General features: G+C 45.8%; 1 protein-coding gene across 3 annotated transcripts; it reads left to right on the forward strand.

The window, feature by feature from the left end:
* The first annotated feature begins 23,988 nt into the window (after positions 1–23,988).
* Positions 23,989–113,083, forward strand: CCDC93 (CCC complex scaffolding subunit CCDC93). Of its 3 annotated transcripts, none has more exons than XM_082630583.1 (24): positions 23,989–24,910; positions 28,992–29,101; positions 30,576–30,670; positions 37,581–37,692; positions 41,637–41,735; positions 42,535–42,591; positions 52,008–52,108; positions 60,503–60,539; positions 63,045–63,137; positions 63,423–63,473; positions 64,333–64,419; positions 83,234–83,347; positions 86,976–87,038; positions 91,045–91,118; positions 92,256–92,337; positions 93,142–93,213; positions 94,464–94,517; positions 95,976–96,038; positions 99,366–99,474; positions 101,440–101,522; positions 103,536–103,573; positions 105,134–105,218; positions 107,957–108,070; positions 112,568–113,083. In XM_082630583.1, exons 1-24 carry the CDS (start codon positions 24,463–24,465, stop codon positions 112,619–112,621), a joined length of 2,295 nt encoding a protein of 764 aa, XP_082486709.1. In that variant the 5' UTR covers positions 23,989–24,462; the 3' UTR covers positions 112,622–113,083. The 3 variants fall into 3 exon arrangements, with proteins under 3 accessions (XP_082486709.1, XP_082486708.1, XP_082486710.1); XM_082630582.1 differs by having other exon boundaries at positions 23,995–24,910; positions 28,988–29,101; positions 83,231–83,347; XM_082630584.1 differs by lacking the exon at positions 23,989–24,910 and adding an exon at positions 24,957–25,499 and having other exon boundaries at positions 83,231–83,347.
* The last annotated feature ends 22,002 nt before the right edge of the window (positions 113,084–135,085 follow it).

Below are 135,085 nucleotides of genomic sequence, written 5' to 3' on the forward strand. Positions count from 1 at the left end.
AGTTTTCCAAAGACCTATTGTAAATTGTGCAGCCTTGCCTCAGCTGGGGAAAGATTATGGTGATCTGAATCTTGCCTTTACTAATGAGATGTTTTGGTGAGTTCAAAAGAGAGGTGGGGGGCAGAGATGCTTTAGAGGATTCTGCCACATGGAAAAAGGAAAACAAGGAAGACTCCTATCTTTCATTCCCAGGAAAGCTTTGCAAAAGGGACAAAAAATAAGTTTGGACACAGGCTTCACTACCTTCCGTGGGAAGTATAAATCAGGGCTACAATAGACATAATATTTTCCAAATCTATCCACATTTACTTGGCAGAAAAAGAATGTCTCATGCATGACCCAGCCTTCCAGGAGCTCACATTTGCCTCCCCTTACAGCTGCAGGTAGAACAAATTCCATCTCTCATTTGCTAAACCTTCCGTTTCACAGATTGTTAATCCTAACTAAACTATTTGGTATTAAGCTATCTGCATGAATTGTTGATAAAGAATTAAGATAACACTTGAGCTATTACATATAATGTGTGCTCACATTTTTTCAATGGATACTTGGGTTACTGCTCATAAAGTATACACGCTAACCTTTTTTTTTTCTTCTTCAAACCGTTTCCCTTTCTTTATTTTACTTATCCCCATCAAAAGCTAAACAGAATCACCGGATGCCCTTAACAATCATAGGATTTAATATTTGTTAGCCAATTAGAATTGTGATATATTCTATAGCTTTTTTCCTAAGCCAGGAACTGAATAATAGCATCATGCTTCACTGGCAGTGAAGTGAGCTGAGCCTTTACATTAGGAGAAAATCAGAATGGTATGACTGCAGTTCATTACTGAAATAGGTAACTGATGAACTGAAAAGACAAAGGGCATTGTTAAATGAAATGTCATTATTAGAAGTGCTCATGTTTAACAAATGTACTGTAAGTTAATTCAGTAGTGTTTTCTATAAAGTTCTTCACTGAATGTTCACTGCTCATTTTTACTGTCTCTGCATACCTAACATCTCCTTATACATGTTTTAAAGGAAACAATGTCAACTCCCAATCACAGGGAGTAATTAAACCTAGGTCACGACCATCTTCTGAGTGCAGGTGCTTGTGGCACTGTCACTGAAGACCCCGACCAGATGCAATTGCATTCCTGTTGCTAGATTTACGTGCGATCTGCTAGGATGTAAATAATGCCAAAAAAAAAAAAAAAAAAAAAAGCGCAATCATTTTGGAGAAGACGAGAGATGTTTTCAGCTTAAAGCGAAACAAAAGCAATGAAACCCCTTTGGCATCTGTGCAAAACTGTTTGCTTGGCTCTGGAGGTGATAAAAATAATTTATGAAGCTCTAGATTTTTAGCAAGAGGAAATGACCTCAGCTTTTGGCCATCTGATGCAGTTAGCGAAGCCTCTCTCTACTACTTTTATGGATTTCCTTGAGCTGCATATTCTGTGACCTGTATTTCAGATTTATTGGCAGATACATAAGCCACATTTAGTAATATAAAATGCGGTGAATGCATCAAACAACTCAGCAGGGACCGACTGACAGCCGGCGAGAGGCGGCCTCTTCGAAGAAGTCACTCCGAATCGGATACCTGTTTATGCATCTGTCCAACCAGGCTCTGAATTTTTGTTTGAAATAAAGACATTATTTCCAAACAAAAGAGTCTCCAGCCAAGCACATAATATATTGGGTGACAGGAAGAGGGTGTATGGCCAACTTTAAAATCTCAGCAAACCCTCAGGATTTTGAGTGTGAACACTCTTGGCTTCCAGTTGGAGGGGCGGCATGACTTCTCAGCAGGAGGAAGGGGGCCCTTGCATATTGTGTTTTGTTCTAGGCAAGACAATAGAGTGGCATTTTGATGAGGGAGATGCAGACTGACCAATAATGTCTTTTGGTAAATATCAGTACTTACTATCCTGATTAAGAGAAGAAAAGGATCTGCAAGGAAATGGGTATCCAATAGGGCTGTACAGCCAGCACTTCCACAAGAGCTGGAAGAACTTTTGTAAAATCTATACTCCCATCTCTGATGCATTAAAAGGCAGGGCCCAAGGTGGCAAAGTGGAAAGAGAGCCAGTGCGGCGGTCAGGAGGCCCGATTGCTGGCTGAGCTTCCTGGGTATCATCTTGGGTAACTCACACCCTCTCTCTGGAGCTCACAGTGGGACTCCCGGCATCCCCTCTGGCACAACATCCCTTAATTCTGGAAACAGTGGGGTCCAAATGATTGATGTAGGAGAAGTAAGATCACAGGATGCAGGGGACACCTCAACCAGCAGTGAATTACTTGGGAAGATTCTGGCATAAACCCAAACAGAAAAATGATGGACATGTGGTTTCATGGGGAACTTCTTGTTGCTGTTTTTTTGGGAGGGGGGTGGTTTTGCTGTACGCGGGCCTCTCACTGTTGTGGCCTCTCCCGTTGCGGAGCACAGGCTCCGGACGCGCAGGCTCAGCGGCCATGGCTCACGGGCCCAGCCGCTCCGCAACATGTGGGATCTTCCCGGACCGGGGCACGAACCCGTGTCCCCTGCATCGGCAGGCGGACTCTCAACCACTGAGCCAGGGAAGCCCTTCATGCCTTTTCTTCACGAGCGAGCAATTCATTAAAGGCAGAATCACTGCAAACACATATTGTGTTCCCTACAGCGTTGGGTTCCCATTACGTTTTCAGAAAGTAAGTATTGATGGATAAAGTCCTGTTTAAAGGTGGGGAAAGGAGATGAAGCATAACAGCAATAGGATAAAAGTATCCGGGCTCCTGTTGCTTGAAGAGCAGTTCTAATGATGGCCGCCATTATTAAACACTCACCTCATGCCAGACGTTTTACGTAAGTTATTTCCAATCACTACTCTGCGAGACCTGTATTATTTTCCCTGTTTCACAGAAACAAAAGTTGAAGTTCAGGGGCTTCCCTGGTGGCGCAGTGGTTGGGAGTCCGCCTGCCAATGCAGGGGACACGGGTTCGTGCCCCGGTCCGGAAAGATCCCACATGCCGTGGAGTGGCTGGGCCCGTGAGCCATGGCCGCTGAGCCTGCGCGTCCGGAGCCTGTGCTCCGCAACGGGAGAGGCCACAGCAGTGAGAGGCCCAAGTACAGCAAGAAAAAAAAAAAAATCCTGTTCTTCTCTTTATAAGCTGTATGGCAGTGGACAAGCTGACAGTACTAATACTCATTTCCTCACCTGTGAAATATAGGTACTAATAGAATATGTATCAGAGAGGTGTTGTGATATCCAATAAGTGTACATAAATAAATAAATAAAGTTGAAGTTCAGAGAAGGTAAGACATATTCAGAAGGGATACATCATGGAAGTGAAAGAATGGGCTTCAAGCCCAGGTCAGTCAGCTGCCGATGTCCATCTCTGTCATATAGCCCCTTCCACCACAAAATACTGTCCAATCAGACAGATACTCAACTTCCGAAGGTGCCACACAGCTGCTGCATGGTGGGAAGGAATTAGAGATGAGGTCGCCATAGGAGCCCTCAATGCAGAGTCACAGAGCAAAATGCATGGCAGGCAGTGTGAAAGCTGAAAGTTGAGTCAGCCTTCAAAAGTGCACACTATGGAAAAAAAAGTGCAGAGCATAGTCATGTGGGGCTCACACCATAGCAATTATCATCACCAGGGTTCCCTTTGAACCCTAACAATGGTGACTTAAAGTCAAGGTGATAAATAATTAAAACATTGAACATGAATATTAAATAACAATAATATGATAACTCGTTACTTGGAAATAACAGTCATGCCTTATACTTACAAAGCTCCTCTAAAATGTCCATTGGCATTAAGTTAAGGATACTCAGATGAGGGAATTCACACGGGTAAAGTTGGGACACGACCTGAGGAGAAAAAGGAGATTCGGAGAGGCAGGCAAGACCATCCATAAAGTTCCAACTGGAAGTGTCAGTGCAGGTTGTGGCTTGGACTGGGGCCAGTGGAGAAATATGTGGTCCATGCAGGACATGTTGGGGACCATATTTGCAGGAAGGACGTGGTATCAGGAATGTCTTTTGTCTGATTAAAAATATCTGGTCTCTCCAAGCAACCATTTCCAGATCAGAATGTTGTCTACCCTTCAGAAATGTTTCATCCTAGACCTGAGTTATCCCCATTGTTTATTCAAATGCCAGGTAGAAATGCTCGGGGTGTTAAAACCGAGAGCACAGGAATCCATTTGCCTTGGGTACACTTTCTTAAGGAGCTTCACGACGAAGGAGTCCAGAGTTCTGCTCGCAAATTTAATAAGAGTTGAGGCAAGAACCACCTTTAATAACTCAAAGCTAAAATTAGATATTCACCTGAAAATTTCAGGCAACAGAAACAAAAATGGGGGGAACTTTGTTTATTTAAATTATGAAGATAATTGCCTCAATTCTCCAATTCCCCTCACTCGGGTAGACTTGCCTTGACTGTACCAGTATCCATGGTGACTCATCTAATAAGTAAACTGCATTAGCTCTGCTACTAGCAGAGAGCAAAGGGAAAGGTCTTGAAATCTATCTTTTGTGGCTTCCTTCCAGAGCAAGGGATTTCATTATATCCCGAAGACATGAGGCAGTTCAAAGAGATTTGAAATATGGAATGAGAAGTGGAGAAGGAGAAGTTTGGGCTTATACACTTGCTTTTTAGATTTCTTTTTATATATGAAGAAACAGAGACTCTAGGGGGAGGCTTTATTCTTCAGGTCCAGGATTTTATTTTTAGTTTGTTCTGTGGTTGGTATCTTTCCAAAGAGTTCACCTACACAAGGAAGCTTTCACGTTTACCCTTATGTACATAATTTCAAATAAGGATGACAGGGGATCCTTTAAAAAAATACACATGCATGATTTTCTATTCCATGGCTGGAATGAACCTTGATGGAACAAACGCATAATCGTACCTGTTTATTAAACCCAGACAGTGTGGAATGATAATAGAAATCATTCCAAAAGAGGCGCCGCCATATCCTTCCAACAGCAGAACAATAACTTGCTTTGCCTCCATCTACTTCTGAAAACCATTTTATGATTACAAGCATGTAAGCTACTCTAATTAATACTGTAAATAATTAATCATTTCCTCTACAATCACTTATTAATTAGCTGTCATAACACTGTTGTGAATTAGGAGGAAGACAAGAATTCAATATTCAGTTATTAACACCTAATTAAAATATGCATTGTTTTCCATATGTTGTTTGTAGCTGTGCTTCCTCACACTTGATCACAGAATTTCTCTAACAAGGAACATCCTCCATTTGCTTAGCGACATCGCCACCTGTTGTTGGGAAGTGGAAAATATCCTTTTCTGTTTTTTCACAGAAACAATAGCTTAATCCTTACCTCAGCTTTTATTTGGAATTGAAAAAGTTTGATCCACAGTGTTCTCTTCCTGAAATATTTTTCTAGACTTTACTTGCCCCACTACTGGCTAAAGTATTCTACTGACTAATTTAAATAGCATCATCTAAGTGGTAAAGTAAGTGAACCCACTAACAAATTACAGTGAAATATTCAAACTAGGCCGATGCAGGTAAAGTAAAAGAGCGGGAATTAGCTAGTTAACTAATTAGGTTACATAAAGTCATTACTGAGGGAAATTTAAGATTGATCACCAAATCACCTACAGAGTTACTCTATACTAACTCATCTTAATAATAAGAGCTCACATTCATTGATTGCTGACTGCCCATCACTATTCATTCTTGCAACAATCCAGTGATGGAGACACTGTTATTGTGCCCATTTTACAAATAAGGAAACTGAGACACTAGGGAAGTAAAGTAATTTGTTGATGCAGGGTGAGCTACATAATTCGCAGGGTCCAGTGCAAAATGAAAATATGGGGTTTCTTGTTTCAAAAGCAGGAAAAAAGTGCCATTAAAGGTACTAAAATATAAAGCTTTATCCTTTCTTCCCCATCTCTCTCTCTCAACTTATGATTTTTGTATTTGCTATTTAATGCCATTCTAAGCAAAGAAAAATTTAATTTTAAGTTACTAGTATGAACTTTACCATTCATTTTTATATAGTGTGATGCCAGTTTTAAACGCAAATATTTAACTCCTATGAAAAAGAACCAAAATTACACAATTCATTATTTTGCAGTTTACACCTGTAGTATGTATTTTGCTCTTACCAGAACAGTGGAAAGGCGTCACAGAACTAACTCAGCTGTTTTGATTCCACTTGATACGTGCATGTTCTGCCAGCACGCTCTACCTTTGGCTTGCTGATGAGTGAGGAAGGACTGAAGGGAAAAGGAATTATACTCCTTTTTCCCTCTATGACATTATTTGCAGTATAATTGGTTGGCTAATACAGAGGAATAATATAAGAAAGGATGTGGTAGGGCTCCCTGTCATTTGTGTTTCTTAGACCATCACTGACTTCTTTCCACGTTCAAAGCAAGTTCCGGTTCAAAGGGAAAGTCAGTCACAGACATAACACACTTACCTTGTCGCACTCGGAGTCTCACTGAACTCCCACGTAGGTGGGTCCACCGGAATTATGTGCTTGTGAGGCACTGTGAACTCTCTAAGGGGATGAGCTGGCAGGGAACGGCGGACACCCACACACCCTTATCTCCTCTACCCCCACGCATGCTCCAATGTCTGGTCCAACTTCACTTACAAAACGAAGGTCAAAGATGAAACTATCCAGAATTCCAAGAGACTGACAGCAGAGTGTTAAACCAAGGGTGAGGCTCCCTGCACGTGGCGTCCTGCGAGACTGTACAGGTCACACACCCATGAAGCAGTATCCGAGATGATGGATACGTGAAGAACCCAGGCAATCCAAGTCCAGAGCTCGTGCTCTGAGCTGCCATGCTCTGCCGCCCCTCAGATGGCACTCAGAGGCACCGCCAAAAGGTTCTACTTTATGTCCATTATTCTTAGAATAAAAATAAAGATGATGGCAACTAGAAGGCCTTAGAAATACAACCTCCTCATTGTAAAGACAAGGGACAAAAAGCCTGAAGAGCCAGGATGACAGCCCTGATTCCTGAAGCCAGACCTCCTCATTCAAATTGTCGAAACGAATGCAGTATCTCCTTTCCCCTCTCTACTCCTTCCCCAGCCCTCCCTTCTTTCGGGGACCCACTTCTTTCCTAGGCCACTGCCATCCCATTCAGCCCCTGCACCAGGCCCAGAGAAGGGCACATAGGCAGGTCTGGCAAAGCCCCATGATTCACAAGGACCACGTTCCAGCTGTGGGAAAAGAGACACCCTCTCCCTCTGGGATCTTGAGACAAGTAAACCATGAAATGATGGAGCATCCAGTGGCCAAACTGTCGCCATGTAGAGAGGACTGTGGGAGACCAAGGTCAACGCAGAGGAAAGCAGAGCTAAGAGACGCAGAGAGAGACATGTCCCCATGTGTGTACAGCTTTGAGCGTCTTGGTTGAGTCTCTAGTTACATGAATGAGCTAATAAATTCCCCTTTTATTCTTAAGCAAGTTTGAATCAGGTTTCTGTCTCTTGCAACAAGGAGTCCTCACCTAAGACAAATGAAGATACAGATTTGAGAATCATCACATACACACAATCATTGAAACATGATGCGAGTGCAGGGAAAGAGGTCCAAAGATGAAGCTCTAAGGAAGCTCATGTAAGGAGAGAGCAAAGGAAAAGAAGCCAGCAAAGGAGACCGGGGGAGCGATGGGGGAGTTTTCAAGAGACTCATTACAGGAGAAAATATCCACCAGGCAGGAGTAAAAAAAACAGGTATGCGCAAGGCCAAGTAAGACAATTTAATCAAGATGAGGATTGGAGAGTCTAGGGACCTAGCAATTAGGACAGTGGAGACTCCCACCAGAAGGAAACAAAGCCAGGGGACTGGGGGTTAAAGAGTGAATGGAGGGCTTCCCTGGTGGCGCAGTGGTTGAGAGTCCGCCTGCCGATGCAGGGGACACGGGTTCGTGCCCCGGTCCGGGAAGATCCCACATGCTGCGGAGCAGCTGGGCCTGTGAGCCATGGCCACTGAGCCTGCGCGTCCGGAGCCTGTGCTCCGCAACGGGAGAGGCCACAACAGTGAGAGGCCCGTGTACTTCAAAAAAAAAAAAAAAAAAAAGAGTGAATGGAAAAATGTTGTGTCATAATTGGTAGGTTGGATCCACATATTGATGACCATTTACTCTCTCCTGAGACACAATTAAAATGGGAAGAAAAAAAAAACAGTTTAACCTGCAAAAACAATGAACACAAGAGAGACCACAGTGGATGAAATTTGATGACTGCAGATGAGAAATGTGATGACATTTTGGGAAGTGGGAAAACAGACAGAGGACTAGTATCTGGCTTCACAAAAGAGAGGAAGAGAGACCCTCTCCGAGCCCACTTGGGTTAATGGTGGGGAGTGATTTACCACCGGGAACCCTGAAAACCACAGGCTGCACCTGGCAGCTTGGAGAGCAGGAGTTAGGCTCCAGGCTGATACAGGAAGGTAGTTTGAAGCCTCTACCAGAGCAATTGTCCCTAATGTCTTCTGTCATTTATAGCTGGGTCACTGATTCCCTGATTCCCACAAGAAACCAGAGAATTAATCTCTGGAGACAATGAAACCCTGGAACCCCTAGCAGAGAGGGGTCATGGATGAGGCTCTGTGCCCCAAACCGAGGGATTAGTGTGGCTCACAGCTCAAGCCCCCTCCTGTCTCCTGTCTTTTACCAGGACACCAGTAGTCAGTTGTGTATGCCCCAACCAAGACTCTGAAAGAGCTCTCCAGGCACAAAGCAGAGTACAAACAGTGGTGGTTTGTACTGGGGCGCTTTAGCTATATAGGACCTACACTTATTCCCTGTGTGCTTCTGGGGTAGGGTGACAAGAGGGGTCAGTGTGACGTCTGGAAAGACGTCCCTGAACGAGGCACCACTGCAGCCCCCGCACGCCGTCACTGATCTGCTGGCTCACCCTGCTGCAGGGCAGCCCCTGCAACCCCACAGACCTCCAGCCCCATAGATCGCCTCCAGCTTCTCTGAATTCTTGGTCTTGCACGTACGCAGCTCTATGACGAAATGCTCCAGCTTCTTTGGTAGGTCACCTGCATCACTGAGGTTGAGGTGGCCAGAGACCCCATCGCAGACACCCCACCCTCTTTACCAGCTTACAGAGGAGGTTAAGGAGATGAAGGAAGAAGTCCTCAAGTCAAAGCTGCCTAGAAGAGTCCCAAGTACCCCTCCTGGGCTCAGTCACTGGAGCAGGAAAGCGTGGCTCTGAGGTCAGTGCAATGATGGACCAGAGCCGCTAGCAAACTGCACTCACTGCAGTGGGAGATCTGAGAGGTGCGTTCTCAAGGGCGCCACAAAGGGGTCATCAGCCAGTAGGGTAGTGGGGAGACCTGTGGTTCTCCTTCTTCCTATGCTCTGTATTGGTTTCCTAGGGCTGCCATAACAAAGTGTGAAAAGTGATGTGGCTTAAAGTAACAGAAGTTCATTGTCTCACAGCTCTGGAGGCTAGAAGTCCAAATCAAGGTGTCAGCAGGGCCATGCTCCCTTTGAAACCTGTAGGGGATAATCCTTCCTTGCCTCTTCCTACTTCCGGTGGCTTGCTGGCCATCTGAGACATTTCCTGGCGTGCAGCTGCATCAGGGTGTATGGCTGGATTTGAGAATTTGTTTTAACTTTAGCTTCACTTCTTTATGTTTCAGGTTTTAATGCTTCCATCCATAAAATGAGAGAATTGTGTTAGCTTTTTAAAAGGATTAACACCAACAGCAATAACGACAAAAATACTCCATTTTTCGACAAAAAGTCTGGGTTCCTTCTCTTCGCCAAGCACAGTCCTAAGCCTAAGGACATTCCAGTCAACATCATGGGCACACACTCTGCAGCTTCATGAAGTTTACAGTAAAGAGGGGAAGAGAGTCAAAAATACTCAGAATAAATAAACTGTGGTGCATACAGACAGTGAAATGCTACAAAATGCTAGTAAAATAAAATACTATTACACATGCCAATCTGGGTGCATCTTACAGCCACAATGGGGAGCATCTGTAAGCAGTTCAAGAATAGGAAAACTAGCCTATGGTGATAAAAGCTAAAAAAGAGAATCATTTATGGGAGAGGAGAGCACAGCCTTCTGGGATGTTAGAAATGTTTTATGCTTAACCTGGGTGATGGCTCCTTGGATTTAGACATATGTAAAAATTCTTCAAGATTGGCCGCTTCGTTGGGTGTATGTTATACCCCAATACAACGTTAACAAATGTCCCCATATGGAGTTAATCATTTGCAATAAGTGCTACCAAGAAAAACTAGTGTCCTACAAGAGCACCTGATCTGATCTGGGGGGTGGGGTCTGGGATGGCTTTCCCAAGGAAGTCAGAAGTCGAAAAGAGGGGTTCACAGAGGTGAACCTGCAGGAGGTGCTGAGGGGAGAACAGCTTGACCTCTGGAAGGTGGGAAAGGGCTCCAGGGAGGCTAGAGCCACAAGAGGGAGTGTGTGAGGCAAGCATGAACAGGCTGGCTCCGGCCAGAGCCAGCAGCTACTTGCAGCCCGAGTTAAGGTGTTGCACTCAGCTCTGGGGCCTATGGAGGGGCTTGCAAGGAGAGACACATCATAGATTACTTAGAAAACAGTGGATGTTCAATTCAGGTTCTTTTTCTACTGGCTGAGTTGACAACTGAGGATCTCTCTATTGCAATACTTTATTGTTCAGTTTGCATTTAGGGGGACCCCCTCATTTCATAGAGACCCCCTCATTTAATATAACTTCTCTCCCACTTTTCCTGCCCATCCTTTACAAGACAACAGTCCTGCTGAGTAAGTCTCTGACATACATACAGGATCGTGCATGCACGCCTCTCCCAGATAGAACCTTTAGGGTGGATTACACCTAAATGTATGGATCAAGACCCTCTTGCATCACCATCCAGCATGGTCCTCGAGTGCCCCATTGCCCAGGCAGGCTTCCATGGGAACACCAGTGCTCCACGAGGCATCAATTGGTATCTGTAGTCAAACACGTGTGTGAAATACACAAAGCACACAGTTTTTCTATTGCAGGATTTCTCCAGGTGTTTCCTGTATGAATAGGCATTATGACTTTCTAAGGCGGGGTGGGGTGGGAAACAATACACAACATTTCTAAACTTATTTGACCCATGGAGCCCTTTTGTGGGGTGAACAAGGTGAACAAGTCAAGGTATTACTCAATGAAACACATTGTGGGAAATGGTGATCTGAAGTCTGACAGCACAGTGCTTTGGCACTACTTACTAATTAGTGATTTATTCATTACAACAAGCAATAGCCTCTTTTACCTTAATTCATTTTTAGAATAAATATAAATAAATGACAGAAAACTGAAGTTGCTATTTTATTTTTGTCTTTCATCACGTTCTAATTCTTCCTTCAACATTATCTGCTCATCTTCTGCATTTGTTCTTTGGATGCTCATTCATCTGCATCGGCTGTAGATTATTCTCTTCCCTGGTAATTTTAAGTACCTAAAAAACTTCCACCAACTCTTTGTATCATTTGAAAGAAAGTCTATTGCTCTTTAACCCTTTTTAGAAATTACCATAAAGCTAATTGGACTCAAATCCCCATCCTATCACTGATGACACATAAAATAGTGTTTTTCATATCTCAAGTCCAAAATCATGTTATCTGTTGTAAACAATTTTAGTGGAACAGATTGCAAAAGTATATATATATATAGAAATGTTAATTCTGCTATAGCTGACATATTCAGAATTTTTGGTATTCAACCCAAGCTTTGCATTTTCTTTGCAATTTTCAAAATGCAGAGCCTCACGTTCCCTTTCAAAGGCTCTGGTATCATCCAGAAGCAATTATGAAGAAAAACGAAATTACCTTTCGTCATTCTATCTTCTCCCGGCCTTGGAAACGCAGACTGACAATGAGCTGACAATTATATGCAATCCACTTTCAGTTAATTTCACCATAAATTGAGGCTGAGGACTGCTGACAAATAAAATATATTATTCGTCCGAAAACATTCTCTTTGGGGCTCCAGATCTCCAATCTAGTTCATTAGTGGTCGCGATCAAACTAAGTTGAGAATTGATTTATGCAATAGTTATCCTTCTGCAATAATTAATTAGGAAAATAATACTTTGGTGGAGATTTGAAAAGGAGCAGTTTCTAAGGCTCTGATAAAATAGAAAACTTCAAAAATAATTATGAGGCAGTGTCCCTAAGGGAGGAGATATGCATTGCTCTTGCCCATTTCCACAAGTCACTAGACTTAAATCACAGTCAGAGATAGCTCCTTGAACCTCAGTTCAGTTCATCTAACAACTTCTGGTATGTACTATGTGCTAGGCACATACAACGCATACAGCTAAGTCTTGGAGTATCACAGAAATGGAGCATCCTCAATGAGGGTCCATGGGCAGGTAGCCATGTATACTATTAACTGTCCTAATAAATGTTGTAATAGACTAGACATAAGAGCAAAGTGTTTTGCAGTCATAGAGGCTTCAGGGATTAATTCTGCTTGAGTCATTGGGGGATGCTTCATGGGAGACAGTGGCATTGGAACAGGTCCTAGGACAATGGGTACATTTTTAATTGGCTGAGATGAAGCACTGTGGGCTGGAGGGAATGCAAGGTCAGTTCCAGGCAGAGGGAACAGTATATACAATTGTAAAGAACTAGGACGATTCCAGGCGGGTTCTGAGAAGAGGTGAGAAATCTAGGGTGGCTGTGTGAGGTTAGGAGAGGAGGACATGTTGGGACGAGGTTGCGAAGGGGAAACAAAATCCTCAGACTATTTCTCATAAATGGGTTTTTATATCAGGGGGCTGCATTGTTCACATGATAAATCGGGTGGCGGTGTCATGGGATGAAAGAGTACTGGAAGGTATTGTAATTGTTCTGCCGAGAGGCAATAAAAAATTGTGGGAGACGAAAATACAGGTGCAAGGAACAGAATCTGGGAATAATCTAGTTCATCCCCTTAGAAGTCGAGGCACAGTGAGGTCTGAGGTTGGAAGGATCTTGTGGGCATTGAAGTCATGGAGGTTGTGAGCCAAAGACGGTGAGGAAAATAAACTATGAATTAAATGCTGATGTCTTAAAGGAGGGTGGGCATATCTTGGAAGGTGATAGAGGAGGATGATATGTCTTCACCGTTTGGCTCATTTATTCATTTAAAAAACCTGTCATTGAAAACCTACTCCACTGGGCATTGGGAATACAGACACCAACAAAACACATTACGTCACCAGCTTTGATCAAAGAGGAAACTTATTGTCTTCAGGCAGAGGAAGGTTTCAAGGTTAGTTAGAAGTTTAACTGAGCATATTTTTACACCCAACAGGTTCTACTACAAAGGAAGCAAGGAAGAATGGACGTCATAGGTGACTAGCGAGTACATTTTGCCTGTTTATGTATATTTTTATTCTATTTCCCTGGTTGATTAAAATCTTACTGGAGTACAGAATTCTAGGTTAAAAATTTTTTTTTCATTAGAATTTTGATTGTGTTGCTCCATCTTGTTCTAGCTTCCAGTGCTACTGTTGCAAAATCATGCCATTCTAATTCTCATTTCTCTGTGACCTGGTCTTTCTCTCTGTAAAATCTTGGCATCTTCTCTTCATCACTAGTGTTGTGAAATGTCATTATACTGTGCTTTGGTGTGAATCACTTTTCCATTCATTATGTGTGGCATTTGGAGGATCTTTCTAATCTGGACACTCCTTTATTATATCTTTGAAAATCGCCTCCCTTACTGTCTTCTATTATGATGTCTGACCTCCTGGACATTTCCTTTGCTCTATCTTCCAACTCTTCTACTGCTTTTTAATCAGCTATCTTTTTTTAATTGCCAAGGGCTCCCTTTCATATGTGAATTATTATTAATTATAATTAGTAAATATCTATAATTGTAATTGTATAAGTACAGCATACAAGGCTATGAAGTGAGGATTTTAAAAAAAAATTTGGAGTTTTGGCTGAGGCTTAAAACTTGAATGTAATGTACCCCCATATTCCAAAGAAAGATGCTAGACCATTCATATAAGACTCACTATGAGATCGTGAAACAGGTCCTGTGCCCTTAACCTACCTTCCACCTCTATGCATATATGAAGAGAAAGCAAGAAAGAGGAAAGGAGGGAGGGAGGGAGAGAGACAGAGAGAGAGAGAGAGAGAGAGAGAGAAGAAGGAAGGAAGGAAGGAGGGAAGGAGGGAGGGAGGGAAAAAGAAAGGCTGGAGACACTTCAAAGTGAGTCAAAAATTTTTTAAAGAATTATACGTGGGAGTGGGAACATTTAAAGTGGATGCTTCTCTCTACCCCTCAGGCCCAGCAAAGGGAGGCTTCTCAACACACACTTAAGACCCTGGGATTCTCTGCCATGGGTAGAGACTAACATCTTGGGCCCCAGCCAGCTTCTGCTGAGCTGCAGACACCTGTAGGTCTGCTCTATGCTGCAACCTGGGCAGTCGGGCAAAGTGTGGGAAGAGAGTGCTTTGGGGGAGAACTAGACCCATGTCCTCTGGACTTAGGGGGTCTGATGGGTGGGGGGTGGACAGATTAGTGCCTTCTAATCACCTGAGGCTACCTGGTATTACCTGTGTAGAACAAAGAAGAGACTAGAGTGGGAATAGTCTATAAACTTTCATAGTTGGATTGGATGGAGATTCATGAGTTCCAGGAACTAAGTGGAAAACCAGGAAGGTAAGAGTGAGCTTGAAAGGGCCCCCCACCTAACAGTTATGCACTAGCAGAATGAGCTTTCTTCAGGAGCACATGGAAGGAGAATAGAGGGAACTGCATGAGATGTCAGCAGCATGGTGTTTCCCCCAGTGAAGTGTGGGGAGAACAGAGCAAGTTCAAAAGTCCCACGAGACAGTTGGCAAAAAAATACTACAACAGCATGCTCGCCAGAAGGGATCAGCTTGGGGCACCTGTCACACAGAGGCATCAATGACAGGCATAACACCTCAATCAAATACAATTTTCCTCTTCTGATTCCAGTTCCCCCTGGGCTTGCCACTGGGACGGGCAGAAGCATCAGTTAGTGAATGTGGGAAGAAGTGGGGTGAAAGCGATAAAAGAATAGTCCATGAACCCCTGCTTCCATTTTGCAGAATTCCAGGTCAGATTCAAGCTAGGAAGGGGGAGAACGTATGAACTGGATGAAAAGACTGAAGATTAGATTAGACTGGACTTTTTAAGACCTGACAAGGAGAGGATTTTAACCTCCCAAAGTGCCCATAAGAGCCTTAGAATATGCACAAGATCTGATCCAGATGGGGCGGGGAGGAACTCTAACAGAGCAACTTTAAAGAAGATGGGTGGGAGGAAAACCAGGTTTCTCTCTGTTTGCAGCTTATCGAGTATAACCCATTTACTGAACTGGTTATAATAGCTTTCTTTGGTTTCCTCTTCCATTTTCTTCCTTTTTTTTTTTTTTTTTTTTTTTTTGCGGTACGTGGGCCTCGCGCTGTTGTGGCCTCTCCCGTTGCGGAGCACAGGCTCTGGACGCGCAGGCTCAACGGCCATGGCTCACGGGCCCAGCCGCTCCGCGGCATGTGGGATCTTCCCGGACCGGGGCACGAACCCGTGTCCCCTGCATCGGCAGGCGGGCTCTCAACCACTGCGCCACCAGGGAAGCCCCATTTTCTTCCATTTTTGTTGTCCTTGTGGAATCATACTTTCACTATCATACTATCTGGATATCAGGACAGAAAGAAGATGGACACATGTGTCTAGTCTAGTCCCTTTTTTAACCACAAATCAATGCAACTGCATTTTTTTTTACACCAAGGGCTCTTTTTCCAAGAATGACAAAGTTGACCTACTGATATTTGAAATGAGAAATCAATAGATGATAGGACAGTCCCAAATGCCCATGTAAATATTGGGTGTATTTCACTTACGTAAGCTTACTCAAGAGAACAGTTATAACTGTGGTCCATCTGAACGCTTTTCTCTGAAAGGATAATCACTGTCACATCTGCCACCTGGTGGCCATTCTGATGTACACATTATGCTAATATTGCACACCTGGCCCACACCTTTTCATCCATCCACCAATCCATCCATCATCCATCCATACATCCATGGTGCACTTGTTCGAGGCAGGCTCTGGGCATTAAGATAAACAGAAAACACACAGCCCTTGTCCATCCTTGAGGAGCTGACAATCTAACGGGGAGAAAAACATGCATTTTTTAGGGAGATTTGTAAGAGCTAAGGCACTAAGGTTCAAGTCTGTATTTTCAACTTTTTTTTTTTTCTCAACTGGCTTCTTCCCTGCAATTTACTAAAAGATATTCCAGTCCCTGCTGTCTTTTTAAAAAGCCAAAGAGGGCTTCCCTGGTGGTGCAGTGGTTGAGAGTCCGCCTGCCGATGCAGGGGACACGGGTTCGTGCCCCGGTCCAGGATGATCCCACATGCCACAGAGTGGCTGGTCCCGTGAGCCATGGCCACTGAGCCTGCACATCCAGAGTCTGTGCTCCGCACCAGGAGACACAACGGGAGAGGCCACAACAGTGAGAGGCCCACGTACTGAAAAAAAAAAAAAAAAAAAAAAAGCCAAAGAAACAAACTCTCCATCAATCTCGTACCCCCAACCATCTTATTTCTTTCCTCCAATTCATAACCAAGCTTCTCCACAGAGGGGTCTACACCCTCTGTCCCCGCTTTCTTGCCGCTAATTCACTTTAAAGTTTTTCTTTATTTCATTTTTAATATATTTTACTATAAATAGTTAAAATATGCAGTAAATAATAATAAAAGTGCCCATGTATTTATCACCCACCTTTATCAAATATTGACATTATATCATATTTGCCTTAGGTCTTCTTTCCCCAGGAAATAAAATATTACAGATAGAATAGATGATCTCTGACCCTCCTTCCCACTCCTTTCCCTGCTCCATCTCCCCCCGCCCCGAGAGAATCACAATCAGGAGCATAATTCCCAGGCAGGCTTTCACACTTTTACTACATATTTATGTATCCATAAGCATTGACTAATATTATTTTGAATGTGTGTAAACTTAGCAAATCCTTATGAATGTTGCTTTTCTTAAAAATTCATCTTTATATGTTTCACAATTATCCATCTTCAAACACATAACTCTAGTTCATTTTCACCACTGGATATTAAACCATTGTATGAAGATATCCGAAATTATATATATCCATTCTTCGTTTGATGAATATTTAGGTCATTGTATTTTTCTATCTCAAAAAAATGCTTGCCATGAACAATCTCATGTACACCTCCTTGTCCACCACATGTGTAGTTCTTGAAAAGAGGACCCTCTGTCCTGCAGCTGGAAAGTGAGGAGGAAACTCCCTGCCCTGTTCTGGAAAGTGAGGAGGAAACTCCCCAGACGTTTTCTCTGCTGAGGGTCTTTGCCGGTCCATCACATCCTCTACTCTCAACAAGAAATGTCACTACCCGAAGCGCTGGATTCAGCCCTCTATCCACACAGCCTGAGAACAGAAGTGACTTACCTTCCAAGTTGATCCCACCTTGTGATGAGTCCAATTTTGAGGATCCAGAACTGCAACAAGATGATTTTTTCTCTCTCTACTAATTTAATTCTGTTTTCTTTTTCTCTTACTTTTATTGCTATTAAGTAATGGTTCAAAAAGAAGCCTGTTAGAATTAAAATTTTTAGGATGATGTTTTCTAATTTTAGATTATTTAAATGCCAATCTTATAAGCTGATGACTTCCATGTCATTGTTTGCAGGTAGAGTAAATAGAGCAGTTTTGTTGTTTTAACAAATCCAATCAAATAATCCAGAAACACTGCAGCAATCATTTGTCTTTGCCAAGAAATGTGAAGGGTCCTAAGAGAACATTTCAGAAATCTACAACATAATTGTAAATCTTACTAGTAAATTATTTCCATTTTATTTGATTTCAAGATAATGAAAGAATATGTCTTTATTTAAGACTATTTAAGAAGTGTCTCCTACTGATCCAGGAAAACATCGTTTTCTGGTCTCTCTTCTAAAGTAATTTTGGATTTTTTTCATTTAGCTTCACACAGAAACTTGATGGAACTGTGGTTCCTTGGATAATGTTACATAAATGCACTTTATTTAGAAATACATTTCCTGAGTCAATTGTTTCCTCCCCTACCATTTCCAGACGGTGTAAGGGCTGGGTTTAGGCTGTTGCTGTTTACTGAGTCCCCATAACATGAACAGTAGTAGGAGTTTTACATGAGCAATCTTGTCACTGGGGGACATTTGAAACCCAAAGTCCATTTCTGTGAACCAAGGGCCGAACTGACTCCAGGGACAAGATGAACGTGCTTATGAAATACTTTTTCTTCAAGCTCTCTGATCGCTGTCCTTGTGCTTAGGTGAAATCCGAACACCTTGTGGGGGGACCCCTCAAGGCCCTGCGTGGGTGGGACCCCTCCACCTCCCGCTCTCTGAAGTCCAGTCCCTCAGGCTCACCCAGCTCCCCTGCTCTGCCTGCGCACATCCCTCAGCCCCAAACGCTTTCCCCTGCGGTGTCTCTTACTCCACCCCAGCTCTCAAATGGATATCCCTGGAGAAAATCTCACTGACTCCCACTCAAAGCCATTCCTCCTTCTCTGCCTTCTCATCCCACCTTTTAACCTGCCATGAATGGCATGTATTTCACCTGCAGTCATGTAGCTTTGATGTGATTACTTTTCATTGTATTATTTTGTATTCGTTTGTATTATTTTTGTTGTATTATTTTGATGTATTATTTTTCTGTGCACGTTCATCTTACAGCTCCATTTTGTTCACTTACTGTACCCAGTGTTTTTCCGTCAGAGGTTTGGGGGTGCTTGTGGCATCTGGAGAGACAATTCTTCCTTGTGTGGTGCATTAGTCAGACTATGCTGTGATGATGTTGGCAAACAACTGCCAAATCTCAGTGCTCACGGTGATACCCCACTCATGCGGCTGGCTGGGCTGGGTTTGGCTGGGCTGGGTCTCAGGTCTGCTCCCTTCTCTGTTTCTCATGGAAGGACCCAGGCAGAGGGAGCCGTGGCTGCCTGGGTGCGTTCTCGTAACGGTTGGAATGAACAGAAGGGCTCTTAGCATCCCCACCCAGAAGTGGCACAGTCTCGTATCTTCCCTCATTCCTCCAGCCAAAGCAATTCTTATGACTCAAATTCAGTACAGGACACTTGACATCCACAATGTTGGTAATGACTCTCAGTCACTGTGAAAACAGCAAATGCCCCTTGGGTGCTGAATCACACCTTCCACCCCCACTGAGAACCCTTCTCCATGCCTGGCACACAGTAGGCACTCAATGGATATTTGGTAACAAATTAACTTTGCCAAATTGCCCTCCAAAACCCTTGCAAAATCTTAATGATGAGGGAGCGTTATGGCATTAGTTTAACGTCCTCAAAACATTAATTATTTCTTCCATGCAAAGGTTATAACTAATGTGAGGCTGAGAATTTTTTTCATATGTACCGTGACAATTTCTTTGAGTAATTCTCTATTCAAGTCTTTGGCTCATTTTTCTATTAAGCTTTTCTTCCTCATTTGCAAGAACTCTTGCCACTGGTAATGAATAGTTTTCCAGTTTGCCTTTTCAATGTTTTAATGAGTTTTTGACAGGCAGACATTGCTAATATTTATATAGCCTCACCTCTTACCCTTTTCTTTCCTGGCCTGCTGCAGTGAACGTTTTTACAGGCAACATGATGTTGCACCAAAAGGACATACTCTAATGTATTTACCCGTTCCCTTTTCATGGGCTATTTACGTAGTTTCCAGGTTTTCCTCTCACAAATAACATCATGATGAAGATCTTTGTGCGCAGGTCCTAAAAATGGAAGTATCATGTCCAAGGATATGTTGTAAGTTCTTGATACAGTTTGCCAAATTACTATTGATACCCTACTTTCCAGGTCCCACACCCCAGAACTTGCCACCCCAGGATCGACACTCCAGATCCCCACATTCTAGGCACCCGTACCCGAGGTCCTGCTGATGGACTCTTACTGGCCAGCTTTGTATAGCGGCAAGCAAGGCGAGAGGGGTAAGAGTGGGTCTGGAGGGGCAAAGAGAGGTTGTCCAGAACACCCTAGATGCTCCTTCTGCCTGGAAGATCTTCCCATGGCACCTTCTTAAGATTTGGGTCTCCCTTCAAATGGCACCTGAAAGCCCTATACTGACCCCTTCATCTAAAAGATGTACATGATGACAGATCTAAAGGAGCCTCTGACTCCAAATATTCCCTATCACATTACACTGTTTCTTTTTCATGAAGAACACTTATTTGTATCCAATACTATCTTATTAATTTACATGTTTAATTTCTGTCACCATCGTGTCTGGTTTGCTAACTGCAGCATCTCCAGCACCAGGAACGAGCCTTTGGCACAGAGAGAGTGGTTGTCAAATTGGCCGCTCATCAAAATCACCTGTGAAGCTTTAAAAATCCACTTGCCTCCCCAATCGTTTTACCAAGAAAATGTTAGATATCATTTTCTGCAGGAGATACAGAATCCTCCCCAATCGTTTTACCAAGAAAATGTTAGATATCATTTTCTGCAGGAGATACAGAATGTAAGAGATGTTCTCAAGCATTTATTCATTGCTGTGTAGCTGGCTCCTCGTCAAGTCCTTTGTAATGTAGTGAATAGAGTGTGGTTGTGAAAATTATGGAAATTGTTGGAATTCTTTAATAAAACTACCACGTTTAGGAAAATGCACTAGAAGAACTCATCCAAGTGTGTTTGTTTCCATGTGTGTGTGTGTGTGTGCTGGGTTGTGTCCAGAAGCAGAGGAGGGTTAGGTTTGCTTGTATCATCTGTGCCTCTATTTTTTACTATAGAAATGTGACATGCTAAATACAGGGTAGTGTGTTGTAAAACTTTACTGCATGAGAATAGATCAGCATACAACTAAGAATTTTCAGAAAGAACTCATTTAACTTAAAGACTCTTAGTTTCTTTAGGAATCTTAAATTTTGTATTGCCACTGTAATCTAAAAAGAAACATAATAATAGTCACTGTAGTTACTACTGTGTTGCCCAGGTACATATACCTGTATCGTTTTATATATCAACAATATATTCCAAGGGAAAAAATTCAGTATTCATGCTTCTTTCCAGATCAATTAAACCAGAATCTCTGGGGGTAGAACTCAAGGCACTGGTACCTTTTAAAACTCGCTTGGTGATTCCAAGGTGCAGCCAAGTTTGAGAGCCACTGATGTAAAAGGAACTCAGGAGTATTTGTTGGATGGATGGATGGATGATGGAAGGAAAAAAGGACACTGTGAATCGGAAATTTGGGGCTCTAGTCCCAGCACTGCCAATAACATGCTATGTGTCCTAAATTGTGTCACTCTACTTTTCTAAACACCCATAGTTGCCGTCTAAATTCCTGCTTCAAGACTTCACAATTCCCCTTCTTGGTTACAGTAAGAGCCCTGGAGTGGAAGAGCTGGGAGAAACATGAGGACAGAATGATTGAGGCTTTGTAAAACTGTCACCCAGGATAAAGTTGATCCTAACAGGAAGCTCTTTACTATAGCAACATTTCACCTGGAAAAGGAAAGTATCTGTGGAGTTCCCGAGAATCTTGCACTTAGAAGAACATCACACGTCTCTGTACTGGAAGTGCAGAGGAGGGACAGACTGATCCTTAATCCCCAAATACCCAACTAGGGAGATAAAATGTGTGTATGGGTACCCTGAGCCAGAAGAAGGGGAGAGATGCATTTATCTGAGCCCTCACAAACCTCCTCTTCTGATATTATCTGTTTGAGGTCTTCTCTAAGGCAAACCTTAGAGGTTTGGGCTACTCAAACTTTCTTTCTTTCTTTTTTTTAAATTGTTTCTCTTGTGATGAGATGCTCTTTTCTTCTTTTTTTAAATGTTTATTTTATTTATTTATTTATTTATTTATTTATTTATGGCTGTATTGGGTCTTAGCTGTGGCACGCAGGATCTTTGTTGCAATGCACGGGCTCTTTGTTGCAGTGTGCAGGGTTCTCTCTAGTTGTGGTGCGTGGGCTCCAGAGCACGTGGGCTCTGTAGTGGCGCGCGGGCTCAGTAGTTTCGGCACAGGGGCTTAGTTGCCCCGTGGCATGTGGGATCTTAGTCCCCTGACCAGGGATCGAACCTGCGTCCCCTGCGTTGGGAGGTGGATTCTTAACCACTGGACCACCAGGGAAGTCCCTACTCAAGCTTTCTTTTTTTTTTTTTTCGTTTTTTATTATTTTTTATTGGGGTATAGTTGCTTTACAATGTTATGTTAGTTTCTGCTGTACAGCAAAGTGAATCAGCCATACGTATACATATATCCACTCTTTTTTGGATTTCCTTCCCATTTAGGTTACCATAGAGCACTGAGTAGAGTTCTGTGTGCTATACAGTAGGTTCTCATTAGTTATCTATTTTATACATAGTAGTGTATATATGTCACTTTCAACCTCCCAATTCATCCCACCTCTCCTGGTATCCATATGTCTGTTCCTTACCTCTGTGTCTCTATTTCTGCTTCACAAATAAGTTCATCTCTATCATTTTTCTAGATTCCACATATAAGTGATATTATACTATATTTTTCTCTTTCTGACTTACTTCACTCTGTATAACAGTCTCTAGGTCCATCCGCATCTCTGCAAATTGCACTATTTCATTCCTTTTTATGGCCGAGTAATATTCCATTGTATATATGTACCACATCTTCTTTATCCATTCCTCTGTTGATGGACATTACGGTTGTTTCCATGTCCTGGCTATTGTAAATAGTGCTGCAATGAACACTGGGGTCCTACTCAAGCTTTCTTGATTTTTGCCATGGCTATTTTGCTGGATTCTTTTTTTTTTTAATACAAATTTACTTATTTATTTATTTTTTTAATTTTTGGCTGTGTTGGGTCTTCATTGCTGCGCACGGGCTTTCTCTAGTTGTGGTGAGCAGGGGCTACTCTTCGTTGCAGTGTGCAGGCTTTTCATTGCAGTGGCTTCTCTTGTGGATCACAGGCTCTAGGTGCACGGACTTCAGTAGCTGTGGTGTGCAGGCTGAGTAGTTGTGGCTTGCAGGCTCTAGAGCATAGGCTCAGTAGCTGTGGTGCACAGGCTTAGTTGCTCTGCGGCATGTGGGATCTTCTCAGACCAGGGCTCGAGCACGTGTCCCCTACACTGGCAGGAGGATTCTTAACCACTGCGCCACCAGGGAAGACCCCTTGCTGGATCTTTAAAAAAAAAAAAAGGCATGCTGCCACCCTGACTCTGCTACTGTGACCCTACACAGACAGGATGGTTTCTTACTGGGAAAGATAGCTGCTCATGTTTATTTAAAACATTGCAAAGCCATTTACAACAGGGAAGTCCAGTGTGGCCTACCTGAGTCCTATTATTCTCCAGGCCCTATTCCCCAAGCTACTTTAAATACAGCTATTTAGGCTTGCTGCTATGTGAGATTGTGCCACCCGTTCCCTAGGCATCAACACCTGTCTGGTCATTCAACAATGGCTACAAATTATCCACCTTTAGTCCCCCTCATCCTATACCATCTCAGGGAAGGACAATGTTAAGATTACAAAGATAACACATCTGGGAAGTTATGAGAGTGGGCACCTTAGACACTGAGTTTCACTGGCTTCACAATGGGTGAGAGCAAAATATCACACAACACAGTCAAGAGAGTTCTCATAGCACCTTAATTTGCATATTCAAATTTCTCAAATAACTGCTAAATACTGTTAGCAATATTTACCAACTACATTTTAAAAGGAAATGGTCATTCTTAGGATGCTTCCAACAATTTGTATACTCTGGTTCCAGAGAAATCTCTGTTCTGTCAGGATAAACTCCAGGAGGAGTACAAAAGGCACAAAGAATTTCTTCAAGGACAAACGTTAACTGAGCACCTACTTTTTAAGATGCTGGGGCTACAGAGAGGAACACACACACCCCCTCTTTGATCTCAAGGGGCTCATGGCCTCACACTCCTCGCTCTGCCCCCTCCCCCCGCCCCACCCTACACACTCACAGAGGGAAGGACCTTTCCTACAGAAAAGTTTTCACATGTCACCTCTTTCTTCATCGCTTAAACAAAAAAGGTTGGAGAAGCCCATTATGGAGCGGGTGCGAGGGGCTTGTGGCTAGGGACACCACTCCTTTACATAGCTGCCATCCTCTGGGACAGACAAGGGGTGCTTCAGGTAAATGATGTAGCTAAAATGACGTCAATACCGGAGTCGCGTTCTCAGAAATGACGCTTCTCCTCAGGAAGAACCTGAAACTGGGGATGGTGGGGGTGAGTTCCCGGGGAACACGATGCACTGGCTCGGACACTGGGGAGGCAGCGAGCTGAAGAATCCTTCTTCGGGTACTCGGTTCCCTGGTCCGTATATCAAGAAGTCTGCTCAAGTGCGTGTTAATCAGGGGACACCCCGATTCTGAGCCACAACCAGCCGGGTCTGAATCGCCAAGCTCATCAGTGCTCAAGCCTTGAGCCGGAAGCAAGCGGGCTTCCGAAGTCCAGCTCGCGGAGAGGACCGAACCCACTTGGGGCATCTGATGTCCGTAAGAAACAGAGACGGGAACCAGGATGCAAAATTTCCCCAAGATAGAAGAATAAACCCTTTTATAAAGCACCTCGAGGAAAATGCAGAGCCCCGGCGCGAAGCTCCGCAGAACCTGGAGCTCGGCAGGCGGCCTGGACTGCAGCTCACGCGCTTGATCGAGTCCGGACCTCTCCCGGACCTGCTCTCGCGCAGGCGTAGTCGCGCAGCGCTCCCGCTCCAACGCGCATGCTCCGCCGGGCCGGGGCGCTCCCGGCCGGCGGCGGCGGCGGCGGTGGCGGCAGCGGCGGGAGGAAGTTACCGCTTTGCACTCCACCCCGGTAGCAGCTTCGGGGCTGGGGACAGCTTCCTCCGGACGCTCAGCGGGCTTCGCTGCCGCCGCACGGCAGTCCGACGAGATCATGGGGTTGCCCAAGGGGCCGGAAGGCCAGGGTCTCCCGGAGGTAAGGAACCCCCCTCCCTCCCTGACACGTCCGGGTTTCCGAAAGAGGGCCGAGCCCAAGGGGCCGGCTGCGATTAGGGCGCCCCGCCCCCTCTCTCAGGCGTATCCACCGCCGGGAGCACCGGCCCTGTCCGCTGGGGGCCGAGCAAGTGTGGGCGTGGGCGGGGACAAACTTCAGCCGGTGCCGGGTCTCCCGGGACGGAGGGAGCCTTCCCAGCCCAATACCTGCGCCAACGCAGCCCCAGGCCCCGCGGGGCCTGGGGTGCCACCTCTCCGGCTTCCCCCGGCAGTCCCCCGCGATCCCCGGCGCCGCTCGGCTCGCCTCGAGGACAGGGGGTGCTGCGCCCAGTAGTCACGAGACGCGCGGTGGGACGGTCCGGGCTTGGGTTGTGCAAAGGGCGGTGACCTTGTGGCGCCGACCGCCACCTCCCCGGGCCCACGGGGTCCTGGCGGCCGGCACCCGCCGCCTTGGTATCGGGAGGGAATGCCGCCCTGCGTTTGTCCCCACGCCCCGCCGGGCCGGCGGGAGGAAGTTTGGGAGCCGTGCGGAGTGGCCGGGCGGAAACCATCGCTGCTTCTCAAGAAGGGAGGTGTTTGTTATTAAGTACTCACTTGGTCCTGAGGGACAGGATGAACAACGGTTTCTGGATTTACATACACATTACCTGGGAGGAGAGGAAAAATGCATTTCCTTTTGGCTGCAAATATCACTTAGCTAGGTGGTTTGCATCTGTCCTCTATTCCAGTTGATTTACTCAAAAGCTAGTCTAGTTTACTAGATTCTTGAAAGAAGTGGAATCCACGCTGCACCTCTGTCTCCTTTCTAGGGTTCTGAAGCAGGCATTTGTCAGAGAGACTGATTGCTTGACACGGTGCGTGGTCCCTTCACACTTAGCTGCCTGTGGCCAATGTTGCTTCTTTTCCCCTCTCCCCGCATCCGTAGTTCTTAAATCCCACTAGTACCACTAATTGAGGGATCCCTGTTCTGTGCATAAAAGCCGGAGGTGTAGTAATAGGACAGACTTAAGCTGTCAGTGTGTGCTCCCAGAATGCAAATCCATTTTGTTATCTCCAGAAAACCTAGCAAGTTTTCTGACGTTTTCATTGTCCCACTGTACTACCAGTGGAGTCTTTCTAAAATAAAAAAGCAACTTGCCCCCGTTTGTCCTTTGCTTAACCCTTCACTGTCAGGAGACTGGGTCTAATTTGTCACTTTTCCAAGTTCCTGGCAATTGGAGGCAAACAGGGTGAGGGTGAATATAATAATCCAATTATTATCACTTCGTTCAAAGACCAGTGCATATGAATACGTCATTAAGCTGTCACTAGTCCGGTTAATTCATTAAATTCAATTTTGTAAGCCCTTTATTGTATGTATGTGAAGGATAGAGATATAGTTAGATGTGGCCCTGCCTTCCAGCTCACGTGAACTACAGTATCAGACAACTGACAATTTAGTGTGCCTGTTTTAAGAGCTCACAGCATTCATCTTTATCAGAATTTTAGTTTTAACAATGGGATGTATTACCCAGCCTGGTGACTTTTTATGGCTTAAAGAGAGGATATTCTTTCATTCCCTGCATATTAGCCAGTAACCCTTTTGCCTTTTGTTTTAGTGTTAATCTGTGAATTGAATCTGGAGTCCTATTAACATTCTCCATTCATTGTCTCGTGCTAAAAAGTTACTTCGCAGGGTGCATAGCAAAAGTACACTTCTCCATTCGTGGGATAAGTGGATGGGAAGCATGGACCAGGCACCTGCCATGGTGTGGGCAGTGGGTGCTCATTAGCTGCAAGCTGAGGCAGGGATGCCCTTCTCCAGATGTCTTGTCCTCTTCTTGGAAGTGTTTTCATGATAAATGATTGAACGAATGAAGGGTTCCTGTTTTACATCCCAAGAGTTTTAAGAAAATACTTATATCATCCCATTTTCCTTTTCTATTCTATTTTTATGAACCATAACTATTCTTTATTTTCTCTTCTCTTTGTGTCTCTTGACTTGTAGATGGTTCTCAACCATCACAGATCTTTTGCCAAGGAAGAGAATGTGTGAATAATTAATATTTACTTTTGCATGTCTCCTGGGAATTAGTGAACGCTAACCTTCAGAATCTTTGATAGGCCACACCAGGGTCCTTTGAGAGGGAAGTAAACTGAGCAGTGTTGCAAGGCTGTCTCTTCCATCACTGCCCATTGCAAGAGATTAACAGTCACTTGAATAGTTCCATGTCCAGCTATGTGTTAACATGTGTGCTCCTTCTTTTTTTTGGTGTGTGTGTGGTACACGGGCCTCTCACTGCTGTGGCCTCTCCCGTTGCGGAGCACAGGCTCCGGACGTGCAGGCTCAGCGGCCATGGCTCACTGGCCCAGCCGCTCTGCGGCATGTGGGATCCTCCCATACCCAGGCACGAACCCATGTCCCCTGCATCGGCAGGCGGACTCTCAACCACTGCGCCACCAGGGAAGCCCTACATGTGTGCTCCTTCTCCTGGCAGTTTGTCCTGTAAAATAAACTTGAATTTCCATTATCAGTGTCATGACTCTGAAAACATTTTGTTAATACAAGACTGGCTTAGGTCATGCACTTTATGTAATGTTTGAGCATGTCATTCCATATTTCACAAGTGTGTTCTTGGAGCCTAATGCTGTTCAGAACAGAGGAGTAAACATGGGTGGATAACATATGGAATATATGGGTCCTCCCCTGAACCAGCTAATAGTCTATTTGGAAAGACTGGAATGTACATTAACACCAGACATCTCACTCAGAAGAGGTTGATAATTGTATGAATGACAGACTATAAATAAAATAGAAATGCAGAGGAGTGACCACTTGAAGCTGTAGGGTTGACATTGAATAGGAGCTAGGGTTTGAAGATGGCATCTGGGTGGTTAGAGAATATCAGGAGAGCCGTGAAGGGATGAGAGTGAACAGGGCTTGTTTAGGTTGGCCACAGCCATGTCTGTATTGTTTTGGCAGGAGGTAAAGGATGAAGCTGAAAAGATAGGTTGCAGCCCAAGATCTGAATGCCAAACCAAGACGTTTGGAATTTATCTGATAGACAGTGAATGATGCCTTAATGATGAGGGCTGGGGGCTGAGCTGAAGAGGGATGATGAGAAAGCTGTGATTTAGGAAGGAATGAGCAAGACAAATTAACAGGGAAGAAAGATTGAGAGGCAGTTGCCATAGTCCTGGCATAATGTGCAAAGAAAAGGGGAGGGAGGATAAATGTGAGCTGCGTAGTCAAGGAAGGTTTAGCAGGCATTGTTGGGTAAGGGAGGAGTCAGAGGTGGGTGTGAGGATTTAAACCAGGGTACCTTGGCATTGTTTTCTGTAGAGAGGTAGTTTTTTATTTTCTGCAGTAATGGAAGTCAGGAAAGGCACAGTTCAGGAAAGTAAATGGAGGCAAAAGTACTGGAATATTTAGATATATTGAACTTGTAGATAAACAACCTGAGAGCGAAGGTAGGCTATTAATTAAAAACATTTAAATAAAATCCTTATTTAAACATATTAAGTGAATTTTTTATTTTTAAGGCAATCCTGTTATGTGGTAGTAATCTCCCCATAATATATCTGGGTTGAAAGCCTTCCTTGTATTTGCTGTAGAGGTCAAAGTGCAGATGGAGACACATGTTTGAATTCTTTGTTCTTGACCCTCTTGTCAGTAACTTCTAGGACCAAGATGAGTATAAACTGAAACAAAACAAACCACCTGTTCTGTCTGAAAGGAGTTTATAATCCACTCGAGAAGCCTGCCATACAAGTCACATGTTAGAGAACAGGGCGGTAATGTGCTGGAATCTTCCTTTCCCTGGATTCCTTCACACCTGATGAACAGTCCATACCACCTGTGTACGTCTTCTCGCCCCCACCTATGACGATTAACAGCTGGTTGAGGACCAGGGACCCTGTTCTGTGCGACTCTGGCAGCACTGTGTCCCCTCGCTCCAGCATGAATGCCGTGATACAGCCAACGTCATCTGCTCCTTGGCAATGAGATTGTGGCGTCGGAAATATACCTGGTGTTCCTTTATCCAAGGTAGCTTTTACCAGCCTTTTGCTTTTGTTTTAGGTAGAAACAAGAGAAGATGAAGAACAAAATGTCAAGTTGACTGAGATTCTGGAGCTCTTGGTTGCAGCTGGGTATTTCAGGGCAAGAATTAAAGGCTTGTCACCTTTTGACAAGGTAAGACGAAGTCTTTCTAAGCATTGGGCTAGTTTTTGTCAGGACGGCGTGGTTTACTGTGGAAACGAGGAAGAGATTGTGTTTTTACTTTCTCTACGTCCTTGTAGCCATTTCTCCTGGATTCAGCTTCATTATGGAAGTGTTCAGATTTCCTATTAAAAGAAAATAATCATGTATCAGTAGGTACACCTTGAAGTCCTTTCTTTGCTCGAAGCTTTGAGATATACAAATAAGCAAAATAAATAGTTCCTTCTTTCAAGGAACTTGACGCTTGGGTGGGGAGATAAAGTTTCTGTAAGATAAAATAATTTGAGGAGCTATCCCAAGTCGGGGCGCTCACAGACAATTGCCAGGCGTTCTGTGGGTGGTAAACGCTGGGTTTAGAGGAGGAAGAAGTCACTATGGGATGAAGTCATTTAATTCAGCAGAACCTTGAACAGTTCTTATGCACAAGGCATAGTAGTAGGTGTTGAGGGCACAAGGATAAGAACAAAGGCCTTATACCCAAAGAGCCTGACTTCTCAAGAGTAGGGAAGAGAGGCAAGTAAAACATCGTGCATGGACTGAATGGCACAATTCGGTAAGTGCCACAGTGAACTGTGCACAGAAATGAAGCATTCAGATCAGTTGGGGCAGGCCGGGAAAGCTTCCTGGTGGAAGAAAGCGTTCAGTCCTCCAGTGGGCCACGGCCCTGGCTGCACGTAACAGATTCTTTTGTAATACAGATATCTAGGCCTCGGCCATTGAAATTCTGGTTTGTTAGGTCTGGGTTGGGCACTGGAATCTGTATTTTATTATGCATCTCACATGAGTCTACAGTAGAGCCAGGGATAAGATTCACTGTTGTTCTTTTCTAACATCAAGCTGTGTCTAAAAATGTTTTGTTTCAGAATGGATTTTTAGCCTGAGTCTCATTTGCATCTGAGAGAAATCCCATGACAAAACTAGAGCAAGGTTTCTCATCTCCTTTAGGTAGTAGAAAAAAATAAGATGTATGGAAATGAAGTAATGAGTCACAGAATGACACCCTTGTTACCCACATATCTGGTCCATAAAATACATAATTTCTCTGCAGTCTGGCACTTGCCTATAATTGGATTAAGGCTTCACCCAGCTGAGAGTGAATGTCTGTCCCATCAGTATAAAGAGGATCTATGCATCATAGGTCCATTTAGTAATAGAAGTCAGCTTCTCAGTCCACTGGACATGAGTCAAGTGCTCAGTAACTGCATGTGGCTAGCAGCACTAGGTACTAAACAGTGCAGATACAGACTGTTCCCGTCTTTGCAGAAAGCTTCACAGTATTCAGCAGTGCTGTTTAGGTGAATTGTAGTGGATGGAGTCAGGACACGTATTATCTCTCTGAGGTTACCCAATTTTGTATATAAAAACTATTTATATTTTATCTACCTTCCACTTCTTCCCGCCTTCCCAAACTAGGAAGAGAAAATAGGTCTTTTTTTGTGTCTTTCAGGTGGTAGGAGGAATGACCTGGTGCATCACCACTTGCAACTTTGATGTGGATGTTGATTTGCTCTTTCAGGAGAACTCTACGATAGGTCAGAAAATGTAAGTTATCCGGCTTTCCATGGAGGAGACTGAAGGGGGAAAAAAGAGCTAACTCCTGAGCGTGTGCTATGTGCCAGAAGTTGTGTTAGGCAGTTTACCTATAGGCTGAAAGAAGCCAAGGTCACACAGCTAACATATGAGGGTCGCCTAATGTTCTTCTAATGTTATATAGGCTATTTCTGGTGCTTTTCCTTGATCACAGTTTCTGTTGACTGCTCATGTATCTCTTTCCAAAGGCAGTGAATGTGGATGGAAGTTGAATAGGTGGGAGAAGGGGACTCTTTCCCTCCCCGTTGCCTCTGGGTAAGGCAGAGCCGCACTTTGCCTGCCATCGAGAGAAGGCAGCCTGGGCTCCTCGCTGGAGATGTCACGGGAGGGTGCCCTGGCTGGTCGTCCGTAGCTCAGCAGGGGCTTGGTGATTTCGTGAGACCATTGGGATCCCCAGTTCTGTTCAGCCCTGCCCTGGGCAGCCGTATGACCTTGGGCAAACCTTAGTTCTCTTTTCTGTAGGAAGGAGTGTTTGTGATCTCAGATCTGTATGATTCTGTGACTTACTTCCTCATTTTTCTGAAGCCTTATCCTCCCCTAAATGGATTAAAGATAGTTTGCAAACACGCATGGGGAGCAGTAATACTGGAAAAGTGAAGCAAAGCAAAAGGAAAAAAAAGGAAACAAAAGGCAGAGTTGGGGATAAGGGACACACCTGTGAGGGGCCATACAGGCCCTGTTTTTCCAAGGGTGGGACACAGATTTGACTGCGAAAAGAAGAAAAAAATATGCTAAATTACCCAATTTACAGTTTCCATACAGTAGAAGAAAAATAGGTCCCCGTGAATCACCAAAATTCTTAACACTAAGACCAAAAGGCATCTCTTGGCTCCTTGGTTAAGGAGGACATGCTGTTTGACACAGAGACACTGTCATCGGTGCCCGGCCATGAGTAGTGGGCTCTGTGTCCTAACGTCTGTGTGGGGCTGTGGCATCACGTCCAGCGACCCGCAGTGAAAAGTCCTCCACTGGGAGGGTACGATGGAGTCCAGGCGTGTGGTTCTGCTGCCTGCCGGTCCAGCTCAATCCAGAGGTAGATGGTATTCTTGTTCTTTTGTTTGTTTTTATGTAGGTGTTACATACTTGAAGGTTAAAAAAAAAATTCGAATACTACCAAAGGGAGCAAAACATTCAGCTGATGCCTCTCCTCCTTCCTATTTTACACCCCAGTTTTATTGCCTGGAAACAGTCATCTTTGGCTGTCCAGGTTTTAGATTCTTCAGAGTGGTCACTAATACATCTCCAACAATGTATACAGTCTGTTTCATTCAAGTCTAATGAGAGGAGGAAACTGGCTCACCTGTACAACTCACTGCATCCCCTTTGTCTCCCATCTTCCACTCTTTTAATTGTTTTCTGGTTTTTCTGTGATCACTTGCATAATTTGAATCTACTTAAGCTTCTGTTTCTTGACCCATTAACATAAGGTGGTTTCTCCTAGGTCCTAACTGAGTAAACCTTTTAGTATCTCTATCTTTCCTTCTATCCTTCAGCCTCCATGTACCATCATGACATCACTTTTATAATGTTTAGCATATAATATTTATAGTCTCTTCTGTAGTAGCAGTTAAATTGTCCGTGCTTTATCTACAGGTAAATTCTAAAAGCAAATCTATAAACAGTATTTACAATAAGAACTGAGAATTGTCATGGGGTCAGAAAGAAGGAACTGTAATCTTTTGGACCATAATGGTGCTGTTTAAAGGAGAATATTCAATGTATCATAGTCAAAAGCAATCTGTTTTCATTTATTCATAGACTCAGTAAATATCAAACTCCTACATTTACCGAACAATCAGGCATTGCTCTGGATACATTAATGAAAAATGTCCTGCCCTCATGGAGCTTATAGTCTATTGGGGGAGACAGACCAAAAACTAATTGAATAAATCACTAAATTATATATAGAAATAATATGTGCTGTGAAAAAAATTAAAGCTGGGAAGGGGTATGAGGAGAGACGTATGGCAGGAGGCAGTTGTTTTCAGTTAGTGTAGGCCTCACCGAGCGGGTGATATTAGAGCTAAGACTTGAGGGACGAGGGTTCCAGGCAAAGGGAACTGCCACCGTGAAGGCCCCAAGCAGAAGCTTGCCTGCGGTGGAAGGCGGAGCGGGGAGCACAGGACGTCAGCGCAGAGAGGTCGTGGGGGCAGATCAGGTGCAGTGCCTTGTAGGTCAGAGTGAGGACTTGGGGTTTAGTCTGTGTGAGATGGGAAATCCTTGGAGGGTTTTGAGCAGAGGAGGAACATAATCTGTTCTGTGTTCAAGAAGGAACCCTGGTCTGATTATCGAATTAAGGGGAATCAGGGAGATTCTTCAGCGTATTATAGTAATCCTCCCAGGAGATGATGGTGGTGCCCTGAACGGTGGGCTAGCAGTGGTGGCATTCTGGATCTATTCTGAAGGTAGAACCAACAGGATTTCATGACATTGGATTTGGAATGTGAGTAAGAGAGGAGCTGAGGGTGATTCGGAAGTATTTGGCCCTAGCGAGTGGAGATGGTCTGTGCAAGTCATTGAGAATCAAGCACACTGCAAGTTGCTTCACGTTTATACGGCTTTTTTCCCTTACATTTCTGATTGCTTTTCTTTTTTCTTGATGACAGAGAAGCACGTAGTTTCACCTGTAATGAAGATCAGCCAGCTTCTTAATCAGTCTGTCGACTAACATGAATTCACTGTCTTCTTGAGTACACTCTTGGTTGAAGGCTCTTTCTGTTCCAATTTGAGCTGATTGCTTCTTACACCTGTGGCACCCCTAATGTTCTGGGATACCTTTCCATCGCGTTCCTTCTGGGCTACGATTCTCAATCCCTTACCTGTGCTTCTGATACCTAAAAAACACTGAAAATGGGGTTTTTTTCTTTCAAGTGCTGATACAAAACTATTTGGAAGCAAAACATGACCTGAACTGACTTAAGGTTATTTATAGTCTTTATTGATCCCATTTATATGAATATTCATATGTTTTACTGCAGAAATATTCACTTCTTTGATTATAGGGTGCTGCTCTAGATTTCACTGGGTCTTACCTAATACACAGTATATGCCCCTTAGGTATACTAAGGTACAAACATCTAAAGAATTCTGACTTCTGAAACATATCTGCTCCTGAAAGTTTGGATAAGGGGTTGAGGGTGTATTGTGTTCCCTGGTAAGTATTTGATGTGTAGCTTTTAAGTGCACAGCCATGAACTACAATTGAAGACAAAGCTGTTGACAAGCGTTAACTTGTAAAGACCCAGCAGACTCCTAGCAGTGCATCAGACAGTTGGGTCTTTTATTATCTGCACGAGAAATGGCATAGCCATAGGGCACTGAATTATCCAAAAATCTTTTCTGTTTGGTTTTGGAATATGTTCTGTGTTTGGGGTCCCCCCCCACAAAGTTTCTGGTTACTTGCAGATCAGACTAATACCGCCGTGTGTTTGCAGTGCCTCCGCACACCCCAGCTGCTGTGGGGGGGGCGGCCAGCAGCACCTCTGAGGAGCACACTTGCCCGTGTACAGGGCACAGTTATCTTCCAGGCTCCGTTGGGACCTTGCCCTCCTTCTTGATCCTTCTTTCTTGTGGGTTCCATGAGCTTCGACCCTCTATCCCCAGCCTGTCCTAAAACCCCATTACCACAGAGTGCTATGTTCTGAGGTCCATAAATGAGATTTTAGGCTTATAACTGGGTTCATTTCTACAACACGTATTTACTAGCCACCTGTGTGCAGAGTACTTACACATGCATTTTATTATTTTACCTTCACAGCAACCCTTGAACAGGCAGGACAGGGATTACCCCTTGTTTTATGATGGGATTATTGGACCAGTGGGACCGGGTGGCTTGCCAGAAGTTCCGTGGTAGGTGATGGAACTTGGAATTTAGACCCTGGTTTAATTCACTCTCTTTCACACTGTTTGCGGTGGAGGAGGAAACAGTGCACTGAACACTTAGAAAGCTAAGGAGTCAAACCAGTCACCTGTAATGAAACGTGGGCTTGTTAGGTGAGGAATCTTAGATTAGGAAGCCCATCTGGTGACCTCTGAGACTGTCATGTTCCCTGATTCTCAGAAAGTCAGAGGATCTCCTCTGAGCCCCAGGGAGAAGCCGAATGGGGGCTGGTAGGTTTCCGCAAGAAGCCTTCCTGACTTCTGCCCCTCGGCCGGCCTGTTTCCCTCCGGCCCCCACCCCCACTGCAGACTTGGCAGTCATTTCTGGGAAGCGGGTTTAACAGGGTTGTAAACCCTGAGATGACCCTGGGCGTCCTTCCCTCAGGGCCCTTGTGAACTGGGAGAGTGGGCCGTCTCTGAGGAGTGGCCAGGGAGAACCTTGTCTGAAGGTAGAGGGTTGGCTGGATGGTGATCTGTAAGCTGCTGACTGGTTGTAGGCAATCAGTAACCCTACACAGACCCACGGATCTGTAGCCACTAGAGGGCGCGCTCCTCCTGCCGAACCAAGATGTGAATGCCTAGTGAAGACCTGCCCTGAGCAAGGACGCAAAGCCAGAGCTGGGGACCATCTTCCTTTGCTAAGCTTGGAGTCTGGGGAGCAGGGCCAATTAGGCATCCATCTCTTCCCCTCACAGGTTTCAAAGAAATTAAGGAACAAGGAATGGGCGTCTTATGGAAACCACATTAAAAAGTAAAGCTTATCAGAGAGAGAGCCTTAGCTTTGTTGCCAAATGGGTTTGCCAATCCTTCCAACTAAACTGTCCCATTTGGGCCCCAGGAAGAGTTGGACGACCAGAGGCTTCCCCACTGGGGCAGGACATGTACCTCGTGGCAGAGAAGATGCATGTGTCCTAAGGACGGGCAGCTCAGAAAGGAGGGCCTGTAGGGGCTGCTGGGAGTCAGATGACACTTTCCTTCCCCGTCTCGGACCTTTTGGATAAATTACACACACACACACACACACACCCTTCTCTTTGCGGTGAAAACGTCCTCCCGTGTACTCCTCTCCTGGGAGGTGGGTAGTCCTTCCTTCCGTGAATGTGTGCAGCAGGGATCAGCCTTCACTTTCCAGATTTTTTCTCTTAACATATTGGACTCGATATTGTGATCAGTGGAGCTGGGGCTGTGACTGTTTCCACTCAGCAGTTTTAACCTTGGCCCCACCTTGTAAAGCTACTGTAGACATAAACGTGGTTTTGTAGCATGTTCTCCAGGGATCATTCTCTGGGAGCTGTTTGGCTTCTGTCCCTGGATTGCTCCCTTGGTTCCTACCAAGAGTAAGGGCATGAAACGTACCAAAGGGAACATCGGTGAGGTAAGTACTCTCAGCCAGGCCTGAGTTAGGTGTCGGTCTTAAGGGCGTCTGTCCCCTGAGAAGGATTATGGAACTGCAGAAAGACAAAAGTATACAAGATTTCTTTGAACAAGAAATACTTTTGAGAGATAGACCCCAAACTTACTGCATTTGAAGCATCTAATAAGAACCTGGTGACCTTGTTCAACAGGGCCTTCATCTATTAGAGAAAAGTCTGACACTTGGAGCTACACAGTAGCTGCTGTAACTAGCTACGATTTTTTTTTTTTTTTTTTTTTTTAGTGTCTTAGATGGGGTATAACCTAAACTATCCATGTAGGCTGAGCCAGAGCTCCCACTTCTCCACATGGCCTCACAAAGCCACAGCTTGTGACTTGTTTCTCAGGCTTCCTAGGCTATGTACCATGGCTTTGGGGGTTCGCGGACCCGTTAAATAACCTCTATTCTCTCCTTTTGAATGTGATCCGATTGAGGTATAAGAAATAGGAACCAGACAGTTGGAGATCAAATAGCAGCTGGTTAGAGAAGATTTAAATCTGTGGTGAAGTGGACTTGCACACAAGTCCCTCTGTCACTCCTGCCGTAAATCTGCCCACCCAGGCCAGGGCTCAGCTGTGCGTCCAGCTGTGCTCAGCTCCTGACTGAGGCAGGCGATGCTCGGGGCCTCAAGGAGCCTGACTCCTGCTGTCTTCCTCCAGCCACTTCAAGAGAAGGCTGAGCAAGGTGTAGGAGAGAGATCAAGTGTCCCTCGTGCGAACTGGAAAGCACCTTCTCTCTGGAAGGGAGAGTGAGGGCGTATAGGATTAATTTTAGAGTATCAAAAAAATTAAAGGCTTTTTTTTTTTTTTTTTTGCGGAACGCAGGCCTCTCACTGCTGTGGCCTCTCCCGTTGCAGAGCACAGGCTCCGGACGCGCAGGCTCAGCGGCCATGGCTCACGGGCCCAGCCGCTCTGCGGCATGTGGGATCCTCCCAGACCGGGGCACGAACCCGCGTCCCCCGCATCGGCAGGCGGACTCCCGACCACTGTGCCACCAAAGGCTATTTTTTATTTCAAAAATATTCTGTATTGGAGTAGAGAACTTCTTTTATTTATTTATTTTTTTTTGAGCATGAGGCCTCATGTTTTGTCTTAATATTCTTGGCACCTGGCACAGAGTCTGGTAATCATTTGTTGCTTGAATGATATTTAGAACAATTTTTTTAATGTTTAACCTAATGGTTTCCAGACTTGGAAAAAGTAGGGCAGTTAAGTGAAATGTAAAAGAATATGCAGCACTAATAACTTTTTATTTTACCATGTAAGGATGTTAAAAAAATAGCTACTACCTCAAACACCGCCATAACTTCAAGAAACAAAATATTTTAATGTAAAAAGTAGGACGAACACGATGTTAGAATTAAGGATGAAGATAGTTTTGTGTCCTTACACACACACACAAGCCTAAGTTGTGCTTATTTTTCTCAATTTGCCATCAGCCAGGAGAAATGTGGTCATGGTCTGCTATTGAGAAACCTCAGATCCCTTTGGGTTGCAGCCAGACTTGAGAGATGTCTTAAGAGCCACTTGGTGTGTTCTCACTCTTGGCTTGTTGTTTTTCTCTGAGCAGAGCTCTATCAGAAAAAATTGTCTCCGTCCTGCCAAGAATGAAATGTCCACACCAGCTGGAGCCCCACCAGATCCAGGGGATGGATTTTATTCACATATTTCCTGTTGTCCAGGTAAGAGCATCTGTGGGGTTTCTTGACCTCTGAACACTGGAATTCCTGTAACGGGTTTGGCTCTTGGGCCGTCTGGCCTAGGTCCTGGATCTGATGGGTGTGGTATGGATTTGGTGGCAGCAAAACATGATGACACTCCTCAGAACGTTGCCAGTACTCAGTCCACCCTAGTTTCACACCGTCACCTGTTCTGATCTTTGAATGTTTCCATGAGTAGCTTTTCATTGCCCTTCTGGTAAAGATGGAAGCCCATAGCCTCCCCATCGCACCCCATGCGCTGGCCCCCTTTGACCTCTCCAGCCTCAATTTATTCTTTGCTTTTCTTTGTTCTTTCTAGTCTAGCCCCTCTGACTTTCTTTCAAATTTCCTCATACACACTGTGCTTCCTCCTGTCACGGGGCCTTTCAGGGTGGGAAGGTCTTCCCTTCTCTCCTTACCTTTATCTTCCAGATCTCAGTTCCACCAAGTCTTCTCAAGAAAGCTTCCCCTGACTGCCAGATCTAGAGTAGGTTCCTTTGCTATATCCTCTCATATGGCATATTCCCTACCCTCACCGGAAGCTTCCTCACTGCAGTTTGTGACTGTGTCCATTCAATGCTTGGTTATTTGTATGTCTCTCCCATCAGACTGTAAGCTTCCTGAGGGCAGGTACCATGGCTGTCCAGCTTGCTCTTGTGTCTCCGGCACCTCTTGGAATGTCTGGCACTTTGTAGGCATTCAGTCCTACAAAGGACTAAATTTTTAACAGGAGCCTTATCTCCACCTTGGCTTTTCCCCAAGGCCCTGTGATTAAGTGGCCCTGCTGTACAAGTCCCTGTATTCTGTGCGGTTCTCATGTCTCAGCCCCTCCTCCAGGCACCACAGAAAGAAGAGGAGCGAAGGGACTTACCTTTGTTGCCTGCTGTGTGGACAGTACTTTGCCTCGAATCCTAATAGAGTTCTTTGAAGCATCTATTGTAATCCCAGTCTTACCTCTGAGGAAAGTGAGACTCGGAGAGGATAATCAGTTTGCTTAAGGGCAGAGAGCTAGTGAGCGGAGAGGCAGATTCCTCTAAACTCCGTGTCTTTAAGCCTGTACTTTCCCCTCCACCACCATGCAGCCACCCAGAGGAAAGCCACACAGCCCCTGCTGGAGAGGTTTTGTGATTCTGTTAAGATTATGTGGTGTAGCAGTTAAGAGCCTGGACTCTGGAGACTTCCTGGGCTCACATCTGGGCTCTGCCACTTTCTAGCTGTGTGATCTTGGGCAAATGACTTAACTTCTTACCTGATAAGTAGAAATAATAATAGTTCCTACCTGATGGGATGAAAGCTGAGTAAGTTAGTGCGTGTAAATCACTTGATTGCAGGACTGGCACCTTTCAGTAAGTGCTTTGTAAGTGTTATATAGTCGTTTCTGTTGTTGTTACTGCCGTTGGGAATGTTCCCCTGCACTAGACTTCAAATCAAATATGTTGAAATTTATAACTGAAATTTGTAAATTTGAGGCTGGGACTTTAACTCAGGATTTGACTTGTTTGTTTGTTAGGGGATGGATGGTACCCAATCATTTTGTGAAAGTAAGAAGTAGGGAGTCTGTGTAGAGTCTTACAGAAACCTCCAACCCCATCATACTGTGAAGTTGTTGTCCTTTCCCCTGAAGCCTGGATCTCTAGTGACTAGACCTTACTCAAAACTCTGCTAGAACTTTGAGGACCCAAGCTGTAGTCCATATATGAGAAGGGGATGAAAGGGTGGTGATTGTCTACAGTTGGTTTGGGCATTCTGAGTATCTTATGTTTGTGTTGTGAGTGGAATGTCAGAGGGCTTCCTGTCTGGATGTGAGAGCCCTCTCTGATGGTTATCCCATGTCTTAATTTCGTGGATCTGTAAAATTTTAAAGCGCAAATAGAGGTTGACCTGTGGTTGCAACCTGTATTTTAGCAGGAAGGGACGCTTTTAAAGGCAACAATTATTTTGCTTTCTTTACCATCTCCTAAAAGAGAGGCCATTTAACTCTCACTCTCAGAATAAAGGACAGTCCTTCAAATGGAATACATGTAGCCTTATGAAAAACTCGCCACATGCCTGTAGTTTTCTGTTTTGCCAGACACCAGTGAAAGAGCAATTGTGAACCAGCCACGGGGAACCACTGAACTGGTTGTCTTGTGTGGGACTAGGGGTCCACCACCCTTGTTCGTGCTGTTTAGCACAGCTGTGGTGACACTCTCTGAATGCGACCAGGAGGAAAGAAGAGCTGACTTCCGGCTACTGGTAGTTCCAGGTCACATCTTTTTCTCCCATGTGGGGCACATGGATCCTGTAAGCGTAGGTATTCTTCTCAAATGCCAGGGGCTTGTGGCAGAGCTCAGCCGTCCTAGAGGTTCCCTCCGCAACCCTTCATGCTGGGAACTCCAAAACACAGCGGTCGCGTCTCTAAGGAATCCTTTGAATCAACGGGCTTTGCTTTCCTCATCTGAGCATGTTCTCCAGGATCCAGCCAAGTTACCACTCAGTGTCGATCTAATTAACCAGAGGCAGATCTGAAAAGGCAACAACAATGAAAGGCCAGAAACTGGCTCTCCCGATGCAAAGCGAAGCAGAGAGAAGTTGAGTTGAGCAGTGACTCAGCCTCCTTAGCTGTCCAGGGCCGGGGCTGGGGTACAGGTGAGGGGCTGGAGTAGCCCCAGATGCCGTCCGATTTTCTGCCTCTGCCCTTCTGGGTTTTAGTCAGTGCCTGAGGTCACTGCTTGGAGGGGCGGTGGAGTGGAGTGATGGAAACAAATGGAAGATACTAGCAACAAAAGAATACTCCTCATAGAATTATTTGCAGTCACTGCTGTCCTGGGCAGCTGCTTCCTAAGTGTGTCCTTTACTTGAGCTGGCCGCCCTCCCTGAGCGCACGTTCCTGCCGTCCCCGCAGGAGCCCTGTGCCGTGTGCATGTGTCTGAACCTTGCCACGTGTGGCCCTGCCCCGGGGAAGCACAGCTGCTGTCCAGAAACTGCTCCTGAGATGCAGTAGCTGTCTCTGGAGAGAGGATGGCATCCCTCCATAAAGTTCTGTAGTTATAACGGGAATGAATGAAGAGTCAGGAGGAGAAGCAAAGGCTCTTTTTGCACGTTGCATTCTCACCTGCAGAGCGCCTGGGCCTCCCGCAGGCTGTGGGGCGTGGGTGTGCGCATATCAGCCCCGTTGACCTAGGACATGCGGCGTGAAGCCCAGATGCGCAGTGTCCCGATGTGGCCGGCGGCTGTGTGGCTGCTGGCTGTGGATAGGTGGGAGGATCACGTCATCTCTCCGAGCTTCCGATTCTGTAAAACGCAGCCAGTGCCGATTACCTTATAGTGTTGGGTGGATTCGAGCGCTGTGCTGTGAGTGCCGAGCTCACCTGAAGCCGAGGGCTTGTACTCAGTACACCTGGTCTCAAGTCTGAATACTGGGGGGATTTTTTTCCACCTATCAAACGAGGGTTACACTAGGCATTCTCACTGGTTCCCTCCCCCTCCCTCTGGTGTGTGGTGCGAGCAGCACGGGAAGGAGAGAGCTCCGGTAAGATCTGCCACTAGGCGCGGGGAGGTTTGGGGGACAGCTCTGTTTGTGTCGGGCTCCAGGTGTTTACAGAGCTGTCTAGTGCTTGTGTTTCATTTGCTCCCACAGTTGCTCTGTGACATGAAGGGAACTGATACTCTCACCTCCTCTTTAGCAGAGAGGGAAACTGAGGCCCGGGCACCTGAAGCGAGGCTTGAAGGCTCCTGCACAGCTGTCAGCTCAGGTCCCCCTGGATCTCAGCATCCAGACACCAGCGGCTGCTTTTCCTGCAGGGCAGTATGTGTTGGTGGTTATTCGCCACCTGGGCAGTTCATGTTCTGTGATTTGGGTGCAGGACCCGTGCCGTCTCTGAGCTGGCCTTTACCACAGTGTGTTTCATCCCTATCGGCTCACGTTTCCTTACTTTCTTCCCCAGTGGCTGGTGAAGCGAGCTATAGAAACAAAAGAAGAGATGGGCGACTACATCCGTTCCTACTCCATTTCCCAGTTCCAGAAAACCTACAGTCTCCCTGAGGTCAGTGTTCTTTTCTAGCCCAGTTGGGAACCTGAGTGCACAGTGAGGGACCCCTGGGAAGGCTCAGAGCACGCTCAGGCTCCCCTGGACTCCCGCCCGCCTGCGTGGCATCCCTGCCCCCACCTGATCAGCACTGAAACTGGGCCTCCTGGTTCATTAGAATTGCCTGTTTAAATGGGCACTGAGTGTCAAGCCCTACAGTTTGGTCCTTGTCTCTCAATTTTGGTACTGGATCTGGACCTTTTGTTAAATTACAAGAGCATGAGTGTATTTTCGTGTAGTCTTATGAAGGTTTTCGAGAGCCCACCTGCTTGGGACACACCTATAGTAACAGCTGAATAGTAATCGCAGTAACAGTACTAGGCCGATCACTGTCAGATACTACATTCCAGTCCCGGCACATCACATGCCTTCTGCCTTTGGATCCTCGTGACTGCTCCCTGAGATAGGCGGTACCATCCCCATTTTGCAGGTGGAAAAGCTAAGGCTCAGAGGTTAGGTAACTTGCTGAGGTTGCAGAGCTCATACGGATTTGAAGTGAGAACACTTGTCTTCCCCTCTACACCCTGTGGTCCCCCTCTTTCTCACCAGCTATAGGGATGGCTGTTTCGCAGCCATCGGCAGAGGCCCTAGCTTTTTCCCATGCAGGATGTACTCCAATTTGTTAGAAAATTGAGACTTCTTCAGGCAAAGTTGTGACGAGAAGTCAGTTTATAAGACGGACTGCTGAGCAGTCCAGTTGAGTTTCCGTCTTTACGCAGGCAGATTTGTTTCATCCCTGTGTCTTCTTGTCTTGCAGGATGATGACTTCATCAAGAGAAAAGAAAAGGCCGTCAAGACAGTGGTTGACCTCTCGGTGAGTTCCCTGCCCGAGTTCTTCTGTAAGGGAAGAGCATAGGGTCGTAGCCTCCAAGCAGCCCTTTGAGGTAAATCACAGAAGCCCCTGCCCCCCGAGGTTGCCATCTGCCGGGTTGCCCAAGAGCTGATCTCGGGTGCACAGGTGAGAGAGGCCCTGCCCGCCGTGCGTGCCCGGTATCTGATGCCAGCGTTCAGGGTAGAACGGGCCACAACCACTGCCCTGTGTTTCCCTTAGTTCCAGTTTTCCAGACCCAAAGCCCTTCCTCATTTGTGCCAGCGGCAGCTGTAAACTTCACGTAGCTCCAAAGAGCAGATGACGTACTAGAGCTGCTGCACGGAGGTGACCACCGCCATGACGCCTTCGGGATGGCAGAGTAGCTTCTGAGCTTTGTGTGGGAAACTCTGGGACGGCCTTTGTCCCCAAGCACAGTGTATCTTAACCTCAGGGTCTGCACTCATGTGCCCACTTCCCCAGTGCAAGGGCCAGAGGAGAGCTTTGGGCCTTTTCAAAACACGCTGGGCCAGAGCCCAGCAGGACCTTGCCAGCCTTCACCCCCCAGCCTTCCTGCTTGAGCTGATGGGAATGGAGCCTCAATGCCTGGCTGTAAATTCACTTCCTTTAGAAAATAATGTCTAGAGTTATTCTGCATCTTTTTTTTTTTTACTTTTAAGAATAAATGTGTGGTCTCCCCAGGTGATTACTGTGAAAAGAATAACAGTAGTTTGATGATGAAAGACATGAAATGCTCATTTAAAACAAAAAAGCCTTTGTCAGTTTATGGTTGTAATTTGTATCTTTTCCACAGTTCCATTTTGGAAATGGGAGAAATGGAAAACCTTTAACATAGTTACACTCTGAAGCCAGATGCTATTTTCAGATTTGGTGGCAGTATTAAATAATAATACTAAGAGGACATGATAGAACAGCAAGTAATTTTTTTCCTGGTTGTGAGGTAGACGTTCAGTTTAGAACATCTTTAAAGTTTTCTTTAAAAAGATTGATAGGGGCTTCCCTGGTGGCACAGTGGTTGGGAGTCCACCTGCCGATGCAGGGGACACGGGTTTGTGCCCCGGTCCGGGAAGATCCCACATGCCGCGGAGCGGCTGGGCCCGTGAGCCATGGCCGCTGAGCCTGCGTGTCCGGAGCCGGCCTGTGTGCCGCCATAAAAAAAGAAAAAAGATAGTTGAGAGGAAAATCAACCTTAATCTAACAACACAGAAGCAGCCACTTTTGATGCTTGGACATATTTCTTCTGTGTTTTTAATGTGTATTTTTATAGTGAATTAGAATTATACTTTGAATGTAATTTTGTAGTTTTTTTTCCGCTAAACCAATATAGAGTCTTGTATGCTGTTAAAGTTTCCTCCTAATCGCATTTTCATGACAAATAATAACCAATTGGTTGGATGTGCTGTTGCTTTCCCTTGTTTTAAATGATGCTTCATTTAAAAGAAGTGAAAAGAAATGCTTTCATTTCTCCCTCTGTTACAGGGAGCGGGGGAGCCAGTGGCAGGAGAGGAAGGGAAATTCTCTTTTCCCTATAAACTCTGTACTATTTGGATTTTATACTAAGTCTGTGTATTACCTATTCAAAAACAATAACGTAAAAACTATTTAATTTTTTTAATTAAGAAGCTGTAGGAAGTTTATTTTTCCAGAATTACAACTATAGGCATATATTACTGTATCAAATCTTATAAAATCCAATTCTTTTTTTTTGATATTTTCAGCATGTTGTTTTATTTTATTTTATTTTATTGGAGTATAGTTGCTTTACAACGTTGTGTTAGTTTCCGCTGTACAGCAGAGTGAATCAGCTCTACATGTACATATGTCCCCTCTTTTTTGGATTTCCTTCCCATTTAGGTCACTGCAGAGAACTGAGTAGAGTTCCCTGTGCTATACAGTAGGTTCTCACTAGTTATCTATTTTATACATAGTATCAATAGTGTAAAAAATATTTAATGTTTAATTGAATATCTTCATGTGCAAATCTCACTTGGAGCCCTGGGTAGAGAGTGAGAAATATTACATTTTTTGGCTGTATCACCAAGAATAAAAGGCCAGTGTAGCTGTTGATCAAACTGGGCCTGATGTCTCTTTACCTATTAAACATTTCAGGCCTCTAGAGACACATTATTTCTTCTTCTCGTTTGTAATGGAGTTTTTAAAGATAATCGTCTTCTGCTTGGCAATATGACTTAAATTCTTGACAAATATATAGTGCCCAAACATTGTTCTAAGCATTTATATGTAACTTATCTAGTGCTCACCACAACCCTATGAAGTAATAGTATTTTTTTTTGACAGGTGAGGAAACTAAGGCACAGATTGGTTATGTAGGTTGCCCTAGGTCACATTGGTGATGATGGAGCCAGGATGCAATAAAATGCTAGATAAAATGCTGTTTGCAGCTCATTAGAAAATAATCTCAAGATAAAGGAAAATGGAAAAAAAATTGTAGGTCTCTGATAATAGTTCAAATTGCTTAGTTTATTTCCTTTTTTTATGTGTGAACCTACTCCTCGGTTGACTGTCAATACATTTGCAACAGGAATGATAAAAAAATTTTTATGGATGGCCAGAGCTGGCCTTTGGGTTTTGTTTGTTTGTTTTCTTCTTTCTCTACCTACTGAAAATACTCTCCCATTTCTAGATGCTGTCTTCTTAGGTTTCTGAGCTGAGCCCTGTTGCCATTAACTTCCATCCTTCCCACCCACCACTTCTGCACATGCTTGCTTGCGGCCTTGGAGTGAGGGTCCCAGGAGCTTGTCAGGGACTCCGGGGCTCCATGCCCCGGTCTTCTTCTTGTGAGTCAGTGTAAGACATGGAACAGCTTGCTGCATTTTGTTTGCTGTCACTCTCTCCAAAGAGAGTCCCTCCCCTCGTAAAGGGAATAGAGTCTTTCCTAGGTGACCAGGGTGTGGCTCTTTGCAAATCTCAGTTTCTCAAGAATGTTTTCCTCTCCTTCCAGCCTCTCCCCAGTTCTCCCCTTCAGATGTCTCATCACTGTTTCTTACCTGCCCCTTATACTGACACATGTAGAATCCCAAATTTAAACTCTGAATGGTAAATTAAGGATTAAAATTCTCTCTTACAGACAGCGCCAGGTTTCTAGAGCCAGCCTTTTATAAAATATGCATGTAGCTGCCGGGTACTGACTGAGTGCCTTCTATGTGCTTGACATCTAATGAGGCATTTTACAAGCGTTGTCTCATGTACTCCTCATCAACACTCAAGGACTTATGCGTTACATTTCCATTTTATAAATCAGGAAGTTGAAACTCAGAAAGGTTAATAAATTCCCTACACAGTTGCAGAGCTGAGAAGAGGCAGCCAGGTTTTCATTTTACATCTGGCTTCTCAGACACAGCAGGTGTTGGTGCTTCTCTAGTTTTCCACTGTTCCCCTGGTCTCTGATTTCCGACATATCCCTGACACTGATTTGGCCATAATGTTTCTGACTGATTTCAGGACCCTGGGGTAGTATTTATCAGGGTCCCAGAGACTCAAATGCATGCAGAGTGCTTGCGTGCTCTGCCCTTGTGAGGGCGTCTCCTCTGCCTTTGCCCGTTTGAAGACCATTTGTCCAGCTGGGGAATGGGTGCGAAGTGGAGATTGTCCTGTTGTCTTTTTTTCCATCTACTAACAAGTTATCATTGTGCCTCAACAAGCAGACTTTACTTACTCTTGCTTACATGTCTTTTTAAAAATAAATATTAAACATTTTAATATTTTTCAAAATATTTTAGCTTATAAGAATATAAGCTTGGGGGCTTCTCTGGTGGCGCAGTGGTTGAGAATCTGCCTGCTAATGCAGGGGACACGGGTTCGAGCCCTGGTCTGGGAGGATCCCACATGCCGCGGAGCAACCAGGCCCGTGAGCCACGACTACTGAGCCTGCGCGTCTGGAGCCTGTGCTGCGCAACAAGAGGCCGCGATAGTGAGAGGCCCGCGCACCGCGATGAAGAGTGGCCCCCGCTTGCCACAACTAGAGAAAGCCCTCACACAGAAACGAAGATGCAACACAGCAAAAATAAAAATAAAATTTATTAATTAATAAAAAGAAACTCCTACCCCCAACATCTTAAAAAAAAAAAAAAAAAAGAATATAAGCTTGTCTTGTCTTTAGCCATCATTGTAGGACCGTTCCAATTTTTTGCACTCATCCTTGGTTATGTAGCTCATCTATTTTTTTGATGCATGATTTTTTGTTTTACAAAAGGTTATTTTTCTTTCATACTACTACTGTGGTAATAATGAAAAATTAGGAATTGGAGAAAAAGTACAAAGACTCAATCACCCACGATACCACCAGCCAGGGATAACCACTGTTATTCCAAGTGGGAAATATATAGTTATGGATATCCATATAGAAAATTAGAGAGCACAGAAAATGACATGATACTATATATTCTGTTTTGTTGTGTGGTTATTTTGCTCAACAGTATAATCAAGGATATATTTCCATGCCAATAAATATACCTCCATAGCATTTTTAGTGGCTGTACGTTATACATTGTGTGGTACTAACTTAACTAGCTTAGTTTGTTTTTTGGGGAGTTTTTTGGTTTTGTTTTGTTTTGGCTATTATGTAGGACATCCCCGTAGCTAAATTTTTTCTTTTATCTTTAATTATTTACTTGGGTTACATTCCATGAAGTGGAGTTGGTTCAGAGGTTATGCCTCAGTCTGTTAGTACCTCTTGCCAGATTGCCTGGCAGAAAGGCTGTTGTGTGAACTTTTTTTTTTTTTTTTGCGGTACGCGGGCCTCTCACTGCTGCGGCCTCTCCCATTGCGGAGCACAGGCTCCGGACGCGCAGGCTCAGCGCCCATGGGCCCAGCTGCTTCGTGGCATGTGGGATCCTCCCGGACCAGGGCACAAACCCGTGTCCCCTGCATGGGCAGGCGGACTCTCAACCACTGTGCCACCAGGGAAGCCCTGTTGTGTGAACTTTTAACTTCTGAGCTCATCACCTTCCAGTGTTCTCTCTTTTTGTCTTGGCTTCATTCTTCTTCGTCCTGGGGATTATTCCCAGTACTTCTGCTTCTCCTTTGAAATGTGTTCTTTTCTTGACTTCTCCATATCTCCTTTTTACGGAATAGGTGGCCGCTTTGTAGAAGGCCTGCTTGATGGGAGGTGGTATTTTCAAAGGACATAAGAAAATGAAACTATTGCCCAGGACAGGCCTCCCCTTACCCTTCCACTTTCGCATCATAATCATCATCGCTCATTTGTCTCACCTAATGTGCTGTTGTATAGCCTACTTCCTCCTTTTCTGAACTGTCAGCCTTCCATATTCATGAAGTATCTGACCTGTGCAGTGAGGTCTTTTACTCCCTCTCAACCTCGAGTAAAGAGTAGCTGTGAAATTTTACCCAAAGCCCCCAAAGATACATTTGCTTACTGTTTGTTGAGCATTTCTTGGTAATGTTTAGAATTTTGTATGAGAACAGAGGGGACAGAGGGAATAAGAAAAGACTTCTTATTGGTCCCCTAAGAGACCAGGTCATTTAAAACTGCGACTCCACTGTGTTCTTCCACAGGAAATGCTGTCAGGAGGGCCTTTCTATCCAGGCCATGAAATGTAAACGTGGCAGCATAAGTAAAAAATATATATATTAGTATAATATATCAATATCAATGATATTGATATTATATCAATATATATATCAATAATATATATCAATAATAGCAAATACACACATGTATGTATATCTTAGCCCTTAATGTGTATCAGATAACATTAAATAGATTGACTAATCCTTACGACTCTCTCCATATACCTATTTTACAGATAGAAAACCTCGGAGGTTAAAGTAATTTGCCCCAAATCAGAGAGGTAGTAATAGGGCACGGGATAAAACCCTGTCTGTCTGACTCCATATATTCATTCCATAATAGTAATTGAGCGCTCACTGTGTGCCAGACCGCATTCTAGGGTATGAGGTGAAAGCAGGAGCATTGCAGCTGTAAGGGATTCAAGGGATTTCGGGACTCATCAAGGGAAAAGATGGGACGGGGGGTTAGCAGTAGCACACACAGGGTCTCTGGGCGATGCTTTGACAGGTTTGCCTGAAGGGCGGGGAGGCTGTCAGTGCGCAGGCCATCCCGAGGCCGAGGCGCCGGGGCCACCATTCAGGAGGGGAGACAAGGAAACGAGGGAGCCTCGGCCGGGGCAGGTTCGAGAAATCTGAAGGACAGCTGCAGCCTGGGGTCTTTATAACCACGGGGCTTATCCTACCTGTGGTTCGCAAATGTCAGGTGCAGTTTTGCAGAGCGTGCAATGTGGACAGGCTGTAAACCGCTAAACTCTGCTTAGTGGGGCCATCTTTTAAACAACTGGGTCTGTGAAAAGTTTGAGGTTGGCGCTGGAGGGTTTTGAGCTGTGGGTCTCAGCCTGCTGTGAAGAAGTAAAGCTAGGAGTCGATACACAGAAGCCATCTTGGCTCATGTACACAAAACAGTGACCTCATTCTTACCCACCGAGTTACACTGTTTCGTACAAACTCAAGGGGACCTGAGGTGGGACTTGTGTCGAACCTCAAACAACAGAAGATAGGCACTTCCCTGGTGGCGCAGTGGTTGAGAGTCCGCCTGCCGATGCAAGGGACGCAGGTTCGTGCCCCGGTCCGGGAAGATCCCACATGCCGCGGAGCGGCTGGGCCCGTGAGCCATGGCCGCTGAGCCTGCGCGTCCGGAGCCTGTGCTCCGCAACGGGAGAGGCCACAACAGTGAGAGGCCCGCGTACCGCAAAAAAAAAAACAGAAGACAGGCCTGCACAGCAGAGCTCATGTAAAAGAGAATAGAGGAAGAACAAAGTTTAGGGGCGTCTGGAGAAAACCCTACCTCCCCAGCTAACTTTCCTACCCATAGACGTGATTGCCATCCGTCTCTTGTCATTCCCTCACTCAGTTCCCAGGGCTTCATTTTTGTGGTGGTGGTGGTTGTTTTATTCATGTGAGAATGAAGAAAACAACCTGATTTGTCTCAGTTATAATGACTTTCTTATGGGGTGTTTCAGGGCCCTGCACTTGCTGATGGGAACATCAGCGGAGCCCCTCTGGGTGGAAGGCAGCGTTTGTTCAGGGGCTGGTGGGCAGAGGTGTGTCCGTTAGAGTAGGGTTTGGGTTTGGGCTGCCAGGTGAGCCCTGGGAGAATGAGATGTGCTTCCTGGCGAGTTGTGTATGGTCCGGCCCCCTGGAGCTCTGGAGGGCAGTGGCTGCTCGTGGCTGTCTTGCTGCCCGCTGGGTATTTCCTGAAGGGGTTGCCCCCCGTAACTGAGAGGTGAATTATTTAATCTCTGCTTCTTTAGTAGCAAAGGTGGAGGTAATGGCATCTGCCCGGCTTCTACCTCATGGTGTAGTTACAAAATGTAAAAGGTGAGATGTATGTGGCGTGCTTTAAAGTGTAAGGATAATTACACGATGGCCAACATTTGTCATTGTTTGGCAGAATAAAAGGTCCTTGTGGCTGTCAGTTTCAGTATGCTATTGTTTTGGAGTCAGTCCTTCTTTAGACTCCAGTTTCCTGTCTGGGGTCATCGACTCTATGAATGGTAACTAAGGAAAGTTAGCAGTTAAGCTCAGTCATATAGTGCGGCTGTAATGGTAGAGCTCCTTGGAAATTAAATTGTACACAGTAACTGACGTCATATGGGTCTATTATGTTTTTCATTTCCCCATAAGTCTGTTTCGTGTTATTTATAGCTTCCTATTCATGTAGGCACCAGCAGCAACCTAGGAATATTTGCAGCAGTGAGTTACAAGAGCAACCCTCCAGGGTCATCCCAGCACCTGTTTCATTCCTTTTCCACAGAATTGTTGAGATTATATATGTTACAGAAAGGATGTTTTTCTGTATGTTTGAAACTTTTCATAACAAAAAGTGAGATAATAATAAAGTTAACAAGAATTATCAAGAGGGGAACAATTCTAATTAGCATTAAAATACCACTGTCTGGAGAAACCTGATAGTGTGCTTGTCCTGGTGATATCCAGGTAGAGATTAGGTGTGGTGAACTCCGCTAGTGGAGAAGGAAAGATCCAGGGACAAACTGGAACACCTTGCACAAACAGCTGCCTCTTTGCACCCAGAGCCCTGAGCAAATATTATTAAGGTATTGTTTGATGCCAGTTTGGCAGTCAAGAAGGACATTCATTTGGGGTAGAATGACAACCAGGTCATCTGGGGGTGAAGACCTACATTAATTGAGCACCTACTATGTGCCATGTACTTTGTGTTTAGGAAATATATATATATATATATATATGCAGTTTCAGAATGTGTCCTACACAAAAGAGGTCTGTGTTTCTACATTTATAACTAAATAATACTCTAATAATTTTAAAGTCATTGAAAGTTTAAAGTGCATTTTGTGTTTTTATATGTTTTTTAAGGATAAACCTCAAAACACTTTTGTAAAGAGATATATATCTCTGAAGGGTTTGTATTTACTTTCCTTTTCTGGTAGTGGAGATTTCTATGCCATGAGAGAATTTTTTTTTAAACATTCTAGGTTAACGTGTATATCTGTGATTGTTGCGTGGTTTATGTCTCTGGGTGGTAGAAAGGTCTGGATATGTAGTGACTGGAAAATTTGTATTTTTTTCTGGAAAATTTTATTAAAGAATAAAAAGGATTTGAATAGAGAGATAAATCTTGCTTTTCAAGGCAAGATTCAGTATTACAGAGATGTCAGCTCTTCCCAAAGTAATGTATAAATTCGGTGTGATTCTAGTCAAAGCTCAACAGTTTTTCATAATGAACTTGACAAGCTGATGCTAGAATTCATTTGGAAGAGAAAATGTGTAAGAATAGCCAGGAAATTTGAAAAAGAACAGTGGAGACAGGATAAAGACTCATAAAGCAAGAGGAATTGAAGAGGGTGATATTGGTACATGTTTTATATATGTGTATATAGTTGTCATTTTAAATCAAGGAAAGGATAGACTATGAAACTGATGATGTTGGGATTCTTAATTTTCCATTCAGAGAAAAACGTATATCTATAGATACCTACCTTTCGCTATACCCCCCAAAAAAATTCTGAATAGATTAAAAGGCTAAATATAATCTATAAAAATAATATACAAGAGCTTTTTTTTTGTTTTTACAGTCCCTGGGTTAGGAAGTAAGATGACTGATAAGTTTGATTGCATGAAATATTAAAATGTCATAGGACAAAAAAACCCAACAAGATTAAACAAAGTTGACAGGCAATAGATGGGGTGGAAATATTTGCTCCAGTATAAAAATCAAAGGGGCAGATTCCTTGAAGGCCGTCGCCATGTGCCAGCTGTCCTCCTGCAGGGGAGCTGTACACCCGCTGCCATGGGAAAGGACTCCCGCCCCTGGCAGGCTAGACCAGCCCCCTCACGCTTATTAACTCCCCGCCTCATCCACTTCTTAGGATGCTTACAAGCCCCGTCGGAAGTACAGACGCCAGCGGGGAGCAGGGGAGATGCTGGATGAGGAATCACGGGTCCACACGACGCTGTTGGAATATGGCAGGTAATGAAGGCGACCCAGTCTAAGGTGTCTATTTGATAAAACCATTGAAAAGGAAAGCTAGTTGAAATTGCTTCATTGGGGTGAACTTGGTTGGTTTTCACCTGACTGAGTCTACGGGTTTGAGCCTGTGATTGCCAGCACCGGGGACTTTTCTCCCTGGTGTTGAATTAGCTCAGTTTCTGTGGGTGGCTTCTCTGGTGGTGGGAGAGGCCTGATCTTTGAAGTTCCTCACCGAGCCCCCATCCCCGGCTCTGCCCTCCTTGGGGAGTTGGGAAGCGTGGGGCGTTCGCAGAGGCCCAGGTGGGCTGCCTTCATGCCCCTGCCATATGTTAACACCTTCAGGTAAACTAAGAATTGAAAGCAGTTACGGCGGTTTTACTTTGTGTCAGAGTCTAATAGTTTTGGTGCCCTGTGAAGAACTGTCCTGACCAGGAAAATGAAGAATTTAGAAGTAGTTTTGTCACTTCTTAAAAACATCTCTAATTTTAAAAAATACAGTTCTTATAGCCTCAGTTTTCAGTCACACACACACACACACACACGCACACACACACACACACACACACACACACACACACGGAAATGCTTCTCCTCGTTGAATTTTTTGCTTGACTCTGGGTATTAACCTTCCTTTGTGTCCTGAATTTTCTACTTAGGGTCCCTGATTCCTTGATGGGAGTATGTCTCCTGTGCTTCCTCTCCCTCTGCTCGGAGTCATTGCTGTGCGCTGCCCTGATCATAACCCAGCCCTCCCTGGGGGGCTGGAAGTAACAGTACTGCCACTGGCATCTCCAAGTGAGCACCTGATGGCTTCTCCCTCTAGGGCACTGGAGACAACCAGAAGGACATTAAGGCTTAATTGCCTTACTTATTCCGTCTCTCAAATGGAATTGCAGTTGCTGCTTTTTGTTTGTTCATTTGTTTGTTTTTGAGAGAGTAATGCGGGCTCAGATCCTTTCTTCCTGAGAATGAAAGCTAGTCCGTTTTCATTCAAAGGAAGTTGTTAGTTCTGACCCTGACCTGAGCGTGAGGGCTGCCCCACAGCTCACCAGCTGTTGCTGCGAATTGAGCTGCTTCTGAGTCAGGCACCTCCAGACCAGCGACATAATTTGCAGGGCCCAATCAGCGTAAAATGAAAATGCAGGGCACCTTAGGCCCCTGGGAATCATAAATAATGATTAATCATTAAGGATTTCATGACAGCGGCAACAGCCAAATGCGGGGCCCTTCGGGTGTGAGGTCCCGTGCCACTGGACGAGTTGCACGCCTTGGACACTGTGAGGGGGGCTCTCTAGCCACCCCTCAGCTGCAGGCGGGCACACGAGACTGTGCTGGTCCGGGCGAGCCAGAGCTGGAGAGGCAGCCTCTGGGAGTGTCACATGTTCCGGAGCCAGAGAAGACTTAGGGACGTGTGGTTTTTGGTAGTTTGTATTGTTCATACCTCCATTTTTTCCAATATCCAGTACGTGTTTCAGAACTAGCCTTAGTTCTTATTGGTGGCATCATGCTGACGCCTGATTTCTGAGCCTGGGGTGGGTGTTTGATGAGGCCTTTTTTTGTTTGTTTTTTAGGAGATGGGGTTATTTTGCCTTTTTTTTTTTTTTTAAGCTTTTCTGGTAAGGAGAGGGTGAGTTTGTGAAGGTGGAGAATTCTGATGGTTTATTCACCTCATTCCCCTTTTTGAGAATGATGAAGACAGCACTAAGAAAGGTTAAAAAATAACCTGCCCAAGGTCAACTGCTGACGATTAAGAACTAGTAAGAGCCTCATACTGGGACTTGAACTCAGGTTTGCTGGACTCCAAAAACAGGTCATCATTATTATCTGCAAATGTTGTTTGAGCCTCTGGTGGGAGTTTGGTTCTTGATTTCAGGAAGACAGACCCAGCGTTGGTTGTTTGATCTGAGACTGAACAACCAGAGAGTGGATGTTACAGCTGGCAGAGCAAATGGGATAAAACTTAGAACCCCAAGAAGTGTCCGTTTATTCCCCTTCCTTGGGCAGGCTGCTTGCCTCCTTTCTGTCTGTCTTACTCTTCCCTTAGGGTTTTAAGTCAATACTCTCCACGGCTTGAGATCCTTCCCATTCAATGAGGATTACATAACAATGTCCTTATGAAGGACTTCGAACAGTTTGTCTCATGTGAAAAAAGGAAATGTCAACTGTTAGGTGCTGTCACCACCAACACCAACACCATCATCATCACCATCACTATCATCACCATCATCATCATCATCATAATCACAATCATCATCACCACCACCATCATCATTATCATCACCACCACCACCAACACCATCATCATCTCCATCACTATCATCACCATCATCATCATCATCATAATCACAATCATCATCACCACCACCATCATCATTATCATCACCACCACCACCAACACCATCATCATCACCATCACTATCATCACCATCATCATCATCACCATAATCACAGTCACCATCATCACCACCACCGTCATCATTATCATCACCACCACCACCAACACCATCATCATCACCATCACTATCATCACCATCATCATCATCACCATAATCACAGTCACCATCATCACCACCACCGTCATCATTATCATCACCACCAACACCAACACCATCATCACCATCACTATCATCACCATCATCATCATCATCATTATCACAATCATCATCACCACCACCATCATCATTATCACCATCACCACCAACACCATCATCATCACCATCACTATCATCACCATCATCATCATCATCATTATCACAATCATCATCACCACCACCGTCATCATTATCATCACCATCACCACCACCATCATCACCATCACTATCATCACCATCATCATCACCATAATCACAATCACCATCATCACCACCATCATCATTATCATCACCACCACCACCAACACCATCATCACCATCACTATCATCACCATCATCATCATCGTCACCATAATCACAATCACCATCATCACCACCATCATCATCATCACCACCACCACCAACACCATCATCACCACCATCACTATCATCACCATCATCATCATCATCATTATCACAATCATCATCACCACCACCGTCATCATTATCATCACCATCACCACCACCATCATCACCATCACTATCATCACCATCATCATCACCATAATCACAATCACCATCATCACCACCATCATCATTATCATCACCACCACCACCAACACCATCATCACCATCACTATCATCACCATCATCATCATCATCACCATAATCACAGTCACCATCATCACCACCATCATTATCATCACCGTCATCTTCCTCTTCATCACTATCACCATCACTATCTTCACCATCATCATCATCATCACCATAATCACAGTCACCATCATCACCACCATCATTATCATCACCATCATCTTCCTCTTCATCACTATCACCATCACCACTGTCGTCTTTATCACCATCATTCTGAGCAGCAGCAGTTTTCAGTTCTCAAATGCCCTTAAGTGTGACCTTTAGAATCAGATGAGGAGCCTCACCTGAGCCCCTCCTTTCAGTTCTCCTTGTCCCTATGTTCTCCTTACCCCCAGCTCTAGCCCTCCCTCCAGCCCCTTTATGAGAAGCCTTACCCTCTTCCCTTTCCTTCCTAATCCAGCAAGGCTGGGCCCCTGCTGCCTTGGGGACTCACTCCACTCCTCCCTGCCACCCCCTCACTGTCGTGGCACCCCTTAATTGCTCATCCCCACCTAGGAATCCTCATCCCTCATTTGTTGTCAGTGCTTCTGTTTTCCTCTTCATCTCGCCTCTTGACAAGAGGGAAAATATTTTGACTCCTAGCATAAGAAGATCTGAAAGCAGTGTTTCTTCTTTGGGGTTAGAGGTCAGTCATCAGCCTAAGCCCGCAGAGCATCTGGCTTTGAGGCCCGCATCCCAGTTTCTTCTCCCTTTTTTGACTTTCAGTTGCTCAAATAAGGCTAGACTTTGAGCCTGGCCAACTATGCTGAGGACCTTACAGACTGTGTGTCTTGTTAAAAACATGTTGGGTATATTTGTTTAAATGTTATGTTGTTGGAAAAACAAGACTCATAGTTTCAATTTTAGACTTAAACACAATTGTATCTTTATAGTATTTCAATTATATTATGGGTCCAATCAACTTTTAAGAGCTAAACTTAAACAACTAACCACACTATGAAACTGTCACTGTGGGGAAATGCATTTTAAGTGCATATGACATGTCTCTCCCAACCTGTGTCCCCTCTGAAGGCCCATGACATGCTCATAGAGTATTTAGTAAATGCTCATTGACTGAACAAAGAACAGAATCCACAGTCCTTAGTATTTAGGGCTTTTTTATGCCCCTGATTTGTTCTGGATTCCAGACGATTTGATATCTGTCTTACTTTGCCCTAGGGGAGAAAGTTAGTTTGTTTTCTAGAACTGTGATGTACAGTATGGTAGCCAGTAGCCACGTGTGACTGTTGAGCACTTACAATGTGACTAGTATGGCTCAGGAACAGAATTTTAATAATTAAGTTAAATTTAAATTTTTTTATTACATGCTTTAGTTATGGGAATATGTTTAAGTATGTCTGGAATAACTTGGGTATATGAACACTAATTTAAAGTTCTAGAAGATGTACATCCTTGATGATAAAGACCGAGTCCTGGGTCTGGAGTGTGAGGAAGTGACTGGGTGGTGAGAGGGCTGGAGCTCTGTTGGTGTTGACGGTGTAGAGGTCAGCCGGGTTGGTGGGTCAGAGCTAACAACGGGAAATCCAGGAGCACACTGAAGCACGTGCCACTGCATATCAGGCTGGCGCTTGAGAGGAAAGGGCCCAGCTGACAGGGCAAGAGGAAAGGTAGGTTGTAGGATACAGCATGAAAGGATGCTCTAGGAAGGATGAAAGAGAAGTAAATGTGTTTGTAGTAGAAATAAGTTGAAGCATCTCCCTGCTCTTTGTGAGGATGATAGGCCGCAAAAGGGTATCATGTTCTCCTGGTGAAACTCAAACGGTGCGGAAGAGTCTCCCAGAGATGTGGGACCAGTGAGCAAGTGAGGCAGACGTTGATAGGCAGCTGAGGACAGCTCTTTTTTGTCATGGAAGCGTTGCCACTGTGTCACATGGAGAAGGAAACCTTTAGAAGAGTCAGCAGGACTCTTCATTCAGCAAACGTTAATCAAGTACCTACTATGTGCCAGGCACTGCACTAGATGCTGGGGATACAAAAGTGAATATTCATAGCAGCCCTATTCACAGTCACCAAAAAGTGGAAACAAACCAGATGTCCATCAGCTGCTGAATGGACAGACAAAATGTGGTTTTTTCATACAATGGGATACTATTTAGTCATGAGAAGGCATTAAGTACTGATTCATGCTATAATATTGATGAACTTTGAAAGCATGCTAAGTGAAAGAATCCAGGCACAAAAGGCCACGTGTTGTACGATTCCATTTATATGAAATGTTCAGAATAGGCAAATCCACAGAGATAGAAAGTAGATTAGTGGTTGCCAGGGGAAGGGGATAGGGGAAAATTAGACTAACTGCTATTTATACATATATTAGGTGTGGAGCTCTTGGGGTGATGGAACTATTCTAGAATTAGACAGTAGTGGTGGTTGCACAAAATAGTGAATACACTAAAAACCACTGAAGTATACATTTTAAAATGGTGAATTTTATGTTATATGAATTATACCTCAATTTTAAAAATGTAAAGAAAAAGAAAAGTGAATGAAGCACATTTCCTCCCCTCCAGGGCTCAACAGACAGATTGCACATAACACATAATTATTGTACCCCGTGGGTGTCAACACAGAAGTGCATATCTGTGTGGGCCTAACCTAGTTTTGGGTGGTCAGAAAAGTCTTCCCAGAGCCTCTGTCTTTAAGGAGAAGTAGCTGGGACCTGGGAATTGAAATACTCAGATTTAGCTGTTTACTGCTTTGTTTGGAAAATCTGTAAAGTTCCTGGGCCTTAGATAAGGCCCGTCTGCCTGAGGGTATGTCTTCTGCCCTGAAGGTCTCCACAGACTGAAGGCCTGGGAAACAAAAGAATACCCAGGGTGCAAGGACACTTCTAGGAGTGGGAAACTTCAGAGAGACCCTCTGTTGGTCAGCGCTCCCTGGTTCAGGACACAAAGTCTTCCCACTAGTTTCAGCAGAAAGGACTGATTGCAGGGGTGGATGGGAGGAGTTAAGAGATGTGACGTAGGCTGAGCAGGGTCACTTTCCAAGTGTCACATTAGATCTGGGCTGCCTAGGATGCTGCTTCTGCCTCCATCATCAGGAAGCTAGTGAACAGCCTGTGGAGTTGGGAAGCTGGTACTGCAGCTGCTGACAAAGAACCCACTCACTTTGCCAAAATCAGAAAACCACCGTGACAGCTTCTGGCCCCAGAACCAGGTTACTGCTACTGGGATCTGCACCAGTGCAGTGAATCCTTTGTGCTTTTGCTGTCTGCTTCTCTGACTGCTACACATTCAGAACTCCAGCAAATGCATCTCACTGATTGAACCTAAGTAGTATTCAGAGCCCCAGGTGCAAGAGAGTATGGAAAATAGAGTTGTTTGTTCTCCTGCCTCCACGGTATAGTAAGATGCTAGATGTTGACTAAGCCAGTTCACTGAATCTGCCATAAGGTCCTGTAAAGGATTTGGGTGGATACTCAAAACATAACTTTGATCTGTTGCACTTTGGGCCTGTAGATCTGTGCCTAGAGGATGGGCACAGTGTAACCAGCAGTGACTTTTGGTCTCTCCAGTTATAAGACAACCTATTGCAGGGTCGGGTGATACTTTTGGCTTCTTGATTTCTCCATTTTCTTGGAGAAGGATGCAGACAGGCAAACAGGCAGTTGGACATGATTTCTGTCAAGGAAGTAGGGGGAACACGTACAAGCACAGGGATGGATCAGCCAGGGCAGAATGTTTGAGCAATTGAAAAGTTTCCAACCCAAACTACCCAGCCTGTAGTTTGTATCTCCTTCCGGCCCTCCCGTACTGTCAGTGGTAATTTATAGAAATCCTGTGGAAGCTGTTTAAACAGGGCTTGGGATCATGTTTGCAATCCCATATCAGTGGTACAAAGCTCAGAGAGGTGAAGCAATTTCCCCCATGTTACACAGTTTGCTGGCACCAGAGTGAAGACTCTAGCTAAACCCATTGTCCTGACTTTCTACTTCCCAACCCACCTTGTATACCAGACTCAACTGTAAACTAAGCCTGTGATTTGTCAGCAGAGTTCTAAGAAATCCTGTGCCCAAGTGTGTGTTTCCCTTCACACTCATCACATGGCAGGCAAAGCACTGGTCCCAGATTGAGATTTTCAGATTGAAAGTGGAACTGACTTTTGGAAATGACTAAAACCATCCAAAGCAAAGTCTGGGAACGCTTCAAAGAAGAGGTGGCTTTAGAGCTGAGGTGTGAGGAGTGAATAGGAAAGTAGGAGGAGCCAGCAGACTAGCACAGTGTGCAGAGCTCTGCTCAGGGGCCGACACACAGGAGTGGGGAAGGCGACCTGCTGGCGGTGAGGGAGGCTCAGCGGTTGTTAGGCGGGGCCGTGGAAGGGAGGCCCTGGTGACAGTGGCCACAAGGGCATGTGTTCCCTGCCAGTGACAGGTGTGGGCCAGGCCAGCGGGAGGTTGAATAAGGGATGGGGAAGGAAGAGGGGGCGTGGAGGCCCGAGACCAGGTCAGAGGCCAGCACATGACGCAGCAAGCAGGGTGAGGTGTGAGCGAGGGCAGAGCAGGAGCCCTTGATTTGTTTTTCTTAAACGGTTGCGTGTGATTTTATTTCCTTAAAAGCTATTTAAAGGTAAGTGAGTTTGGGTGTTTTGCATTATGGTTTTTGTTCTAGGTCGAATGGTTTTTGCATTGCTTTAAAAAATAGATATTAATTAGAACCTGAAAAGCTAATTTAAACCAAAGTGCATTTGTGAGCATCTTTGAATTTAAACTTGGCATGCAGTGAGCACACAACATTATTGGCGTCATGCTTGGATTGTGTTTGAGAATGAAAAATGGGCTGGACATGAGGTTATGAAAGTAGTCATTTAGAAAGCATATTTAGCTTGAGCAAACACATTCACATATCATACAGATATTTTTAAGGCTTTTAGCTTAAACCGTGGATCTGAAATGCAGTTCCCGATTCAAAGAGTAATAATCGCACTTAAAGAGAACGTTGCGCTCTGCAGGAAGCGTTCCCATTTATGGCATTTATATGGCAAATAGAATGGCGGGCCCTTTATTCAAAAACAGTGGGATATGGCTTTGGTTTAGGCACTTGAAACATGTTCTCCAGTCACCAAATAGCCTAAATTCTTTTTGGTGCCTTTCATATAAAAATCCAACTAAAATGCCTGTGATCAAATTTATTTTTTTAATAGTAATTGAACTCCCCTCTTTTGTGGCTTGCAGGAGGTATGGATTTAGCCGCCAGAGCAAAGCAGAGAAGGTAAGAAAAGCTTGGCTAATGGGAGAGAATGTTTGAGAGACGCAAGTGCCCCTGCCCTTTGCCTCTGTCTGACGCGGACGGGCTCCCAGCAGGGGTGGGACAGCAGGACTCTGGTCCCTGGGCAACCCCGGGCAGCGGGGATGTGCCAGCTGCCTTTAGCCCCTGAATCTCCCTCGTGGCGTCCCCAGTCTGTTGCCCCTGCAGGCAACACCTCGTCATGGGACTGGAAGTGAAGGGTGATTGGAAGTCATGACACCAGGGTCAAACAGATGGCCTGTAATAACTCTAAAACTGTAGAGATGAAGTCCACTCCCAGAGCCCTTGGCACTCCTCATCTGATGAGAGAGGCCCTACACAGGTGTGAGCGGGCTGCTGGCAGTGAGAGAGAGCACGGCATGTGTTACAGGCTGGCCCTGTACTAAGACAACCTGGTGTGGGAAAAACGGAACGTCAAGATGGGGTTTTATAAGTTCATAAAAGAGTATCAAGGATTTCTCTTCATTCACGTATTTTTGTTTGTATGTATCAGTATTCGTTCATGGTTCTTAATTGTCAGCAGCAGGGAAGGCATATAAATCTTACAGTGCCAAACCTTTCCTGTGTTCAGGCCCTTTGTTCGGGGCCCTACGTGTATTTTTTCACTTATTCCTCTGAACAACTCTGGGAGGAAGATACTTATTTCTGTTTTTCAGGGCAGAAAGCTGAGGTTCAGAGAGGCTCAGTGATTGGTCTAAGATCACACAGCTCCTAAAGTGCCATAATAAGAATCTGAGCCCAGATCTGTGTGACATCAAAGCCTGTGCTCTTACCCACTGCCTTTGCAATAATAACGTGCTAACTAAAGTGGCCAGTGGCCTCTTTAAAAGTAGAGTCCACAGCTTGAGATCTAGTAAAACCTCTTTCCTCATTCCCCTCCTGACCCCCAGATTTTCTTGAATGAGACACCACTCCCCCTGCCGTTCTCCTGCCACCCCTCCTCTGTGCAGATCCCCCATTACTCAGTCCTTCCAGGAAGCCTTCCCTGAGCGCGGCCTCCCTCTGCTTTCTGCGGTCATTGTCTCAGTCCTTGGGGGGCACTGACAGTGACTTGGAGCTTATGTTCTAAAGCCAGACTGGCTGGTTTCAAGTCCTAGCTCCTCCCCTTCACTGTGTGACTGTGGTCAGTAGACTTTGTTGTGCCTTAGTTCACAGCATCTGTGAAATGGGGGCAGAAATTGTACTACCTCACAACATGGTTGTGAAGATTAAAATATAAAGGATGTAGAATGATCCAGCCCATAGTGCACACCTACAAAGCATTAACTATCATCATTATTATGATCATCATTAACAATCATTTATGCATTCATTACGACATCTTCTTTTTTGGTTTTCTTCTTATTTCTTCCACATTTGTGTTTTCACTCAACCAAACAGCCATTTCCTCCAAAGCAAGGTTTTTTTTCTGGGTTTGAGTGTCATGTGGCATCTAGTGTATAAGAATTTGATGTGTATGTGTAATATGTAATTTTAAGTCTGAAAAGAATGTCTATGTATATGACTATATTCTGAAATAAGGCAATTTGGTTATGATTGGAAAAATCATGAGATGCCCATGAAATATTATTCGCATTGGCCTTGCCTTATCATTCTCATCTGAGATGGCACATTTGAACTGGAAGTCTTATCCCCTGTAGATATATGGAGATGCTCAGGCCACGCCCCAGGGTCAGTCATAGGCTTGTTATAGAAATGCATCTCAGAACTGGGATGGTCTCAGAAGGGTATCTGAGGGCAGTCCTCTCATTCAACCCTAGAAGACCCCAGTATCCAGAGAAGGTAAGCCTGAGGTTGCCAGCTGGTGAATGGCAAAGATGGAGCTAAAACCAAGAACCCTAGACTTGCAGCCCAGGTTTGGGGAGCAGCCGTTACTCCAAGTGTCCTGAGTGTGGTGCCGTGTATTTAGAACTTGAGCTGGTTCCATAGCCTGGAGCTTAAGCACCAGGGCAAGCAGTTTAGAGTCTTATCCTTCAGGCCAGTGGTTTTCAAACTTTGCTGACCACTCTTGGCAGTAAGAATGCTGTTTTTCATCATGTGGTTCAGTACACACACACACACACACTACACACACACAGACACACACCTGCAGATACAACCCCCAAAACAAAAGTTTCACAAAGCAGTACATAACCCTTTACTACCTGTAGTACACTTGGATGTGTTGTGTTCTGTTATTTTTATTTAATTTATTTAGATGCCAATCATACCTGCTAAATTACTTTCCTATCCCACTAATGGGTCTCTGCTGAAAAACAGGCAGTGACCTTAAGGCAGTGATCTGCTCTTGGCAGGAATTAAAGTAGGGGAAGCCCTGGTCTCTGGATCCTGCTTTCTTCCCCAGAGACTGGGTGACTTGTCCAGATCTGTGTGTTTTCCTTCACAGACTCATGCTCCTTTTCAGTGTTGTCCTTCCTCTACTGAATCTCCAACTGCAGTGCTCAGCTGTCTTCCCATCTTCCCTTCCAGGCTGAGGACAAGAAAATGGCACTTCCCACAGGACTGTTAGCTGCAGAGAAAGCCGACGCCCGCGAGGAAGATGAGCTTCAGGCTGCTGAAGAGGTGAGTGGTCCATGTAGCCCCTGAGGTTTCCGCCTAAGTCTTTGGGGGAAATCTCACTTTCATCCGCAGCTTTCCAGGATGGCCAGCTGCCTCCCACAGCCAGCTGCTGTTGGCTGGCCTTTCGCACCCTTTTCAGCTTCCTTTCATCACCTCATGAAGCTCACCGTAAAACGAGACCGGCTGAAATAGCCCTTGGGTTCCACTGCGAAGACCTGTTGCGACACCCTGCTTAAGTTTTGTGTGGTCAGACCTGCTCCCTGCTACCTCTCCCTGTTCTTCTTTTAGCAGCGTATTCAGTCCCTGATGACCAAGATGACTGCCATGGCACGTGAGGAGGTGAGGCAGGTGTGGTCACGTGGGTGGGCGTGGTGTGGAGGTGGAGGCTTGGCACCACCCCGGCTCTGCTATGAGGGGGCCTCTTCCGAGTGTCCACCCTCAGGGCCCTCTCGTTTCAGCACCCTGCTTCCCGTTTTCTTGGGATCTTTCTTTTGGAAACCTTTTATACATGCACGGTGTTGCCGGCCATGGGAACCTCTAGGAAGGAGATTTGAAGGGCCCATGTGAAGACAGGATGTCCCAGCTGGGGTGGCATCACAGGGCCCCTGCAGGAGAGCTGTGGTTCAGCCCTGCCCCTCCCTAACTGCATGTGGCATCCCATGCCAAAGGAGCCCTTGTTTCCCTCCTACACCATCTAGGTAGATGATAGGGTACTAAATTTATATTCACTCTTCCCAGAGCTCATGACCTGTGTAAAAGGTTTAACCAAGTGCTTTGAAAGGAGAATTCCTTTTTAGGGCAGGAAGGGCCTGTGGCAGTCAAGAGATAGTTCAGGAATTCTGAGATCCCTTTTCCTCTCCCATTTGTACTTTCTTCCTCTGAGTCCGATGCCTGCCAAGTTCCCTTCAGGCTGTTTTTAGTGATCCTCAGCAGTAAAAACCCTGGAATGATTTTCCAGGATACCCAGGGTCCGAGGAGAATCTAACATAGTCTGCTGAGTGACTCAGGAGGAGGGAGGTGACTTAACCTTTGCCCTGAAGCTTGTTTTCTCCCTTCCTTGTTTCCGAACACATGAGCAAAAGCCAAGTTATTTTTTCCCCTGGGAATATTATCTATTTTACTTTAATAGTGTTCAGGGTTTCCAGTTGTGTGAAAGACAGTGCACGGCCTTGAGAACACACCCTCCCTGTGATTGCAGAGCCGTCTGACCGCTAGCTCCGTGGGCCAGATCGTGGGCCTCTGCTCTGCCGAGATCAAGCAGATCGTGTCTGAGTATGCAGAGAAGGTATGTGGGGACCCAGCTGGAGCCTTTGCCTCAGATAATGCCCCAAGGACTTCTGTTTCCCTACCCCCTCCCAGCAGTGAGGGAGGCAAGTTGTAATTCATCAGCCACGTTTGTCAAAAACATACACCACGCGGAGTCATCCGCATTTGCCCGTTAGCCGAATTCATTTTCTTCTGCAGTGCCTATTTTTCTATAAATATAAAGAGAAAACCTGTCTCTCAGAGCAATTATTGCATCTGATAAATGGATGTGTTAGGTACAGCATCCGCATTTTTCCTTCTCTACCAGGCTTCTTATAACTTGGGCTCAGTTTGGTGATGGGACTGAGGGGTGAAACTTTGCCACTTAGGAGGTGAACCTCATAAGTCAGCCAAGCCCAAGGCAGAATTTTGTGTTCTGCTTTATTAAAAGGGTATAGAATGAACAAAAGCCTGAAAGTCGTATTTCAGCATTAGATTTTTTTCCATCCTAAGAATAGGCAGCAGGACCTTGAATATTTCAGGGAGACAGTGATTAATCATTTGGCACATAACTGATCCTGGTCTGGCTGAAATGTAGTATCGGTAAAATCAGATTTACAGGGCATTGTTTCACATCCGTCCTTCCCCAGCCCTACTCAGGCTGCCGCACTAAAATGTTGATGTCTGTTGAAGCATCCAGCTTTGCTTTCCCTGTCTCAAAAGTCTTGACGACAAATTAGCTCTGCCCTCACCCTCTGAGAAATATTCTTCTGGAGCAGTTGCACAGATGATGTAGTTGGGGAACAGGTGTCACCTGTAATCTGGTAGTTATAATCTGCTGTAAACACAGCAGGTGGTCATCTCCCACCAAGTGGGGGGCCTTCTGAGCAAGGCTGAGGAAAATGATACAGAGTAGTGGTTACCAGAGGGGAGGAAGGCGGAGGGAGGGCGAAACGGGTAAAGGGAGTCAACAGTACGGTGACGGGTGGAAACAACTTTTGTCGGTGAACACACTTTCTTTCAGAAGTCGAAATAAAACGTTGTACACATACATTCATGTAATGTTATAAACCAGCTTTTTAAAAATGGCATAGAATGTCTGGGGAATGGAGTTCTCTTGTTTTCCCCACCCTCCACATCAATGCTTCTTAACGTGGGTTTTCTAATCCAACTTTCATAGAATCCAGAGTATCCTGTATTTTATATTTGCCACCTAGAAAAGGTGACAGTTGTCAAAGTGTCATCTGAGATTTGACCGGAAAAAGATTTAGGTCATCCTAAAAGTACCCGTAAAATCAAAAGACTTGAAGACATAGTTGTGGAAAGAGGGATTAATTCACTGCCCTAAGAAGAAGTTATCTTGGTTTGCAGTCAGCACACACACCTGGATGGCCAGAGGGTGAGTCTGTACCTGCCCTTAGGTCGCCACATAGCATTGCTGAATCCAGTTTTTACCAAAAGACAGATGGATGGGGCACTCACTGCCGTTCCTACAGGGACTCTGATTTTTATCTTCATACTTGCCCACTGCAAGCAGATAGGAGCTCAGATTATAAGAGGGGAAGCAAGTAGGCAGACCCTCCTTAGTATACCTGTCCTTGCTTGCAAGTCTTGACGCTTACCTGTCTTCCCCATCAGCTCAGCTATTCCTGCTGGGTCTCTATCCCTTGAGCGTTCCCTACCTCACCCTTGTACGGTGATCTGATGGCTGCATTCTGTATTCTTGCTTCTCTGCACCTGTTCTGTTCTTCCAGAAAAGAGTGAAATAGTAGTTTTGGACAAGTCTTTTTCCAAGGACGTATATAATTAAAACTTTTCATGGGGAATTGGAGTTCACCAGTTCATTGCTTGATTGTCTGTGTTGTTTGCATTAAATATATAGCATTAAAGACGAGTGCTTTTAAAATTAAATTGCCTTTAATCCTGTTCCCGTATCACAGTTATTTCACATTTGCATATTTAATCCAGTGTTTGTCCCCAGATATCCATGGTAACACCTAGTTGCAATCATCATGTGTGTCTAAAAGAGGTGGAACGGTGTAGTTACAAACACAGCATTGGAGTCCTGTCTTGGTTCATGTCTGTCTCCTCAACTTCCTAGCTCTGTGACCTTGGGCAGTTTATTTACCTTCTTTGCTCTAGTATCTTCATCTATAAAATGGGAATAATAAAACTTTACTGGCATGGCGTTCTGAAGATTAAATGAAATGTGAACAAAATGCCTAAAACAGTTCCTGGCACGTTATAGCCATGCACCTAATGGTAGGCTTTATTTGCACTTTTACAATCTGCTTTTTTTTTTTTTTTGTCACATCAAATTCTAAACATTTTCCATGTTTCCAGTCTTCAAAATAGTTTTCACATGGATCTGATAAAGTAATTCATTAGGGCTTCCCTGGTGGCGCAGTAGTTGAGAGTCCGCCTGCCGATGCAGGGGACACGGGTTCGTGCCCCGGTCCGGGAGGATCCCACATGCCACGGAGCAGCTGGGCCCGTGAGCCATGGCCGCTGAGCCTGTGCGTCTGGAGCCTGTGCTCCGCAATGCGAGAGGCCACAACAGTGAGAGGCCCGCATACCGCAAAAAAATAATAATAATAATAATTCATTACATTTCAGCTCATTTTTTATTATGTTTAATCTTTTAACCTGTGTAGAGTTCATTTTTATTTAGTCTGAATGTACATTCATCCTAGTTTTCCTGTTCCTCTCCACTTAATATCATTTATCAAATAATTTCTTTATACTCATTTGGAGATACTTTGTTATATTTTTGTATTTTAGATCTAATTTAAACTATGTATTTTCTTGCTTTATTGGTTTATACTTCTATTTTTATGCAAGTTCCATGGTAAAATCATGTTTGCTTTTTTGTTTTTGTTATTTGCTTTATTTGTTCGCTATAGTCTTGTCAATGTCCTCCAGCCAAAGACCACTAGGAACATACCCATCGTTGAACAAGTTGGGTTTATTGCTGGTTGTAGTGAAGGAGACCACACACCAATGGGGAATCATACAGCATCTCAGTAAGGAGGCATTAGAAAAGACTTATGGGATTCAGACTTGTTTTAGGGGATTTGGGGGACACTTCAAGAAAGTAGAGCTTTGCTTTGTGTTGTATGCCTTAAGGAGGGGCAGTTCAGTGAATATTATCTAAAGAAATCTATGAGACAAGGGCAGTGAATCAAGGTTAAAGCTGTATGCCCATGTTAGCTGGTATAGGGGGATGTTTGATCATTTAGGGGATTTGAACAATCTTCAGGTTTTTGTTCACGTACAAACATGACTCCAGAGTGGTCGATCCTTGTGGTTGTCTGATGTTGCTGTTCTCTGGAATTATTTATCTTTAACACCAAAGCCTAGTATGAGTGCAGGCCAGCTCCCAGCAACATCAAGGCCTTGCTGAGAGTACCAGATTAGCTCTCAGATGTCAGGGGCTGCTTTTCTCTTTCTCTGAATTTAGTTATGTATTGCTACACAGGAATATTACATAAATGCGGTGGCCTAAAATAACATGGTTTATTATTGCACTTTCTGTGGGTCGGTGGTTGGCACAGTGTAGCAGGGTCCTTTGTTTCAGACTCTTACAAGGTTACAGTGAAGGTGCTGACCTGGCCTGCAGTCTCATCTGAGGCTTGACCGGAGAAGGATCCACTTCCAAGTTCACATGGTTGTTGGCAGCATTCAGTTCCTTGACACCCGTTGGCTGAGGTCAGCAGTTCTGGCAGTCAGCTGGAGGCTACCCTCAGTTCCTTGCCAGGTGGGCCTCACCAACATCACTTATTTCATCAAAGCCAGCAAAGGAAGCACCTCCCCACAAGACAGACATTACAGTTTTATGTGACATAATTATGTACATGAAATTACATGCATCCTACCGCGTTTGCAGAGACTGGGGGGCTCTGTTAGGGTTGCTCACCACAGCGTATTTGTTTTTCTCTTTAATCTTACTGCCATAAATTGGGCTGAAACAGGGCACTGGCAATTCAAGTAAAAATCCATGCCCCTACCTTCCTGGCCTCAGTAATGAAACCCTTGAAAGTAGAGATGGGATTGAGGAATGCTCAGGAGGAAAGCCTTTGGTGGTACTTGAAAGAAACCCAAATTAGGCTGAGATCAGGATGGATTTTTTGCCTAGTGAAGAAAAGGGACGCAATAATTTTGGGAGGATGAAAGTGTGAAAGTGATTTTGTGACTAGGGAATGAATCAAACAGCCTGCCTGGTGTGAGTGGTTGGAAAGTCGACAGGCACCGAGAAATAAAAATGAAGTAAAAAACATGTACAGGCTTCTCTTTCATTTGTAAAGTTCACAGGTTCTTACAACAGTGTAACATGGTACATAATCCGTGTTTTTCAGAGCAAGTCCCTGAGATACATAACTCAATTTCATATGGTTCCTGTAAAGCAGGGAAGAGGAATGTGAATAAGCTTCCAGATACATAATTCATGAGTGTCAGCAGGCTCCGGCCAGGGAACACCATCTCTCTTTGTTTCCAGAGGGTGACACTCTTCCCAGAATGTACTTGGTGAGGCGCCACTGTGCTTCGTGGTGTTACTGTCCAACATGCTCACTGCATCGTAGCATTCATTTTTACAGGGAAGAAGAATCTAGTACTGTGATTTGCAGAAAACTAAAAGCTTGACTGTCCCCAAAATACTTCCACTGTACTATCCCAGAAGGAAGGAAAGGAAGCTGAGCCAGGCAAGGCTGGGCCAGGGAAGGTGCAGGGTGCCTAGAAAGGCAGGAAGGGACTCTCCTCAATGCCACATGTGAATCAACTGTACACCATGTTGACTCATCTGCAACTAAATCATTCTTGGTCAACATCTCCCTGAGACAGGATCTGAAAACATTTTGTACATCTAGAGGCACAGATCTGTCTTGGGGAATCAGAAGAATCTACCCTGAGTGCCTTCTCAGTGCCAGGTACTTTAAAAAATATTTTTTAAAGTATAGTTGATTTACAACATTACATTACTATTGGGTGTACAGCATAGTGATTCAGTATTTTATAGACTATACTCTGTTTAAAGTTATTACAAAATAATGGCCGTATTTCCCTGTGCTGTACAATGTGTCCTTGTTGCTTATTTATCTTATACATAGTATTTTGTATCTCTTAATCCCATACCCCTATCTTGTCCCTCCCCCAACCCCTCTCCCTACTGGTAACCACTAGCTTGTTTTCTATATCTGTGCATTTGTTTTTTTATAGATTCTATATATAAGTGATAACATACAGTATTTGTCTTTCTTATTTCACTGAGCATAATACGCTCTAGGTCCATCCACGTTTTTGCAGATGGCAGAATTTCATTTTTTATGGCTGAGTAATATTCCATTGTGTGTGGGGTATGTGTGTGTATATACACCACATCTTCTTCATTCATCTGTTGATGGACACTCAGGTTGCTTCCACATCTTGGCTATTGTATAAAATAATGCTGCTATGAACATTGGGGGTGCATGTATCTTTTTGATTTAGCATTTTCATTTTTTTTTATATTTACCTATGAGTGGAATTACTGGATTTTATGGTAGTTCTATTTTTAGGCTTTTGAGGAACCTCCATACTGTTTTCCATAGTGGCTGTATCAATTTGCATTCCCATCAGCAGTGTACAAGTGTTCCCTTTTCTCCACATCCTCACCGAAATGTGTTACTTGTAGACTTTTTGATGATAGCCAATCTGACAGATGTGTGATAGCTCATTGTGGTTTTGATTTGCATTTCTCTAATAGCGATGTTCAAAATCTTTTCGTTTGCCTTTTAGCCATCTGTACGTCTTCTTTGGAAAATGTCTGTTCAGACCTTCTGCCCACTTTTTAATTGGGTTGTTTGTTTTTTTGATATTGAGTTGTATGAGCTGTTTATGTATTTTGAATACTAACCCCTTATCGGTAATATCATTTGCAAATATTTTCTCCCATTCCAACAGTTGTCTTTTCATTTTGTCAGCAGTTTCCTTTGCTATGCAAAAGCTTTCAAGTGTATTTAGGTCCGATTTGTTTATTTTTGCTTTTATTTTTTTTTTGCCTTAGGAGACAGATCCAAAAAAATATTGCTATGATTTATGTCAAAGAGTGTTCTGCCTGTTTTCTCTTCCAGGAGTTTCATGGTTACAGGTCTTACATTTAGGTCTTTAATTTATTTCGAGTTTGTTTTGCATATGGTGTTGGGAAATGTTCTAATCTCATTCTTTTACATGTAGCTATCCAGTTTTACCAGCATCACTTGTTGAAGAGACTGTCTTTTCTCCATTGTATATTCTTGCCTCCTTTGTTGTAGATGAATTGATCACAGATGTGTGGATTTATTTCTGGGCTTTCTATTCTGTCGCATTGATCTACGTGTCTGTTTTTATGCCAGAACCATGCTGTTTTTGATTTCTGTAGCTTTGTAGCATAGTCTGAAGTTAGGGAGCATGATACCTCCAGCTTTGTTCATTTTTCTCAAGAGTGTTTTGGCAATTTGGAGTCTTTTATGGTTCCATATAAGTTTTAGGATTATTTTTTCTAGTTCTGTGGAAAGTGTCATGGGTATTTTGATAGGGATTGCATTAAATCTGTAGATTGCTTTGGGTAGTATGGCCACTTTAATAATATTAATTCTTCCAATCCAAGAGCACAGGATATCTTTCCATATCTTTGAATTATCTTCAATTTCCTTTATCAGTGTTTTATAATTTTCAGAATATAGTTCTTTCACCACCTTGGTTAAGTTTATTCCTAGGTATTTTTTTTGGCACAATTTAAAATGGGATTTTGTTTTTAACTTTCTCTTTCTGATAGTTCATTATAAGTTTATAGAAATGCAACAGATTTCTGTATATTAATCTTGTATCCTGCAACCTTACTGAATTCATTTATTAGTTCTAATAGTTTTTTTTGGTGGAGACTTTAGGATTTTCTTTATATAGTGCCATGTCATCTGCAAATAGTAATGGTTTTACATCTTCCCTTCCAATTGGATGTCTTTCTTTCTTTCTTTCTTCCTTTCTTCCTTCGTTTCTTGTCTGATTGCTGTGGTTAGGACTTCTAATACTATGTTAAATAGAAGTGGTAAGAGTGGACATTCTTCTCTTGTTCCTGATTTTAGGGGAAAGACTTTCAGCTTTTTCCCATTGAGTATGATGTTAGCTGTGGGTTTATCATAAATGGCCTTTATTGTGTTGAGATATATTCCCTTTATACCCACTTTGAGAGCTTTAATCATGAATGGATGTTGAATTTTGTCAAATGCTTTCTCTGCATCTATGATCATGTGATTTTTATCTTTCCTTTTGTTAATGTGGTATATAACATTGACTGATTTGCAAATATTGGACCATCCTTGAAATCCTGGAATAAATCCCACTTGAGCATGGTGTATGATTGATTCTTTGTATGTGTTGTTGGATTCAGTTTCCTAATGTTTCATTGAGGATTTTTGCATCTACATTTATCAAAGATGTTGGCTTGTAATTTTCTTCTTTTGTGGTGTCTTTGTCTGGTTTTGGTATCCAGGTAATAATGGCCTCATAGAATGAATTTGGGAGTTTTTCAGAATAGTTTGGGAAGGATAGGTATAAGTTCTTTGTATGTTTGGTAGAATTTCCCAGTGGAGCCATCTGGTCCTGGACTTTTCAGAGAGTTTTTTTTATTCTGTTTCACATCTAGTAATCTGTCAAATTATCTGTTTATTCTTGACTCAGTTTTGGCTATATGTTTCTAGAAACTTGTCTGTTTCTTCTAAGTTTTCCAATTTGTTGGCATAGCAATTTTCCAATTTGTTGTTCATAACATTCTCTTATGATTTTTGTATATCTGTGGCATCGTTTGTTATTTCTTCTCTTTCATTTCTTGTTTTGTTTATTTGGGTCCTCTTTCTTTTTTCTTCTTGGTGAGCCTGGCTAAAGCTTTATCAGTTTTGTTTATCTTTTCAAAAAAGAAGACAGCTGTTAGATTCATGAATTTTTTTCCATTGTTCTTTTGGTCTCTATTTCCTCTCATCTTTACTATTTCCTTCCTTCTGCTGACTTTAGACTTTGTTCTTCTTTCTCTAATTCCTTTAGATGTTAGATTAGGTTGTTTATTTGATGTTTTTCTTGTTTCTTCTAGAAGGCCTGCATCACTATAAACTTCCCTTTTAGAGCTGCTTTTGCTGCATCCCATAGATTTTTTAAAGTTGTGTTTCCATTTTCATTTGTCTTGAGGTATTTTCTGATTTTCTCTTTGATTTTATTATTGGTTTTTTAGTAGCATGTTGTTTAGTCTCCACGTATTTGTGCTTTTCCTATTTTTCTTACTGTAATTGATTTCTAGTTTCATACTGTTATGGTTGGGGAAAAAAATGCTTGATATAATTCTGTCCTCTTAAAGTTGTTGTGACTTATTTTGTGGCCTAGCATGTGATCTGTCCTGGAGAGCATTCCATGTGTACTTGAAAATAACGTGTATTCTGCTGTTTTGAAATGGAGTGTCCTGTAGATATCTATTAAATCCAACTGGTCGATTGTATCATTTGAGACCACTGTTGCCTTATTCATTTTCTCTCTGGGTGACCTGTCCATTGATGTAAGTGGGGTGCTAAAGTCCCCTACTATTACTGTTTTATTGTCAATTTCTTCATTTATGTCTGTTAATATTTGCTTTATACTTTTAGGTGCTCCTATATTGGGTGCATGCATATATGGTAACAAGTAAAATATCCTCTCCTTGTATTGATCCGTTTATCATTATATAGTACCCTTCTTTGTCTTTTGTTATAGACTTTATTTTAAAGTCTCTTTTGTCTGATACGAGTATTGTTACACCTACTTTCTTGTCATTTCCATTTGCATAAAATATCTTTTTCCATCCCCTCATTTTCAGTCTGTATATGTCTTTAGCTCTGAAGTGAGTCTCTTGTAAACAGTATATAAATGGGTCTTTTTTTTTTTTAATCCAGTCATCTACCCTATGTCTTTTGATTGGAACATTTAGTCCATGGACATTTAAATTAATTATTGATAGGTATGTACTTATTTCTGTTTTATTACTTGTTTTCCTATTGTTTTTATAGTTCTTCTCTGTTAATTTCTTCTTCTTCTTGTTTCTTCCCTTGTGGTTCTTTAGTAGTATGTTTGTGTTTCCTTCTAGTTTGTGTGTATCTATTGCTGGTTTTTGATGTGTGGTTACCATGGGGTTCATGTATCTCGGCTTATAACTATGTCTGTTGATACTTGTTGTAGACTGATAGTCGTTTAAGTCCAAACACATTCTAAAAGATCTGCATTTCTTTACTCCCCTCCCCCACGTTTTGTGGTTTTGATGTCACATTTTACAGCTTCAGGTCTATCCCTTCACCATGTATTGTAGTCAGAGTTGCTTTTCCAGCTTTTTGTCTTTAATCTTCATACTAGCTTATTTAAGTGGTTGATCCTCAGCCCTCACTGAGGCCTTTGCTAGTTGGATTTTTCCTTTTCTATAGATTCTTGCTTCTTGTTATAGCCTTTTCTTTTCCACTTAGAGAAGACCCTTTAACATTTCATTTAGGGTAGGTTTAACATTGATGAACTCTCTTAGTTTTTGCTTATCTGAGAAGTTCTTTATTTCTCCTCCAATTCTAAATGATAAACTTGCTGGGTAGAGTATCCTGGGTTGCAGGTTTTTCCCTCTCAGCATTTTGAGTATATCGTGCCACTCCCTCTATCCTGCAAAGTTTCTGCAGAAAAATCAGCTGATAGCCTTGTATATGACTCTGTTTTTCTCTTGCTGCCTTTAGAATTCTCTCTTTATTTTTAACTTTTGCCATTTTAATTATGATATGTCTTGGCATGGGTCTGATTGAGTTCATCGTGGTTGGGACCCTCTGTGCTTCCTGTACCTTAATATCTGTTTCCTTCTTCAGGTTTGGGAATTTTTCAACCATAATTTCATCAAATATATTTTTGGCTCCCTTCTCCTACTGGGACCCCTACAGTGTGAATGTTGGTAATGTGTGGTGTTATCTCAGAGATCTTTTAAACTGTTCTCATTTTTTCATATTTGGTTTTTTCTTTTTGCTGTTCCAAGTGGGTGACTTCCAAAATTCTGTCTTCCAGATCACTTATGCATCCTTCTGTATCACTTAGTCTGCTATTAATTCCTTATAGTGTTTTTCATTTGTTGTTGTATTTTTCACTTCTGACTGGTTCTTTTTTATATTTTCTAGTTCCTTGTTAAAATTCTCACTGTGTTCATCTATTCTTTTCCCTAATTCAGTTAGCATTTTTATTACTAATGCTTTGAATTCTTTATCTGGTAATTTGTTTACTTCTCTTTCATTATTTATTTTTTCAGGGGTTTCTCTTGCTCTTTCAGTTGAGACCAGTTCCTCTGCCTTCTCATTTTGCTTAACTTTCTCTGCCTTTATGAACTTACATGAAACAGTAGTTATCTGTTACAGTCCCGAAGCGTGTCCTTATGTGGGAGTGTCCCTGTACAGACTACATTTGCCTCCTGCCTTTGGTGGGAGAGCTGGATTTGACCTCAAAGCAAGTCACATCTTTCCTCAGGGTGTGCCGGCACCTCTCACCTTGGTAGAAGGTGGGGCTATAGATGGAGGGGCTAAAGCTGGAGCCAGCTGTGAGCTCAGGCTTCCCCTCTGCTCTGTGGCCGTTACTGCCCTATCAGGGGCAGGGTCAGATCCCCAGTTGCTGTAGCAGAAGCCCTGAGGGTTGGCTCCAAGCCGGCTCTGTTCCCTTTAAGTGTGTGCTCTCCCCTTTCTCAGCACTGGGACCCTTTCCCCAGACGGGGGAGCAGTGCTGGAGCGAGATGGGGCCTGTGTGGGCTCTCGGCTCATGATGGGGCACGGACTGTGGCGACCCAGCCACAGACAGAGGTCAGGGCTGCTTCCCTGTGCCGCCTGTGCAAGTGCCGCAGTGGCTGCTCCCACCCTGCTCAGACGCAGCCTCGGGGCCACGTCTTTGTCCCTCACAGCCAGCCCCTGCCCCCAGCCTCTGCCTCCCCTGCCCTGTTGTGGAGCCATGCCACAGGGCAGATGGGGCCCAGGTGGGCTCTCAGTCTCTATCAGGGTGTGGGCTGTGGAGTCCAGGTGCCGTCAGAGAGCAGGGCTGCTTCTGATGCACTGGCTGAGTGAGTGCCAGCAGTGGCCGAGCTCTCTCCCCAGTCGTGACGGCCCTCAGTCCACCGTGGAGCTGCGATGTGACGTAAGCTGGGCTAGGGTGTTCACTTGTCTCAGGTTGGGGCACATGCCGGGGTGGGAAACGAGGCAGCCACTGGAGCAGTCCTCCGTCCGCCCTCCACCTTGCCCTGAGAGCAAGCCACCGCAGATATGCTTCTCTCGAGCAGAGTCCAGGCTTCCCACAGCCCTCCTGTTTGTCCGTCCCACTGGCGCTCCAGTCAGCTCGAGGGGCTCATCTTCCCAGTGCTGGACCCCGGGAACGGGGAGCCCAACATGCGGCTTGAACTGCTCACTCCCCAGGGTGGATCTCCGCCCACGTAATCTCCCTTTTCCTCTGACTCCCTTCCCAGGGGACCCGACCTGATTGCTTTTCTTCCCTTCCTGCCCGATTCCGTGAGGATCTTTCTTACAGCGTTGGTTGTACAGGAGTCTTTCTGCCAGTTTCCAGTTAGTTTTCGGTGAGAACTGTTCCGCCTGTAGGTGTGTTTTGGATGTGTTCATGGGAGGGGTGAGTTCCACTTCTACTCCACCATCTTGATCGACCTCCGTTCCAGGTACTTTTTGTAGCACTATCTTATTTAATTTTCAAAAGAGCATGCTGCCTCCTTGCTTATAATCCTCTGCCTTCCTCCATCCTTATGTTGATACTTACTCACGTGCAATTGAAGCTACCTGTTTATTGCACGTGGACCACACTTTACTCTTCTCTGCAACCTCGGAGCCTCACCGAGCGCCTGGCAGTGTTGGCGCTCAATACGTAAGCATGTGATATTATATCTGTTTTGCAGATGGGATGATCATCAGAGGCGTTAAGTAGCTTGTGTACTACCATGTAGCTAATAAGTTCCAGGTTTGCATACAGGACTGTCTGACTTTGAAACCTGTCTCTGTGGCAGGGTGGAGTGTCCTCAGGGAGCAGCAGGGACGGCCTCCTTGGCCATCTTTAGTGTCTGCCTCCCAGGCTTTGCAGTGACTAAGCCTCTTTAGACTCTCCCACTGTCTGACTGCCCACTGGGGCTGAGTGGAGTGAAGAGGCCAGGTCATGTTGGGGACTAACCACAGAAATAAGTAAAAAACTGATGCAGCGCAAGCACTCCCACGCAGTCATGCCTAAGCTACTAAAAACTGTGGGACTTTCTGTTTGGGGTATGTGAGTGGCTTTTCATATCACTGGAAAATGCCACATTAAAATACTCTCATCCAGCTTTCCAGAGTGTAACGTCCTAGCCAGAAGACTGTCAACATCTTGATGTTATTTTAAGGTGAGATGCATTGGGGGTCATCAGGGACTTATTTGTGGAGGAAATTCTTTTTCTCCATAGGTTTTGGAAACTTTGCTGTCCAGCACAGGGACCTTGCCTGCATCAGAAGGTCATGGGGTGCTTAGCAACTAGGAGACCCTGACTTTCGTTAGAGAATGTGTCCTGAGCTGAGCTGGAACCAGTGTGATTTCTAATAAGCTTGGGTATGAATGATTCTAATCGCATCACCTGACCCCACCCGAGAAACTTTTCTTCTAGCAGCATGAGCACGTACGGTTGGGGAAGAAGTGCAGTACAGGGGAGGAGGTGCCCTCTCGGGGCCCTCCTACTGTGGCCGCAGATAGAAAAACCCAGGTTGGGATTCGGGGGTTCAGTGGGGTGGCGAGGTCGGGGAGGATTTTTAAGCCCCTTCCTTCTAGGCTCCATTTTTTCACTTAAGGTCACAGATGTTAGGTCCAGATGTGTAAACTTCTGGAGGGCCAAGATTTCATCTTTCATCTCTGTGTTCCTGTTGCTTGGCACATAATAACGCTCGCCCGTCGTTGCGGGTGCCTCTCCTTCCTAAGGCTTTTCTCTGATGTGTGGGTCAGCTCCGTGTCGTCTCCTCCATAGCACTGCTCACAAGGCACTATTTCATTTGTCTCTGCCTGTCTCCCAGGACTAGAATGTGTGCTGTCAACCAGGGCTGGGAGCATCGTACATGCCCTGTGCCTAACGTAATGGGGTTTTCATAACCATTTGTTGAAGGAAGGAAAAAAGGAAGGGAGGAAGAAGAAGGAACGAGGAGAGCTTTCAAAACCCTCTTGCTCTGTCACAGTGAAGGCTTGGGGAGAATGTGGCGGATATAGCACCTGTATGGATGAGCGGGTGTTACCTGACTAGACAGTGAGATCTGTGTCTTTTTCCACGTTTCCAGTGCCTGACACTGTGCCCCAGTAAAGGTTAGCTGATGAAACAAAGGAAGGTAGGGAGAGAGATTTAAAACAATCAGAATTTGGAGATGAAGGAACCCTGTATATCTGGAGAGAATATGCTAATATGTTTGTGTCTCCAAACTGCTCCCAGGTTTCCTAAATTCTGAGTTATGTAACACAGAAACTAACAGCGAAGAGAATGATACTAGCTAATGAGTTGTTGACCTGGTGGGATTGTCTCAAGTCACACAGCATAACCTGTACCTTTCAGGGTCTTTATCAATTTGGATGAAAACATAGGAATTAGCTTCATCAGATTTAAATGTCATTTAAAGCTAGAATAGAAAAGGTGGCTAATAGATTGCAGAATAGACTCAACATTCAAAAATATCTTAAACTGAAATGTGAAGCCCAAACAGATAAATTCATTTTTTAAGGAAGGTAAGAGGGAACTATTTTATTTCAGAAAAATCAGGCATACCAGTTTAGGATTTGGTGAGGATGCCGTGCGGCCTGACATTAGTTCATGGGGTAAAAGTGGGAGGTTTTGGATTTTGTTCACACCTCCTAAATATTAGGTGCATTCTGGGCAGGTAGACTGTATTGCTCACCTTGGGACCCAGAGCTGTGCATTAAACTCAGCAAGTTTACCTGAATATGGGTCTTTGAAATTCATGGGACTTCGTTAGTGGAAGTCAAGAATATTGAAAAGCACATTTATGTATCTGGTTTCATTAATGGGAGCAGAGTGTAGATCAGGGAAAGTGAATGATCCCATCCTGTCTGCAGTACTCAGATTCCACTGGACATGCTCAAAAAGGATTATGAGCTACGGTATGTCCAGGGGATAGCCAAGATGGTGAAAGGAGCCAACATCTTATTATGAAAAGGAGAGAAGACAGAGCTGTGGATGCTTCTTTGTTAGAAAAGTTGGACCGTTACACAAGAGTGATTACACTTTATCTCTGTGGCTTCCGGGAGGAGTGGGTATATGTGTGTGAGTCTGCAGGTCCATTTCTGCTGTTCGTTTCTGCCAGCTTTTTCTCATGATGCTTTGACTCCATGTGTGCTTTTGATTTTTGACTGTCAGTTCATACTGCTTGGAAATTTATCTGTAGAAATTCTTTGAGACCTGGAGTTGAAGCTCTATTCTTCCAGAGAGGATTTTCTTTTGCTCTTACATGCATTTGGGCACACCCCAGCTCAGGCCCATTGTACACATAGTCTTGACTTGTAGGTTTTTTGGACCATCCAGGTAGTGTGTAAATTTAGATTATAGAACTGCACGAGGGCATATCTGTTGTCACACAATCTCACTGCAGATTTTTTTTTCCTCCTACATCTGTGTCAAGGATTATGCAAAGCAGCTGTTGAATTATAAAAAGCAAAGCCTGAGATCAGCTTGGTTTTGGCAAATACTCTCAAGAAAAAAGCCAACCTCCACGGGTACACCTACCTCTTGGATTCCCACCTTTACTAACTTTTTGGCCTTTAAGATTAAAAAAATAAATATTTTGTATTGTCTGTTTACTTGTTTTCAGTGGGAAGGTTTGTCAAGGTCCAGAAACTGAAGTTCATCTGTTCAGTATGGAGAACTTGTGGCACCCTCATGAGATAAGGATCTTTTATTATTGACAGCTTAGTAGCCATATTTTAGTGGGGGAATGGGAGAGGGATGACATAGGAAAGATTCCTGTATTAGGAAGGTTGATATGTAGATAACCTTTTGGGTCTCTTTCATTATGAAAGTATATAGTTTTAGCTAAAGTAATCAATTTTTTGTTTCTCTTAGGAATTTACTATTTTGAACTGGACTAATATTATGGAGTGACATTTATATCTGGTTCCCCTAAGAATAGAAATTGCAAACATCTGTCAATTATTAGAAAACATTGAATCTGCCCTAGAAGTCATCTTAATCCACCCAGTGGTTTTGAAAGCACGTTCTTAATCTGAAATTGTTGAACAAAATTAGATTGGCACTTTAGCCCCTGCTCTAATGTAAACACAGTGGAATATTTATAGATGGTTGGCATTCTTTGAGAGATGTTGGGCTTTTCAAGTAAAAATCAGTTAATATACCCCAGGGACTTAATTTTTTTCTGTCAAGGATTTACTGTAAAGCCCATTCTCCTTTCCCCATCTGTCCAACTTTGTTTCATCCTTTAAGATCCAACTTGGTGATCTTTAGTTTTCTTCCCACTGTGACTGTCAGTGAACACAATGTCAGATGAGCCATACTGTTTCAAAGACCTGTTTCTGCCTTCATTGCTCTAGTTCTTTTGGCTTTGAGGAGGGTATTTGAAAGAAATGAAAAATTTCAATTACTTAATAAAAAGTGTGTTTGAAATATAGAGCAATCAGCTTTCCGTTGACTAGGTTAAGAACTCTCTTCAGTTCAGCTCTGGAATAAATGATTTTTTTCTGTTACAAAAATAACTTCCCGTTAAATAAAGCAGTTTGCATAGCACCCTCTCTAGACTCAGGCAAATGGAGGAATTCACAAATTTATATGTACTGTGGGCCTGTTTATGTGCATATTACTCATTTTAATTGCACTGGAGAAATGTCAGATGTGGAAATGGTACTTAATAACCTGACTTGTGCATTAATGCTTTGCAGATGCAAGTTTAAGGGACTGCACAGAGCAGTGAGAATTGCTACCTAGCAGCAAGAGAAAGGATTTTGGAAGCCCATGTTTGCTTGGGACATACACTGTCCTAACAGAGATGTAATAGTAAGTTTGTATGGAGACTTGAGCATCCTGTCGGTGCACTACAAGTATTTTCTCTCTGGTTGGTTGAAGCAGCTGTCTAGTGAGGGTGGAATCAGAAAGCGCTTCCCCTCTCAGTTTCGTGGGTGGGCCCACTGCATTGGCTGGAGTCAGGGTTAATGAGGCTGCCCCAGTCAGTGAGTAGATTCCCAAGAGAGCCAGCCCCTTAACGTAATGGTTCTCAAAATTTTTAGTTTCAGGACCCTATAAGAACCCTTAAAAATCACTGAGGAGGTCCTAAACTTACATATTAATTCATTTACAAATAACAATGATAAATGCATTACATATTAACATCAGAGCAGTGATACCGTCACGTGTCATATAGCAGGTGGAAAATTTCACTGTACAATCATGAGAGAATGAGTGAAAAAAAAATCATATCCTAGTATCATTATGAAAAGGATTTTGACTTCAGAGACCCCCTGAAAGGATCTTAAGGGACCATGTGGCTAAAAACTTAAATTGAAAGAGAGGCAGGGGCAGGGGGGAGGAATAGCCAGCTAGCCCAGAAGTCCTCTTTCCAGGTTGCAAGCTAGCTACTGGTTTTCCTGCAAGAAGGGTTCTTGGAAGTGAAGTCAAAGGTCATAGTCTTAAACAAAGCTGTGCGTGTTGCCAGGTACACTGATAAGAGGGTGTAGAAGCTGGGTGGGAAATGCAGTTTTCATTCTGTTGGGACCTGGGCCATAAAAGCAGTTTCTCAGCAGGAAGGCATGCTGAGAGTTGGAGACATCATCCAACTCATGCCAAAGGTGCAGGACAGCACTGAATGAGTATGTGCCTACCCCTCACCCCCACAGACTGGAGGAAGTCTCCCTGGGAGGTGACCAAGACATGGATCCCCTGGAGCCTGCTTGCCCACAGCTTGACCTGATCCAAAGCCAGAGAGACAGCCAGAGGAGGTCAGGGCACTCAAGATAATCCTGACATCAAACATAGAGACATACCACGTGGGGTAGTTCCTATGATTAGGGAATTAATTCCATTTCAGACATCAATAAAGCATGAGATGGAGGGTTTATGTAATTCTGCTAGTAAAGCAGGATGCTCTGAGGATATGCCAGTGACATTTTGGAAATCAGTAATCAAGGAATCTAAGCTGGGTGTTAAAACCCAAATCTGAAATGAACTATAAGAAGAAAGCTACTAAATATATAACAGACAAAAGTGGCCAAATTGATAACATAGTTCAGGGTGATGTAGTCAAAGTGGAGGAGATATAATTGGTTAATTATAATTATGTTTCTGACAAGTGATTTGAAAATCACGAGAGAGTGCTCTTTCCTTTTCCCCCTTTTTTTATGCTCTCAAATAATTTTCAGGAACAGCTCTCCTTCCCTTGACTACAGGTTGTAAATATCTTGATGTGCCCAAAGTTAATTGCATTTTAAAAGTTAACTCCAATTTGAAGAAATTCAGATAAGCTGGAGTGTGTTAGTTGACATTTTCCAAAGATCCCAGGTTTCAAGTCTAGTTATTTTGTAATGCCTAGTTCTCCTTTATGGCCTAGCAGCTCACAAGATAGAAAATGATGTTTCCTGCCATTTTATGCAGCCATATCCTGCTGGTTGACTCCCACCTCCAGAGTCATTAAGCAGCAAAAAACTTATCCCCTATTAATAGTGCCTCTGACTTATTCAGGGAAATCCTTAACCAAGATAAGTAGTGACTGTACCGTCCAGTTTCTTCTCCTTCTCACTTTTCTGTCTCTTTCCACTAGAGGTAAATCTTCCAAAACTTTGAAGCTCATGATCACTGTTAAAACATGCAGGGAAAATCAGATATTCATACAGTTTCATTGTGCTTGGGCTTAAAATCAGTGATTAGCTTGGAATTGGGGTACTTCCAGTAAAGAAGGCAATGTGGTTATAATGGATGTTCATTGGCTGGTCAATGAAGCTGTCTATTCTGTGATCACCCAAGAAGTGTTTTAAAGATGCCTATTGGAATAGGGTCAAACTTCTTGTTTCTTGTTCCTCGGACTTCCCTCTCTGGGGTCTTGAGGCAAGTGTTTGTTTTCAGTATCTGCACCAAGCTGCCCCCTTCTTTGCATGGTTTCTTGGTAACGTTGCTGCGTTCACCTCATCACCCCAACCAGAAATCTCTCCCTTCCTCTCCTCCCGTCCTGACAGTCTTGACGTCCTGTCCAGCCCTTCTCCATCCGCTCATCATTGACACAATTTCAGGACCTTCCTCCTGGCCTCTCTCAGCAACTCTCACCCCTCTCAAATCTATCCTCTGAACACCAGAGGAATAGAAATAAGAAATGGGCCCATGGATGGGGAGAATAAGGTGAGAGAGAGACCGTTTCTTTTCATTGTAAGTGCTTCTGAATGGTTAAACTTTTTAACCATATATTTATAATACCTTGATGAAAGTGAATCAATTCATTGTTCTTGATAACTGCAGAATGGTCTTAATGAAGATACTAAGATGACCATGTTATTCCTCTATTTGAAACCCTGTGTTGAGACCCTGTTGCTTATGTGATATCAACCTAACCGCAGTTATATATCCCTGTGCTTCTGCGCACGCTGTTCACTCTGCCAGGAATGTAGACGCTCCTGATAGGGCTTTTGGTCATTGGGTCAAAATCTTCTTCTCTGAATTGGGTTTGCACTGGACCCCGGGGCCCCACTGGCTTGGTTGTGACTGGCTGCCCAGTAGTGTTTTGCCCAGACTGCACAGGGACGGGGCTGTCTTAATGCACTGGGGCGGGCTAATTAAATCCTTTGGGTCTTCCATCTGTTTCCCACAGCAGTCTGAGCTATCAGCTGAAGAAAGTCCAGAAAAATTAGGAACCTCCCAACTACATCATCATAAAGTCATTTCCTTGAACAAGCAGATTCTGCAGAAGACCAAACAACTGGAAGAGGTTAGTGTTTTCTTTTCATAATTTTATTCAAGTAAAATAAAACCATTCTTCAAGAAGAGAGAAACTGGGGAAGGAGTTAAGATCTCCATGTCAGAATGGTCACAGGAGATTCTAGAACAGGGGTCGACACTCACAGGCCCTAGGGCAGTCCAGCCACCACCTGTTTTTGTAAATAGTTTTATTGGAATACATGCACACTCATTTGTTTACATATGTTCTGTGGCTGCTTTCAAGCTCCAGTGGCAGAATTGAGACCTACAGAGCCTGAAGTATTTACTGTCTGGTCCTTTATAGAGAATATTTGCCAACGTCTGTTCTAGAAGAAGATCACAGGGCAAGAAGAGCATTTATTAATTCACAGAGATTAGCTGAGCACCGCTGTGCTGGGCACTGAACTAGGCCGTGGTGGTGAAAGAAGAACAAGTTATGATCTCTGCTCTCAGGGGTCTGAAGGTAGTGATGAGGAGACGTACTGTAGACAAATACATCATTTTTTTCTGTCTTTATAAATTTAAATGCTTCAGCTCATTAAATTTAAATTATAGGGATAATACAAGCTCACTGTAAATAAACAAAATAATATAGAACTGTATGAAGTTAAAAATGGGAATCCCCTTGTACTCTCGCCCAGTCCCGTTCCCTAGAGCAACTCACTGTTTCCTAGGCTTTGCAAGCTCTTATATATGCTCATTCACCTGGGGAGAGGGGGTTGTCTGGTTATAAAAATTGAGTTTGTTCTTCACTTATTTTATCACAGATATCTCTCTGTCAGTAATAGTAATGTCTAATAAAGACTTTCTTTTAGAGTAATTACAAAGTGCTTTTCAAAATTGACTCATTCAGGGACTTCCCCGGTGGCACAATGGTTAAGAATCCACCTGCCAACGCAGGGGACACAGGTTCAAGCCCTGGTCCGGGAAGATCCCACATGCCGCGGAGCAGCTAAGCCCGTGCGCCACAACTGCTGAGCCTGTGCTCTAGAGCCCTAAGGCCACAACTACTGAAGCCTGCATGCCTAGAGCCCGTGCTCCGCAGCAAGAGAAACCACCGAAAGAGAAGCCCGTGCACAGCAACAAAGAGTAGCTCCCACTCGCCGCAACTAGAGAAAGCCTGTGCACAGCAACGAAGATGCACAGCAATGAAGATCCACTGCAGCCAAAAATAAATAAATTAATTAATTTTTTAAAAATTAACTCATTCAGTTCACACAACATCCTTGTGAAGGAGATACTATTATTACCCTCATTTTACAAGTGAAGAACCTGAGACACAAAAGTGAAGCAGTTTTGCCTGTGGCCACACAGCTTATTAGCAGTGGAACCAAGATTGGAACATATAGATCTACCTCATTCTTTCTGATGAAAGAACGTAGTATATATACACAGTATATATGTACTGTAGTTTATTTCACCTGTCCTCTATTTATGAGGTTTTTTCCCCAGGGTTTTTTTCCCAGTTGTAAACTTATGCTACCGTGAACATCTTTGTACAGTCATCTTTGTGCAAATATGTAAATATTTCTGTAAAATGGATTTGAAGAAGTGGAATTGCTGGATCAAAAAAATATGCATTTTCAATTTTTCTAGAAACTGTCAAATTATTCACCAATTGTTTTACTAATTTATACTTCTACCAATAGTGTATGAGAAAATCCAAACTCTTTAAATCTAAGAACCTCTCCTACAAGGCCATGAGGGTAGAAAGTGACCAGGATTCTCCTGCGGCCTTGGTGTTGAGAACCACGGAGAGAGCCTTAGCCCAACAGAGAGATGGAAGGAGGAGTAAAAGAAGGAGAAGGAATAAAGAACATGGTCCAATAGGGGAATATGCTGCCAAAGGCAGAGAGCAGGAAGCCAGCTAGTAGACAGCTGACAAGAAACCTGAGGTTGAAGAAAGAGGAATCCAGAAAGGAAGTGTTAACCAGCAGCTGAAGTTTGGGGGGTAAATCTCGGGGTTAATGATGAAGAAGAAGATGGAGATGGGAGAATCATGGAGGACTCCAGCAAGACAAAAACTTAGCTAAGCTATCGGGACAGCCCCTGTTAGAGAAAAGCTGGGCAGATCTGTGATTAGTTAATTAAAGAGAAGAGGTGTCTTCCCTGTCAGGATCCAGCCCCCGTGTGTCTTTGTCGGTGACTCCTTCCTTCATGAGCAAGCCGACTCTTTCCTTGGCCTCCCCGGGGCCTGTCTCTGGCCCAGCTCTTCTCATACTTTAATCCCCAGTTTACTGGTTCGGCTCCTTGAGGGAAAGGACTGTGCCGTGCTCTTTGCCTTCCACTGCACACCTCATCTGAGCAGAGCCTTGTCAGATGGGTGGGTGGGTGCAGGGGAGGGAGGGGGGCAGGAAGGTGGGTGAAGCAGGTGCAAAAACAGCAGGAACTCTTCCTGGAGCTTCAAGAGTTAAGTCATTAGGATTTCAAGAGAAAAACAAACTTTCTCCAGAAATGCTCTTATCTGCTAGTGACACAGGTTAATAACAGTCCCCATTGCACAGATGGCACACTTTGAAAAGCAAGAAGCCAGAGCCCCCTGCTTCCCTCCTCTCTCTCTCCTGCCCTCTGCTTGAGGCGGCTTCGTGAGAGGCCTGGCTGGAAATTCATCAGTTGTGGAGACTGGTAACTAGAAGCACAGTTTAAGAGTAATGATTTTTGAAGGTGACATAATTCTTAATAGGTTGCTTACAGGTTCAAAGATGGGCTGCGTTGGGAATTCCCTGGTGGTCCAATGGTTAGGACTCCATGCTCTCACTGCTGGGGCCCGGGTTCAATTCCTGGTCGGGGAACTAAGATCTCACAAGCCACATGGCACAGCCAATAAATAAATAAATAAAATTTTTTTAATGGGCTGAGTTATTTTGAAATAATCGTTGAGATACAAAATACAATTTCTCATTGTTAATTTGTATGCAGGTAACAACCAAAGTGTCTGATGAGTCTAACTGTGGTTTTCTACCACATCCCCTTTTCAAAAGTAGAAATGTACAAACGCTTTGAGCTTTGAATGGAATGTTTTCAGATATCTGAAAGTTCATAGACAGCACAAGATACACCTTTTTTGTAAGGAAAAGGGAAATGACATTTTTGAGATGTAAGTTTACGATTGTATAACTTGGAGCAGTAAAACTAGTTCATTTTCTTTCTCTTCACGTTGAAGTCCTGAATCCTTTCTTCTATCTGGCATTGTCTGCCATCCAGTCAAGTTCTATGCTAGATTCTTGAGTGCAGCAATGCAGTTTGTATCCTGTGAACGAGCAGGTTTGTTAACTGAAGTGATTGTAGCCATACAAAGAAGTCAGACCCGAATTTGAACCGAGGCCTTATCAGTTATCAGCTATGAAACTTTAGTAAAGTAACTTAACCCCTCTGAGTCTTTATTTCCTCATCTGTTAAATAAGGATAATGTCTTCGTCCATGGACTTTAGTAAGGATTCACTGTTAGGATTTACGCAGAAAACCTAGTATATCACCTGACATGTAGTTGGTGCTAATTGAGTCAGAAACGTCCATATTTGTTTAGTTTAAATCTTTCTGAGCTTCCATTTTCTCATCTGTGAAATGTGGATACTTACCATATCTGTGCCGTTGTGAGGATCGAATGAGAACAGATGTCTTTTATCTTTCGTTCACAGCTGCAGGCAAGTCGTACCGACCTACAAGCCAGATACGAGGAAAAGAAGAAAACACTGACAGAGGTGAGCAGGTTTCCTTCCTCCACGGGTCTTGTTGGTAATCGTTTGACCTGCACTACTGATGGGATGCCTACATCATCAGTCCGTGTGGAGGGGTCACCGTCCCCTTCTCAGGGCTCAGGTCCATCTGGGGACAAAGGACAATCACATGGTAGCGCATGACTCGAGCCATCAGTTTATCCACACTGCCGTGTTCTAAACCATCAGAGTCTGGCTGGGAGAGGTCGCCGTGGGCTGCAAGGGTCAGGGAAGCTTCCTGAGGACAGTGGGCCTGACGGGCAGGGCGGCCACGTTGAAGCACACGGTGGGTCATTCACGGCAAAGGGCCTCTGCTCTAGAACACTGGATTCCGTGAGAGAGAGAAGGTTTCTGACACAACTACAGTGGGTATAATTCGTTGTTCACAATTGCCGGTGATCTAGGCGGAATGGAAGAGGGGCTGTGGGTCTCTTTGACCCTGTGGTCCGTGTCCTGACCCAGGTGGCGACCGTGCGGTCCTCCGTCAGCATCACAGCATGCTTACCTCCCACTGGCGACTGCCTCGGAAGCCAGGCGAGGAAAACAAACATTTGTGATACCAGCTCTGTCATGCGAGGAATGTAGTTCTTTTTACTCCTGTCCCTGTTTCCATGGAAAGCGAATCCTCACCCAGGTCTGAAGAGCTCTCCCCATTGTGATTTTTGTGCTCGGGCTACAGCTGTACTTTACAAGGGCCTCGCTGCGAGGGCCCCACCTAGTGCTTTCTGGACCATGTGGAAGCGGGACTGGCCTTCAAAGGCATCTCTGAAGCCAAGGCAGTCCCTATTTTTTTTTTTAATTTCACATGAAATTTGTCCATTTAAAATTGTCACTTCTCTAGCAGTATGCAGCACTTAGTTCACTGCTTTGCTATAAACCTGACAAAGCTTTGTAATTCTGACCTGGACTGGTGGCTTCAATTATTGTCAGAATGTTTGAAAAGGGCAGACGCAAGAATGACAATTAGAGGAATTTTTTTTTTTTTTTTTTTTTTTTTTTTTTTTTTTTTTTTTTTTTTTGCTGTACGCGGGCCTCTCACTGCTGTGGCCTCTCCCGTTGCGGAGCACAGGCTCCGGACACACAGGCTCCGCGGCCATGGCTCGCGGGCCCAGCCGCTCCGCGGCATGTGGGATCTTCCGGGATCGGGGCACGAACCCGTGTCCCCTGCATCGGCAGGCGGACTCTCAACCACTGCGCCACCAGGGAAGCCCTAGAGGAATTTTTTAAAAAATTCTTTCTAAAGATGCCTGTGTTGCATTTGGACACATCAGCTTTCTTTACGCTATTCTGTGACTCCATTCCTTCTGGATTAGATGGCAAACTCCTGGGGTGGAATCCCTGCAGCTGTCCTACTTTTCATGCTACACAGTCCCTGGCTTGAAGTTTACCAAGTCATGGATCCATCTTTCTATAACAATCTGGAAGAGATTAAAGGCAAAACATCTTGATATCAATTTCCCCAAACACTTAAATGTCTTAGGATATAAATCCAGAATGGCTATCAAGTCACTTTTGGTATTAGACACTAAATCAAATATTTTTGAACCCCGTACATGTGCTAGAAAGGTGGAAGGTATGAGTTAAGTCAGTAATAGGAGATAGTCTTCCTGTCCTCACATAATAGTAGCAGCTAACATTAGTGTGCTGGGTGTGTTCTGGGCACATCATTTGTATTAGTCATTGAATCTTCATAACAACCCTGGCACCACACTGTTGCTATCCCTGTTCCTCAGCTGGAGAAACTAAAGCAGAGGGGCCGTTCAGATTCCACTGCTAACAGTCTGGCACCAATGACCTCTTAGCGAGCTCGCTGTCTAGGAGGGCAGTCAAACTAATCCCCATCTAGAAAAATGGGAGGCTATCCAAAACCTAGCGCTGAACAACTTCTATAGAAGACGGATTTGGTCAGAGTCCTGAGCACTGTGAACCTGAATCAGTAATGAACTTTGCCTTTGGGCCTCAGTCTTCTTATCTGTTCAAGGCAAGGACTGGGCAGACTGACCACTCTGAGCCCTTTCGTGCCAGTGTGCCCAGGTTTTACCTTTTCAGCAAAACCTGCCTTGCAGGATAACCTAGTAGCCCTGGAAAACAGGGAAGATCTGCCTTCCCAGTTAGCTTAGGAGAAGTGAAGCAGAACACGGAAGGTAGAGGACAGATGGGAGCCCTGACGTGTGGCCGGGGGATGGGGGCTGCCACAGGCCCCCGCGTCAGCGGAGGCGCCCGGGTTCTAGCCTGTGCGCTTTCAGTTTCAGCAATCACAGCTTTGATTTTGTACCTGAGAGGTTAATTCTGTTTGAAATATGCAGTATCCTCTCCTGCTTCTCTGAGGGCATTAACTGTGTCTGAAGTTTTTCTTGATCTATAAACTATTCCTTCAGATCAGAATTCATTTGTTGAATTGATACATTTTTTATGGTTATATCTTTTTTGTGTGTGTGTGTGGTACGCGGGCCTCTCACTGTTGTGGCCTCTCCCGTTGCGGAGCACAGGCTCCGGACGCGCAGGCTCAGTGGTCATGGCTCACGGGCCCAGCCACTCCGCGGCATGTGGGATCCTCCCAGACCGGGACACAAACCCGTGTCCCCTGCATCGGCAGGTGGACTCTCAACCACTGCGCCACCAGGGAAGCCCCCTATGGTTATATCTTTCTTCAGATGTTTGATAATTCTTCATGGTGTGCTTACTGTTGATTCTGAAATTTTCTGTTACCAGCTGTATGGGTTCTGTGTCCATTTTGTGCAGTGACTGTTCTGGAAGGGTGGGTCCCACTACTTGGTGGGATGAGCCAGTGGCACCTGATGTTCGGGGCTGGGGCACCATCTCTGCTGCCGAGCATTGCCAGCTCTCTGGGGGCTGCCCTGCCTCTGGGACCCATGCGCCAGCCCTTGGGTCAAGGGAGCCAGGCTTCACAGCGTAGCCCGCTGGCTCGTCCTGATGCAGGCCCCAGCCCTGCACCCCAGGCCTTCCTGCGTCCTCTGGGTCCACACGGCAGGTCCTCCGCAGGCCCTTCCTGTCTGCTGCCATCTTCCTTGTCCCCAAGGTACCCAACTCCTGTGGTCCAGCAGAATGACCTGGACTTTCTAGGACTTGAGGCAAGAGGAGCTTGCTGCAGCTTGTGTTTGGTCTTCCATTTTCAGCTGGAACTCTTAGAACTTCTTTAACTTGTTTTTTTTTTAATAGGTAACCCATTCACATGGTTCAAAATTCCAAAAGTATGAAGGGTGTCCCCCTGTAACCCAAGCAAACAGCTACTCTCTCCAGAGAGTAACCAGTTTCTTGTGAATCTTTTCAGAAAATTTTCATGCATATACAAATAACATGTAGGTTCTTTTATACCTGTGTACATCCGATGTATACATTCCTTTATACACACTGGAAGCACATTGGAATCATGGCTTTATATGTTGTTTTCCTCAACCAACAGTAGATGTTAGAGATCATCATAAAAGAGCTGTTTATTCTTTCTTTTTTAAATAGCAGCTTAGTATTCTATTGTGTGATAGATCTGCACACCTTAAAAATTAAAATCTGAGTTTCTTTAAAGTTTCTTTTTTAAAATCCCCAACTGTCTGACTCAGAAAAAGAAAGTGGAATTTTTCAAGATGGGAGATTTAACCCTGCCCCTGTCAAGCAGCCATGATAGTGGTATCCTGAAATTGAAACCGAGGTCTGTCTCTCACAGCCACGGTTATTATTTACCTCTTCCTATTGAAAGACACCTGCTGTCAGCATTACTTTTGGCTTTCCACCCATTTGCTGCTGTGATTTAAAGGTATTGCCTTTAAGGTCTCATTTACCAACAGAATGTGTCAAGAAGGGTCTGGTTTTGACCTTTCCATGCTGTCCCTCCACCCCCATCCTCTTCCTCTCGTTCACCTATTTTCTCAACATACAGCCAAATCCAGTGGGCTGTCAGGAAAGGGGTGCAGGTGTGAGCCGGGAAGGAGAGGACATCTCCTGTCCCCGCAACGTGCCTCCTTGTCTCCCACAGCTCAAGAGTTATGGTGAGAAACTGGACAAAGAACAGGCCGCCCTTGAGAAGGTAGAAGCCAAAGCTGATCCAAGGTAAGAGGTTTCAGCATGTGCTTATTTTCTCCGTGAAGCTATCTGGTGGTTTGAGCACAGGGCTGAGGAACTGGGGGTCATTGCTGCTGGCCCCGTGCCGCTCAGTTACTTCACCGCTGATCTGGGCCGTGCCTGTTGCCCAGGGGGTGCTGAGTTAGCCTCCTCTTCCCCCGCCCAGTTCCCCCTGGGGTCAGGAACAGCTCGTTTTGTGTTTTGTTTTGTTTTTCTGTTTTTAAAAACTAAGTAATACATTCAAGGTTCAAAAGGACGTGCGCCGAAAAGTCTCCTCCCGCCCTTGCCCCCCTCCCTTAGAATCAACCATGGTTACCAGGTTTTAACAGCACACATTTTAGCCCTGTCCTTTGGGAGTGAAGGTACAGTCTTTTTTGACCAAGACACAGCTGCTGGGTTTTTGTGTTTTGTTTTGTTTTGTTTTTCAATTAATTGTATTTAGACAATTTAAATTAAATATAATCACTTACATTTGACCATTTTAGCACCAAACTGTTTGGGTGGTGAAATCTCCCAAGTGTCACTCACCTGAGTGAAATCATGAAATAATAAAATGCTTCAGGCACAGATTGAGCAGTTCTGGGTTTGGAGGACATTTTTAGCCAAGAAGTACCTACAGATTACTTGGCTTTATGATTAGAAACCCTCTTTTCATGATGTGGAGCAAAGTACTATTAGATACTTGACATTTTAAATTTCAAATTAGTGCTTTTAATGACCTTAAAACTCGTTTCCTTTCAGAAGGGAAATGAAAAATAGGAATTAAAATTATGATACTGTCTGTGCTCTGAGTCTGTTAAGTATCATTAAAAATATACAGTAATCTTGAAACTCCTTGTTGTTTCTGCAGCTGACATTTTAATGCTGAATTCTGTAGTGTTTGTTTTGGATGTGGCCTGATGAATGAATATATATATATATATATTCATTCGGCTTATAAATGAATAATAATGTCAGTTAAAGGGTAGTCATAACCATTTGTGGGAAGCCCATTAGACACCCTTGGGAGAGACAAGGAAATTAAGAAAGAAATCCCTTTTTATCTGGGGTCTTGGTTTTCCCCGTGATTCATAAAATCATAATAGTTTGTTTCAAGTCAGTCATTTTTTGGTCTTTTCTTTTCAGCATCCTGCAGAACTTGAGAGCCCTTGTAGCCATGAATGAAAATCTGAAAAGTCAGGAACAGGAGTTTAAAGCACATTGTCGAGTAAGTGTTGCTTGGTGTCGGCAGATGTTAAACAAGATTCTTGTAAAATCTCCTGCTTTCCCTCTCTTGCACTGCCGAGGGTCCTGTGCAGGTGCGGTCAGAAAAGCAGGCTCACCAGGCGGGTATGCGGCAGTGTGTGAGACGGGTAGAGGACTATGGTAGGTGCCCTCCGAGGACACCGCAAGTGACTTAGGTGTGCCAAACCCCCAGACTGAGAGCACAGTCTAACAAATGATGTTTTCTAATTTCCAAATGTACTGAAAAGAAAAGTCTTACAAAGTGCGAAAGGCGTAGCATCTTAGGAGACCAGGGCCGCCCTGAAAACCTGGCGTGTCTGTGTGTTGCGTGTTCTGACACGTGAGACCTCGTGGTCCGGTAGCGCCAGAGCCATCCGGAGGCTGGTCTGACTTGCGCAGGGCCGGGTGGCAGGGGAGGAGTGCCTCGGTGAGCCAGGGCTCCGGCTGCAAGGTCCCAGGAAAGGTGGAGAAGGGTCGGCACCGAGAAAGAGGCTCGGACTAGGCTCTAAGCCACTCGTTCATCCCGTATCCCAGGGGTTACTGCGAGCCTCGCCTGCCCTTTAGGAAGAAAGGCCCCTTCTGACCGAGGTGCAGCTGCCTGTCTCCTCCTGAGTTAACCTTCCCAGGCTGAAAATCAGGGGTCTGGGGAACTACTGCCTAATGGACTTTCTGACTCCACGTAAACTCACGAAATGTGAAAAAAAGACTCTAGATCAAGGTAAATAATTACCTCCGATTACTAGCCTGTCCAGATCTTAACAAATAAATGTTCATGTTACTTTTAAAGGAGGAGTTGGCCCGGCTGCAGCAGGAAATTGAAAACCTGAAGGCTGAGAGGGCTCCAGGCAGAGATGAAAAGGTGCGGGCTGTGGAGAAGCGCTCCAGTCTGCTGGGGGCTGTGTGACCTCCACCATGAAAGGGTTTCTAGCGGACTCAACAGCGAAGCGTCTGGTGCCGAAAAAGACCAGACTTCCCTCAGCCGGGTCCTCTGAACACACATTTCTCAAGTAGTTTTCTTAGATATTTGTCCCTGTCCTTTGTCTTCCTTCTATGGGTTAAAGCGTGCATAGGTGTGGCTAGCAGCAACTCCAGATAAGAATTAACGAGTTACAAGCCCGGCTGCCCCCTCTGTCAGGGACAGGGTGTTTGCAGGAGCCCCCTGAGCTCTGTTCCCACTCGTCCCATTTGCTTGTAAATTCTGTGCCAGTTTGCTCATTTCACCCTGTGCTCCTGCCCGGGGATACAGGAAGGCAGCAGAGAGCAGCAGGGGATGTGAGGTCAGAGCTCTGGCAGCACGGGAGCATCCCGGGCTCAGGAACACGGCCCACTGGCTCTCGGAACAGACACCTTGATCTTCCCAGGAGCTAGTGTGGACAAGGATGGAAAAATAAGTCTGTTTCTCTGACCCGAGGAGGTCGCAGGGATCGCTGTGGTTTGTCCTCCTCACACCATTCAAGGCTTATCTGCTGAGGCTCCCTGTGCTTCACATGTGAGAGCTGGGTGTGGCTTTGGGCCCCATCCACGGCACCCTCTCTCTTGGGGAAATGGGGAACTTGGGGCTCAGAGAGGGGAGGGGACTTGTCCAAGCAGCCAGCATGAGTCCAGATGCTTTCCACCAGGGCTGCGGGGAGATGGGCCTCAGAGGTGCCACCTCCCTGTCGTGATGGGCTGTGCCACTCCAGCCACAGCCGTGAGGACTGGCACGGGGATAGCAGAGTGTGGCCATGCCGTGGGTGGTGTCCTGGCACCACCCACCCACATCCAGCCTTTCCAGTTGTTTCTAAGACTTTGAGCTTGGAGGCTCCCATGAGCTCAGCAGCCTCTGGGTTTGCACAAATCACAGACTTTCAGGATGGCGTTTCCCTTCTTAGCAGTCACACCTTGTTAGAGGGATTGACTCACGTTCAAAGACAGAGTTTAGCTTGTTAGTGTGTGGCTGACAGGCATTTAAGAACAATTTAAAATCTGGGGCTCGTGTGCAGGCTGTGCCCTGTTCAGACGTGGTCTGCCCACCGCCCCCACTTCGTACATCTGGACCCTCAGCTTTTCTGTCCCATCCCTTTCCTCAGAAACATTTTTTTTCTTTTTTTTTACTTTTCCTCATTGCAGACCCTCTCCGGGGGAGAGCGGCACGGTGCCCTAACCCCTGCCATGACGCACAACGTAAGTACCTGCCCATTCTCAGGACCGCCGCTGTCCTCTGCGGGTGTGGCAGCTTCTCACGCGTCCTTTCATCCTGTCTGCGGCCACCTCCTTGTCTTCAGGCTCTCGGGGCGCGGCTCCATCTTGTGCATCCACCCCTTGGGTGGAGCAGGACCTCCCGGGGACGGCCCTGACGGCGGGCACCTGGCACAAGGCATGCCGTCCCCACCCTGGCATCTGAGCCGGGCAGGGGACAGGCCTGTGTGGTCCACACGTGCCCATCACAGCCCAGGCTCCGAGGAGCGAGCAGTGCACAGGGAGAGAGCTCTCTCTGGGGGGACTGCGTTCCAGGGTCAGCAGCCTGTAAAGGGCTGGGTAGTAAATTTTGTCACCTTTGTGGGCCAGCTCCACTGTGGTCGTCGTAGTCTATAGATAAGTGAAAGGACATGGCTACATTCCAGTAAAACTTTACTTACAAAACTAGGCACAGAGGCGAAATTGACCCAAGGGCTGTGGGATTTAGCTGCTGGGCTGTAGTTTGCGGACCCCTGTTCTGAGTTAAACAGGTGCTTCTAGGAGAAAGGAATAGAAAAGGAAGAGGAGAAGGAAGAGAGAAACAGGAAAGCCTCTAACATTCTCCTCCTTTAGGGTTTCTCTTCCCTTCGTGCCCTCAGAGGCTCCTAGAGAGTGAGCTTTGGGACTCCCATGGTGAAGGCTATTGAGGTTTGCCTGCAGCTGAGCCCCGTGGAGGAGCTGGGGTGTGTGTGTGTACGCACACAGTGGAGAAGGGGCACCTCTGACACTACTGTAGCTTTCCCCAGTTCAGCAAACCATCCAGCCATGTCTTTTACCCCATTGGGTTCAGTGAGGGGCTAGTTTCTCTCTTTTAATTCAACTCTGTCCAAAGGGCCTTTCAGCAGTGGTAGAAATGTTCTCTATCTGTGCTGTCCAATATGGTAGCCACTAGCTACATGTGGCTACTGAGCACTTGAAACGTGGCTAGGGAAGTTGAGAAACTGAATATTTTTAAGTTTTAGTTAAGTTTAGTTTAGCCACTTGTGGCTGGTGGCTATCATATTGGATAGTGCAGGTCTAAACAGAAACATAGGAAGCAAGCCATCATCATCTCCAAACACAGATACATAAAACAACAGGCTCTTTAAATCACGGTTGTCTCCTCCTCCTCATGGATCTTTTTTGGTGCGGGAGGAAAGGGCACGTGGACTTGAGGGATACTTCACTTAAGAACCCGGGATGCAGCCTGGGTCCCAGAAGAAGGAAGAGTTGTTATAAAGTGATGTGAAAGAGTGTCAAGGGTCTCACAGGACTTAGGACCCGACCCTGAATTCAGCCATTTGAAAAAAGGAATTTGGAGCCTCAGGATGAGGGAGATATATAAAAACTGTTCAGCTTCAAAAGATTTCATCAAAAAATGAAAATTTCCTATTCCCAGATAATTGTGTTTCTTTCCAATTTCAGGAAGACCTAGACAGACGGTATAATATGGAGAAAGAGAAGCTTTACAAGATCCGTTTACTACAGGTGAGTGAAAACAAGAGCCAATAAATGCCTATAACTAGGCTTGCGTGCCTATAGCAGAAGTAGAAAGTCTCAGCATCTAAGAGCTGGAGAGACTCAGGAAAGCTGCTGTTTGCTCTTCTATCTGGAGTGTAACTCAGCGGATTATGTTGGTTATAACACCTCACATTGGTATGTTGTTTCACCATCGTCCGTTTGATTTGAGATGGGTGGAAAGTAGCTATTAGCCTCATCTTCTATGTGAAGAAATGGACTCACATCTGTGAAGTACAAGCAGCTGGTAAGTGCCAGAGCCAAGGTTAGAGGTCTAATGTTCTAGCCCAGTACTTTTTTTTTGTTTTTTAATTAAGAAAATTTTATTTACAGTAGAACAGAATACTTAGGAATATATTTAACAAAAGAATTGTAAAACGTGTACTCTGCAAACTACAAAAAATTGTTAAAATGTCTGGAAGAGGCAAATCTGTAGAGACAGAAAGTTCATTAATGCTGCCTGATGGTGGGGGTAAGGGGTCGGGAGACATGGGAGTGACTGCTGATTGGTACGGGTTTCTTCTGGGGTGATGGAAAAGTTCTGCAATTTTAGGTAGTGGTGATGGTCACATGACTCTGTGAGTTTACTAAAAACCGTTGAATTGTATAGTTTGGGTGAAATGTATGGCCTGTGAATTTTATCTCATAGCTGTTTAAAAAAAAGTGGAGGGGGAGGATAAGGTAGATTTTAAAATATTGTGTTCTTGGGCTTCCCTGGTGGCGCAGTGGTTGAGAGTCTGCCTGCCGATGCAGGGGACGCGGGTTCGTGCCCCGGTCCGGGAAGATCCCACATGCCGCGGAGCGGCTGGGCCTGTGAGCCATGGCCGCTGAGCCTGCGCGTCCGGAGCCTGTGCTCCACAACGGGAGAGGCCACAACAGTGAGAAGCCCGCGTACTGCAAAAAAAAAAAAAAAAAAAAAAAAGAAAAAAAAATTGTGTTCTTGTCTAGTACCTTTCCCCTAAAATTAAGTGCCCACTTTAGCTGTCTTAGTTGATAACCTTAGGGGTTTGTGAGGAGGCCATCAGATATGGGGAGTTTTAAAGTTGGCTCTAAATTCACATAGATCAAGATTACGTTACAGAATCTTTTACATTGCCAGGGTCTGGCTCATGCACATTCAAAAGCCAAGAGTTAAATTGTGTTGCACTTTGGCCCAGGCCTTCTCTCTGTTCTCTGGGAAAGGAAGGCCAGGTTCTGGGGGGAGTGGCCAAGGGGCTGCAGGGGCCAATGGGACCCTCTTTCTCCTTTCTCTGGCCCGTGCTTATTTTGCTGAGTCATTTGGCTAAATTCCGGGGAGTCAAATTTGTCCTGATACAAGGACACTGTACCAATCTTAAAGAGACACAGAATTAAATAAAATCAGGACAGTACAGCTGCATACTTGGAAACTTTTTGACTGTGTGCTTACTATGTATTCAGTGTTGCATTAGATCCCAGGAATAGTAAATGGGATGCTCTGTCTTCTGGGAGCTGGCTGGCTGTTTGAGAACCAAGATATGTCCATATACATCAAAGTACAAGGGGGCTTATATGCGAATTGCATACTGCAGGCTGGAGACCTGGGGTCAGTCATACATACTGGCTAGAGGGAAGGTGCAGTAGAACCCCAAGCCTGCTGAACCCTGAGCCAGGGCTGGGTTAGTGAAAATGGACAGAAATAAACTGGCAGGTGAGAGTCTGAGCAGCTGTATCCATGGAACTTGGGATGGGTTAGAGAAAAAGTGGAGTCGAGGATGGTGGGGGAATTTCTGACTTGGGCACTAGTGTGGATCCTTGAGTTATTCATTGAGCAAAAGCCTAAAGGAGAAAGGATAGGGCTGAAGGGGATGGGAGTGTGAATAGAAGTGTTAATAAGATCTATTTAGGGCTTTTAAAGGTTGGGGTACTCACCCAAGTAGGAATAGTCTGGGCTGGAGATCTGGGGGTCAGCGCTGTATAGGTGATAACCTAGGATGTGAAAATACAGGCTGAGAAGAGGGAAAGAAGGACTCCACCAATGAGGGTTGAGACCAAGCAGGCAGCCGGAGGCCCAGGGAAGACAGGAGCCCGAGGTCTCGTGGCAGCTGAGCAGCGAGCTCAGTGGAGAGAAGGGTCAGTGTTGCCAGAAGTCAGGAAAGCTGGCAGCTGAGAATTGCCGTCGGTGCGGAGAGCAGGTCTGCGGTGACCTTGGCGAGAGCAGTGCCAGTGGGCCTTGGGAGCAGCCAGCGGCACCGGGTTGAAGGGTGACCGAGGGGAGTGCAGGGGTCAGAGGCACTGGGGTACGTTGCTCTCGGGAAGTTGTGCTATTAAAGGGAGGAGAAAGATGGAAGCTGAAAGGTGATCAGGGTTTAAGGAAGGGCCTTTCTAAGGATGAGGGACTTGAACATATTTAAATGCCAGTGAGAAGAAGCCAGTAGAAAAGGAGAGGTTAAAGATACAGTGAAAAGAGTGAATGATTTTATCTTTAGATTCCTGAGAAAGTATAGGAGCCAGAGCCTGAGCACCCATGGGAGGTGTAGCCTTGGCCACAAGGAGAGGTGCATCTTTCCCTCTACTCTAGCCAGAGCAGCAGGCACTATGTTGGTTTGATCACGAGAGTTGATAGTGGGTTTTGCGCCTGGAGGGGTTTTTGCGCCCTAACGAATTAGAGGTCCCCGTCTGCCGCTGTGATGACGTGGGCCAGGAGAGGGGGAGGACGGGAGGCGCAGCAGAAGAGCAGCGCTGAGACCGTGAACCTGTGGTGGGAGCTGGGTGGCCCTCTTCAGCGCTGCCCCTCGGGGAAGCCGCACACCTCGGAGCCCGAGGTCTCCCCTGTGCCACGCACAGCCCTGCCTCCCCGGCTGCACCTGGGGCAGTTCGGCTAGAAGAGCCCAGTTCGTTTCACAGGAGGGGGAGAGTGCCAGAAAGCTGCTTTAGGAGGAAGCTGTAGGAGCTTTGCAAACACGCTAAGGGATGTGGGATGTGCATGGGCGCAGCGGGGCAGCATCCCTTGTCCTCTGGGAAGCACTTCGGTTTCCGGGTCCCTGCCTGGCACTGGGAATCAGCTGCTCTGGAGTCCTCGGGGGCCTGGGGGCACCATCCACACATGCCCTCCCGTTCAGAATCCTCCCTCCGATCCATTATTTTGACGCCTTCTCCCTGTGTTGCCGGGGGAGTCAGGGTCTGAGACGCACACCTCAGGCCGCAGCCGCGTCGGGTGCCTGCCTTCCAGGGCGGGTGTGTGGGCACAGGGTGGGTGGCGGCAGTGTTTTGGCTCCCCAGAGGACACGTAAGGCCTTTCACCAAACGGTGTTGTCTCCCCCTCCCTTTTGCATCTAGGCTCGAAGAAACCGAGAAATCGCAATTTTGCATCGCAGGATTGACGAAGTGCCCAGCAGAGCCGAGCTAATACAGTATCAGAAGAGATTTCTCGAACTCTACCGCCAGAGTAGGTGCATCGACCACACACCAGCCCCCGGGGCTGACCCTGGGAGGGGCAGGAGGCGAGGGGCTCCGTCCCACTTCAGCGTGGTGGTGCCGTCCATGAAGGCCACCCCTGGGAAGGCCCCCAGCTCATCGTCAGGCCCACTCATTTCATGTAGCCCAGAAGCCCAAGAGCAACACCATGGAGCTCTGACTGCCCTCTCCCTGGACAGACAGCTTGAGCTGATTGAGCTCTTTGAGTGATGCTTCCAGCCCACCCTCACCCGTCAGTCATCGGGCTCCTCTTTCCAGCGTCACGCGGAACCTCGTGACCCCGGCGTCTCTAGATCAGCCTTCGCTCATTGTTCTTCTCCTCTGCAGACCTTCTTGCTCATGTGGTCCTTTCCTTTAACAGCATCCTGTTCACCCAGGGATGCAGGGCTGGGTCTCCCTCAGCCTAAATCAGTGAGCACATCTCGTCAGGCTCATAGTGACGCTCAGAGCTGTCATTGCCTTTCTCTTCCCAGCGCTGTTGCTATATCTGTTCTCCCTGGCGTCACAGCTCAGCCCGGTGAGCCTTAGCTGGTCGGCAGCCCCTTCCGAGTCTGTCACCCACCCATCCAGTCATAGCACTTCTCTCCTGTGACAAATCCTCTGGCGCTTCCTAGACCCGCTGAAGAAAGCCTCTCTCCTTGTGCTGCCCAGGACCGTCCCCCGTCTAGGTGGCCCGCCTGAAGGTCCTGATTCCTGCCCGCGGTCCCCACTCTGGCCTCCTCAGTCCACACGCTGCCTCTGCCTACACCACGCACTTTGACATCCTAGGCCTTGACTCCTGTTAACCTGCGCCTGGGACCCCTTGTTCACTCTGTTAGACAAAATCCTTCAAGGCCCAGCTCACATTCTCTGTAAACAGATCCTGGACCAGCACCCCTTCCTTAGGTTCCCACTCTTGCTTGTCTCCCGGGTACCTCAAACTCAACACATACAAGACTGAATTTGCCTCCCCACACCCCGTCTTTCCGCTCGGTCACTGGGATCGCCGTCAAGCCAAGTTAGACCCCCCTGTCTTCTCTGCTGTAGCCACCTTCTCACCACTGCCCAGAGTCTAACCCCTTGTCTGCACTCTTGCCTGAGGGATCTTTCTCACACAAAATTTGATCATTTTACACTCTTGCTTTAAAAGCCTTGATATTTAATAGCTCCCCCTAACTGGATGGACAATCTTCAGAATCCTAAGTCCTGCCTCGTCTGGGCCAGCTGGCCCCCCTGCAGTCCCTGTGTCCCTCACCCCTGTGAGCTGGTCCCAGGCCCAGGAGGCCAGCGCCCTACAGTTCCCACTTGGAAAACTCCAAGTCTTCTTTCAGAATATAGCCCAGATTTTCCCTTGAGACGTTGGCGTCTCAGCCATTCTTCCTGGTTCGAGCCAGAGCACTGTCCCTACTCAGAACATGCGTCCAGACGCACACTTCCTTTCACGTCTTACCTCACCACCCTGACGTTTTATACGGTCCTCATGTTTGACTCAGATGATCAGGGGCAGATGTCAACGATGGCAGTTTCTCAGCAGAAAATAGTTTCTGCCTTAAGTTAAATCTTTCTCCCTAAGCACGGGGTTTACAAAAGCGAGCCGGCTGTGGCTCCCACCCCTGAGGAGCGTGGGAAGGCAGGGAGCCACACAGACAGCAAGAGCTGGCACGGGGCTGCTTCGTCCCCCTGCCCTCCTCCCGGGACCCCTCACCTGGAGGACTTCGGAGAAACCCGCGTCCCACACGCCGACAGGGAGCTTCCGCTGGCTCCTCGTCTCAGCGGGCCCGTCACGGCTGCCACGCACGTGCCGTCAGCCTGCGGCAGCCCTGCACCAGCCTTTGTGCCCCGTGGGGCTTCCGCACAGACGGCGCCGGCAGGTCCGCAGTGCCTCCGCGGGGAGAGGGTACTCAGGATTCTTTTGATACATTTTCTCACTCATGTGCTGATTTCTTTGCATTCGCAGTTTCAGCAGTGCACAAAGAAACCAAGCAGTTCTTCACTTTATATAATACCCTGGATGACAAGAAGGTTTATTTGGAAAAAGAGGTAAGAGCCTTTATAGAAAGAAGAAACATAATCAGACGAGCAGCTACCAGTACTGTCCGCGCGGGAAGCTCGCATGAACCTGGTGTCGGGATGCCTCGGCTGAAGTGGGAGGAGCACCTGTTGTGTGCCCCGTGCCGGGTACAGGGGCAGAAAGTGCCCACTGCGCAGGGTGGGCAGCAGTTGTACGGTGCCTCGTGAGCGGTGACGTCATAAAAAGAAACATCCTGGAAGCTCGAGAGGTGCATACGGAGGAGGGCCTGGAGCTGGTGAGACTTTAGTTTGAGTTTTAGGGGAAGGAAAGAGCCAGCTAAAGGAAATGGGGAGGGTGGGCTGTCAGGGTTGACGGGGAAATGGCGGTTTAATCATCCATGGCAGGCAGAGGCGTGAACTAAAAGAACTGTGAGAACGAAAGCAGGAGCGGAAGGGGTGACCGGGGCAGCCCCTCCTTGTTCCTCTGACTCAGGCCAGATCAGCTGGTGGTCAGGGCCCTCGATGGAAGGCAGGCGATGGGGGCAGGTGTGCAGCTGTGTTCAGGAAAAAGCTGCGCCGTCTTCCCCGCGGCAGCACAGTGTGGTGGCCCCAGCAGGCACTCTGGACTCACACGGGTTTGGGTTTCAGTGTGGCCTTATCTTCCTCACCTGTAAAACGGGGAGAACTCCTGCAGTGATGGAGACAGAACGGGACAGTGCCTGTGAAGGCCCTCGCATGTGGTGATACGTGGTAGCTCCTGCCTCCCCCTCCCCTTGAGGGTGACAGAACCTGATTTATTTTATCATCATCCTGCAACCTGCACTAATTACCACTTTACTAAGAACAATATTACAGGTGTGTCTTTTACCCGGACCCAAATGGAGGCATCAGTGAGTACTGTCCTTGACTGCCTGTTGTCAGTCAAACCAGATCAATCTCTCTCCTCCGAGATGCACTCCTTGAGGAGGGGTTGGGTTCTGTTTTCTCTGTATCCAGGGCCGTACACAGTAATGGGCACAGGACAGGCATCTGATAAACGTTCGAGTAGATGAACCGAGTGTGTTGGGGGGATGTACGTCAGCCCTGGGGGTAGCTCTGCTGCACACCCTGGCCTTGGGTTCTTCCTGCCTGGTGAGGGAAGACAGGCAGCCGCTTCTGAGGAAGCCTCGAACCCCCCTGACCTTCCTTCATCAGCAGTGTTTAAAGTTGTTGCATTCTTTTAAAAATGAGGAGTATGCAAGGGGGCGGGGCTATTTAATTCCAAGCCATACTAATGCGGTTAGAAGTTTGCATTTGCATAAACTGTACATTTTATCTCAAGTCTATTTATACCTGTGATATTTTAGCTTTCAACATGCCTGTGGAGTCATAAGGACAAGAATATCATCTCCGTTTTACAGAGTATGAACCTGAGTCCAAGTATAGTAAATGCTCAGTCCTGAGCTCACAAGCCGAGTCAGTGACAGAGCCAGAAAGAGGACCTAGGTTTCTAGACTCCAGACTCAGAGGCCTGCCCCGGATGATCATCAGGACACATAGAGGGTCCTAGGTGCGGGCTGTGGCATTTCTAGGGGAGAGAGGGGCCTTGAATGGCGCATCCCCGCGGTGGCTCTCGGAGCCACCCGGCAGCTGGCCGCATTGGCAGAGACTTTGTGGGAAGGAGTAGAATGGGCACAGTGTTCTCACCCTCCATGCCCACTGACCCTCTGCTAAGCTGATGGCCCTGAAAATAAAGAGCAGTGTTTGGTGAGATCGAAAGGGCTGTGGTCCAGCCCTAAGAGCCCTAATGTTGGCTGAGCCTTCCCAGCTGGGATCTGGGTTCCGTCATTTCTGTGCTCATGGCTGTGGGAAGGTAGACGCTCTGGGGAAACTCCGGAGGTGAGAACACGTCGCTCTTTTTTTTCCTGTTACTTTCATCTGTGCGAACAAGGTGTGTTAATCTCAGAAGCAGCCTCCAGAGACACGGGACGAGCTTGCGGTGGCTGGGGTCAGCACAGGCGTCTCAGCCTTTGCTTTGTGTTCTTGTTCTTCTTTCCTCCCCAGATTAGCCTGCTGAACTCAGTTCATGAGAACTTCTCACAGTAAGTGCTCTCGGCCCTCCTCCCATCGGTGGCTTGTGTGCCCTGCACTTTTGTTGGCTCACCTCTGCCCGATCGAGCAAGGCTCAGTGCTCAGGGTGGGATTCTTACACTTTCACCCCTGCTGCTACGTGCGGATGTGCCTCGGTTTACGCAGAGCTTGAGTTCTTGCAAAAACTTAACGATACAGTGAATTTTTAAAACACCAAAGAATAGCTTAGGGAAAAGGTGAACTTTCAAATAATTTGACTATGCCTAACTACTATGATTTCTTCATAGATTACTTTTGTCCTGCTAGGATGAGATTAATAACATTTGTTCTTGAGCACGTAGAGATGCTTTAAAGTTTAGATAACGAGGGAATTCCCTGGTGGCCCAGTGGTTAGGACTCTGTGCTTTCACTGCCGAGGGCCCAGCTTCAGTCCCTCGTCGGGGAACTAAGATCCCACAAGCCGTGTGGCGTGGCCAAAAAATAAAATAAGATAAAATTTAAATAATGAAATAATCTATATGATTTTTTTAAATACTTTTCAAATCTTGTGGTAGATTTTGGCTTTTAAGTCATGTGCATACTCTAAACTACTTTGTTCAGGTATAAATATATTCTCTAAAAGTTGGATGGCAAGGCCCATCTGTACCCAAATCATACCAGCCCTCAAGCATGGCCATTGGCCTGCCCGCCATCCGGGCAACCCCAGGCTGGCGCTCCGCCCATCAGTCTTCCTCCCCTTCCAGCACAGGTCTCTGCTGTTCCCTAGCAGGTGACCAGCAACTATAAAATCTTAACGGATAACAAGTTCTAGACTTTAAGTTTCATTTCTAACTAAAAACAAAAATCCTCACAGCCCCATTTAATATTCAGATTCAGTTAGTGACTTAACAACCTTGTGACACTTCTAAAAATGGTGCCTTCATCTTTATCCCCTGATCATGGAGAGAAGCTGAGGTTTGAGTGTTTTTGTGGCCAATTCTGCTTTCTCTCAGCCTGTCCTTTGGAAGAATTCTCACTCTTGTATCCATGTGCTCTGATCCTTCTGGTGTCATTTCCTCTGCAGAACTGCAGGTGAAGGGGCATGTTTTAGGGCATCATTTCTTTAGCTGCTATTCCTGGAAGCAGGACCAGGTTTCCCCGCCTGGTTTTAGGAAAACCTCAGAAAATGTCTCTCAGTTGTGAGCAGTGCCTCTAAATCTGCAGGTTTTTAAAAACTAAGTGAAATTCATTTCTTAAGCAGAACCTGCCATTGTTCAAAATTTAAAAAAAAATTGTTAATTTTAGTCACGTTTTATTTTATTTAAGAAAATACGTATTAGTAAGAAGACTATAGGGAGCGTGGGAAAAAAAGATTACTATTCAGTTACAAGACCAGGCTAATTTTCATGCCTTCCTCAGAGTTTAGAATCTTTGGCTGCCTGGAATCTCGGGGACCCCACGGGTCCATCCTGCCTTGCAAATGCCTGCTTGCCTCTTGGGGCATTATCTGGGTACAGGGCTGACCCCCTCGGTGCCTCCCCCTTTCTGAGAGTCCTGTTTGCTGGTCGTACCTCTGCTGGTCTTTCTTTCAGAGCCATGGCCTCCCCTGCTTCCCGGGACCAGTTTTTACGTCAGATGGAACAGATCGTAGAAGGAATTAAGCAAAGTCGAATGAAGGTCAGATGGTTTCCTTTCTGTAATGCGGCCAGGGTTTCACACTGGTGACGGAGAAGGCCCTGGGGAAAGCAGGCCTCTTCTGTTTGTCCTGGGAACGTGCTCTCAATTCTGAAGACATATCTTCAGTGTCTCTGCAAGGGGTCCCACCAGGCCTCTGACGCTGCAGTGGGTGGGCTAGCTCCTCGGGCTGCCCGCACTGGTTGTTCAAAGGCTGCTCTTAGCAACAGCTCTGTGGACTGAACACCTACCATGTGCCAAGCACTGTGCTAATCCTCCTAAAGCCCTCTTAAGTGAGTGGGGTTCCCCCCATTTCACGGATGAGGATACTTTCACCAGCAGGCCTTCTCTCTTGCCCAGAATCACATCCTCACTGGCTCTTTGGTTCCTGACATTCTACCGTTAGGGATTCATTCCTTAGCAGCTTAAGAGCATTTTCGTTTCCAGGAACCCCCTGTAAAAAGTGCAAGTAATTGCTGAACTCTGCTAAAGTGAGATGATATTGAGCCTCAGAAGTCAGAAGAGAAAAGAGAGGAGCTGAAGAGGGGTATGGGTGCTCCAGAGATAGCTTTGCAGAGAATCATCCAGACGGGGCGCAGCGTGGGGATTCCCACGCTCTGTGGCTCTGCACGGGCACACTGTGTCAGTAGGAAAGAAGATCTGCTGATGGTCTGAAAGGCGGACACGCAGCCACAGCCTCCCACTACCATAGCCAGACAGATCTTAACTAGTGCTTCCAACGTCTCTTGTTTTTGGTCGTGTTTTTAAAACATATCACACACCTGGTCCTTGGGCACGGCAGTGAAACCTTCTGGGGACTTAAGGCATCTCGTCTCACAATCCTGGGGCAAAGTGGTCCAATGAGGGCAACCAGAATGTAAACACATGAAAGGGAGGATTGCCTGTAGGACCTGTCCTAAAAATCCACTCATTCAAGCTGCCTGTAATCCCATCTCACCAGAGATGAACTGCGGGCAAAAGCTCACCATATCCCCTTCCCTGTAGCAAAATATTCATCTTCCTATTAAGGACGTCAATAAAATCATGTCAAAAGAGCAAAAAAAAGAAAAAAAAGTGTCACTGGTGACAAGACTATTCAACCTCAAAAATGAGGGCAAAGATGAGGCGGCACCTGGCCACGTGCGTGGACCCTAACCCAGGGCGGACAGGCTCTCTTGCAGGAGGGAGTGGAGTCCCTTCTTGATGATCTGGGGTGTGAGGGAAGTGGGGGGGCAGAGAGCCTGGCCAACCACAGGCCTGTAACAACCCACCCTCAGTGCAGGGACCTTTCCACCCACCATGCTTGTCCTCAGGGGATGCTCTTGCTCATAGTAAAGGACAACAGGAAGTTACTGGGGTTTTTCGCCTTTGGCTTCCCCTTTGTTTACTATCTGATGCATTTCTGGGGAAAGAAATGAGCCCGACCCCTTCACTCTCTCCATCCTCCCCCAGGCTTCATGGTGAAGGCACCTCAGTGCTGGCCAGCGAAGGAGGCAGCCCTTGTGGCCGTCCCCCCCACAAGGTGGCCGGGCACCAGAAGGATGGTCAGGTCCCAGGGCAGGGAGGGCTCTCTCCTCTCGTGTCTGTGCTGCTGGTGGCTGACAACAGCACCTGACCTGTAGCAGGCACCCAAGAACTGTTTGCCTTAAGTGAATTCATTCTGTTGCCTCCAAAAGCAGTTCTCAACAAGGGTTCCAGGTAGGGTTTGAGTATTGACTGGCACTTGAATGGAGTAAGTCTGCTCTGCAGAGCAGTGCTCATTTGGATGGATGTCTTTTGTTGTGTTTATTTAAAAGAAACAAAATCATAGCCCTCCGTATCTAGGTGTCATGATGGGTCCTGCTCAGATAGAGGTGGCAGGGGAGTGTGTGTACCCCAGAGCTCAGGTTTCCCCGGAACTGACAGGTGCAGGGTGTACACAGAACAGACGAGCAGTGAGTGCAAGTAATAGACTAGGTTTCCATGGAAGAGTTGCTGAATAAAGAGGGTACTGCCTACCTGTTTCTTGTGAAATTGTTTATATTCACACAAATATTCACACAAAAACTCATTACAGTAAGTCCCCTACAAATGAATTCCGTTCCGAGAGCACATTCGTTAAGTCCAATTTGTTCTTAAGTCCAACAAAGTTGGCCTAGGTACCCAACTAACACAATCAGTTATACAGTACTGTACTGTAATAGGTTTATAATACTTTTCACACAAATAATACATAAAAAACAAACACAAAAAAATAAAACATTTTTAATCTTACAGTACAGTACCTTGAAAAGTACAATACAGTACCAGCTACGTCACCACTGCTTTTACGCTTGCTTCCGGACATCCTGGATTTGAAATAAAGATACTGTACTCTATACAGTACAGTAAAGTACACAAAAGCACAACCACTTATAGAGGATGCACACACATGACAGTGTACGCCAGACACATGAACTAACGTGATTGGACACGCAAATGCACGTTCTCATCTTTGAAAGTTCACAACTTGAAGGTTCGTATATAGGGGACTTACTGTAAAGGAAACAGTTAATGCCCAGTGATAGGAGAATTGCTGAAAAATTATAGAGTCTCTGTGCAATATTATGCAAATCAATAAGCCAACCTCAAAAATGATGCATAGAAGGAAACTACTGGAAGGAAATCCACGAAAATGTTAGTAATAGTTGCCTTTTGGACGTTGCCAGCCGCCCTTGGTCAGAACATGCCTTTTATCACCATTTCCCAAAATGTTTCAACAGATGGAGAAGAAGAAGCAGGAGAACAAAATGAGAAGAGACCAGCTGAACGACCAGTACTTGGAACTGTTAGAAAAACAGAGGCTGTACTTTAAGACTGTGAAAGAGTTCAAGGAGGTAAGAGGAGGGCCGGGCTGGCATGTAAGGCTGGGCGAGATTTGTGTTCACCCCCAGGTGAGCCTTTGCAAACCAGAACATTGCTTTGTTTTTCCACTGGTCTGAAATGGGAGATAGCAAGTTGGCAGTGGATGTGACAGTGAAGCGTGCATCACGATTGCGTTGTTCTGTGGCCCATCTTGAGGCTCTAACTGAACATTCTAAGAAACGTCACTTCAATTTCCTAACACTCAGTAACCACATTAAACTCACGAGTAAAATGGCCTCATCAGCCTACCTGGAAACAGTGTTTGCTGTGGGTTCAGGTCTGGCATTTTCCCTCCTCCCAATCTTAGACTGGGGAGGGACCTTGAGAAGCCACATGGGAGGAGAGTGACTTTGAGTGTGGCAGGCTTGGGTTCACATCCTGCCACTCGCCAGCTGTGCAGGTGGAGAGGGACCTCATCCCTGTTGGGTCAGACGAAAGAGGAGAGCATCTAGTCTGTGTCTGGCACCTGTCACACCCACACGCAGGTGAACTTTGTTTGCCCCTGTCTTTTCTCCCTGCATTTGGGCAGGATTATTCTCCATCATTCCAGAAGGAAACGTGCCCTTTTAAGAAAATTTCCAGAAAGGAGACTTCATTCTGTTGCTTGCCAAGATCTGTCTCATCAGCTTTATGTTCCGGAATTTTTTCCCCCTTTCTAATGTAAATCCATGTGGTTTTAGTGAATTTAGAGATTGCTGAAAATACAGGGGGCGGCTAAAGGTAGTTGTATCCTGGGGTGTGGTCAGTGGAATAAAAAATACAATGTGTCCATACCAGTAATTTGGTCCTTACCTGTTTTGAGGCTCTTCTCTCTCCCTTCCTTGTCTTTTTCTTCTCTACTTCTCCTCCCCTTTTTTGTAACTTAATTTTTGAGAACCACAACCGTAGGCATTTCAGATTCTCTCGTCCTTTCAATAAATGTTCTTTCTTCCAGCTCCCGCCACGGCCCTGGGATAGATATATCAGGTCGTAAAACAGACTGGGTCCCTGTGTCCGGGAGCTTGCATTGTGGTCGGGGAGACAGATAGCAAGCTAGGAAACAGACCCTCATAAACAGGTAGTAACAAATAAGAAGTACTTCCAGCCATTGCCTTGGCGGGGACTAATGTAGAGGGTGTGGTCAGGGAAGGCCTCTTTCCGATGAGAAGGACCTGGCCTTGGGCAGAGTGGCCAGGCGAGGTGCTCCGGGTCTGGAAGCCCCTGTGGCCAGCAGCAGTTGGAGCTGAAGGGCCAGTGAGTGAGCTGACAGGGAACAAGTAGGGACCCACTGCTCCCCATCTGAGCTCTTTTTTCCCAAATAACGCACAAAGAGAAAAGGCCCAGAGGAGAACTGCATTTCACATGTTGCGTGAACTCCAGCACCGCCCTTTTGACAGCAGGAACAGAAAGCAAATGAGCTGAGGAGGATAAGTATAAGCTGTCAGAATCAAAGCAAATAAAAGTGGCATAGAAAAGCTCACTGTTGCACTGCAGGCTCTCAGGCTGAAGGCTTGGGGTGGTCTCTGCTCCGAAGGGAAGGTTCCCTCAGACGTGTTAAGGTTGAGGTTTCCACGTTCCTGCCTCTTCGGCACAGTTACTCTCAGTCAGAGACTGAGGGTGGGTCCCTCAGAGCCCGAGAAGACCCCAGACTGGGCCAGGTGCTGGCCTCAGTTTTCTTCAGTCCAAAACAAGTTGGAAAAAAGGGGGTAGGGGGAATGTGATATATGTTCCTCAGATAGCTAAGTGTATTTCACTTAAAGGACTCACCTTTCTAAAAAATTGCACATCCCCTTGTTTTTTGATGTTAAAATTGTTCTCTCTTATAAAATGATAGTGACAGTACGCATTCCTTTTTTTTTAATCATTTTACTTGGCAAAAATTTAAAATTAACAACCACAGGTTAGCATTCCCAAATCTTACATTTTTTTTTCAAGATCCTCTGAGGTAACTTGGGGCCATCACAGGTGCTGAGGCTTGCTTGCTGCTCCCCAGTTTCCACCCCATTCCTCCAGGTAGAGGAATTCTGCTCTTTTACGTATTGCAGTGCCAGGTAAGATCTCATTTGTGGAAGAAACACAGCTCGAAAAGTCAGACTTTCATCCCAGGATGGACTCTCCTCCCAGAACCCTCTGTCTGCCTCCTTTATTCGCCTCTCCTCGACCTGCTTGGGTTACTGCTTCCCAATTCTGAATTCTCACTGCATCCTGGTCCCCAGCACCGTCCTGGGCAGTAATGGTTCTTCATGCAGAGCACGGTTTTAGCCAGAACATGGCCTTTGACCACCGCCGTCATCCCTTTATGGTTTAGTTGACTCCACATTAACTGAGCCCCATGACGCCTGTGGGCTCCGTGCCTGGTCCAGCCTCCTCTGGGATCAAGGCCTTTTTGACTGGCAATGTCGGGTTGTCTCTGAAATCCCATGGGCTTGCTTGCTCTGGGACGGTTTATTAATAACAAGTCTGCCAGGAAAAAACACATACTCTGGAATCACCTTAATTGCATTATTACACCAACTAATTGTGTTTCTCAAAGCACAGTCTGTCACAAGGTCACCAAACCAAGATTCAGATTCTAGCCTGGCTCTGACGAATGCCAGCCATACATTTTTATGACGCTGGCTCTGGGCACGTAATCTCCGGTGAGCGGAGCTCAGGGTGTCTGGCACATAGCGAGCCCCATACCGTCTTCAGCAGGAAAGAAGCAGGAGGGAGGAGACATTTTCCCTTTTCTTATAGAAAGAAACACCTAAAGGGCCCTTTCTGTATTTGCTTTGCACAGACCGACAGTATCATTCTGTAGCCCCGAAAGGCTCTGAGGAGATTCCATGAAATGTAATCAGTGCTCACGCACCAGGTGACAGCCAAGGATGTTTTTACTGAGAACTTCCAGCATCATCTCAGTGTGGTGTGACGAGCAAAATCACCCCTGGTGGACTCTGCCACAGCAGTGTTTTGATGCTTATGAGTTGTTTGTTTGGGTTTTTAGGGTTTTTTTTTTTTGCCCTATTCAGAAGGTGAGGTGGGTAACAAAAGTTATTTATTCATTGTTTTATTATTTTATCTTTTTATTATGGAAATTTTGAAAAACACACAGAAGTAGAGAAAGTGGTCTCACAATATAATAGCATGACTCTGCCTGTCTTTGTCTGTCTTTACCCCTCCCCCCCCCCTTTTATTCTGGCTGGAGGTTTTTCACCCAAGCAAATCTCAGTAACTCGTTTTAAATAAGAAAACTTTCTTCTCAACTTTTCTAACACAACAAATGTTACTTATCTTCACCTTCTTTTTTTTTTCCCATCCCCAGGAAAAATTAACTATCTACCCCTCCAAAAACACGTGCTTTAAAAATGTCAGAGTATCTTGCTTCTGGCAGAACAATTCAGCTTCACCCCCACCCAGCCCAGAGCCTCCCCAGCTCTGAGTGGAAGATACACAGAAACCCTACAAGTGAACCAGGGTCCTTGCAGCCAGAAAGACCAAAGGACCTCCAGAGAAGTGGGAGCACCTGGCCGGGCCCAGGGAGATGGAAACATTGACTTTAGGGGTCTTGGATGCAGAGGGGCCAAGGGTGACAGAAACTTTCTTCCACACTAAGTGGATCTCCAGCCAAGCATGGCAGCTGGAGGCCTAGCCACACGCCGGGCCTGCACCCTTGGGCTCGTCCCCTCCAGGCCCTTCCCCCCGCCGCATTCACCTCTCACTCTAAACAGGGCTCCTTGTGACGTGGCCCGGGGAAGGGGTGGAGATGGTGTGCTAGCAGATGCAGGTACCCTGAGCTGTCCAGGCCTCTACGAACAAGGGGGAGGGAGGACACACAGTGATAAGCTTTGGAAGAAGGGGGTACAGAACGAGGCATCAGTGACCTTGCACCCTGGACGCCAGACTCCCCACACGGGGGAGGCCCCAGTGACCCCTCAGCACACACAGTGATGGGTTTCCTTCAGCTCACTTCGAGGGGGAGGCGTCCCTTGACGCGTCTCTCTCCCTCTGTTGTCTGTGGGTTTCTCTCGTAAAGCCAAGGGTGTTCTTAACCTTCACTGTTGCCGGGGTAAGAGCTTTTCTACGTGCTCCGCCTGCTGTGTGGACGGGCGCTGCCTCTTGTAACTCCTTAGGCCATGGTCTCCGAGGACTTTCCCCCTTCCTCGCTGGAGGGGTCCGAGATTGGCACGTAAGTATCTGCTTTCTGCTTCTGTCCCTTGGGATTTTAGAGGCTTCTTGAAGTCTTTCGGAATGACAGTGCCTAATCCTCTCCTATCCTCAGTCTGACAGTCCAGAAACCAGTCGTCTTTGTAGCCGTTGGGGCTTTGAAGGTCAGTGTGTGGCCAGGAAGCTCCGCCATGCCGGTGGCAGCGTGCAAGGAGGCCGGTCCATGGTCCACAGGGCTCCCTGCGGGATGGGAAAGGATGCAGAGGCCATCTGAGCCTCATGCGGGTGCTGACACAGTCCCCACCTCTCTGCTCTCTCTCTCTCTGTCTCTGCTTCCCCTCCAGGAGGGCCGCAAGAACGAGGTGCTGCTGTCCAAGGTGAAAGCCAAGGCCTCCTGAAAATTCCCAGACGGCATCGTATGTCACTGATGTCTTTTTCTAAATGCCGTGTATCAACTACAAGGTGGTGAAATGGTTCTGAACGCTGCAGCAAGGACGCAGGTGTGATGATCTCGACACCCTGGATATTTCCTTTCTCCTATTTGCTTCCATTGTTGTCAATGGAATCAGATGGTGCAACCATTGTGGCTTGGATAACACCCATCCTCCGGTGAAGAAATGTGGGCATTATTTGTTCTCTGTGTCGATTCAACTCTTATTTCTCCAGTGACATTGCACATATGAAGGTACCGTGTTTGTCTGGACTCTGAATAAAGTAATGTTAATTGAGCAGCCACTGAGAAGGAGGCACTGAGGGAGAGAGCAGGGTGGCGTAGACCCTGCAGCCAAGCTCCCAGCGAGTGGCCCCAGAGCTTGACCACTGGGATTTTTTTTTCTTAGTAAACAAGGCTTTTAGCTGAATGACCAGCCCAGGTGAGTGTTGCTCACTTGGGCCTTTCACGTGCCCGTGGTGCCTTTTGTTCCCGTCCCCTCGGGTGCCAGCCAGCAGGCTTGATGGTGTAGCAACTAGAAAGGAAGCTCAGCACCTGCCCTGGCTTCCCCCTCCCGCTCCGCTCAAGTTCATCTCACCACAAATCGAAAACAGGGGCCTCAGCTTGAGGACACGTAAGTAAGAATGACACCTCACCTCACCCTATTCTCCTGTGAGTCCCAGCCAACCTGTGGATGGTCCTGTGCATCCCCCTCGCCAAGAGCACATCACATGCCCTCTGCTCTGCACAGGTCAGGGCTGGGCCCGGAGATGGGCTCTCCCACCAGCCACTGCCGTCCAGGCCAGCGTGTAAGTGGCGGAGGGACCAGCCGTGAGCAGGTGGCAGAGGGCGTCCCAGCAGGAAGAGCAGCGAGGTGTGCGGAGATCCAGAGGGCTTCATGGAGCAGGCTGGGTCTGGGCTGGATCTGAAGGGGGAATAGCTATTTAATAGCAGAGATTGGTGGGAAGGCCATTTTGGATAAAGTACGGCTGTGATTAAAACTGAGGAGGGTGTGGGGAGAGTACAAGGCATGCTTGTGGGGAGACGAGTGAGCGGCCAGTCTCTGCAGGAGGCTTTAGAGACCAGTCGGGAAAGGTGGGCTGCGATCCGCCTTTGCAGGGCCTTGAAGGGAAGGTGGAGGGCTCAGGTTTCTCCTCTGGAAGGAGCAGTCCATCCAGACGGAACTTCTCCTGCCCCAGCCCTGGGCAATCTGGCAGCTTGGGGTCAGTGAACCCAGCTCGAGGCTTGCACGTCATTCCACATGAGCCTTGCATACGTACCAGTCAGCAGGTTTGGGTCATAAAACATAAAAGCTCAAACATGCAAGGAGGGCGCTCAGTGCAGCCACAGGGACGCCGTGCTGATTTTTAGTTCCCTAACGTATACGTTAAGCGGGGCTGATGCGTACAGACTTCAACAGTCTCTTGCTGGATTAACAGCCTTTGGCTTCTGTGTCCTCTCAGCGAGGCCCACCCCGTGAGGAGGCTGCTCCCGGTGCCCGAGTGATAAGGGCACTGTCCCTGGGCCATGCGCTTCTCCACTTGGCCCTGAGCCCTGGTCATTTGTGGGTTTTGAAAGGACTCATTGAAGTTGAAACAAGTGACTGCCAAAGAGCAGGTGGGGCTCCGAGGGCAGGGGAAGGAGACAACAGTTTGACTGGAAACTGTTTCGGGTTCCGAGAAGCATCTTGGTTATCGTGTTGAGAAGCTCACGCACCCATTCCCTAACCAACAACTTGTGAGCAATTACATTATTTGTGTGTTATCCACAGGTGGTAGGGAAGAGGAACAGGGAATATCAGAGGTTGTGGTGGTCCTCCTCCTAGATGACTGGGGAAAGTAGGGCATGACTAATCCAAAGCAACCGATAATTCTTCTAAAAGTAGGGGCGTTTACTTTGGGCTGTTTCTAAAGGGTTCCGTTTGGTTTGGTTTGGGTGTAGGGAGGTATCAGTAGATATCTTTTCCCATTTTTTAATCTGCAAGGCCTAAGATAGATAATAAATCAATTTCTGTTCCTTGAGCACATTTTGAATTAAACTACAGAAGTCCGTCTTCAGAATTCTGTTTGCCACAGATAAGCCACGGGGCGGATGCTGCCCTTGTGAGTTATGAGGACATAAAATGTGCTTTACAGTTAGGCCTCAGAGGCTGAGGAGATGCCCCGAGGCCCTGATCATTTCAGAGGCCCCTCAGGGGGCCCTCCCAGGATCGTGTCCTTCTGTGTGGCCACAGAGTATGGCTGGCTGTTCTGCCAAGCCCACAGGCTTTTCTGGAGCTAAAAAATAAGTTACTTTTAGGAAACCTGTGCTTCAGGAGGAACAGGGTTTCCCCGGGGAGTGGTCCGTCGTCCCTGCTCAGTCAGAGCAGCGAGCTTGCTGACGGCAGGTGCCCTGGGATTCTCGGGGAGCCTGTGGGCTGGGGCCCCCCTCCATCCCACTTGGCCCTCAGGGAGTACATGGGGCTGCTTCGGTTTAAACGGAAATCAGAGCTGCCACGAGCAGGACGTGCTAGACAACCACGAGGCATCTGGGGACGTAATTGTTGCTGTCCTTGGCCTGGATTCAGGCTCCTGGCTCACTGGGCTCAGCTAATCACACCCGAGGGAGGCGCTGAGGTTACAAGCCAGGGGCCTGTCTCCCTTTTTAACAGGGAGGGCACAGCCCAAGTTCGTCAGGCCTGAGCTCTCTTAGAGTCCGCAGGGTATGGTTTTAATTGGGTGTGGGTTCATTGCTCACGTTCTGTGGAGAGCTGGGTCCTATCAGTGTCCACTGGGCCGGCAGCAGGGCCAGAAGACAGGAGGCCTTTCCCAGGCTGAGGATCCACTCCCTGACGAACCCCACAGCTCCCGGGCCTCCTGAAACCAGGAGCAGGGGATGGGGAGGCCTCAGGCTGTCAAGTTGACAGCCCCGATCGCGTCTGTAGTGACCAAAGCAGCCCTGCCCGAGGGCACTGTGGGCCGTCAGTTGTGGCCTGCGCACCTGTTCCACCCTGATCTCTGTCGCCTCAGTACGGCCTTGTGTTGCCCTCTCTGCAGGTGACGGGTGATCAGTGTGAGAGGGCAGTGGACCTTTTAGCAACACGTGCTGACAGTTACTAGGCGGAGCCTGAGCTGCAGTTAGGGGGCGGTCCCCAGCCTTTTTGGCACCAGGGCCCGGTTTCGTGGAAGACAGTCTTTCCACAGAAGGCGGCGGGAGGGAGGTTCAGGTGGTGATGCAAGCAACGGGGAGTGATGGGGGTGGGGGGGGTGCGGCAGATGAAGCTCCGCCTGCCACCGCTCGCCTTCTGTGTGCGGCCCGGTTCCTGACAGGCCTCGGACCGGTACCGGCCTGGGGGTCGGGGATGCCTGGCCTAGAACACACTGTGAGGAAGGAGGTGCTTTATGAGTCGCTCACGGCCAGTGCTGGCCTCAGGGAAAGCATGACTTGCCACAGAGCCGGACGGTGAAGAGCCCCCGTGGGGTGAGGGCCCGCTGTCTGTCCGGGTGGCTGGGCGCTGGCCGGGAGAGGGGCCTTGTGTGATGCGTCTTCAGAGTCCCCAGGCCCGCTCTTGGTCCTTTTCCGCCAGCCCACAGCATTCCCTCTCACAGCACATGGTGATAGGCTGAAAATGCTGCTAAAAAATAACGTTATGGTCTCCCCTGTTCTCACAATAAATGTGTAAAAACATTAGGGCTGGTCTGCAGCCTCTTTGACAGCGTGGGGACCACGACGGGTTCTCCGCGTCAGCCTTGCATCAGTTCCTCAAAAGTGCCAGGCTCACACCTGCTTTGCCTCTGCCTGGACCGCCCTCCCTCCAGATCGTGGGCAAGGGCTTTGCCAGACCCCCCCCACACCCTGCTGCTCATACAGACCCCTCAGTGTCAGCCTGCAGCCCTGACCACACACCGCCCTCTCCCCTGCTCTGTCTTGATGGCACACGTCACTGTTGGACTCTGACGTAGTCTTTTGCGACGTGTGTTGCCTGCCCTCCCCTCTGGTGTGTAAGAGCAGCAAATGCAGGCACCTCGCCTGTATCGTTCCCCGCAGTCTCCTCGGCATCTGGCTAGAGTGGATGATCAGGAAATTCTGGCTGGATAAAACAGCTTCTCCACATTGCAGCTATGCATCCCCGTATTAGCAAAGTTTAGATTGAACCTTTCATCTATTTTATGCTTAGCTTGAGAACAAGGAGGCAGTTTTATTCAGCAGCTTTAGAGGATCCCAGAGTCTTTGTAACACTCTAACCTTGATGGTTGGGATGAGAAAGGTGTCAGAGGTTTCAGGCCTTTCAAAGGAATTATGTTTTACAGAAGTATTTTCTCCCCATGTCTCCCCATGTAGGTGGGGGGAAGGGGGGAGAAAGGAAGCACGTTACTGTCAGTGATGAGGTCATGAGCATGTTTGGGCTCAAAGTAAACCATGCATTAAGGTAACTTGTCTGGTTGAAACAACTGAGCCACGTGAAACCAAGAAGTGGGAAGCAGCCCCGGGATACAGCCTTCTGGATACAGAAATATGAGCAGTACAACCCCATGGAGGGTGGTCATACAATTTCTATCAAAAGTGCAAATGCACAAATCTTTCGGGCCAGCCATGCTACTTCTAAGGATTTTCATTGCAGCATTATTTGTAATAGTAAAAAGTTGGAAACTACCACCAACGTAGGGCAATAGTTAAACAAATTGTGGCAAATCCATACAATGGAATATTAAGCCACTCTGTATGTACTGCCATGGAATGATCCCTAAGATGCATGGTTAAGTGGGGAAAAAAGAGGCTCTTGGCTTAGTAGTGTTTGTTTCTAAAAAAAAAAAAAAAAAAGGAAGGGGATGGAGGAAAATGCCTGTGGCTGTGCATGTCCGTACGTGTGTGTGTGTACAGGTAGAGTGCCTCTGAAGGGATCCACAGGAACCTGACACCTGACAGCCTTGGGTGCCTCTGGGAAGAGGGCTGGGGGGGGGGGGACTTTTCACTCTGTACCTTTTGTACCTTTTGAATTTTGTACCATCTACATGTATTATCTATTCAAAAAATAAAGTTTTTAAATTTTAACTTTGTTTACTATTCTAAAAAATAGAAACAGGACATCAGATTCTTGTTCAGTAAATCTGCTTTCTTTAGGAATTGAAAGTCCTTGAGCTCAAAGTAGTTAATCTCCTTTTCTCGGGTCTTGGGGGAAATAGCGAAGCGAAGAGGGCACCCTCCTCTTCTAGAGGAACAGCTCCGGGGAGACGAAGCAGTGAGAGTGGCTCTGCTCTGATTACGTGAGTGGGTTTGGGTGGCAGTGAGGGGGACGCGCGGTTGAGGGACGGTGAAGTGGCTGCATCCTGAGAACAGACCAGGGCTGCTGTATGGTTGCCTCCATCTCATGAGGATCACAGAACAACCCGTGTTCCTCTGGCTTTTGGGCTTTAAAAGATGGAGATGGGACCTCTGAGTCATGGTCCAGGGGGAGCTGTGCCTGTCCTATGTGGAAACCTGATGTGGGTGATCCCTTTCCTGACCAGCAGAACCAATTCTGTCCAGCTCTGGGTGGCAGTGTGTCCAGCCCCAGGAGAGGAATCGTGACAGCTGTCCTAAAACACTCATGAGAATTCTATTTCTGTTTGCCAAGAATTGGTTTACCGACATGCACATAATTGAGTGTCTAACCCAGTTATGGCCAATACGGAGGAGACCTTGCTGCTGCTGATCGGCACGAGATGCAGAGAAGAGCTTCTGTCCTGGCAGCTGCCTGGGGAAGAGCAGGGCATTGGAGCAGCCTTCGCCATTTCCAGACCATCAGAAAGAACATCCGGCGCCCTGAGCGAAAGGCTGGAAAGAGTCTGGCTCCCTGAAGGCACGACGAGCTTCCAAACCAACGTGGGGACCGCCTCGCCTGCCTCCTTTCTTATTCCATGAGAAAAATAAAATCCCTGTTCACTCATTCATTCAACCAACAAATATTTGAGCTTCTGCTCTGGGTCAGGCCCTGGGAATAGACCCAAGCAGGCAAAGGAACCAGTTTTCCTAGAGGTACACTCCTGAGGGGAAAGTGTACAAACAGGTAACATGTACACTATCGCATTCTGCTTCAGTGTGCTGACTAAGCAAACCAGCAAAGTGTCTGGTTTGGTGATGATGGCTGCAATTTTATAATGCGTAGGCAGGGGATACTACTTTGCATTCTTTACTGAAAACTACCTCAGTTTATAGTCTGGAAATTTTACCAGACAGCCAGATAATTTGCTGCCTGTCATAGATACCACATTTTATCCGTCTGATCAGTGGTTCTCGGCGTTCAGAGCCTGGTTTCGTCCAAGCTTGCAGTAGCGTCACAGGAGCATCCTGCTTTACAGAGTATCCCCTGTGCCTAATCGCCTTTCTTTCACTTTTTAGTCCCCCTGATTTTCTTTGAATTCTATAAACTGCAGACTGTTTTACATGCTTTCATTTGATTACAAGCCAGGTGCTGGTTTCATGGTTTAAAAGCTATGGGTACTGTCTCTTTGCACCATTTTAATATGGCTCTTTCTTAAAGATAATATTTAGGTGTTGTCAGATTAATTCCAGTAAGAGAGAAAATATGTTGTGCATTTTTCTAGATTTGTGTGCTTTTCTGTTTAGAGGTTTGAATCACTAGTGGTTTTATTACGAAAATCCTATTTAGAAAAAAAAAAGACTGTTCTTTAATTGTCGGCCCCTTCTTTAGGATATCTGTGTTCCTAGCATTAAATAAATATGAATAAACAAAACCTCACTACTGGAGGAATGAATCACATAGATAGATACCGTGTGAAGAGAATTCCAGGCAGAGGAAGTAGCAAGTGTCAAGGTGTAGGTACGAGCATATGCCCAGCAGGTGAGTGAGGGGCAGGAAGGCGTCCTGTGTGGGAAACCACTGGAGGGTTTTGAGAAGATTTCAGCAGAGACCCCTCTGGCGGCTGTGCTGACTACAGACGACAGGGGGGGGCAAGGAGAGAAGTGGGGAGTCCGGCTAAGCAGTGACTGATACTCCAGCTGCAACATGCCTGGAGGGGGTTTATGAGACAGTGCTTACCCTTTCCACACTACACTCTGATGTTTTTCCTGTCTTACGTAACTTTTGAAAAATGCTAAACATTGAATTATTGGATTCCATTCTTCACTCCCCGGAACGGACGTGTTCGTCATGGCACCCTGGCAGCTGGAATGTGCTTCCCCACCCTTGACTTTGGGCTCGGTCTGGTCTGTGGGTTATTCGCAACCTTGATAGGAGCAAAGGTTTGAGAACGTGCTGTGTGCTGGGCTTGTCTCCTTGCACGTCTCTCTGGAAAAGAACTTGCCCTGCTGGCCCGAGAAGGTTGAGAGACACATGGAGCAGATGGAGACCAGCTTGAAGCTTGAAGCTGAGCCCAGAAGAGCCCAGCCTGGACCAGTGAAATCCCAGCAACTCACAGACACCTTAGCAGGGAGTGAAGACCTGTTGCTCTGTGCCACCCAGATTCTGTAGTGATTGTGTACAGACACTGAGAACACAGCTGTCTGAGATGATCACCAACTGATTGCATGACAAGTTGTGACCTGGAGTTTAAAAGACACTTCTCTAGGGCTTCCCTGGTGGCGCAGTGGTTGAGAGTCCGCCTGCCGATGCAGGGGACACGGGTTCGTGCCCCGGTCCGGGAGGATCCCACATGCCGCGGAGTGGCTGGGCCCGTGAGCCATGGCCGCTGAGCCTGCGCATCCAGAGCCTGTGCTTCGCAGAGGGAGAGGCCACAACAGTGAGAGGCCCACGTACCACACACACAAAAAAAAAAACCCTTCTCTGTATCATCCAGCTTTAGTGTGGAGGGAGAAGGTCAGGGGCCAGAAGAGAGGGCTTCTGGGGCTGGTACCCACACGTGGAAGAGATGCTCACAGAGGACAGCAGTCGTGAGCAGAATCCAGGTTCCCTTCAGGCACAGCCTGCAGAAACATGGAGGCTGTGATAAAGGAGAGAGAAGTAGCATACTTTATGCAGGACTAAATTTACAAAATAAAACTATTAGGTTAGCCACACCCACCCTACAGGCCTGGAACTTTATGGAATTGGATTTGGACATGAAGACCCTTTAGTGATAACTTAATCAGCAAATAAATTCTGGCAAGGAAGAGATTAGTTCCTCTTACAGCCTCCCAACGCTCTCTCCCTCATGTCCTACAGGCAGAGAGATTGGAGGCAGAACAGAGACATTAGGCTTAGGGGAGTTCCTACAATGTTTATTGTAAATCCATGGGTTTGTCTATAGATTTCTATTTCTGATACTCTGTACTGAAAGGAATTACAAGTACATCCTTACATAAAGTGAGTCATCAACGGATCTGTCTCAGAAACTGAGCATTTTGTAATTACAGTGAGTAGTCAGGGAAGGCCTCACTAACTGAAGAAAAAGTTCAACTCTGAAAGGTCCAACAGAAATTGCCATCAAGTTAGCCGGCAAACAACTTCCTTTCAAGAAGAACTCAACATAAATGATTCCTTCTGCCTGGGATGCTTCCATAATGATCCTGCATTAAGTCAAAGCCCAGGCCAAATGAACACAGTGATAAAGCATCCTATCCAATAGTGAGAGTAAACCAAAAACTTGCATTCCCCTCCCCACCCCCCAGCCATACCTAGACTCTTCCTCTAAGGCTCCTGCCTGGAATCCAACCAGAACAATGCAAGTGGAGCCACTACCGCAGGTATGGGTCCCGTGCTGCGGAATGCAAGCCAACATTGAAACGTGGAGTCCAGTCAGATTTCTGTTGTGTTCCCTTCACTTTCCCATGTTTGGATTCAGGCAGACTTGAGTCCGGGTACTGTTCTACCATGTGCTGTGTGACCACAGGCAAGCTTCTCACCCTCTTGGAACATGATTAAATGAGGACAGTACCTACCTTGTAGAATAGATGTAGGATTAAACGAGTATTTGTATATGAAACCAAGTATAGCAGCTACACACGGTGGGTGCTCAATAAAGAGTACTGTTAAATGTATTCCTGATTGTGTGTTTTATGAGGGGAGGGATGGGGAGAAGACCATTAACACCACCTAGCGTCCTTCAACCAAGAGGGGAAAATCCTCACTAGCCCCAAGCTTGAGCTATAGCCCTTAAAACCCACCAGTGACGATGTTTGAGGACGCCATTTGATCAATAATGATGTGCCCACCTGTTCCACTGCATCCAGGTTGTCAGTCATCTCCTGGTCTTTGCTTCCTTGTCTCAGTTCACAGAGGATTTGAGGTAGCTTGTAGGAAATACACAGAATATGATGGTAAAGTATAAATAAGACATAAAACGCTAGAATAGGGAGAACCTAAATAAGAATTGGGATTATAGACTGGCTAAGAACATCAAACACACGTAGGTTACCCCTTCCTATATAGGTTCCAAAGTTAAGCCATAAATTTGGTTCTGCCTCCTGATCAGAATAAAAACAGAAACATGGTCAATTAAAAGTTCCCATTATCATAAGAAAACATGCCTTCACAAAGAGTGTCATCAGATGCCTTCAACTACAGCGTTATGTGAAAGGCATTGATAAGTTTCCTAAGACTATTTCTTGAAGCACCTTCAATGAAAGAGAAGAACATATTTCCAAAATACGATTCCAAGAAGGCTGTCCTAGGGGCCATGCCAAGCACTGTGTGATGTCCCGGCCTCTAGCAACAAAGGAATGGTTGGACCACGTACTCTTCCCAGACTCCCTGCAGAATCCCTCCTCTCATCAGGGCTGAGCAAGTTTGGGACTTCAGATGGCTTGAGGTTATACGGGTCCTCAATAGCAAAGCACAGAAAGCTCAGGAAACAAAGGTTGTTTCTAACTCATTTGATGATAAAATCTGACCTGACCCAGTGTGAGGTTATTTTTAGTTCTTTTCTCACAGTGTAAATATTCATGCATTTTACTGCAGAAGTACCCATGTGTTTGATTAGAGGCTGCTGACTCAGACCAGCTGGGGGTATTAATTAATCTATGGATTACACACCATATTGCATTTCTAAAACTTAAAAAAAAGATTCGGGCTTCCCTGGTGGCGCAGTGGTTGAGAGTCCGCCTGCTGGTGCAGGGAATATGGGTTCGTGCCCCGGTCCGGGAAGATCCCACATGCCGCGGAGCGGCTGGGCCCGTGAGCCATGGCTGCTGAGCCTGCGCGTCCGGAGCCTGTGCTCCGCAACGGGAGAGGCCACAACAGTGAGAGGCCCCCGTACGGCAAAAAAAAAAAAAAAAAAAAAAAAAGATTCTATCTGTCCCAAAGATTTTGGAAAAGGCCCAGTGGACCTATATTCTGATAAACTCCAAAGTACAGATACTCTATAGTGTAAGTTGAAAGATGGTCTGCATACCTCAGACATCAAGTGAGTCAATGGTGGGGTGAACTGTTTTATGTAAATTAAAACACCTAATCAATAGGCAGCCAGCCACCTCCAAAGTCAGGTAGACCCTGGCCAAGAAGACTTAGTCCAGGCACCCCCTCATCAAGGCCCTTGGATTCCTCCATATGTGGGCCACATTTAATATTTTCAGGAAGGCCAAGATTCACTATGGCAGTTTTGGGGGGAGAGGTTGGTGGTGGTGTTTGTGTTTTAGTTTCACAACAGACATTTTCCCCATCTCAGTGACATACACGTGAGTGTATGTACATGTGAACATGTATCCGTGTGTGTGACCAATCACATGTGAATGATTCTGAACCCAGAAATGAATGCTTCAAAAGTACTTCATTACGTATACAAGTCAGAATGGTGAAGTAATGGAAACATTTCTCACAGCTGCTGTCCCTTGTACAGAAGCAGAGGAAAGGCCTCACCAGGGGTTCCCAATGCTGGCTGCACAGTGGAATCACCCAGGGAGCTTTAAAAAGCACTACTGCCTGGATCTTAACCCCCAGAAATGCCAATTTAATTGCTCTAAAGAGCAGCCTAGGCATCCAGCAGTGTCTCTCACTGATTAAAAAAAAGATCATCGGGCTTCCCCGGTGGCACAGTGGTTGAGAGTCCGCCAGCCGATGCAGGGGACATGGGTTCGTGCTCCAGTCCGGGAAGATCCCACATGCCGTGGAGCGGCTGGGCCCGTGAGCCATGGCCGCTGAGCCTGCGCATCCGGAGCCTGTGCTCTGCAACGGGAGAGGCCACAACAGTGAGAGGCCCGCGTACTGCAAAAAAAATAAAGATCATCTAGAGAATTTAATAAAATGTAAATTACCAGACCTCTTCTTTACCAGGCTAATTCAGTAGATATGGGTTGAACTGGACAATTTTTTTGGAAAACAAAAGTTCAGATGATCCTTATCACCCAAATTGGGATACACTGCCTTGGAATTTGGGAAAGATAAGTTGAATTGGGTGGATAAGGGTGAGGGGAGGGCTGTTTCACAAAGAAGACAGGCTCCTGAGTGGGCCACAAAACAGGCCACTGGGGCCCTGTGCTGAGGAATATGGTAATTAGATAAAGGAAGGGCAAATCAGCTTTGACTCTTGTATGAATTCTAGCCAATTTGCAGTAACTGCCTGATGTGCTGTCTGAAAAGGATTCTGAGGCCAAGTTCCTCCTCAGTGGGGAGATGTGCCGAGATCAATTAGCAATGTCTTCCACATACACGGCAAGAGGACATAGCTGCACACTTGCCAACCATTTGCTGTTTTTCTGGAGAACTTTTGGCACTGCTGCTCCTATAGTCCAGGCCCAAGTGGTATGGTTCCCATTAATACATCATTAATACTCAGCTGTGGGGATGGCTCCCACCCAGATCTCCAGTGAAGGGGAGAAATCCCAGTTCCCTCCCCACAATCCTACCTGCGTGTCTCTCCAAGCCCTGGGTTTATCTCTGCTTGGTGAAAAGTTTCCTGAAGGCATTGTTGTAGTTCTTGTTCAATGCCGTGTAAATCAGGGGATTGAAGAAAGAGTTGGAGTAGCCAAGCCACAAGAATACGCTTTTCCAGATGGGGGGCAAGCTGCAGGCACAGAGGGGGCTGATGAGCTCCGTCAGAAAGAAGGGGCTCCAGCACAGCACGAACACGCCGATGAGAACGCCCACCATCACGGCTGCGCGCTTCACCTTATGCTCCCGCCACGAGGCTCTGTTCATCTGAAAGGCCACCACAGGTCAACGCGCCGTGAACACCATCTCAGCCTCGTGAGGGGCCTCCTTCACCTGGGAACAAAGGAAACGTGGAATTCAAAAATAAAACGTTATCATTGGATGGTACAGCGACATGAGGCCACTCCAACCTTGGCCAACCCCTCCCCTCCAGCCTCATTCAAGATGCATTGATCCCATACTCCATCAGTAAATATTAGGTGAAAAAGTCCTTGAAACCGTAGGTTAAAATAAATTCTGAAGGCTCTTCAGGGAGTGAGAGTGGTGGTCCCTCAGAGTTGACAACCAGCTCCCCCTTTAGAATCAAAGGACTTGGTCCCCTGGTAGCTGGGGGAGCTGCCACAGAGAGTCCTCCACCCCCGGCTTATTCTGGAATTGCCTCTGCTGAAGGGAGTCCCTGGCCCAGGTCGCAGCCCCTCCCAGGACCGCTCAGCCATGACCAACACAGAGTATAAAGTTTCAGCCCCTCTTCCAACTTGAGACTCAGAAGGATCATCTCAGCTTCAGAGCCCCCAGTGGGCTTAGCTGTGAATTTTTGGTGACTGTGTCCCAGCTCAGCTTCTCACTTAGCCCCTGAAGCTGATGTTTTCCCCTGAGCCACACCCCAATAAACTTCCTGCACACTAATCTCCATCCCAGCATCTGTGTCCTAGGGAATTCCACCTGCAACAGCTGTGATGAGGTAGGATACCGAAGACACAATTTGATGGATGAGGAAGTGCACATTAAATGGGTTGAGAGCAATACAAGATGAAGGCTAACGAAGGGTCATTAAGTTACCATTCAAAAAACACATTCACAGGAAAACTTCAATAGGGTGAAAATAGTGAGGGGGGCTTCCTGGAGGAGGTGTTGTAAGTGTTGGGACTTCTTGATGGGTAGGATTTGTAAAGAAGAAAGAACAACACAGGATGCTTTTGACAGGGGGAATCATTCAAGCAATTTGACACTGAGCATCCCTAGTTTGTGAAACAGGAGTTTTAGGAAGGCAAAGCAGACACCATTTGCTGGGGGGTGGGAGGGAGCTAGATATAGGGTTTGGATATGCTAGATTGTGGTTAAATATTAGATTTGGAAGAACTTGCACAGCCAGGCCATGACATCCAATACCCACGAGCAGTGAGGAGCACCTGGGCATATTGGGGCAGATGGGGACACGAGGAAGCTTATCCAGGTATTGGTGATGTTGATTCATGGTTGGGGCCAGGTGGGCAGAGATTTCATAGTAATACTTGCTGCCAGTTATTGAAAATCACTCCTAATTTTACTTATTTTAACAAAAATCCACTATTTTTTACTTGGTTGTAAATGACTACCTGGATCCAAATTTCACTACATGTGTAGCTGTTTTATCAACCTTTGACTGTTCCATTGCAATTACACTTTGCCCCTCCTGGGATGTTGGCACATAATGTAGGGAGTTTGAGGGAGGTACCAGGGCATGTACTGCCATGATATCCGCCTACTGGGTTTGTGTGTTTAGGAGTCTTACTGATATTTTGCCAGCAGTTTTTATGACGGGTTAGCATTGGGACTAAATTGGAGGAAGGAAAGCAGGTGGGTGAAAATTCCACTGATGCAAGTGGCGTGTGAAGGGAGCTTGGCATCTGGGCAGGAACAATGTGTAGCATGTATCAACATCTCATTCCTTTTTATGGCTGAATAATATTCGACTGAAGTGTATAAACCACATTTTGTTTAACCATGTATCTATTGATGGGCACTTGGGTTGTTTCTACCTTTTGGCTATTGTGAATAATGCTGTGATGAACATAGGCATGCAAGTAACTGAGTCCATGTTTTTGATTGCTTTGGGTATGTACCTAGGAGTGGAATTGCTGGGTCATATGGTAACTCTATGGTTAACTTCCTGGGGAGCCACCCCACTGTTTTCCACAGCAACTGCACCATTTTACGTTCCACCAGCAATGTGTGAGAGTTACAATTTCTCTACGGCCTCACCAACACTTGTTATTTTCCATTTTGAAAACTATAGACATCCTAGTAGATGTGAAGTGGTATATCATTGTGGTTCATATTTCATTCTTAATTGTAGAAATTATTTTTGTGTATTTCTTTTTCCTTACTTTGCAACAATTTTAATAACCTAGCTCTATACTGATTTGTATTGTAAGCCTTTTAGAAATAGATACGCTGGACTTAAGCTGCCTTAAAAGAGCTCACATTTTGTGTTACAAAGCTCTCCACTCAAATTGCTTTTCACTTCCTAGATGATCTTGTCATGGAGGATTTTCTTTTGCTGTTTTTCCTTGTCACGTCTCTAGTGTTATGCCTGTATGGCCCAGTGGAGATTCTTCTGTTTCCTGAGCAATCTGACAGTTGAACTCATCTAGTCAAAAGAGCTGCTAGTCCTTGTTGTCTCTTTTGAGTAACATTTATATTCTGTTGGCAAGATATGCAACTCCCAGTATCAGAGTGTTCTTTATTGAGGGTGAAATGATACAGGACTATGGAAGTAGCTACAACCAGACCCACCCCTTACCCTGCCATGATTGACTTCATGACAAATTCTGAAATCCTCAGACTGTCTTTCTTTAAAAACTTCCCCAGCCAAATACTAGCTATTATTTTCATTAATGACTTTAAGAAGGGCTAATGGCAGTCAATCACAAAGGAAAATAAAACTCTCTTTTCTTTCTTTTTCTTATATGTTTTGAACATGAAATAGAGGAAAAGTATAAGGTAATCTTTGGGTATGGTTTTCAAATCTTTAAAAATTATGCCTGCGTGCAAAAAAGCATTTGAGGAATCTATCACCCTTTGAAGATAAAGCACTAGATAAACTTGGAATGGAAGGGAACTTTCTCAACATAATAAAGGATATAAATGAAAAACCTATAGCTAATATCATGTTCAGTAGTGAAAGTCTGAAAGCTTAAGATTAAGAACAAGACAAGGATACCCACTTTCATCACTTATGTTCACCATGTTTATAGCCACAGCAACTAGGCAAGAAAAGAAACAAAAGGCATCCAAATTGGAAAGAAGGTACTAAGACATGTCACAGATGACATGATGTTATATGAAGAAAACCCTAAAGATTCCACAAAAAACTGTTAGAGCTAATAAACAAATTCATCAAAGTTGCAGGCTATAAGATCAACATGCGAAAATGAATATTTCCATACACAAGCAGTGAGTAACCCAAAAAGGCAATTAAAAACAATTTCACTGGTGGCGCAGTGGTTGAGAGTCTGCCTGCCGATGCAGGGGACACAGGTTCGTGCCCCGGTACGGGAAGGTCCCACATGCCGCGGAGCGGCTGGGCCCATGAGCCATGGCCACTGAGCCTGCACGTCCGGAGCCTGTGCTCTGCAACTAGAGAGGCCACAACAGTGAGAGGCCCGCGTACCACAAAAAAAAACAAAACAAAAAAACAATTTCATTTACAATATCATTAAAAAGAATAAAATACTTAGGAATAAAATCAACCAAAAAGGTTCAGGACTTGTAAATTAAAACTACAAAATATTGCTGAAAGAAATTTTAAAAGACTTCAAGAAACAGAAAGACATCCTATGTTCATGCATTGGAAGACAATAGTGTTAAGACTGAAATACTCCCCAGTGTGATCTATAGATTCAATGTAATCCCTATCAAAATCACAATGGCCTTCTTGCAGAATAAAAAACCTGATCCTAAAATTTATACAGAGTCTCAAGGGACCCCCAATAGCCAAAACAATTGGGTAAAAGAAGAGCAAAGTTGTAGGAATCATAATTCCCAAATTCAAAAGTGACTACAAAGTCACAGTCATCAAAATAGTGTGGTGCTGGCATAAAGACAGACACAATAGACCTCTGGAATAGAGAGTCCAAAAATAACCCCATATATTCATGGCCAGTTGATTTTGACATTGATGCCAAGACCATTCAATGGGGGAAAGAACATCCTCTTCAAAAAATGGTGCTGGGACAACTGGATATCCACACATAAAGAAATTATGTTAGACCCTTACCTCACACCACATACAGAAATTAACTAAAATAGAGCAAAGACCAAAATGTAAGAGCTGTAACTGTAAAATTCTTAGAAGACAACATGGAGGAAAATCTTCATGACATCATTAGTCATCAGAGAAATGAAAATCAAAACCACAATGAGATATCATTCCACACTTACTAGGATGGCTACAAACCACAGTCAGGCAATAACCAGTGTCATTGAGGATGTGAGAAATTAGAACCTTCATACACTGCTGTTAAAAATGTAAATGGTGCAGACACTTTGGAAAACAGCCTGGCAGTTCCTCAAAAAAGTTAAACATGAGTTACTATTTGGCCCAACAATTCCACTCCTAGGTATGTTCCCAAGCGAAATGAAAATATGCGTCCACACAAAAACTTGTACACAAATGTTCATAGTAGCGTTGTTTATAACACCCCCAAACAGAAGCAATCCAGATGCCTGTCAATGGACAAATGTTTAAATAAAATGTGGTATATTCATACAATGGATTATTATTTGGCCATAAAAAGGGATGAAGTACTAGTTCACGTGACAACATGGATAAATCTTGGAAACATGCTAAGTGAAAGAAGCCAGGCACAAAAGGCTTCATATTGTATGATTCCATTTATGTGCAAGATAGAGAATAGGCATATTTATAAAAACAGAGAGTAGATTAGTGACTGCCAGTGGCTGGAGGCAGGGGGTAGGGGCTGCTAATGGGTACAGGCTTTCTTTTTGAGATGGTGGAAATGTTCTAAAATTGATTGTGGTGATGGTTGCACAACTCCCTGAATATGTGAAAAACACTTTCAGTGAGTGAATTGTATGGTACATGAATGGTATAATAATATATATTATGTCTCATTAGAGCTACCAAAAAGGGTTCAAAGGGATTGGACTCCTCCAGCCCTTCCAGCCTTGCCCTCACTCACGATAGAGTGGGAAAACCTCCAGTTTCAGCTGCTGGTCTCAACTTGGCCCCCTGTTTGTTCTTTTTGGGTTTCTCCTGTTCTTAGATCCATCAGCTGCTGCATTATTTCCCACTGTTTCCTCCTGCACTTTGCCAATAACCAGCAGGTCTGTGGCTGTTTGCCACCTGTGCTTTGGGATTCAACGGGACACTCTGTAACCTACTTTTTGTTGTAATTATTGTCTGTGGCTTTTTTGTTTTGCTCTCTGGCTGCTCTGTTTTTATGTAACTATTGTCTGTGGTTTTTTGTTTTTCTCTCTGGCTGCTCTGTTTTTATGTGGGGATTCAGAAAAATGAAAAACTTATTCTGTCAGGGTGACCACCATCTTCCTAGGATCCCTGTAGGAGAGGTTTGTCAAGTACCCATTTTTGATATGAATTTCAAAGATTCCTCCCCCCAACGTGTTTAATTTGTCTTTTGTCATTTGAGCTTCATGGATGGGTCACTTGGAGATGAGGAGGTGGGCGCTCTGAGGGTGATCCATAGCTGCCCACACTGCACTTTATATGACCTGGGGGTCGCACCTTTCTGATCGATCACTAGGGAATCCATTGAGCCCCTTGTTTAAACAGCCTCGAGGCTCTGTAGCACGCTGGACTTTCCCAGGTCGTTATTCATATTTTCTCTTGAGATTCTTCAATAGTGCAATTCAGCCCATCTATTGCTTAGAAAATATTGCTATAGTAACCTATTCCGGCATGTAAAGCTGTTACTTAGAGTTGAGGGAAATGAAGGTGGACTAAAAAACTGAGTATTACAACCATTCCACCACCGCTTATTCCCCAAAGGCACCTGAAAGAATTAAGGGAAACAAACATGTAGGTATTGAATACATTGCTGCACTCTGTCCATCACAGATGCAGAATGGTTCAATCCAGCTGGCGTTTGCAGAGGACACTTCTCTGAAGCAGAGAATGCTGGTGAATTTAATTCCTTGCCACACTGGCGTTTGCAGAAGAGTCTGTAATGAGACTTCCAGATGTCTGATTTGGGGTCAAAAGATAGCTTGTTTTAAAGCGTCTTCAATTCCTGTGGAGTTCTATTAAGATTGAAACTCCACTTTCCACAGCTGTGAATGTTGTTCCAAGGCTGAATGCAGAAGTCCAATGTTTTACAGCTTGTGTCTTCCAAATGGTTGCCAAGGATCCTGGGAAATGTGCACAGGTACAAAGAAGTCTTTCAACTCGAAATGGGGGAAAGGTGCTATATTAGTTTCCTATGGCTGCTGTAATGAATTACCACACACTTAGTGGTGTAAAACAACACAAATTTATTATCTTACAATAATTGGAAGTCCAAAGTGGGCTTCCCTGAACTAAAGTCAAAGTGTCAGCAGAGCCTTTTGGAGGCTCCAGGGAGAATGTTTCCTTGCTTTTCCAGCTTCTAGCATCTGCCTGCATTCCTTGACTCACAGCCCTTCCTCTGTCTTCAAAGCTGACTGGGTAGTATCTTCAAATCTCTCCCTGACTCTCTGATCTCTGTTCCTGTTGTCACATCACCTTCTTTGAGTCTGACCCTCTTGCCTTTCTCTTATAAGGACCTCTGTGATCACAGTGAGTCCATTTGGGTAATCCAGGATAACTTTCCATCTCAAGATTATCACTTAATCACATCCACAAAGTCCCTTTTGTCACGTAAGGTAGTGTATTCATGGTTTCTGGGGATTAGGACATGGGCATTATTGGGAGGGGGCATTATTTTGGCTGCCACAGATCCCAACATATCCGAGGTACTCCTGCTCTAACCAGAACCTGGTCTTTTCACCTGGGTCCCTATGGAGCTGCAAACCTCCAGGCTCTGGTGCCAGGGGAGCTAGAATGCCACCTTACACCTCAAAGCCAAGGATGCCCAGGGATGCTGTTAGGAAGCAGACACTTCTTAAGTTTTACTTAGAGTGGGGAAAACATCAAACAGGAAAGTGTCCTGTTTAAATCAATTACTCACCTGCCAGCCTTCTCTGAGGCTTTGCTTCTTCGACTACCCTCACTTTCTCTTTTCCATCTTCAATTTCTCGCTCCTTTGCCCAACGATATGTTTAAGCCTCTTCAATCCTAGAAAAGCAAACAGCATTGCCTTCCCAGGACACTACAGCGGCTCTTGACCTAGGCAAGGTGGCAGTTCAAGAACCTTTATTTAACAGGAAATCAGTGCTCATTACACAGGACACGTGTAGCTGCTGTACAGGACTCTTGACCGCCCTCTTTTTTTTTTTTTTTTTTTGCGGTACGAGGGCCTCTCACTGTTGTGGCCTCTCCCGTTGCGGAGCACAGGCTCCAGACGTGCAGGCTCAGCAGCCATGGCTCACGGGCCCAGCCGCTCCGTGGCATGTGGGATCTTCCCGGACCGGGGCACGAACCTGTGTCCCCTGCATCGGCAGGCGGACTCTCAACCACTGCGCCACCAGGGAAGTCCCGCCCTCTGTCTTTGTGTCCACCTACAAATGCTTCCTACCCTTCTCCAAATACAGAGCCCTGGCTCACCTGCTATTCCCCACCACACATCACTCCTCAGTGTCCTCTTGTGCAGCCCTGCCCGGCGTTTCCACCATTTTCGCTTGGCATGAGCAGTTCCCACCACCTGGAATATCTTCCAGTCCTTGCTCGTCTTCTTTACCCAAGACATCTCTCCCGGCCCCTCCTGCCTCTGGTCAATGCTCGCGTCATCCACGAATCCGCAGGCAGCATTAGCGGCCCATCCTCAGGGCTCCCACGAGGCTCTGCTCATGATGGATTTGCTTCCGAGCGTCTCCTCCTCCAGTGGACCACGAGCTCCTTATGAGTAGGGATGGAGTTGCTCCCCTCTGCTGCTGCAGCGTCTAGCACGGCGCCTCATACAAAGTAGTTACTCAGTACAGCTCTCATGGGTGACGGAATGACTCCAGATGTTCTGCTGCAAGTTCTCTCATGACTTCTGGTCCTCCTTGCCTCTTCCCTTGGAGATGCTGCTGAATTCTCAACATTGACTTGCTCCGAAGTCCCTCTTCTTCCCCAGAAATCAGCACCTCTTCCTGATTTCTTTTCTGTTCAATCCCTATTTATTAAACCCTTAACTCTGTGTGCCAGACACAAGGGGTACAAAGATAAATAAGACCCAGAGCCATGCCCTCAAGGAGGGTCTAGGTCAGGGTTTCCCATTCTTGATGCCACTGACATTTGGGGCTGGATAATTCTCTGCTGTGAGGGCCTGTCCTGTGCACTGTAGGGTGTTCAGAAGCATCTCTGGCCTCTGCCCGATAAGCGCTGGCAGCATCCTTCTCCCAATCACGACGACCAAAAACATCTGCAGACACTGTCAAATGTCCCCTGTGAGACAAAACTGACCTCCGTTGAGAACCACTGGTCTACATGCAGAGACATCAAGAAACAGAGAGAGAAAAATTTCCAAATGAGGTAGATGTAAGCATAAAGTACAGAAGTGATCTGTAAGAAAATGAAATTGGAGACTTGGAAAATACTTGTATGTACACTGATGAACTGGCCAAGAATCTAAAGCTTCGTCACATGAAATAATTAAAAGGCAACACAAGACAGCGTTTTCATAATGGGAGACGAGGGGGTTAAAACTCGTTCAGTCCTTGCTGTGCAGAAGCTGCTTGGCATCTGTGGATTCATTTCATTCTCACGACAATCCTGCGAGGCAGGGATGGTTCTCCATTAGTTAGAGGAGGAAAGTGAGCTAATGAGTTAAGGTTACGTGCTCAAGGCGACACCTCGGCTCCTTTGTATTTGCTAATGGCACCACATTCCTCTCCGTGCCCCGTCTTTGTGGTCAGCACACCGTCTTCTTCGAGCCACTCCAGTGTCACCCCCAAAACAATCAGTGTCATGTCTGGAGGACTGCAGCATCACAATGTCTCATCTCTGTTCTTGTTTCCTTCTCTAATTCCCAGCTTGCCCCGCCTCCAGTTTCACCCTGGTCCTCTCCACCCTAAACATTAACCAGCATGGATCCTAATGCACAATCTGACATTGCACCCGCTTTCTTTCCACTGCGAACCAAATTAAAGTCCAAGCTTCATGGCTTGGCTTTCGAGCCTCCTTTCTCTGAGTTCCACCCAGGTTCCTAGTCCCGTCTCTCACTGCCTCCTAAAGTACACGTCCTGCCCTGCTAATAGCAGCTAGTATATCTGAAGTGCTTATATTGGTTCATAGAATCCTTACAGCAGCCCAGTGAGGTGGACAGTGCTGTTCTTGTTTTACCCAAGCTGCTTCATTTTTGCCTTTGCTCAGGCTGTTCACATCGTTGCCTGGACACCTGCTTCCTCCCTTGCGTCACCCCCTTTGCTCCAGGTAAAGCCTCCTGCAAGACTCCACTCTGACGTCACACCTTCCCAAAGCTGCTGTCTTTTAACCCTTGGAGATGGTTATTTTCTCTGTATAGTACATTGTGCCTGTATTTATGTCATATCCCTCTCACAGTAAGCTTCTAGAATGGCATCAGAACCGCCCCTACACTCCTGGGGTTCTACCCTTAGTAGATGCTCAAATACACGTTACCTGAACAAAGTTGAGGCCCAGTTCTCATGTGGTTTCTGACCTTTAAAATTTTTCCTCTATCACAGCCGCCCTGGTAGCCCTATTGACCGGAGCATCAGGGCTACGAGGCACGCCTCCTGAGCCCTCGGCCAGCATCGCCCGCTCTGTCAGGGCTCAGGGGCTCTGTGTCCCGTCTGCATCTGGGGACACCCGCGCCAGCCCTGAGCAGGATGGAGCCTGGCGAGCGGGCACCCCTGCTCTCCCCCTACTCGCCCCGCGCCCTTTCCTCTAGCCTGGGGACGGGGGAAGGAGCCCCCTATGGCCCTCCTCTGCCAACAAAAGGAAGACCAATCAACCCCCGGATTCTGCGCACAGGGGCCGCGGGAGCGCAGCCGCCGCCGCAGACGCCGGTCGCTCCCGCTCGGCTGCCACGCCCCCTGCTGGCGAGATGCGGAATCACAGAAAGCGTAAGACACCTCCCGGGCTTTATTGGCCTATGTCTGAAACCCTGACGTTTTGATGGTGGGGAGAGGGTGTGAGAAAGCAGGGAAGTCCGAGAAAACATTGTTTTGTTTCTGACCCACCCTATCCCTTTTCTGATGTTCGCGGTAGTAGCTGTCAATAGCTGTCATTTCCAAGAGCTGACTCGGTTCCATTCGGTGCTAAAGTTTTCCCTTGCTCTACTGCGTTTAATCCTGCGGATGCCGTGACTTCCTCCCTTTCTGTGGATGAGGAAACTGAGGCACAGAGAGGGAAGTCGCTGTTCAAAGCCTCACGGTCAGTGGTGGAGTCGGGATTCACACAGGTTGTGACTCCAGAAGCTGCGGCCCTGGAAGGTTCGATGAGGGCAGCCCAGTCCGTTCCCAGCGCCAGTGCTCCACACGAGGCTCTGAGAAATGCGAAGGCCCCACGTTCTCCCACCCCGCAGGCCCCCAGATCCAGGGCAGCACTCC

The sequence above is a fragment of the Mesoplodon mirus genome (assembly GCF_964341445.2).
Source record: "Mesoplodon mirus genome assembly, chromosome: 8".
In the NCBI taxonomy this organism is placed as follows: domain Eukaryota; kingdom Metazoa; phylum Chordata; class Mammalia; order Artiodactyla; family Ziphiidae; genus Mesoplodon; species Mesoplodon mirus.

Excerpts from the sequence above, each read along its gene's own strand:
- CCDC93 (XM_082630583.1), top strand. The coding sequence starts at position 24,463 with ATGTCCGTAAGAAACAGAGACGGGAACCAGGATGCAAAATTTCCCCAA. Across the intron at positions 24,911-28,991 it reads AAGGCCAGGGTCTCCCGGAG|AAACAAGAGAAGATGAAGAA; the intron begins GTAAGGAACCCC and ends TGTTTTAGGTAG. Across the intron at positions 101,523-103,535 it reads AGGTTTATTTGGAAAAAGAG|ATTAGCCTGCTGAACTCAGT; the intron begins GTAAGAGCCTTT and ends TTTCCTCCCCAG.